This window comes from Sinohyriopsis cumingii, chromosome 3 (genome assembly GCF_028554795.1).
Source record: "Sinohyriopsis cumingii isolate HCF-2022 chromosome 3, ASM2855479v2, whole genome shotgun sequence".
Taxonomy (NCBI): Eukaryota; Metazoa; Mollusca; class Bivalvia; order Unionida; family Unionidae; genus Sinohyriopsis; species Sinohyriopsis cumingii.
In genome coordinates, this window is record NC_142963.1 from 69,402,627 (window position 1) to 69,522,600 (window position 119,974).

Here is a 119,974-nt window from a genome sequence, read left to right on the forward strand (position 1 = left end):
GGCAAGATGTTATCCTTACCTTAGCAAAACGGAAAAAGGAGCTTTCGTCAGCGGAAGAATACTTGTCACTGGATATTCTAAATTTTGTTGATATTAATAACTTTCAATTTTATACAAGATGACAACCAACCAGAATAATATGAACAAAAATCTCAACGATAATCAGTGATCATTATTAAACTTTAAAGCATTATGTCATATGGCTTGGAGTAATAATTTCATTGAATATTTCTCAATTATTTAAAAAATAACATGTCAATGGAAAATATAAATAAAAACTATATTGATATGGGAAGCACTCATATAAATTCAGAAAAAGTTTACTCTTAATTAATAAGATCAACTCTGTATATAAAGCTATAAAGCTTTGGTTGTTGTTGTAGGGTTTAACGCCATTTTCAGCACACTATAGGCTATACGTGGCGGCCAGTATTAATGGTGGAGGAAGAACCGGGGAAAAACCCACCAACCCACGAGAAGCTACTGGCAAGCTTTCTCACATACCCACATTCGCTGAATCCGAGACTCGAACGCACGCAGTGATCCGTAACGAAGAGCGCTTTAGACCAGTCGGCCACTCGGGGCCCCATATAAAACTTTGGTAAAGAGCACCTTATGGAAAACACGAGGCATAGTCAAGACAATTATGGTGCCAGATAAGTGATTAAACAAATTATAATTTTAGCAAAGAAATGCATCAAAGATACAAACTTAATTTCCTTTCAGTTTAAATTCATGCAGAATTATTGCAACAAGTCACTTTTGTAAATATTTTTATTTCATTGATTATGATATATATATATATATATATATATATATATATATATATATATATATATATATACACACACATTTTTGTGAACGAGAAGTTAAAAATACTAATGACTATTTTATGACTGTCCAGCAATTGTAGAGTTTTGGAAATCCTCGTTTGCATAAATTAAAAATTATATACCAAATATTGTGATGTCCGAAAGAGAAATTTTCTTTGGAAATGACAAGATGGTGATCTAATTGATTCTTTTTCATCGTGATTGCTAACAATCTAATTTATAGGTCTCAATGTCCTTAAAAAAAAAACAACGATGAAATATTACAAAAGTCAAATTTTTTTCTATTAAAAAAAAAGAAAAATATTTAGCAAAGCTGTATAACAAACCATACACGTTTGAGAAAAAGTGGACCTTTTCTTTTACTTCACCAACTTGTAAAATACTGCAGCGGAACAGTGTAACTACTACTGAGTTCTGTATTTTTACATAATATTTTCAAGTCTGAGTAACACCCTATTTTTGTTGATGAGTGTTATTAGGTCACATGTATATTTTACTTCTGTCTGGTAGTGTTTATGTGTGTGTGTGTGTGTGTGTGAGAGAGAGAGAGAGAGAGAGAGAGAGAGAGAGAGATTGTATTTGTGTATATTATTAAAGAATGTGTCAACTAGGAATCATGACTTTTCAACTATGACCGTATTACTCGCTTATAAGTATAGGCAAACAACAAACATTACGATCGGCTGTAGCATAATGCATCTGCAGATCAGGGTCTATGTTATGTGTTCTATTAATTATTCCTCACAAACTGCATAGATCCAGATATGCCAGAACGTTATGCAACGGCAGATCTGGGTCTGAGCAGTTTCCTGTTGGATTCGTCTTATAAGCAAGTATAAATGGTTTTTATATCACCAAAAATTCTGTCCAGTGGTGTTAATCTGTGAGATCATGACATTTCAAATACTAATTATAAAAACAGCGTGCAGCTTTCGATTTAATAATTAGGTTGCACTACAGGGTATTGAGCATGCATCAATGTCAGATTGGTTGTACTGCAGTGTCGGGTATGGAGCTGGGAGTTTGATAGATTTCCTGAATTTTGGGAATGCAGCTGTTTCTGTCAGTGCTTGGCTATTATGCAGTGCTTCAAGAATGTTAACTTGCAGTCTGCAGTGTGCTGAGTATATAACTGTGTCACAGTTTGGGTTTATTGCAGTGTTGAGTATGCAACTATTTGTGACAGTGTTGAGTATGCAACTATCTGAGTGTTGAGTATGCATGTGACTGATGAATATGCAACTATCTGTGACTGTTGTGTATGCATCTTTCTGTGACAGTGTTGAGTATGCATCTATCTGTGACAGGTGTTGAATATGCAACTATCTGTGACAGTGTTGAGCATGTTGAGTATGCAACTATGTGACAGTGGTGAGTATATATCTGTAATAGTGAACATATTCTTAAGTACACTGAATATACAAATGTGCTGCACTGCATCAAGTATGCAGCTATCTAAAAAATTTCCTACCTTGCACTGTCACATATGCAGTTCTGTAACAGCTCGACAGATGTAGTTTAATATACAGCCGTGTTTGGCTGTGCTCCTCCATGGTGAGTATGCAGAAATCAGGGTTACAATTAAGATGATTATCAGTCATACATGTCAGTTCATGTAAATTAGTGCATGTTTATGATACCTATGCAAACTAGTATTGGGATCTTGAACAAAAAAGAAGTCATGCCACTGTTGGCATTTATTCTGGAGAAAAAAATGAGTTTCATATTCAGTTAATCCATTATCTCTCTATTTTACTGTATCACTCAAGTTATGTACATAAATAACATCAGCAAAACCTGTCTGTGGTACAAGATGTGAAAAGCTTACTTCGAATGGTTGCATATTGTAAACCAATTTAAAACTGGTGTGAAAACTACAATAAATTCAGACATTCTCATTCAATAAGAAAATGTTTTCTAGCTAAATACCTCTATTCACTCCTTCACAACCATTACAAATACTACAATAATACTGTGATCTGAATAGGACCTAAATGATGGCATCATTCTATGCAAAAATTAAATACAGATGCTAATTGACAATTAATTACCACATATAACTATCTAAAAATAATAACACAGCTCATCACTCTCAATATAGAGTTATTTCAGTAACATGGTCAGTATACAAAAGTCACAAGAGAGTGAATGCAATACTTTAAACTTGCCACTTCTCTTTACTGGGTGTACACACATCACTACCGGCATCCTGTTAGTTCACCTTCTGGCTACAAAACAATACATATTAACATTTTAATTACATTTATGTTCTTTTAGTCTTTAGTCACTTTCAATGCCAGTTCAAAGAGCAACAGTCTATACTGACTTGAAAATACGTTCATTCAAAAACTGAGACCAGAATCTACAAGAATCCACTTAATTCACATAAGAAGTCACTTTACTTGCATTGCCTTACAGAAGTCAGCAAGTGCAGAGTTTGCATACATGCGACAGGGGGACAAATAAGGGAAAATAATCACAGACCTTTATTTTATTATATGCACATCTCATTCGCAGCTAAATCGACATGTGTATTTAAGAATTAAATAATGCACGTCAACTACATTTGGATAATGCCGACTTAACATTTAATTGTGATCTGCCTGTTTGGCACAATATGGACAGCTACTCATGCAAACTGTGATCTCATTTCTACATCAACTTGAACTGATTACCACTACCAGGATAGTAGGAACAAAAATTAAAATAGAAATGTACTCATTGCGAAAACAAAAATCACTCAAATACATTACAGTGATGTACAGTGGATGAAGAAAACTGGCTTAGTAAAGTGGAGACCAGTTCCAATCGGGCCAATCTAAAAAATATTCGAATGAGCACATTATTCACAACAGAATGAGTTAAGAGGACTTTTACTTGAGACGAAGTAAACTAGTGTAATGTTTAGTTTTGAAAATGTACTGAAAACACATTGAAGATTGATCAAACACTTGCTGTTGACATTTTGGGTTTTAATGTCATTTCTTGGCACAAGACAGACTATCTGGTGGCCAGTGGTGGAGGATGAACCCAGGAAAACCTCCGTAAGAATCACTGACCCACAAGAAGCTACTGGCAGCTTTCTCACATATCCACAATGGCCGAGCCCGAGACTCGAATCCACATGAAAAGAGGTGAGATGGCATTGTTTGGTAAAGGTGAGCTCTATGGATCTCTTGGCCACCTGGAGTTCCAATAAAACATTTGTACTTTTGATGAGAGCTAGTGGATGCCAGTAATGTGTCTTCCCTAAAAATGAAAAGATCCTATAAGTATTAACTCTCCTCACAAGTCTGATATTTGTCAGACAGCCTGTACTACAGCACTACACCCCAGGATAATGCATCAAAAATCTGATTACTAAACATTTGCGGTAATCAAACAAAGCATATTGTCATCAAAAATATAGAAAAAACATTTTTTAAAATTCTTAAAGTAACATTCTAATTATGATACAGGATAAAGAAATGCCAACTTCATTGAGAAATCTGTAAATTATGGATGTATTCAAACATATCCCATAAGGATCTTTATTCCCACAAAAACCAAGATATAGAAGCCTGTTTGTAAGGTATATACAACTTTGATACAGTATAACCAAAAAATGATCCAGACCAATTGGGAAACAATTTGTCTAGCAAATATGTTTTATGGATGAATGACTTTAATCAACTGGTGCTTTAAATTTTCTGGAGACATTTGGGAAAACATTTCAGCAAACAAGATTGATGATCAGTGTCCATCATTATCAGTGTTTTACTTTACAATCTCAGCCACGAAAGAATACCATATATACTTACTTATAATGTCGAGTCAAAAAGCAAACAACAAAGATCCTGATCTGCCATAGCATAATACACCTGTAGATCAGGGTCAATGCTGTTTGTTCTACTGATTACTCCTAAAAAACTGCACAGACAAAGATATGGGTTTGTGCATTTTGCAGTAGGATTCGTAACCAAATATATATGGTATCCGAACCCCATCTATTGAGAATCAAAACTAATAAAGGATTATAATACACTCCAAATATATGCCACTAGAGTATATCCCTAAAAATTATATTTTAAAGGCACTCATGAGCAGTTTTTAAACCTGATTTTTTCTTCTTATCACCTTTCATTAGGCTGTTAGTGATTGGGTTCATTACAAAGGGCATCACTCACTACAATTTGCTCTGCATAACCTTGAACAAAAGACATTTCTGTTGGAAAACCAAAATGTCTGAAAATGGGCATTTAGGAGCCATAACTCTTCTGTATGAAATCCAATTCATACGTGGTCTCATCAATATAAATTGCATAATACATTTGGCTGATGTTTGACATCCACTGTAAAGTGATGGAGCACAAAGCAGTTGGGATGATGGGTATTCAGTGACCAGAATAATTCTTAATGATAATATGGAACAAATTTATCTAATTCTAGGTCTCATCAGTCTATAATTCTACAAGACAAGTATGGCAAAACTCCGAAGTTATGCTGTACAAGCTAATGGAGTGTAAGCAGTCAGGGGCTACAACTCCTGTAAATGTTATGTAATGCCGGTCATCCAGCTCATTCAAGAGTTGCATTGTTATGAAGCTGCATGCTCAACATCGGTGAAATCAGTGGTGAATGATGATCTGAAATGTTGAAATCCAACTTCATGTCTCATTGCTACAAATCTGCCCACCAAAACTCGAAATTAATGAAAAAATTAAATGCTATGATGTGGGTCCAAAGCGATGAGGACTGCCACTCTGAGGCCATAACTCTATGAATGTTTCTCCGTAAATGATGTTCCAATAAATGTTGTTCTGGAAATCCGATCCATTTAAGGATTCAACAATATAAAGCTGCATGCTTAATCTGGCCAATTTCCATTCTTGAAATTCTTGAATTCAATCAGGTCTGATCAATCCGAAGCCACGTGCCAAATCTGGATGAAATTCAACAAATGTTTGTGAAATAATCTTGCAGAAACCAAATTTAAGAGGAAAGCATTCAGGGGGCCGTAATGTTCTAAATAAAACTAATAAAAGGCAAACACAGGTCTATGAAGCCATGTTCCTACAAAATTACATTAAAATTGATTGAATGGTTCTTGCACTTTTCTGATTACAAGCAATATCTTGTGTGAAGTTAATCATCAATGGTTATAGCTCTATTAGAAAAAAGCTGATGAGATGAATCCATTACAAGTCACATCCAGCTCCAGGAGACACACCAAAACTGCATAATAATACGTTGAATGATCCCTGAACTATGCTGGTTACAAGACTCTACTATAGTTTATTTTTAAAACTGATCCAAAAAGGCTAACAAGTCCATGAAAATAATGGACTGGAAAAGATCAAACCTTTAATATGCACATCCCCATGTTACAGACAACTTACCTAACATATGTTCTCATTGTTTTGGGTTTAACACCATTTTTCACTGCACAATAGGCTATACATGGGAGCCAGAATATCTGGTGAAAGAAAACAATGGAAAAATCCTGCAAAGAACCACCGACCCACAGGAAGCTATTGGCAACCTTTTTCACATACACATGGTGGCTGAGCCTAAGACTCAAACCCATGCAGACGGGCAAGATGTTGGTACATACCATTTGACATTCCATGAATTTTGTTCAAGGGTTGCAGAGGTATGGTGATTGGAAGAAGTGTGAAAAGACAAAAGTGAATAATATAGGACTCCTGCACCTCAGTGCTAGATGCTGAAAAAAGTACAATATTGAAGAAAATAAAATAACAGATCCCTCTATAATAGCAACAAGTTTTGAATTCATATCATACTAATATTATTTATACTAAGTTATTAACTTCATTTAGAGCTCAGCATAATTAATTTAAATTTAATGACTGAAAAAAATCTTTATTACATCAAAAAGATGCTGAAAATCTGCTCAGTACATTTAGATTACACATTACAGTCTTTCTGCAAATGTTCCCCAAGATAAATATTATGTGACAATGTTTGAAACTGCAGCCCACAAGTCTAATGCCTGCAAATTTCAGTGATCTAATACCAAAAAAGAGTAGCCACTACGTTGGCCACTTTTGGACATTTTAGGTTAATTTAATTTACACATTTTTTGTTTTGTTGTAATAAAAGAAATAATAGAAACCATATAAAAAATAAATTTAAAATATTTGTTATGACGATCACTTGCAAATCCATAACATAGCAATCAGATCTGCTGGCTGAGATGAGAAGAAAATAACTGCATATACTCTGTGTGTAACAGATGCTTGCAAATGCAGTGAAAAACTCTTCTGTGTCTATGCAATGTTTAATGACACATGCTATTTATGATTCCCAATTTCAACATGTCACAGTATCTGAATTCAGGCTTCATTTCATAGACAGCTGTACTATGAATACCAGTGTCTCATCTTTGGAGGATAGGCCTAGTTTTGATACTTTTGATGTAGCTGGATTCACACCTTTTACCATGAGCAGCTGTACTTGGGATACCTGTGCCTCATTTTTGGAGGCTGGGCCTAGTTCTGGTGCTTTTATAGAAGCCGAGTCCATAGATAAAAATTCCTCAATGGCAGCACCAGATTCTGATGCCCAGCCAACAGATGAGGTATGTATGAATCTGGCACAGCTACAAATCAGCATTGTCCTGGTCAATAAACAGTGGCCATTTTACAATGAATTGAACAAAACTGAATAAATCTGATACATGATATAAATATCTTGTTTTTGTGTTTTCTTTATTTTTCCATTTTTTACTGCACAAATGACTATACAAAGGGGATTCACGTCTACCTACATTTACCAATATGCCAATGACTACATTTTTCTTGCATGATGAAATGTAAGACAAGTTGGTTTATAAACAGAACAAACAGAATTTTCTTGTCACTGGTGCTGTTGACCTTTTGCCGAGTTTCACATACTGTGATAGTAATTCTGGACTGACAATATCATACATGGGGAAATGTGTCACATTTGTAAAACATTTTTTAATTATTCCTCAAAAACAGGGTGAAAATCATAACATTTAACTTCAGAGAAATTTAAGATGTATTATATTTCTTATGTTCATTACACTTAATTAAGAAAGAAAACAAAACTAACTCAAGTCACAACTTTTCTGAAAACTGGACAATGGTAATTTGACAACTGAGATTCCCCACATGTGGTAAACAATCTGTGATATACTTTTCCAACTATGCAAATTCAAGCTATGCCAAGTTTGATAACATTAAACAAAAATGAAATGTTTCTTAAAACACATTATCTCAAGGAATTATCTCCCTTATAAAGTACAGATTCTCTGGAGTTTGATACCATTAAGCAAAACTGAAATGTTTATTAAAGCACAGTATCTCAAGGAATTATCTCCCTTATAAAGTACAGATTCTCTGGAGTTTGATAACATTAAGCAAAAATGAAATGTTTATTAAAACACATTATCTCAAGGAATTATCTCCCTTATAAAGTACAGCTTCTCTGGAGTATTCAAATCTGAAGACACAAATTTTACTTATTACCAACACTGGTTTATACAAGTAAAAATCTTTCAAGTGATTTTATCTTACTAAATTCTAAAACATTCATACAAATCACACATAATTATAAACACTTCAATAGACAAATAAGTTAGGTTTATAATCTTGTACATATTTATTGTCAATACTCTCCCATTACAAACTAAAGTTTTACCACTTCTATCAATGATTGTCTACGTTAAGTCTGACTGATGATAATGCCAATAGGAAATTAAGATGCATCAAGGTTCAATCTAGACTGCATTGTTTGCACATCTCTACACCTCTCTGTTTTTGACTGTAAATTTTGGCCCTTTATCCATTATGACTTTTGTACATTAGGCCTATCTTTTATGGTGGTGACTTCTGTACATTAGACCCATCTTTAATGGACAATCCATCATAAACATCTAATTTTTATTTGAATGTGGGAAGAGTGCAGATATCATGTAAATATTTTACTCGAATGAAAAAAGAATTCAATATTGCAATATCTTAAAAGCAAAGTGTAAAATTACCAAAAACTTAAAAAGTATCTGAAACAATTTATTTAAAAAAAGGGCAAAATAATGACAAATTTTAACGATGATCCTTTAAAAAATATTGAGGCCGTTGGCCACATATCCCTGAAGCTTAGACTGAACCCTGATGTATGCATATTTCCTGCAGGCCTTGCAAAATAAAAAATTGTGATCATCTATAACAAAAGACTGTACTGTTAAGATAAGTTTGTGACGTTATTTAGGAAAAATCCATTCATTCTTAACCATCAACCACCTGTCAATGCAAACAGACAAGTGAATCTTTCAAGCCCTTCACCATCCTGCATATATTTAAGAGTCCAAATGCAAACAACAAAGACCCTAATCTGCTGTTGCTTAATGTGCTTGCAGGTTAAAGTTTTGTTTTCTACTGGTTCCTCCTAATAAATTGCATAGACCCAGATCTGCTGGTGCATTATTTGATGGCAGATCTAGGTCTGTGCAGTCTGCAGTTGGACCTGACTTTTGAGTGAATATATACAGTAATTAAAGTCTAGTTTTTCAACGCATTTATATAAATATCTATTAAGTGATAGCTAGAATGCATGGTGCGTGGTCAAGAAGAGATGGATGTTGATCTTGAATAATATTCGCATATAATCACATTTAAAAGGAACCAAATGTACTTGCTTATAAGTCAAGTCTCAATACAAACAATACAGATCAAGTTTCTATGCTGTTTGTTATATTGATTACTCCTAACAAACTGCACAAATTCGTATTTACCTCTACATTTTGCAACAGTAGATCTGGGTCTATACAGTATGACTCGACTTATGAATATAGCAGGTGACTAGATTTTCAGTAATTTTTAATAATTATGTTTATAGCCGAATTAAAAAAAAAAAAACATTCTGGTCAGTAATTGCTCGGTAAATAGTGTTTTGGTGGTTGGGGTGGGTTGCACGCTTTAAAGTTCATAGTTTCAAAAGTTCTCTTTCCATCAAAACATTAACAGGGAGATTACTCGATTACTTCTCTTCTAAAAGATGCAAGTAGAGGATGATATTGAACCTAAAATTTGTGGTTGATAAGACACCCCAAATCAAAGCCTTTGATTAAAACAAAATAATAACCCTAACTGCTTCCAAACTTTCCTGGAGTAGAAGCAACAACTTGACAAATAAATATAGTTTCACTCTAATTTACCTTGCTAAGAGTAATAGACACGTGTCATAACATTCACTGACAAACATCATTTATACAATAAAAAAAAGTAAACTGACACAAGATGAATTTTTTTAATATTAAAACATTAGTTGCCTCAATACCATCTTGTGTAAATTCATTGCAGTAAAATATAACATTTCTTTTGCTTTGGAAACAGATGTAAATTAGAATTGTGTAACTTTCAAAACCTCATATTAATGAGAGAATTAAATTATTAATTTTTCAATTGATCAAGTGGACGAGACAATATTTTGGTCTCCATGACAACCGAGTCAACTATACTGTGCCAAAATGTCTGCCAAGACGGTAGGATTTATTCAGTTTACACATGGGGGGTTTGTATTAAAAATTATAGAGCCATGTAAAGTATCCAACGTCTCATAAATGAGAGTGAGAATAGTGGATGGATGGATGGATGGATGAAGTGACAAAAACATTTTAAAAAACTGAAATTGAAGAATTGTGAATAGCAATAAGCACATCCACTCATTAGTTTAATCAGTGAACCAAATATCACACAGGTTTCATTAACAGTCTTGTGGATAATGGATAGATACATAGACAAAAATATTCAAAATACTGAACTGAAGAATTGTCAATAGCAAAAGACCCATCTGGAGTACAGTGTACCAAGTTTCAATGAGACATACTGAACAGTTCTGGAAAGAAAGGTGTAAATGATAGATGGATGGATCAACAAACAGATGTAAAAATGAAAAAATGTTTCAACTGCAGAATTGTGTACAACCAGGAGAACGTCTACACCACAAACCTTTAATGTAAAACCAAATTTTACCAAGATATCTTAATTTTTTTTTGAGTTTTGCCAAAGAAACAAATGTGAATGGATAAAGAAATGGACATGAACATTATAGCGGAGAATAGTGAATATAAAAACATATGAAGATTATTTGTCAAATTTTTTTATACTAAGACATGAAAAAGTTTTGAGTTATAATGCAGATCACTGAAAAGAAAAAGTAACAAGTTTCATATAGATATGTTAAATAGTTTTGGAGTTTTGCCATGGAAATGAAAATGAGACAACTCATTGAACTGATTCATGGACAGAACATGTTTTTGTATCCCCTGCCAACTTTGTTGGGTAGGAGATATAAAAAAATCCAAATTGAAAATTATTTACAAGACACTTACTGCATATGGGAAGGTTTACATGTGGTTATATTTTTATTTACTCCTGAGGTCAAAGTGAAAATTATGAAAATTAACCTATCAGAAATCTGAAAAGAAAAACAATTTGTGTCATCAAGTGGTGAAATCATGAATAATTAAACATGAGAAATTTTCCAACACTGTAAATTCAAAACTATTTTACATTGCAGTATCATATTAAATAAGCAACTCCAGCTAACAATCTGCTGGTAAATCCCCACCATGTACACTTGCTTACAAGTCAAACCCAACCAAATAAACCCAGATCTGCTGTCACATAGAGTAATCAGTAGAACATCAACATAAACCCTGATCAGCTGGTACAGCATATTAGGGTCTATGTCATTTACAGTTGGACTCAACTTGTAAGCAAGAACATACTGTAATAGATGCTGCATTTACAAAATCATATGATGTAATAATTAATTTCCAATGGCAAAATAATTAATGTGGCAACCAGCTTCTGAATTTGTAACACTTGAATCTGTGATAGGAAGTTGCATTTGACCAGTATTGTATGGGGAACAATCTATACAACCAAAATGACATTGAATTTATACATTACTAGAATACATACACAATTAAATAAATGGCAAAAATAAAAATTGAATATACTGATGATAGAACTAATGACATAGCATGAAAGGGATTTCATAATGGCACTAACAGATATACTATAAACGTTTTTCATAATATTGTCTTCTGTACAGCACTTATGAAATCTTACCAAAATGCTAAAAAGTGAATCTAGTCTAATTATAACGGTAAACTACAGATAATCTGCATTTCATGTTAATCCAGATTTGGCAATACAAATTGAGACAGGGATAAACACTGTAAAGAAAGTGCACCTTATCACATTATTCTGTTTTGATCTGGCCCTCAGCAACGAAATTACAAATCAAAGTAAATAAATAAATAAACAGATAATCATCCATAGTCAGTAATAATAACTCTGACAGGGATAAACACTTTAATGAGAGAGCACATTATCAAATTATTATAGTTGATCTGGCCCTTCGCAATGAAATTACAGATCAAAATACAGAGAATATTGGTGACTTGGTGGGTTCAAGTGATCCTAATTACACAAGCTTAGGTGGAAGAAATAAACTCCAGAAATATGTGTGTTCCTTTATACTAATGTTAATGTACAAAGTATTCTTAACATATTTTCCAAAATTTTCTTTTCAGGTCACCAGAAAGAATTTACATTAACATTTGAAACACTGGAGAAATTATTGTGGAGAGTTCGTTTTCAAAGTATTTGCTACTCTTGTTTCAAGTAGTGCCATCAAAAGTGCAATATACAAGGGAGATAGTTACTATCAAGTCTAACTGTTTACCTCAATCTGAGTTGCCTCCCTCAACATATAAACTTTACCTGAAATGCCAGTTAATACTTTGTTACTGATTTGATCAAGACCATTAAGTTTGCTACTATTATTAGTAATACAAACTACAGTTGGTAAAAGAGAATGGACACTGCCATAAGAATGGAGGGACTGAAATCCCTATAAACCACAAATGCTTTGAACTTTGGATCACATTTACACAAAGTGATCATAATATCAATGTAATGGATCTCTCTTCTTACATGTGAATTGTTATCCAAAACAAATCAGTACAGATGGGATCTAAATTATCCAAAATGAATAATAATAATAACAATAACAATAATGACTCAAACCAAATACTGTAAAACAAATATAAGCATGTGAAAGTCATTGGTGCATGTGGCACACTACCCTATGTGTACTATGATAAAACAAGACCAACGTTTATTTAATTTCCTATTTTTCTGAATTGGAAATAAACTATCAAAAATCTGTGCTAAAATGTCCCTTGGAAGATTAGATTACAAGAGTTTTCAGGTGCTCAAAGTAGTTTTACAGTATCCAAACTGGACGTTTCATGACCATGGGTCCAACTTTACAATTCATAAATGTGTAATTCTTTCTGTAATGACTGTATCTGTGAACAAGGTAATGCACTTAAAATAACTGAAATATTGTGTCAGAAGTAGATGCTTTTGAGAGAGAAGCTCCTTCAAATGTCCAATACACTTTGGTACAGTGAAGAAAAGTATACTGATAAAGCTTAATGGAATAAAAGACTAAAAAATTTCAACAAATGCCTTCCAGTTCCCATAAAGAAGTTCAAATTACATGGAAGCTTATTGAGACACAGACCTTTCAATTCCCATAAGAAGCTGAGTTACCATATATACTCGCTTATAGATCAAGTCAAACTGCAAAGAGTCATGATCCTTATCTGCCGTAGAATGATACGCTTGCAGATTAGGTTTATGTTGTTTGTTCTATTGATTACTTCTAACAAAATGCACAGACCCATATCTGCCAGCACATTATGCAATGACATATCTAGGTCTGTGCAGTCTGCAACAGAACCTGAATCATAAGCGAGTATGTAAGGTTGCACCTTACGTACTCGCTTATGATTCAAGTTCTGTTGCAGAATTGAGATGCAGCTTGAGATTTTTATCATCTCCATGAAACATTAACTGGCAAAATGCTTTTAAAAAATTGAGGTTTTAAAAAATAAAAAAGATTAAATCATTATTTCCTTTTCAATAGAAACTAACCTTTTGATAGGAGCTTTTTATAATATAAAACAAAAGTGAAAGTGAGTATATCTAGTTCTAACAATTTTCTCATAAACTTGGGAAAACAAAAGAATAAGAATGACACCTATTATGAAATTATTCTTTCCATGGTTAAATTAAATAAGCTACACTGCTCTCATGTATACAGTTCTTTACTGAATAATATTTATGCACCAAAGCCATAAAATCCGACCAGCGGTTGATGAAATGATGAAGAAAAAAGGTTAATGAGTGAATATCCCCAAACCAATGCATGATTGGCTAATAACAAAAACAAAAATACATATAGCTTTGGGTTTCAAAACAATCAATTAAGTCATTCCAAATCAGTACAAAATGACCTGCAAAATTAATACCATCACCTGTACTGCAGGAGATTACCAACATAAACATGCCTTGATTGCTGATTGTTATTAATTTCTTGCTAAATGCCTATATTCCACCACCATTACAACTGATAGTTGCTCACTGTCACTGCATTTCTTTGACTGATTTTGATTCCACAGAGAGGACATTCTGACACTTTTCCTGCGCATTCAGCACACATTACATTATGATTGCATGGTCCTGTGGTAACATTTCTCTTCTTATCCACACATTTAATACACTTTACACTTTGCTGCTTGTATAATACCTAAAAATAGAAAACAAAATTTTAAAAATAACATCTCTGAATTGACTCATGCATGCCAAACCCTGGCGAGGGAAAAGTGTAATCCAAGTGGACAAAAAGAGTAATCTGAGCAGAAAAAGAGTAATCCACATATAACATGATAAAATTCAATGAGCATAAGTACAAAATCTTTATTTATCCCTCTGGACTTTTAACATCAATTACTGTTTCAAGTTTTCATATGTAGCACTTTTAGCTGTAAAAAGCAAAAGACTCTCAAAACACTTTGTACCAGCTGAGACTACAAATGTTTTGCACACTAGTAGAGCACTAAGTGCTGGGTTACTAAGCCTGGATCTGAATTCAGTTTTATTTTTGTTAATAATACTGAACAATCTCTCAGTCAGGATTAGAATGGTAAAGAACCAATATTCCTTTCATAGCCTGACAAAGATGAGGAAATTTATTGGATATTTTAGCTGGGAAATAAGGTGCCATTGCTCATCAACTCTGTCTGCATGAAGTACATTGTTAGGCAGAATGCCAACTTCATACTTCAGGAGCTCTCCTTCTAATTTAAAGGCAGCCTTTCCTGCAGCAAGGTGCATTAAATTACAGGGACAAACTGATATGCAGTGATGGAGACATTTTTCAAAATATAGAATGCAACTCCTTTATGAATTCCAGTCATCACTGATGCATTATCAGTTGAAAACCTCATACAGTTCTGCCAACTTATGTTTATTCAAAGCTTTATCAAGTAAATCAAAAATGTTTTCTCCAGTGGAATCTACTGTTAATTCTTGTAATGAAAGAAGAACACTCTGACTTTGCCCTTTTTGTTGTCCAAGTCTCTTACACAGACCGAGTACAACTTTTTTGTCATCATCATCACTACTCCTGTCTGTGGCAATACTAAACAACCCAACTTTCATGGCTTCTGCAATTTTAAGTGAAGTATCTGCTGCTAAACACCAAACAATATTAGATGATTTTGTTCCTACACATGCATATTTTCTGCAAGATTGGAATCAAGAAACATTCATTTGAACAAAGGACCACCATAGTCTTCTACCGCTATGGTGCTAGGGGTAGTCCGTATTCTTTTAAGAACTTGGTAAATAACACCTCTGCATTTATAAAATTTGTGTCCACAATCGAGTTCTGCTGTAAAAAAGAAGCTATCTTAATACTGGAGTTAGTAAAAAGAGCTAATTCAAGGTTTCTTTGTTTTACCACCATGACCAATATTAAAATCCTTTCCACACAGCCTGCAATGAGTGTGAAGCTGCCCTAGAATGTAACGCTGTATTATGTAATTCATGTATTCATCTCTGAATTGGTTTTTCATCTTTTTCTAATCCATCTGTGAAATTATCTGAAAAACATTTTTCTCTAACACATGCATTGACTATAATAAATCTAACGACTTTTAATGCCAAATACCTGCAGACTGGTTCTGTACCAGATCTGAATTAGAACAAAGAATCGGAGAGCAAAGATTGAAAATTAGAAAATGAATCTGTTCTCTCCTAACTAATCCATACAGCTGCTATAAATAGAAACCGTGGTCAAAAGTTTGAAAGCAGAAACTAGCATGTTTCTTGGAAATAGGGCAGCTGCTATAAACAGAACTTAATACTGTTAGGTAAGTGCATGCAAGTCTACGGACAAGCATACTCTTATGCTGTAGTTACAGAGAAGCCATCATTTCTAGAATTTGGTCTGTGTGATTAATGGGATGTTAATAAAAATGAGAAAACAAAATAAGAATTCTTTCGGGAGGGGGATATACTGAAACATGTAATTTTGTGGAAAAAAGCATAATGATTATGCCAAAAGTGTAATGGTTGGCATGTATGCTGACTGACAATAAATCATACACTAAGAAAATACTATAGCTCTGCAAAAAGTCTAACCTGTGACATGTGCAATGGTGTATTTCCAGTTTATCAGACACTCTTATGTTTAACACAGAACTCTGATTAAGAATCCTGAAATTGATACCAGTGAAAAATGATACCTATATATCACTATGCTTACGTAGGTGAGAGAAAAAAACCCACACCAAGTTTATTAACTCTACAATTTATAAGTGAACTGTTCATAACAAAAGGCAAGCAAAAGTAAGCATGAGATCACTCACAGTAAGCATGAGATCACTTACAGTAAGCATATCACTCACAGTAAGCATGAGATCACCCAGTGAGCATAAGATCACTCACAGTGAGCATGAGATCACTCACCTTGTGTCTGCTTAAAAGTCAGATGCAAGAGTAGTTCACCGAGAAATTTATGTAAAATGTTTTCTACTTACAACCAACTCTCACTCCATCCCCATCCCCACTTGAGAATACAGAAATGGTCCAATGTGCTCTCATACTGTAAGATGCAACTATCGGTGGTGGGAGCCACAGTGGCCCAGTGGTTAGGGTGGCATGGTTTCGTATTTTGAGAGGGTTCAATTTTTGAAGAAAAGAAATTCCAAGGGTTTCTTTACTGGTTATCCTAGCTATTTAAAAAATATCTTATATATCTTAGGTATTGTTAAAAAAAACAACTTTTAATTCCCTTTATTTTCGTGTGCACCTATCTAAAGATTGCTAGTTATGCTTCGTCAATTTCACTTCTTGGACTTCAGACAATAACATTTTTGTTGTTGTTGTTGTAGTGTTTAACGCCATTTTTCAGCACACGATAGGCTATACATGGCAGCCAGTATTAATGGTGGAGGAAGAACCCTGAAAAACCCAGGGAAGAACCACCGACCCACGAGAAGCTACTGGCAGGCTTTCACACGTACCCACGCTAGCCGAGCCTTGGACTTGAACCCACGCAGACAGAGGTGAGATGGCAGTGATCCGTAACGGAGAGCGCTTTAGACCACTCGGGGCCCCAAACATTTTTGTAATTCATTCATTGTGTTTCTGAAGAGGTACTGCCCACTCTGGCAGAAGTTGTTTTCCCCATTTTAATAACTGCTGAAGATAGTGTGCTAATTCAGGTTGATTTTTTTTTTGAGCATATGGTAGCAGCCATTTTGGCTAAGTTGTATAAATTCCAAAAGTACATATGTAAAGAAATTTCAGCCATAGTACATGAAAGTAGCACAGATGTATGTCAATATTCTATCCATTGTGCATGTTGCAAATAGAAACAACTTCATCTTACACCAAATACATTTTCTGATGTTTAAAATATTTGCAGCGTAATCCCTACTATTAAGGGCTAGTGACCTAAAAAAAGCTGTCAAAATATTAGAAAATTTCTACCAGTACCTGTCAATTCTAATGACTGGTCACCCAGTTAACTGATCAATGTATTAAATTTGTACAAACCTGAAGTCAACATTTTTTAAAATTCAATATCCTAAAAATATCACTACCTAATAACCACTGGTATAAAGTCCAAGAATGTCTGCAGTGTGGCAGTTTATAGTGAAGTCTAGCACTGGAACATCATGCTGCAGACATGTAGCATGATGTCCCCCACAGTCACATTATCCTGACACCAGGCCGACCATTCCTAACAATAACCTCTTAATTGCTGAGTGCCAAGTGAGGCAGCTATTAGTACCATTTTAAAAAGTCTTTGGCATGACTCGGCCTGTGACTGAACCCATAACCTCCCACATCCGAGGTAGAAGCTCTAGCCACTAGGCCACCGGAGCGGTCACTGATAAAGTTCTGAAATCCTCCATCACTGTACAGTTTATCATCATATATCATCTAACTCCCTTTCCTTGGCCTCACTGTCATTTGTGGATACTTAGAGACTGAGCTTGAGCTTTGTAACACTCTGATCATACAATTTGTGAAATCTATTCAAGGTTGCAACCGAACACATCAGTTGTGCAGCAAGATCAAATAACCAACCTTTGCTACTTGCCAGTGTACCACACTCGCGGCATATAATTTGTGAAATATATTCAAAGTCACAACACGTCAAATGTGCGACAAGAATAACCACCCTCTGTTACTTGCCACTGTACCACACTTGTGGCTCAATCAAAGAGATGTCATGTTGGAAAATAAGCTATGGGATTAAGGTCAATTATTTACTGGAAGAGGTAGATCTCTGCTTGGCACTGAAAAAGTACATAAATTTGCAGCTCAATCAAAAGGTTTTTCAACTTAAAAACAAAGTTAAGTGCTGCCTTTACTCTTATGTTATGTGTTTAGGCTCGAATAAACAGTAACACAAAAAAGAGTGAAAACAACAAGCTTTGAAAAATATAATAATTTATTTCTTTGGAAAAATTCTGCAAAAATGAAAAAATATGAACTTATGGGTTTTAAGAATCAAATCCAAAAATAATCCAAGTATAATCCACAAATTAAATTTTTGAAGTCCTAATAACAAAATGTTAAAATGATTTCAAGTTTGAATCCTGATGAAGAATCCAAGATGGAAGACGATAACGTATGCTGTAGCCTGTAGCGTTTAAGTCTACAGTTTCTTACAGAAACAATAATTATCACTCCGGTTTTGGAAATCCAAATAAATTTTCATAAGAGCTGTCATTGCTCAGGAATTTCATACAAGCACATGTATTTTCCAGAAAAAAAGAAAAAAAATTTAATCCTTTTGAATCAAAGTAATTTGAAACAACTCCAAACAGCACACCATACACCTTCCAGTGTAAAGAAAAAGCCCGACTACTGAGAATATCTCCGCAAAACAAAGGTTATACTGTATTCTAAAATGCAAAAAGTGGGTCACATGATCATGTTCCAGAACCTCATAAAAACTTATTTACTTGCTAATGATCACGTACACTCAGTGTGGCCCTGATGAAAACCAATCATTTTACTCAAAGAAATAAAAAAAAATAAAAAAAATTGTTTACTTCTTAAATCAGTAGTCCATTCATGACCTCGACAACAACCAATCATATTAAAATAAAAACAGAACTTATTTACGTGGTTGCTAATAATTTTTAATCAAGGTCAGGAGCCAGGTCAATACCTGGTGTTTACTAAAATGAACAGTCAAGGTCAAACTAATTTCTGGAATAAGTATCATCTCTAGTGAATAAATTTACATTACAATAGCATGTAATGAAAAATATAACAAATTTAAAACTGACAATCAAACAATTAAATTGAAATAAATATATACTGGATCAGATATAATTAAATCAAATATACATAACATTTACAAGCACTGGCAGAAAACACATTTATGGTATGGCATTTTTAATGACCAAAAGAGTGAGGGTTTGAATCTTACAATCTTAGCTACCTTGGTGTGTCTTGGGGCAAGGCTCTTTCCTCTAACTGCCTTGGCACTAAATATACTTGTGTTGCTACGCAATAAAAACCAAACCAAATTAAACCTATCTGATAGCAGATCAGTATCACATGTCCATTATTAACATGCATGTATACTGAGATGTCTTCTATCAACTTGGTTGTTGTTGTTGTTGCTGTTGTAGGGTTTAACGCCATTTTTCAGCGCACGATAGGCTATACATGGCGGCCAGTATTAATGGTGGAGGAAGAACCCGGGAAATCCCCGGAAAGAACCACCGACCCTCGAGAAGCTACTGGCAAGCTTTCTCACATACCCACATTGGCCGAATCCGAGACTCGAACCCACGCAGACAGAGGTGAGATGGCAGTGATCCGTAACGGAGAGCGCTTTAGACCACTCGGGGCCCCTCTATCAACTTGGGTTAAATCAGTTCAGCAGTTTTTGAGACAAAGTAATTTAAAGGATTTTCCTGTTTTTAGTAAAGGGGACCTAAGTTAATGGCAGTTTGGCATTATTACTACAAATCTGCAAGACTTAATACAATTTGTTTGTTTAATTTGGCAAAGTTCTGTTCCGCTTTTTTTAATACTACAAATCAATAGCAAATCCATTTTTATTAGCTGCAATATTTGACAGCAGAAGATTGTCATCATTTGTAAAATCTTGAAAGGCCTTCATTGTCAAATTTTGTTAAATAGTATTTAAGAATTTTAATTTTTTTCTTCTTTCTGTTCTTAGAAAATGTTGGCCATATTTGTTGGATAGGGTATGGCCTATATGCCAGAGTTTGTTCTGTCAAATATTTTTCAGCCATTTATGAGAAGTTTTTTCAAGGTTTTTATATTTTTTATTATGACGACTTAAACTGATGCCTTCCATCATATTTGATCAAATTCTGTTGAGTGATTTTTATTGTTTGAAGGTGTTTTTTCTTCTAATTTTTAGTAGCAATGGCTCTATTTAAGCGTGGATAGGCATAATTTGTACAAACTTGAAAGGATTATAGGGTAGGATCCTTTCTGTAAAATTCTGTAAAATTCTTTCCAGCAGTTTTGAGAAGCCATTTTATGGGGTTTTGTTTCTGTTTTCAAAGACAGTCATATGTGATGATGAACCAACATCATTTGTAAAAAATAAATTAAAAGGCCTTAATGACAGGTTGCTTCCGTCAAACTTGTTGTTTTCTTTTGAGAATTTGTTCTAAGATTTTTCTTCTTCTCTTGTTAGTAACAGTGGCAATATCTGATGGCCAATAGGCATCAATCATATACTTTCCATCCAATCTGATCAAGTTCTGTGTAAACTTGGAAAAGTTATTTACCATATTTTTATATTTTTAGTAATGGCATCCCATCTGACAGTGGACAGGCATTATTTCTGTACAAAACAGATAAACCTTCATGACAGGATGCTCTGTACCTAGTTTGGTTGATTTTGGTCCCATGATTTTTATATAGAGGTGGGGATAGACAGTGTCAATAGATGACCTACATTCCAACTAAAATATTTCAAAATAATGCAGAATTTCAAACTTACTCTTGACAATTATGTTTAAAATCTGTCAAACTATTTCCAAAACTTGTTGGGTTAGACCTCATTCCCAATCACCCATTAAAAATCCCTAAATTACTTTGCTTCCACAAGAGTTATTGTCCTTATCTTGGCACTTCAGTGTAGTGTTACGACAATCTTGTCTGCACAACTGGACTCTCTTTTTTAAGGATTGCCATGAAACTTGGTAAATATTATGTTCTTTCCCTGAGGATGAACATGCTGTCAACTCACTGTTCAAGCAATTTAAAAGAGTTATTGTCCTTTTGACTTGCAGGTGAATGCACTTTAAGGAACATCATTCAAAACTAATCTTAGTGTTTAAGGGATTGATACAAGCCTTGGTAAATATTATGGTTATCATCTCAGCATACTATATCTAGAAATTGCTTTTGAAGTTCCATGGATTGTGAAACAGTACACATTACTGTTGCCAGCTGTGCATGAGGATGAATCATTGTACTTTCAAATTCATAACAGTTATGCACATTATTTGACTACAGGGGTATTGGTTGGATAATTACTTCAGCCAATCGCATTTAGCAGAGAAATGAAAACAGTGATTGTTTGAGACACCTATGACTGAATGTACAAAGGAAGCAGGGTCATATCCTTACACATATGGACAGAGGAGATGAAAAATGCAAATGGCATCAAAACAATTCCTTTTAATGAAAGTGAAAATTTATTTGTGAGCTATTTAGATTATTTTTTTTGGACTTCTGTCATAACATTATGGTTATTTCTAAAGGTGTGAAAATAACAAACACTGTAATCTTAACCAATTGCAGTCAACAAGCATAATTATTATCAAGAGTAACTGCACGGACCATCCTTTAAAAAGAATGGTCCTCAAAAACCTAAGCAATCCCCGACTAAAAAGAACAATTTAAATGCTGAAAAGAACTGTTTTGAAAATGTAGGTTTTAACTGAGTCTATTATTTAAGAATATGTTTTGACAGTGATGAACTTGCTAATCCCATGTAATTTTCTGAATCTAGACAGCCCATCTGGATTTATAACACGGTTGCTAAAGCAAAAATGAAATCTGCAATCACAGTGCATCTTCCTATCAGTCCAGAACATTACTTGTGCACAGAAAGTAATAATAAAGGTACAATAAACATAACCAGTATATCTATTCCTCTACAAGAAGAAACTTGAATTGCATTTTTGGCCAAAATACTAACTATAAAGTTTCCTTCATTGCATTTTTCTGTCCATTTCATCTCTGCTGCTATTTCATCATCTATTATCATCCTAACAGATTGGTTTACTGTCAAGTCCATTCTGTTGTTTGCTTTTAAAAACTATTCTATGTACCAGTCTAACATACTGGCACTAAAGTATTTTTCTCCCATTGTCCCCACCCCCATCTTCTCTAGCCAAGGTTCTGATGCGATAACCCTATCTACAACATGGCATATCAAACATATTTCTCTGCTTCTAGTTTGTGAATTTCATTGGATGCGGCACTGAAATTAAGCTGTTCAAATTTGATCACTGTTCCTACATGATTGAAACAAGGGAAGCACACAACTTTAATGGACTGATAAAATATATGTTATTTCCCAGTGCTGGTCTGTGTTTGCACAAATACACTTCATTCAAATATACTGTAATGGCTTCCCTCTGGTACACAGTCATACTTTCAATGTTAAACTTCAGAAGTATCCACTTTAGACCGATGTACAATGCACCATGCTATTGGTTAGTTGGCATTACATGCTAAGGGAGTCAACTCATGAAATCCAAAAAATGTCGCTATGACAAAGCAGCAATCTATAAGTTCGATCATGTCAGAACCTTGGCTAGCGAAGATGCCCCATCCCAATCAAAACTGTATCCAATACAATTATAAGGAATGTAGGATTGTAACTAAAACTCATTAACAATTCTGATAAAACTGAAATGATCGGCGTCTCTGGGGTGGGTGGGTGGGCTGAGGACAGCACTTCCTATATAGCTGATAATAGCCAGGTTTGATGTAGCAAGAGACCACTTTACCAGTGTGGGACAGAAAATATAAAGGGCTGCTACTTTAAATTGCCTAATTTCTAACTCTGTTGCATGTGCAATATTATCTGCTACAACTTAATCCCATCATTAAAGAGACAAAATCCAACTATGCATTTCATAGTAAATATGACTGTAGCTGCTGTTCTGTCATATGTAACATATTCCAGACTTAATGTCAACATCTAGAGGTTCAACTTACCTGTTCAATTTTTTCTAGATCTGAACGTAACTGTTGTTGTAACTGTCGCAGTTGAGGTATGGATATATTTTCTAAATCAGCAGATCTCTGTAAACTGCGTATGTATGGACTCTCTTTAGATTGCATTTCTAACTTCATTTTCTTTAGATGATTTAGAGCCTGAAATAATAAAATTAATTTAAAAAGGTGCATCACTTTGAAAAATCAGGTTTCCCAGAAATAAATATTTAAAAAAATAATCTAAAAGAAATCAAAATTACCATATAAACCAGAGTTCCGTTGGAATATATCTCTTAAGTGATATTCATTTTTAAAAAAAATCACCATTTAATTTGCAAAAGCAATTTAATATGTAGGTAAACCAGACAATTAAAAGAATTAGTGAGAAGAAATGAGCAGTCTATGACTGAGACCACTCCCAATAAACTTAATACAGACAAATATTTATCAGTGTTATTAAGATGATGATACTTCAAAAGCCCAGGTCATATTTCTTAAACTAGATTTCTGAAATCCTTGCAGGCTTGGGGTATGCAGAATAGGCCAGACACATCTCAAATGAAGTAACTAATGGAGGAATCTTATTTGCCATGTGATTCATCCCAAGGTGACAGTCTAACTGAAAACTTTTCAAAACTGTGTGGTTTATAAATTTAGAACTTGTACTTAAAAATTCCTATTTGGAATGCATTTTTGTGAGCTTTTCTGATATCTGACCTTTATCTTTTGTCTGATGATATACAATTATTTTTGCTCTGAAAGACTCTTCCTCATGACTTAGCATCATTTTTGAATATACATTTGCTACTACCAAGTTATTTTTCAGCACTATATAGCCATGACTTTGCTGATGGACCTTTAAGCCCTATATATGCCTAAATACTGTGGGTTTGACACCATTTTTCAGCCGATGATATCTATACAAGGCAGACATTATATCTGGAGGAAGAGATTGGGAAAGCCCTGGCAAGAACCACTGACCCACAGGAAGCTACTAACAAGCTTTCTCACATACCCATGGCAGTCGAGCATGAGACAGGCAGTGGTGAGATGTCAGTAGTCTGTAAAAGCAAGTGCTTTATACCACTTGGCCACTGGTAAACACCTTTGATATATCAAATAAAGATGTTCAAAAAATGACGTCGCTGTTGTTGTAGGGTTTAACGCCATTTTTCAGCACAAGATAGGCTTTACATGGTGGCCATTATACATGGTAGAGGAAGAACCCGGAAAGAACCACTGACCCACTTGAAGCAACTGGCAAACTTTCTCACATACCCATATTGTCCGAACCTGAGACTCAAACCCATGCAGACAGAGGTGAGATGGCAATGATCTGTAACGGTGAGCTCTTTAGACCATTCGGCCACTCAGGGCCCCCAAAAATTGTCATTACATCCTATCAAGCAAAAAAACAACGCATATGGCCACCAAATGTATTTCAAAATCATATAAATCAACCAATTCCTGTTGTATCAAATCAAGTAGTAAGCAAGACCATAGAAATAAACTCCTTCAATAATTTTCATGTTTGGCTCAGCATGGCCTCCAAAAGATAAAATAAGAATAACAAAGGAATATGTTTGTGTGTGTGATTTGGAAATTTTAACATAGCTTTAACAATTTTTCAGTCATATTGCTATGATGACTGCAGTGTGGCAGTTTATAGTGATGTCTAGCACTGGGGCATCATGCCACAGACATGCAGCATGATGTCCCATCTAGTCACATTATCTTGACATCAGGCCGACCAGTCCTAACACTAACCTCTTAATGCTGAGCGCCAAGCAAGGCGGCTGTTAGTACCATTTTTACAAGTCTTTGGTATGACTCGGGCAGGGATCGAAACCACGACCTCCCACATCCGAGGCAGATGCTCTAACCACTAGGCCACCCGAGCAGAAACAAAGTAATGAAGACTTTATGAAAGATTTATCATATTATCTGCAACTAAACAATGGATAAAAAATATAAACTTCAATATGATAGGGTACAGTATTAGGTGTGAAGACTATCAGCAGTGCATTTTTAAATAGGACCCCATCTAAACAGCAAATTAAAATAAGGACTTGGCCATTCTCTAAAAGTTTAATGAAATATTAAGGTTTTACTTTTCTGATAGTTTAGCAACTGGAGAAGTATTCTATTTTTATCCAAGAATTATCATCTAAGTATTCAAAGCAAGCAAAAATATGAGTTCCTCAGAATGCTGGCCTGAGATGGCATTATGACAACACAGAATTCTGATTATGTTGGAAATACAGAAGTCATAGCATAACAAGGTACAACAGTCATGTACACAGTGATAATGTACCATAGATTTGGTGAATAAGGTACACAGTGACACTGTACTAAGATTAAGTGAAGTTGAAGCACAACAAGGTACAGTGCTATCCATTTATATCTACATCCCTTATGTTGACAAGCCGCCTATGTTGAAGAAATTCCCAACCCATGGTCTCTTATTACTACCAAATTTGTCAAGCTTGTATCGACAATGAGATTAAAAAATGTATATGTCTACAGAACTTATTTAACTCAACCTGAACAAATCCTTTGTTTTCAAATTGTTTATGTTGACAAGCTGCCAGTTACCATGCTGTTAAATGTTGCCTGCATGTTAGTTAGCAAAAGGGCATTTGTTTGGTTCTCCAAAGTTAGACTTTCACAGTGACTTCAATAATGCATGCACCTTTCATGAAAGCAAACCAGATACAACCTTCAATTAAAACAATGTACACTTAGAATAAAAGCAATGGAATCTGATTGTTGCATTTTCCAAAGTGATCAGTGATTGGAACATGTTTAGTGTGCAGGGAAAGTTTCCTTTCATGCAGGAAAAAAAGAGTCTTTATTTATGCTATCATATCTACCAATGACAGCATACAACCCAAGTTAAATTTACAATATCCATGAATTAAATAACTGGCGGTTAAGGAATTTGAAGGTGGGGCATCTTCCAAAGACGTCTGTGAATTTTTCATGTTCTGAGAGGTTTTCATTTCCCTATGAATAGCCTTATCCTCTTGGTAACCTCAGCAAGATGATTACCTCAACACTTACCCTGACATCTGCTAATGTCAACAATACTACCTCAAGCACAAGGATGTTGAGATAAATGGGTAGTACTGTAGAACAGTCAAATTTACATGGAATCAAAGTTTCAGTGCAGTTGGCGGATAACAAGGTATAACAGTCAAGAATACAGTGATGATGTAGCAAAGTTTCAGTGAAGTGATGGAGTAACAAGGTACAACAGTAAAGTATATAGTGATTATGTAGCAAAGTTTAAGTGCAGTCAGAGAATAACAACGTACAGCAGTCAAGTGTACAGTGATAATGTACCAAAGTTTCAGTGAAGTCAGAGAATAACAAGGTACAACAGTCAAAAATAGTGATAATGTACCAAGGTTTCAGTGAAGTCAGAGAATAACAAGGTACAGCAGTCAAGTATACAGTGATAATGTACCAAAGTTTTAGTGAAGTCAGAGAATAACAAGGTACAACAGTCAAATATACAGTGATAATGTAACCAAGGTTTCAGTGAAGTCTGAGAATAACAAGGTACAGCAGTCAAGTGTACAGTGATAATGTACCAAAGTTTTAGTGAAGTAAGAGAATAACAAGGTACAGCAGTCAAGTGTACAGTGATAATGTACCAAGTTTCATCTGAATACAGCCACTGATGCATGAGATATAGACATCTACAGCCTTTCAAAAAGAAGTTAAATACTGCTTAAGGCTACAATGAAAATGTTGCCAGAAAAGTTTCACCAATGTCTTTTTATTATTCATAAGTGAAACAAAACCCTGTTCTATTTTTTATATATAAAGGTAAACAATGTTACAAACATGCTTCAGATATACAAGAGGTCATAATGGGCTTGATATTGCTCACCTGGCTTACATGACCTAACAGTGAACCATTTCAAGAATCAGGCTAGTACTGTAAGAACACAACTTACATAAACTACTTCCAAAACTATATACAATGTTGATTTTACCTGTTTTTAGTACAACGTCAAGACAACCAAATTTCTTTCAAAAATAAAGACACAAAATTAATATGCATAGCCTCTTGCTTATAACTGAAGCATTCCAAGATCAGTGTGGATCTTGCTCGTTATCAAACTTGTCTGAGATTGTGATGATACAAGTATTATAACAGGTCTGATAAAACTTGTAAAAGAAATACAGCTTACTGAATGGTAACAACCTCAGTCAGATGCAAGAAAATCTCTATAATATGGGTGTATCTTGTCATTATATAACTTGTCCAAGACCTTTATGATATAAGTACTTATTCCATATTTGATCAAAATCAGATCTGAAATATGACCTCCATAGTGGTAAAAAAACAAAAATAAACCAGATATGTGAGCATATAAACCATGTGCATCCAACCTTTCTTGGCTGGAGGTTGAAACAGATAAAATAAGTAAGATTGCAGGCCACATGAGTTTGTTTTTGTTGACCAATGTTACTAATACAGTTTAATTTGTAACATGTAATAATTAAAACGAAAATCCAACACAATTATTACATGACACTAATAACATTCATATGGTTGGAATGACAATGTTAAATAAGATAGTCACATAGTGTGCTAGACAATAAATAAAACAGCATCAGAAATCAATACAGAAGAATGGAATAAGTACTAATTAAAATGTAATATAGTGTGCTAGACAATAAATAAAACAGCATCAGAAATCAATACAGAAGAATGAAATAAGTACTAATTAAAATGTATATTTTCAAAAGGACTGCCTACATGACTGTGGGTTGCACAATGTTAAGGACTGGGCAGCATGCAGCCCCTGGGTTAGACATGCCTGATTTAAACAATATGCATGGATCTTGCTCATTTGCGAACTCAAAAAAGATTTTTATGATATAAGCTTACAGTCCATATCTGATTGAAATCAGATCAGAAATAAGATGTCCAGAGTAGTAACAAGTTTAGCTAATCAGATGTAAGATTACCTCATTATTATGCATGGATATCACACATTAATGAACTCATCTGAGATTCTAATAAGTATAAACTCCAAATCTGATAAAAACTGAATAAAAAATATTTCATCCAGACTGTTAAAATGGACAACTAATCAAATACAAGATCACCTCATTAATAAGCACGACTCTTTCTCACTATCAATCTCATCCAAGATTGTAATGACACAAGCCCATATTCCAAGCTTACTTGAAACTGGGTCAGAAATATGGATTCCATATGGCAAGAAGTAACTACTGATGGATGGCACACATGATGGACACAGTGCCATACCATAAGCTCACTTTGCCATATGGTCAGGTAAACGACAAAAATTTAAACCTCTTCTCTATGTTTTACTGATTGATTCCGTTCTTCTTCCGCAAATTTAGCTTTCCTAACTGACTCCTCAGCTTCTTTCTTCCAAGCTTCACAGGCCTGAAATAGGAATCAATTGTTCTCTCTGTACTTAGCAAATTTCTACCATGCCATTGACTAATAAAAGGCAAAATGAAAGAATTGATTGTACACAAAGAATGCATTTTAAATGATTTTCAAATGATGAGTCCCTCAAAGGGACTGATGCTCTACTATGTGAAAAGAATTTCCAGGAATTCAAGATAAGACCATTTCTTCCTGTTATTATTCAGCAATAACAAGACTTTCAAATTAGCTGCTATGGTACACATATTCGATTTCATCATGGAACCATTGTCATTTAGGACAAAATGGATATCATAAGAAGTCTTTTGGTGAAAAATCCATCATAATGATGATCCAATCAGGTGGAGTAATGAACATTTTCATTTATAACAGACTAAGTATCATAAGATGTCTACTGCTGAAACCCGCATGTTGCTATAGTGTGCCATTTGGAGAGGGGTAGAGATTACAAAATTTCCAATATATTACTTTCCGTTCTGGAATAGCATTATAGCAAGATTTTCAAGATGGCAGACCTGCCAACCCTGACGAGTCCATCTCAGTAGCAGTTGATTTTTTCCATAAAATTGATCAGTTTTTAGTAAGGTGTAACAAAATATCAATAACTACTATTGTAAACCTGGAAAATGTAATTATAAGTTTGATGCAGCAACGATAAACATTATGTTCAACTGAAAAGTTTGTAAAGTATGCGCAGACTTTATTTACCACTAGTACAGTTGCACAAACTTTAGTTCCGAACCCTATGCAACTCAATGACTTGTTGCTATCTCTCAACTTGACAAGAGATTCTAGGAAATTCTTTTTCCATTTCACATGACGATGGCAACCATATCTACCGCCACGAGACATACGCAAATTGGCACATTATGTCCAATAAATGTAATTGTGTCCTTTCCAGCCTTTATTCACAAGAATCTGAATACTCCATTTTATTCTTCTGTGTTAATTTTTAACACTTTGTTAGAAGCTTTTATCCCTTTTGTCTTAAACATGCATTGCTTTCTGGGCGCCATTTTAAATTTTTTTTATAATCAACAGTTTGATCATGCAGACGCTTTGCATGAACAAATATGTGCAGTTTAAAGTGTCTGGGGTGCTGCTGTAAAAGTAGTCTGGTTCACTGACTTATTTCACTAATCCTAATATGAAACCCAGCTCCATATCAAACATGGATGAACCGATTATCCAGAATTTTTGGCAACTATCATTTTTCTGCAATTTTTGCTTGTATGCCGTAAGTCCATATTTTAAGGGTAATTTTCGTAAGACTTAAGGCAAGGTCTGAGATGGTTGCTGTGATGGCCACACTGGATGTCAGATTGGCACCATTTTCATTTAAGACCAACTGGATATCAAAAGAAGTCTTCTGATGAAAACCTATGTTAATATGACTTTATGTTCAAGTAGAGTTGTCATAAGATCTTTAAGATGACTGTCATGGTGGCCATACTGGATGTCAGATTAACATCAATTTTATTTAGGACCAACTAAAAATCATAAGAAGTCTTTTAGTGAAACCCTGATGTGACCGTCTGTTCAGGAGGAGAGCAATAACAAGCTTTCAAGATGGCTGCTATGGTAGCCATATTGGACATTACACTGGCACCATTTTCATTTTGGAACAAATCGACATAAGAAATCAATTAGTGAAATCCTCATGCCAATATGACCATTGAGGAGGAGTAGCAATAAAAAGTTTTTCATGATGACAACTGTGGGGGCCATATTTCATGTCTGAGCATCATCAATTTCATTGAGGACAATGAAATAGATGGATTAACCATGTATAACAGACTATGGACACTGTCCCATAAATGCTTCGGGTCTATGACCAGTAAAGCTAAAATCCAGCACACAGAATCCAGATATCATTCATGTGCCAAATGTAACAGCTGACAATTTGACACAGCAGGTTTATATAATGTTGTACACACACACCCATATGTGGATTTCACCCTATTTTGCTTGTCAGAAAAATAAAAATTCTCAAATATACAGACTTATTCAATGTGCAAAGTTCGTGATGATACAGTAAAACCTCTGCTATGAGCGACCTATTATTTACAACAACAGCTGTCATGCATGGATCGATTTTGTTAAATAAATGCCATGTTGTCAGTGACCACCTCTAAAATGTGATGAGTGACCATGATTTTCTGGCAAAAGATGCATTTCAACACTGCTATGAACAACCTTTTTTAAAAAAGAACAAACACTGCTGATGTTTATTGAATCCAATCTAACCAATGACTGCATCACAAAAATAGACACATACTAATGACCTTCATGTAATCCTTAAATGCACCACTTTTTATGAGTGTTTGTAATGTAAAAAAAAACCCAAAAAAACAATATTCAAGTCTGGCTACTGGTTCTTGATGCAGACTGAAAATGAGACTGTGTAAGTGTCACTAACCACTATTGTAGTCTGAAAGTCTTGTAAATCCCCAGTATGATTAACCATTGCATTCTTTAAAAGAAGCTGCCACAGATGTACATAATCAATTCAAAGGTTCGTATGTTTATTTATCTTTTGTGAAAAACCGCAAAACCCTGATAATGCCCCGATTAAAACTCTTTTGAAAGGGCTTCATTGTAGCAACTGAGTAAGTCATTTGTCTTTGGAGTCTATTAGTAATGCATGGGGTGAAAGAGCTCTTTGCTTTTGAATATAATAAGTGATCATTGTTTTCCAGGCTCCATTGTTATTGTAGATGTGTGGTTTGCTAACTTTTTCATGTTACTTTTATTAATTCACACCAAGTCATCATCTGTTGTGGCGTAGGCCTGTTACACCATTTTTGAAAATCAAGTTAATCTCTTTATGTCATTGTGATTTTGGCTTTTAAAAAATTTGCTTCAGGATGGTGGTAATTCTATTGTTTGATTTTATTCAACTGTACATTTATATTCCATATTTACCTAAACCCTGATCAATCTCACTAGTTCATATACAGGATGAGTGTTACCACAGCATAGTGTGCAGTTCTTATGCTATATTTGAATAAGTCTGAAATTTAGGGACATGTCAAGTTATATGACAGGATAAATAATTATTACCTTATATGCTGACCTATATATACACATGATCTTCAAAGTTAATTGTAAATTGTTTAATGATAGATGTACATCTTTATTGCTGTACAATATTACTCTGAGATGAAATTACTGCAATATTTTGACAAGAACAATGAATAAAGACAAAAATGCACGTACAGCAATTGTGGGTAATTTCCCTTCTTACACTTGCAACATATTGATTTTAAAAAATGGCAATCTAACACAAACCTGTTATGAGACCACCTGTCTTGAGAGACCAATTTTTTGTTGGAAGAAGGAGTGGTCTCATAAGACAGATTTTACTGTATTATCCTCTTTACCAACATGTATCAAAACTAGATTTGCAATACTGCAGGCAGAGTCTTCGATGATATTAGCCCTTATCCCATGTCTGATAAAACTGGATCAGAACAATGGCATCACTGAGTGGTAATAAATAACTGTTGACAGATGGATGAATGAAACATATGCAGGATCAGAACATCAGCTAGCAATAGTATTATAAGCCCATCATGAGTTTAACTGTTCTCTATTTAGGTACTAGTACATCTGGTTGATTCTGGTGATCACTGATCAACATTTCTCGATGATCTCAACCTCTGGTCCACATACACAGTAATGAGCTAAACCTAATGTGCAGAGACCAAATTTTTCCTTTTGTCTTACCATGACTGTGACCTTTTCTGACCTTCAGATCATAGAATCTTTAGGGTTCCTTCTTGCACAATGAACAAGCCATCAACAAAGTTTGGTACAAGAACTTGCTCTAGAAAGAGAAGCTCTGCATCTTTCAGACCCCCAAATCAACAGGCCTTTTCCTGATCTTAAATGCAAGCCATAGAGAAACCTTGGTCTAGGACTAAAGTTAGAATGCAAATTTGTTCCCTCCTTTCTATCATAGAGACCACTCCGGTGGCCTAGTGGTTAGAGCATCCACCTAGGAAGCAGGAGGTCGTGGGTTCAAACCCTGGCCGAGTCATGCCAAAGACTTATAAAATAGGTACTAACATCTGCCTCGCTGGGCACTCAGCATTAAGAGGTTATTGTTAGGACTGGTCGGCCTGGCATCAGGATAATGTGACTGGGTGGAACATCATGTCACATGTGACAGTTTATAGTGATATCTAGCACTGGGGCATCAAGCCGCAGACATGTAGCATGATGTCCTACCCAGTCACATTATCCTGACACCAGGGCCAAGCGAGGCAGCTGTTAGTACAAATTTTGTAAGTCTTTGGTATGACTCGGCTGGTGATCGAACCCATGACTTTCTGCTTCCGAGGCTAACGCTCTAACCACTAGGCCACTGGAGCAGTATAAAAAAGAACAGATGGCCATGGAAGTCACAATAGTATGCTAGGATTTCCTTGCATGCAGTAACAACTTACACATTTGGCCTGTGAGTAGGCCTGTTCCCAGTGCTCCAGCCTGGCCTTGGTAGTCATCACTTCCTCACGCAGTCGCTGGACTTCACTTCCACTGCTGCTGTTAGAATGCTGCTGGAGGCTGAGAGGTGAGTGCTGACCCCCTGTACTGCTTCTAGGAGACATGGAATTTGTTTCTCCAAAAGGACTACCAGCAAACTTGTGGTGGTTGTGATGGCAAAGATATGATACTGGTGGCTGTTGGGAAGAAAAGAAGAGATTTCGGTTCTGACTTTTACAGAAAACTGCACACATGTTTAGTGATTATCTCAAGTGACTGAGTTATTTGGGGTGAGTCAACAAGCTTGGGAGTTGCCTTTTCCAGCGCAACTTGTCCAATTGAGACCTGAGACAGAAGCATTCAATTTCTTGTCTTGGAAAGACTCTAATCTATAAATCTGTTAGTACAGGCAAAAGTGATTAAAAATTAAGGTAACAAGCAAATAGCAAATATTTCTATTTTTTTAAAAATCTCAACACAGCATGCTGAAATTCAATGAATCCATAAACATAATATGTATTAACAGATGGATCGAATGTTCAACTGCTTTACAGAGGACAGCATATCTGATATTAACAAACAAAATGAAATAGTCGGTCCACCTCACACATATGGTATAAAAGCTGATCATAAAACACTGGTTTCAATCAACATGGTAGTTAAATAAAGCAAGTTGATTTTTATGCAAATAACCAGTCTATATCTGGATCCCATATTCAGCAATGTAGTCGTTACCCAAATTACTTAGTAGCAAACACTTAGGTATAACTTAGTGGTTAGTGTGCTGGACTTGCAACCAAAAGGTTGTGGGTTTGACTCCAACCACTAGATCAGCCCAGGTAAACTATTGTGGTGTATCCATTGGCAAGGCACTTCACTCCAAATGCCATTGCACTGACTTTTTGATTCCAAAATCAATTCATTGTTTGTAGAATCTCAAATGCGAGCAATTTACAAAATTTTGTCAAGTCTACAAGTCAAGTTATTGTGGAAACAGAGTTCCTTCTTTCAATCCATGTGACCATGACCTTTGAACCTTGTTTCATTCAATTTTAGGAATTGTTTTCTAAAATTATCTGGTTGGTTGTTTTAAATTTAACATGGCTCAGAACTCTGCCTAACCGCAAACATGTGATTTTAAATAGTCTTCATAGGCTACAGTTAATTTAGTAGGCACCATGTGAACTATACCTTTTTTAAAAACTCTTTTAATAAAGAGGGATCTATCTGATTGTAGATCATTATTATATAAACAAACCTATGTATGCCAGGAATCTTTCTGTGAAATATAAAATTCTGTTAAGTGGTTCTTGTTGAGAAGTCTATGAAAGGATATTATGTTCTTGTTTTTGTTGTTAGCAACAACATCCATATTGGAAGTTTTAAATGGTTTTCTTGCCAAGATGCTTTGTCAAGTTTTATTCAATTCTATTAGGGTGTTTTTGACAGGTTTTCATGCCAGGAATCTTTCTATCAAGTTTGATCAAATTCTGATCTAACATTTTGGCGAAGTTCTTCTCTTGTTGTTTTGCTACAGGGTTTTCTTTTATACTTTAGCAATGGTGGCCATATCTGAAGGCAGATTGGTATAATTTGTATAAACTCTAATGGCCTTCCTACCAGAATGCTTTCTTTTAAATTTAATAAATTTCTGTTTAGTGGTTTTTGAATAGTTGTTTTAATGGTTTTTACAATTTTAGTAATAGTGGCCATATCTCATTTGAATAAATGTATTGGTAAAACTGCTTGCAGATTTCCGTCATTTACAAAAATCTCTTCACGTCATGATGCTTTGTACCAAATTTGTTCAAAACTAGTGCAGTGGTTTGTGAAAAGATGAAAACAGAAATTGTTGACATGCAAATCGAACGTAGGGAAATGCCTAGACTTAACATTGTCTGTACACACATACTATGACTACTTAGAAACTTAGTAATCAATTATGATTACTGATTACCATTACACCAGTGCATCCCCCGGGGTGTAAAATTGAGGGTGAAGAAAACACCTTGGTGTCAGAACTGGGGGGTAAAAAATGTAGACATATTTTCATCTGACCTGTACTTTTTCAGACTGAAACAGGAAATTGCAACTTGCACAACAAACTCACTCTCTCTCACTCTAAAAATACAAATAAACCAACACACAAAATTAACAAACAAATGCACTGTCCATTCATAGAATAATTTTATTAGTTCATTTTCCTTTTAGTTTGAAGTTGTACTTTCAAGTCCCTTTGTAATCTTTTTGTAACAGTATTATAGATCAACATATTACAAATAACATATATAAGCCAATACAAAAACCCAAATAAATCTCTTTAACCAAACAGCAGCTAATTTACTGCCAGTCATAAAATGTGTACTATCATTGGTTTTATTGTAGTTTATCCTAGAACAAATTTACCCAAAAATTAAAGAATCTAATGATTCATCTTCTTTTAATAAATTATACTTAAACTTTGCAGCAATGTCACAAACCAACAAAATCTGCAATGACACCCTGACTTTATAATCCAAATAACGTATTTGTTTTTGCAAGTCACTGATTTCTTTGTTGTGAAAGAATCCCTTCTTTGATGTGTTCCCCAGATATCTTGTAACGAACAAGAGCAGATTTTAGAAAATTCTTAAATTCATGAAAAGGATTATTCACTTTTGCTGTCTTCACAATAATGTAATCAGAAGTCACACCAGTAATCCCAACAGATACACAGGGGCCTGTACTGTTGTTTACAATTCAACTGTCATACATGTACTATATAATCACTAATAAATATCATTTTATATTATATGTATTTGTGATAGTTAAATTGTAAGCAATGATATAAGCACCTGCGAATAGATGTGCCATATGCCAATCAAGGGAATTATTTTCTCTATTTTTCATTAAAGTTGGATCCACAGTTACTAATTTGTGTTCTGCTTCTTTCACTTTCTTGGCAAGTGACTCTGAATGCATGCTGTTTTCATCTGGAGATCACTTTCTAGTCCAACAAGCACTAAGGTTAAATGTCTGGACGACATCTTGCTGAGCTCAATGGAATTGTGACAGCTCTCAACATTTGGGGAAGCTACTACATCATAACAATGCCTGTGCTTGAAGTATCCACAATGCCATCCCTAAATTAAGCACTGGATATTAAATAAATCCTGATTGCATTATGTGAATCCTTTGCATAAAACAAAACACACAGCAACAAAACATGTGCATCAATTATCTCCAGTGTGCTTCTCTGACACACAAATGTATGTAAAGGGAAACACTGATTACACAATATGTTAGCAGCAACAGGACTGGGATCACTGTAACATGAACCCTGGATATATATATAGACTAGCACAATGATTACAAAAAAGTTACCTGATCTAGTTGTATTTCTTTTTGCAATCCTAAGATTGTATGAGACAGGCTCCCAAAGGGTGATGGTGGAGACTGAGAAAGACTACCTATACTGCCCCTGGGTATTCCATTCAAAGGGATACCTATGGGAAGAGACGATGCACCAAAACCTGAAATTAGAAAATACTGATCACCAACTGCACACTGCTCTACCAAATCTTAAGAAGTTTTTCTCTTCAGTGAAATCAAAATTTCTCTATTCAAAAAAATATAAAAAAAACCAAAGCAGAATTTGTAACAAATCACACAATAAACCTGAATGTAATCACTGTTTATGATGCTTGCCTCCATGAAGCTTTTAGCAGTCTCAAACAGTCATTGTTTAATTTACTGACAATGAAATGTTGGCTACTGTGGTAAGGCATATAAGACACAAATAAAAAGTAGGACAAATTGTACATGATACATGGGTAACAAAACCTTGACCCACTTTTGACCTTGACCTATAAGCTTGGATCTCGACCATTTAATGATAAGGAGCATCTTTGGGAAGGGTCATCAAAATATCTCTAGGAGATAAAATGTTTCTCCGTATTAAGGAAACTGGCCAATGACTTCCCTTGCTATGTCCAAGCAAGCACAAAATTCCTAAATTTGATTAAAAAATGGGTTATGACAAATGAATGTTTACTGAAAATTACCTTGTTCTGACCATCACCAATAGTTGCTCTTACAATCTTTGTGTACTAGTGAAATTCTAGTATTATTCAGACAACATGCTCTAAACTTTTGAAGACTCGGTAACTGATTGACCCCAAACAAGTCATTTTCACAGCAGACCACCAATTCATTAATGACTATTTGTTTAACAGCTGCTGGCCTTAAGACCAGCACATTCTGAGAGTTAACTTCATTGACTACTATTTCTTTAAAGGATAATTATAAAAACAGTACCTGTAAAGGATAATTATAAAAACACTATATGTACCTGTAAAGGATATTTATAAAAGTACTATATGTACCTGTCAAGGATAACTACAAAAACACTACATGGATCTGTCAAGGATAATTATAAAAACACTATATCTACCTGTAATGGATAATTACAAAAAAAACATTACATGTACCTGTAAAGAATAAGTATAAAAACACTATATATGTACTGTAAAGGATATTTATTAAAAAAACCTTACATCTACATGTCAATTTTCTTTAACAAAAACACTATAGGTACCTGTCAAGAAAAATTATAAAATACAATATGTACCTGTAGATGATAATCCAGCACTTAAAGAACTACTAAGAGAATTTGTATCATTATCCCTATCCAATTCCTTGTCAAGACTCGATATATCTATATCATCCAATGTAAGGTCATCAAGAGCATGACCTGCAAAAAAAGGTAAAAACATCATCTTACTAAGGTGTGGAATGAGTTCTTAAATATACAAAGATATGAAATAACATGAGAAACTTGTCGTCAAATAGAGGGAAAATCCTGATTTTATTGTCTTTCCTGCAATGATGTCATTTATTTAATGATTTATTAATTTGAAGAAAAAAGTAAGAAAATGGGTATATGATAATAAATGCAGGTAGTGAACCAAACAAATGAGTGCAATGACTGCAACAGAAACTTTCATGGCACAACTCGTTTCAGGATAACCATTTATGCAAGCATCTTCATGAGTTACTAGAGCACATATAAAATGCATTACAGTAAATATCTAAGTGTCCAAAGAAAGTATGATAATACATTGCCGACCAAAAGGTGGAGGTGGTAAAACTGTAAGCAAATAAAATTTATCTCTTTAAATTTTCCATTGTCCTGTAAAAATGTTGCATGTCTCCTAAATCCGGATAGTGTGAGGACACAGTGTCCCCTGCCCTTGGGATGCACTGGTGCACCTAGACAAAGTTTTGAATATTTTTACTGCTCATATTGCAATTGATAAGCAGGTTCAAAAGAGAATTACCCTGCAAAAACAAATACTCGTAAACTTTGTCTTTTCTGTCACACATTTTCCCTCCAATTCTTCTTAAAAGATATTAGGTATTTATAAACAGTCAATCTGGAAACAGCTGGATACCAGAATTTGTACACAAAAGCAATTAGTGGTTTCCGGAAAATATAGCTAGATCATCATATGAGAATTCACATTACACTTACCAACAACTGAACCTACTGTATCTCCAGGTGGATAGAAAGCAGGAGCAAATGGAGACATTGAAGATGATGGCAGAGTTACTGAGGGCATAGGCTGAGGTGCAGCCACTGATGCTGTGCTGCTGCTGCTGCCTCCAACATTTAGGTTGTGCAACATTATTAGATTCTGCTTCCGCTTGTTTTTTTCTACAGAATCTAATGTTTGATCATTTTCTATAGCTGCTAATTGTTGGCGTAGTTTGGTCTGTAAAGAAAAAACAAAAACTCCATTTTAACACATAGTTAAGGTGATGAGAAATGAATATACTGATGTGCTGTCCAACTTTTTTGACACCATGGGCCACTGAAAAATGTTTTTCTTGAAGCCGAGGGCCAAAGCAGAAAACTGAAATGCAACGACTATATAGCTGCTTGAGCTCTGGCGGGCCATTTAAAATCAGCCCGCAGGCCACGGGCTGGACAGCACTGCCCTAACTGAATCTAGTTTTTGCTTCTAAAAGCTGTCAATAAAAGAATGACTACTTTATCTCTCATGATTAAAAATCAATTGTTTTAAACTATCATGCTCTGATTCAAGGTCAATTAACTGATCATATTGATTCCAGGACAATTAACTGATCATGTTGATTGCAGGACATTCAAGTCTCTTCAGTCCTGTAATTTGCTTTGCATCTTTTAATATTTTCATATACTATTAATCCATATAAATCACTTTCTGTTCAATGAATTTTGGTACACAGAATTGGCTAAAAATTTGTGAAAGTTTCAAGTACCTTTTAGTATCTTCAAAACCCATATTTGTAAAACATGTAATTATCTTAGAAGTTGGTATTTGTTTTAACCAACAAGCATCTTACATAATCTGTATTTCTTTAAACCAATAAATCAGTATCTTAAAAAGAAAAGGACTTTTTCTTACCAAAAACTGAAACTGAAAACTGAGCTTTACCTACAATTATGTATATTAGAAAATGCTCTTATTTTTAGCCTACAAATAGGTAACTTCAAAATGAAATTTGTATTATCTACCTATAATTAAGAATATTATAAAATTATATTTTTCTTTTACCTATAACTAAGAATCTTATAAAACATTTTTTATACATAAAAAAACATCTAATGATCATAGAAAATAGTTGTCTACCTATAATTAGTAATTCAGAAAATCATACTTTGTTTACCTACCATTATGTCATACAGAAAATAAAACCTATAAAAAAGTTATAATTGGAAATAGTTTTTACCAATAATTATTTTACAAAATCATCTTTTTTAGCCTAAAAATATGAAAAGGATATTTATTTTAACCTACAATTATGTGTGTGTGATGTGAATTTTTTATGTAGCTTTAACAATTTTCAGTCATATCACTACGATGATTGCAGTGTGGCAGTTTATAGTGATGCCAGCACTTGGACATCATGTCGCAGACATGTAGCATGATGTCCCACCCAGTCACATTCTCCTGACATCAGGCTGACCAGTCTTAACACTTACCTCTTAATGCTGAGCACCAAGCAAGGTAGCTGTTAGCACCATTTTTATAAGTCTTTGGTATGACTAGGCCGGGGATTGAACCCACGACCTTCCACATCCGAGGTGGACACTCTAACCAATAGGCCACCGGAGCAGTGAAACCTACAATTAAGTATCTATGAAAATGATCATCCTTATAATTAAGTGCCATAGAAAATGACAATGTTTCACAAATAATTTTCTCAGAAAAAACCTTAAGTATCATTAAAGACAATTTTACTTTTTTTGGTACTTATAATTAAGTATTTTAGAAACGATATTTTTTAAAACTGACAATTAGGTATCATAGAAAATGTAGCTTTTGGTGCATAAAACTAACCGATTATGTACAATAAATCCTGTCTTGACAGACCACTGCTGTGAGAGACCACCTACCTTGAGAGACCAGTTTCTCAATGCACAGATTTACTGATTATATAGTGTTGTGACCTGTAATGAGTGTTCACATGTCTTAAGTGACTTATTTTTGGGCCAAAAGGGTGGACTTTCAAGACAGGTTCTACTATAATACTTACCCACTAATATTGCATTGATATAAAAAAAATTATGGTGCTAGTCCATAGCCCATGAAGATTATTCCCACCATGAATCAGTCCATGAAGGACAAGAATATAAAAACACGATCCCAGTCTGATACCTTAGTTCACTTCTGATGATCAGAATATCATCTTTCATTGACATGTGCCAATACAGAAAGGACACCAGAACATGATGAAGGATGTAATTTAGCAATAATAGCAGTTAAGTATTCCATAATTAAAATTAGTTTTACCACCAGGGTCCCTTGAAGGGACTGAGACTGTACTGTCCAAAATAAACTGACAAGAATTCAAGACCATTTTGTTCTGTTTAACTGCTGAGTGTTGAAATCATTTATGGTATTACTGAGCAAAGAGTACTTCAAATTAGTGACTGTAGCAGCCATATTGGATAATAGATCAGCACTAATTAGCTTAAGGATAAAGTAAACACCACAAGAAGATTTCGGGTGAAAATCCTATGTTGATATGACAATCCAATCAGAAGAATTAGTGACAAGGTTTTCTGTATGTTCAATGTGGCAGCCATATTTGCGTCAGATCAGCACCAACTGCATTATCATAATCTGTTTCTGGTGAAACCCTATTTTAGTATGATTTTCCATTTAGGAGGTGTAGCTAAAAAGGAAGATTCTCAAGATGGCTAACATGGTGGCCATACTGGGTGTCAGGGCAGCAACATTTCATTCAGTATGAATGAGACATCATAAAAAGTCTCCTGGTGAGAACCCAATGATCATTTTCCTTTCCACAGAGGAACAGGAGCAACAAGCAGCTGTATTAGATATCGTATCAGCACCATTTTCATTAAGGTTCAACAAGACATCATAAAAAAGCCTTTTCTTTGCAAAACCCATTGATAGGACCAGTCAAAATAACAAAATTTTCAAGATGGTAACTGTGGTGGCCAAATGGGATGTCCATGTGAAATCATTTACTTTAAGGATCATATCATAAAATGACAACTAATGAAAATCACGTCAATGTAACCTTCCCTTCAGGTGAAAAGCTGTAAGGGTAGCATGAGAACCCTGTGGGCAGCCATCCAAGTGCCGTGAGTGTCCCACAGGGTCTTTCTGTGCTCACACTTGCTCACATATTGCAACATTATCAATTCTGAAAGATAAAAATTCACACAAAACAAAACAATCTGTAACCCATAAATGGCAGACAATAGTTACCCATGCACCAGAACAATAAAGGGGGATACAATTTAAAGAATCACTGCTTGCCAAGCAAGTGCAAAAAAACCCCACAATTTTACAAAAAGAACAGATATAACACTCAGATAAAGCAAGGACAATAGAGACAAGCACTTAATACAGAAAGGTCGGTGAAATGCCAAAAATAATTTAAATCCAAGACTGATGGCAATTTTTCAACGAGTGATACAGCATGTGTAACAAGTACATCATCCAAGCAAAAACGATGACAGTATTCCGTATATTTGCTGTGACTAAGAAGTCAGACTGGTATTATGTTCTTTTCAATTCTAGCCCTCCAATAGTAATTGGAAGAGGAAATAATCATCCTGGACATAGGACTAGAAAAGAAAGTAGTGCAACAGTAGCATGTGATGTAATACACCATTAAAATACCAGAATTCTTTTTATATATAGGTGTACTGATAAACTCTGCAAGAAAAAGCTTTCTGTTGCCATGTCCTAACTTCTGTTTGTGCTGTCTGCCAAACGTTTTCTCTCACACACAGATATACATACACATGCATACACAATCATGATTACAACCCAAGTTGTTGGGGCCCCGAGTGGCTAAGTGGTCTAAAGCACTCTCCATTACGGATCACTGCCATCTCACCTCTGTCTGCGTGGGTTCAAGTCTCAGATTTGGCCAATGTGGGTATGTGAGAAAGCCTGCCAGTAGCTTCTCGTGGGTTGGTGGTTCTTTCTGGGGGTTTTCCCGGGTTCTTCCTCCACCATTAATACTGGCCGCCATGTATAGCCTATCATGTGCTGAAAAATGGCATTAAACCCCACAACAACAACAACAACCCAAGTTGTAACAATGATGCTAGGAATAAAAATTAAACAGTTATAAAAAAAATGAAAATGAGTACCATTATGTTAGCATGGATCCAAAGAAAAGGAAGCATGGATGAAAAGAAAAGAAAAAACCCAGTGTTCCCATAATTCACTCCAAAAAGTATTTGGTGGTAAGATACACATATATGCATAAGCATGGATCATGCATTGTTTATTTTATGGTACAGCAATGCAAGCAAGTTATTTAGTATCGTGGCAAATGGAGTCGAACTCCTTACTCAAGGATATAACAGTGATGCTATCCTAATCATTCAGCGGCAGCAGCTCCTAATTCAATTAGCTGCCTCTTACAACATACAGGAGGGATCATGGAACCTATCCTACATCCCTGGGTCATACAAAAGTACCTGTACATCTTCTCTTTCTGAGCCTGGGGCTCGAGGATAGGACACACTATTTCCTATATCTGAATTACTAGTACTAGCGATGCTGTTTGACCTCCCTTTTCCTATTGGATCTGGTAGAGTATTGCTGCTTGGATTGGTGTGACTAATGCTGGAACTATTACTGGAAACTATTGCTGGAGGTGGTATCTGAAATTGAAATGAGAAAATCTTACAAGTACTTAAACCTGAGTATAGAACAGGAAACAGAAAACAACATCAAAATAGAGCACAATACATTGATATAAATGCAAAACGTTTCAGGTATTTTAACATGGCAATGATAGCAACCACACCTCTACATATGCAAACATATCAAATGTGTTCTGAAATATTCTTCTGCCAATAAATGAATAAACTTAGACACATATTTTTTTAAAAGATACTATTACTGGAATATCAGAAAAAAATGCAGTCAATTGCAATTATCTGAAATTATGTTGAGAAATTCTGATCATTATTACAACACTGCATAGTTTATAATTGTCAGCAATTATATGTTGTCTGAAGCATCACATATTTCCTTACTTTGTTCAATCATCATAACAGTGAGTCAAGACTGAAATGCAATGATTCAATTATTTTACAAAACTCAAGAGTTTTTTTTTCACTGGTTATATTACTGATTTTATACCTTTTCTGTTTGATATAAGGCTATGTACTGAGGTTGATAAAAATCTTAACATGAAAGTGTTGACTGGCTCAAAGAAGCAGACGGATGCTCATCTTGTCTAATTTACCAAATTTACTAAAAGTCTGACCAATTTCCACAGTAATGAGCCCAGCAAGTCACATTCAAGAAAACCACATCAATGATTGAATCTCACTCTCTTAACAAAATCATTTACAATCATGATAATATAAGCCCATATTCCATATCTGATCAAAACTGGATCAGAAATATGGAGTCCAGATTGGTAACGAACTCAGCCAATTAGATCCCAGATCAATTACTTAATATGCATGTATCTTGCTCATTGTTTAATCTGGCCAAGGTCTTGATGATATAATCACCTATTACAAGTTTGATCAAAATCAGATTAGAAATAAGGATTTGTGAGTATTAACAAGCTCAGCCAATTAGATGAAAACTCTCCTTATTAATATGCATCATTCTTTCTCATTATTACAGTTTACCAAGATCTTAATGACATAAGCACACATGCCATGTTTGATCAAAATCAGACCAGAAATATGATCTACGTAGTGGATCAAGATCAGCCACCTCATTACTATGCTAACATCTGAACTTCTCTGAGATATTGACGATGTATACTTATATTCCAAGTTTTATAAAAATCCAGATCAAAAACATGACCACTAGAATGGTAACAAGCAAATGTTAATGGATAGACAACTGATGATGGATGCAGGGTCACACCTATGATCACTTTGCTTACTGCAAGGTAACCTAAAAAGATCCAGTGCACACATTCCTCTCATGCCACTAATGTACATCAGGTTTCTTGGCAGTTCATAGAAGTCATGGGACTAGTTGTATTGATGACAAAAAGGCATATGTATATTGACCATGTGTCAATATTGTCAAACAAGTTTCATTGCATTATATTTAAAGATCTGGATCTAGTTGCTCAAAATTTGAAATATCATATGCAACGTGTGTGTGTGTGTGTGTGTGTGTGTGTGTGTGTGTGTGTGTATATAGAAAGAGAGAGAGAGAGAGAGAGAGACAGATATAGATACACACACTCACACACACAATCACAAGGGACATAACTCAAGATAAAACACAAAAAAGTGTAATGACAAAAACCAGAAGTGTATGTTAGCCTACTGACAATAATATCTGCCAAGTTTCAACCCAAAATCATCAAAATCTGTGGGATTACTCATGCACACAAGAATTACCATACCAAATATATGCATAGAAAAACCTAAGGGGCATAACTCTGGAAAATGTATTAATACATCGCAGCAGGAATAATATGTGCATGTTAACTTGTTAACTCTGTGCTAAAAATGTAAACAATTTTAAGGCAATCCATCCAAAAATGTATGTCCAAATGCACAGACTGGAATTATTATATGTAGTATACACATTTAACACCAAAAAGGGGAGCTAACACTGGAAAGAACACTATATGCATGTTGACAGAATGTCAATAATATCTGCCTATTTTTTCAATAATAGCTGCAAAGTTTATTTAAATACAGTACATGAAAATATATAGATAGCTGCAAACAGAGGTTTGGGATGTACCAAGCATAGGTGTATGGGCAAGTCCATGAAAATATATGTGACATGATTTAATTACTGAAATTTAAGCTGTACGTACAGACAGACATACAAGCCTATGGCTATATATGCCCTGGCATATTCATAGAGTGCTCAAGTGCTTCAGATCAAGAGGCCTATGTGCGGATGAGATAACCAACTTGGGCCAATTAATTAATAAAACAATGATCTAAAAACCACACATCTTGTAATGGTAAGTAAATCTGGGTCGGATCTGAAAACCACACATCTTGTAATGGTAAGTAAATATGGGTCGGAAAAATTTTACTGCATTAATGAGTCCATACAAACCTGTTCAAACTTCATAAAATATTTTTTAAAAAATTCTTTGTGATGGCATCCATACCTGATCACAGATAAATATTCTTTCTGCACAAAGAAAAAGTCTTCATGCTTGGATGGTCTCCGTCAAGTTTGTCCTATCTAGCCATGTTGTTTTTTAGACAGTCTTCACGATTTCTTTTTAAGGGTAATAATGACAGCAATATTTGATGTCTGATAAAAACAATTGCCCCGTAGAAAACTGAGGTAAGCTTAGCACAATATTAAGAGCACAACTCCTCGGAAGTTAAAACAGCAGACACAATAAACTGGAATGAATTACTGATGACACTGTTTGGGAAAGTAATTTCATTTAGTTGTGGATGGGGGCAGGCTTGGCAGGCTGAAATTTTGTTAAGATTGAGGTAAAGAACTCATGTTTTTACCCTTTGGACCCAGTTATCTGTACCTCCAAAGAGGAAGTAGGACTCTGACTCAATTGGACCATAACAGTTATCTGTACCTCCAAAGAGGAATTAGGACTCTGACTCAATTGGACCATAACAGTTATCTGTACCTCCAAAGAGGAAGTAGGACTCTGACTCAATTGGACCATAACTGTTATCTGTACCTCCAAAGAGGAAGTAGGACTCTGACTCAATTGGACCATAACAGTTATCTGTACCTCCAAAGAGGAAGTAGGACTCTGACTCAATTGGACCATAACAGTTATCTGTACCTCCAAAGAGGAAGTAGGACTCTGACTCAATTGGACCATAACAGTTATGCTCAGCTATGCAGATGAGATAGGCAGAAATTAGAAATGAATCAGAGGGATTTAACATTTATCCTTGTAACCTGGTATTGCTCAAAATAATATATACTGTATTAAATGCATAGTTTCACTTCAAAGAAATACTGCAGTGTTGCACACTGAGCATGGGCTTGTAGGTCTCCCACAATTTTTTGTCCCCTGTCCCCCAAATCTTGACTCTGTGTACCCCAGTGGGTGGCTTTTTCATCATAAAAGTTTTAAAAATATGCTATCAATTTTTAATCTGTGGATGTTCAATGGTGCTTCTATGCTGGTGCTTGCAATGGCCAAAATCGCAAAGGTGATAAAACTAAGATGACAATCAACAAAACACCATATCTGACAAAGTTTATGGCAGCTGGCCAAGTTGCAATGTAAAGTGTTTGATGGCAGTGAGTGTAAAGTATTTTCCTAATTAAATTAAGATTTAATAAGCTATATATATTCATGCAATACAAAGATGACAGTAATGTATAAATAATATACTTACATTGGGATTAAAGGCACTAATATTAACATTACAAGATCTTTCATTTCCTATGGGATTTGGTAACTTCAATAATGCACTAGTGCCATTTTTCATTTCCTGCAAAATACAAATAAATAAATACTATCAAATTTGACAAAATTACCATTACAATGAATTTTAAATTAATTTTTGTAAACAAATAATTACTGAAATCTAATACATTTGGAAAAAATCCAATACCTTGCAAATCCAAAGATCTATTTGAAGCTTGAGAATGTCAAAAAACCAAAGGAGGAAGATTACAGAGGTATTCAAAGGAGACGCTTTTCTCTACTTGCAGCATTGGCTGATTCTCCAATTCTCCTCTCAGGCTTTCAGAGTAGTTGACCTTTATGTTCAAGCAATTCTACCTTATGGACAGAAATGTTTCCTCATGAAGGCTTGTTTGATATCAGCTGAATGTGAAGGTTGGTATTTTGGGGTTATGATGGAAAACCTGATGTGTGTTTTGGCAGGCCTGCAGAAGACATCATTTTTCTGGGAATCTCTGTCACTAGGATCAGGGGATCACTCTCCCACTTTATGAGAGCAATCAGAACTAGTCTTTACTTTCTAAATGACCTTGGAATCAGAGGGGTTGGGGAAAGGCTTATGCATTAAGACTGTTCCAGTCCAAATAAAAGCACCGACAGCCCCGTTTTTGGATGTGGCAAGATGAAGGTTTGGGGCTGGTGGTCTATCTTGTGACGTCAAGGTCCACAGGGGTGCATGCTGAACAGGTGCATGTGCAAACTGGTTGATTCCATCTGGATGGCCTGAGATGTAGCTGACTTGAATGTAAATCTGTCAATGACACCACTTGAGAAAATCATAAAGGAGAGATCTAGTAACTTTAAAGCCATGGGAATAGTTTCCATTGCCTTCAGATTTGTCCAAGTTGTCAGAAAGAATCAAGATAACCTGTTCAGATTGCATCTCATGCCATGGTTGAAAGACGTTTGTTACGGCTTTCACCTCCAGAAGGGTGATGTATAAAAAGCACTCTTGATGGGACAAAACTATGCCTGCTTCTTTGAAAGAAAAAAAAATGGGCACCTAGCCAGTCACCCATGCGAAATCCTGATTTTTGGCATTAGATAATTAAATGATATGCATGCCATAATCCAAGATAGATCTCTTCATCTGCTGCAATGAGACCTCATGTGGCCTAGTTAGCTAAGTTTTGGTCACGTTGAGATATAAAGATCATATGAGACGTCTCAAGAAGAAGTGACACAAAAGACAAAGCAAATCCTGGACTACCTACTCTTTGATTAGATGGAAGATATCACAGAGATGATCCTCAAAGCACATTCATTTCCAAGACATACTTGATTCTAGGAAATTTCAACTCGTCTCTAAGATGAATCAAATACTGATATGGAATGAGAACATCCTTATTGACTACAAATCCGTGCAAGAGAGAAAAATGGATTTTATTTGTTTTTACAAACGACTGTTAAATTTGTGCTTTTGGAAAATATTGTCAAAGTAATTTAATGTTAGGAATGTAGATATGGTTCTAAACTGTGACATGACCTGGTGCATGACTATGGTGAACACTAAAGAAGAGAGAGCAAGCCCTGAACTGGTACACAAGAAAACCTCAGGAATTTCTTAAAAAATCTGTATATGGACATCAAGGTATGCATCATGAGGATCTATGCTGACCATAAAATCTCCCTCCTGAACAGCATTGAGAAATGACCTTTGGGTTTCAATCCTCATCTCTGATGCCTCTATTTGTTGGTCAAGAAAGCTAAGGCCAATGACTGGTCTTGGGGAACATGTCTAGAGTGAATCTGCAGCCGGTTCATTCTGTGAATCGTCTTTACCACACTTCTGAGTGGTTATTACTGCTGCTGGGTCTCTGCCATGTGTCTTATCAGTCATGTGTAGCAAAGAAGACCTTGTGGCCGAATTTCTTCCAGTCTATGGTAAAATGTGACTGGAAAAGTGTGGCATGACCATGGTATCATTTTCTGTGTGTGTGTGTGGGGGAAGAGAACAGATTACTTGTTAAGCAATGTTGTCACTCTGGAGAACTGGACCCTAGCCTCCTGGAAAAGAAAGATGAACTCTGACTGCTAGACTTGCATGAAGTTTGCCCTTTTTGAAGGATGTTTCCCGATCTCCTCTATGTGGCCCTAAAACTGGAGACTAAGAAAAGTCGAGATCTAACCAGAGATGCCAACATGTTTGATGGGAAAAGTGGAGTTTAGGTGAGCTGGGAGTCCAGGGGACAGCCCCTTTGTTTGGGTTTTAGGGACTTCACCTTCAGAAGCAGAAACAATTTTGAATTTTCATCTTGTTGCCCTTACTTAAAAGTGATGTGATGTTCTGTAAAAAAGGAATTGTGTTGAAATTCACAAAACTAATTTTTCAAGAATATAACAAAACAAATCATTTTATTTTAAATGTAGAAGTCCAGTGGGAGAAATGAAAGATGAAGTAATACTGGTTTCATTTCAATGACACAGAAGAGCAAAGAAAATGAAATAAATGCCAGAGTTAATCATATAAATTATCTGAATACTGAAAATAATGAAAATTAACCTGAAATAAGATGCAAAATTTTAAAAATTAAGATAACCTGGAGATGTATTTCAAGTACTATCGACAGTTAGAATATCAAATTTGGATAGTACTAGCTGGCTTATCATACGATGGAGCAGATAACTGAGGTGCCAGATATTTGCATACAATCAGGACTGATAAAAAAAGCTGTGTGAAAACTCCTAAAATAGCTCAAACTTGAAAAAAGGCAAGAAAAGGAGAGACTTTATGAGACAGCAATCAGACTCTGAATGCGTAGCATATGAGATTGTGTACCAATCCAAGATAAGATCACTCATCTTACTTCCATCATAGTAGACAGATGTTTTGCTAAAACAAGCCGAAGGAAACGGTTGACATATTTTATTTATGGGATTGCTGGATTTGTGAAGTAGTGGATGTTTTCCTAAGTATTAAAATTGAGTAATGTCTCAAAAGAAAAATATGGATTGATGATAATGCTATTCTGTCCTCAAATAACAGAACTAGGACAAAACCTGGAAAAACTTTATGATTACAAGTTTGCAAACTAAAAACTGATATTGTCATACCAAGAATGCTATGAATTGATACCCATTTTGATAAATGCACATCAATCTTATTTATGCTAATACATTTGATATTTCACAAAAATATTTTATTAAGTTATCATTCTTTACATCATAAACCTGCAAACAAGAGAAAAGGCCAAAATAATAATCTATTATTCTACCCTTATTTTACCTCCACAAAGCATGCTTATGTTCCAAAACAAACATGACTTCGGCATGGCTCATGCTAGCCTTTAAAACTGTGTGGTCCATTTTGCCACCAAACCTTAACAAGATTACCAGGAATGGCACATGCCTACACATATATGAATCCTCTCTGAGGGCCCTAGTAGGGCATGGTTGACTCAGTGATAATGACATTTCTGTGAGGTATGCAGTCTTGAACCAAACATACTGTGCAGAAACTATTATTTTCTTATCTGACCATGACCTCTGACCTTTAGACCCTCGAATCAATAGAATTCTATACTACCCTAAGTGCAAGCCATACACAAACTTATATTACCCTAAGTGCAAGCTATACACAAACTTTGGTCAAGAAACTTGCTCTATTAGAAAATCTGTTCTCACATTTTTCTTTAAGTCACAACACCCTTGACCTTTGGTCATTTGATCAGAAAATCAATATGCTCTTTCCATACCTGAAGTGCAATCCTTTCATAAACGTTCACCATGATACATGGCATAAAAAAAACTAAATATATTATGCAAATCAAACCCTCCAATCACAGTGACCTTGACATCTGACCACAAAATCAACAGGCGTCTTTCTTACCCAATGTGCATGCTATCCACAAACTTTTGTGATGATACATGGTTGACAATTGAAATTTTTGTGTAGAAAACATGTTCTTTGCTGTGACCTTGAGCTTCTGACCCTCAGCACTGATAGGATTCTTCCTTTAACCACATGCAAACCACAAAGTCTTTTTTCAAGTATGTAATGTACAAATGTTCTTGTGTGGAGACCCTGTCTTTCTATAACATTGACCTTTGACTCCAAAATGCAAATAGGCTTTTACCTTACCCAACCTGCAAGACATCCATAAAGTTTGGTCCAGGTAAACATGTAAAACCAATTTTGTAGTGAAGAAGCCATTTTCCTTCTTACAGTCACTGTGACCTAAATGTTTGACCTTTTGATCCCAAAACTGGTAGATTTCTTCCTTAACCAACCTACATGCTAACCACAAAGTTAAGTCCAGGTCTGATATGCAGAATGACTGTTATTGTGCAGAAACCATTTTTCTTCTTTCAGTCACTGTGACCATGACCTTTGACCTTTTGACCCTCAAAATGAATAGGGTTTGTCCTTACCCCAAGTGCAAGCCATCCACAAAGTTCGGTCCAGGTAGAATGGATCTAGAGACAAAGTTAAAAAAATGTCATGGTATAAGATTATAGGGAAATATGTATGACAAAAATGGTGAATATATACTTATTTAAAGACCTGAATAAACTTACTTTATTAAGAATGTTTTTAGCACTTTCAATCAATATGGAAAAATATCTTGGTAACTTCCTCCACTTATGTCAATATTTTTGTGCTAAGAGCAGGTTTTCACAATTATAATGTAAAAATTCAAAACATTTTGGATAGATTTTTTTTGCAACATTTGCTTAACTATCAGGTAAATCTGAAGCATGCATCAAGAATGTTCAAGACAAACATGGAACAAACAAAACATTAAAAAAATAGAAACAAGTATATTTATCAACATCGGTCTGAGAAGAGAATATTGTACTTAAATAGTTTTGTAAAGATTATGATTCTTGGGTTTCATATGTAAAATTCCAAAGAGATTTAATGTTTAAACATGTAGTTGTTTTTTTAAACAGTGTACTGAATTCTATTAACTCCTTAGGGATAAAACCAGGGTTTCAAAAAGGGAAATAGTAGTTGAAAAATTTGCAAAAGTACGAGCTCTGAGGGTTTTTGCTTTTGTCAGCTGTATTTTGGTCAGACAGTATGAAGAATATTTGATATGTCGTTACATGCATCATTTGCATATTATAGGTATTCACTTGCCTATATTATGTCTCCATTCCATACCAAATAATGTATAGAACTCTCTGATGATCTGTTACATACATTTTGCATTTTTTTAAAGCCAAAAGCAATGAATGTCTTCCTCGTTTCATTATTAATACATAATTATCATTCCTGACTGCGACTGATTGAGTGTGAAAGAAAAAGTATTGAACACTGTTTTCTTCAATGTGTTTTGGTAGACGCCTAATCGGAAAAAGCATGTGTTTTCCAGCCTAGAACCAAAGGGAAGATGGAAATCCTATTTGGATTAATCTTCTCCAATGGAACACGGCAATGAAATATACAACTTTCTCTATTGGTAGAAATTATTTTATCTGAAAATCCTTGATTGAAATTTAACCATCGCCAAGATATATTAATCTTGGAATCTTGACAATTTTTTGTCTTCCTCATCATATACTGACAGTAGTGAAATCTCAATATTTCTCCAGGGATCATTCTGGACTCAAAACTGGAGGCAAAGCAACTTCTTTATACAGAGTCAAGTGATGGAACAAAAAGAAGAATTGACTTAATGACCCAACTGTTTTTGGTGAAGAAAATCAACAACTGGTGTTTTCTGGCTTTGCAAATAAATCTTGAATCTGAATAACTGCTGTATAACTTTGTCAACAGCATTAGATGGTTACCTCAGAAAAAGGTAACCAATATTCACTGAAGGGTAATCCACTATTTTTTCAGGTGAAGCAATGCATACATTCATTAGTTTAGTTTTTAGTTTTAAAACTTCTTTAAAAATAATGTATTTGGTTTTGGAGTTGAAATTTTTTTAACCAGATTTCACTTGCTCAAGTTTGAGATTTGTGTGGTTGGCAATAAAATGTTAATGAAAAACTGTTAACTAAAATCCAAATTATGTCAGCAACTGAAAAATAATTGCTATGACTCAATTTGCCATCGATAAGGGCTCAACAAATACTTCCAATGGCAGTGCTGGTGACCGGAGGTATTAACCCTGCTTTGGTGTACTAAACCCTGCTTTACTGAAATGTCATGCAAATGTAGGAAAATGGGAGCCATTAGTTTCATATCTTACTTAATGTACGATCTCTGATTAGTACCTATTGAAATGAACATGTTATTTTACAAATCTGAGGAAATCAATGCTGATGACATTTCAAAGCAAATCCAAGATGATCATATCTGTTAACATGCAGAGACTGTGTTAAACATATATGGTCAAAGCCATGGTTTGCTTCCAAGTGTTCTTCGCCCATCAACATTCATTTCTTTCAGTTTCCATCAAATCTGTTTCTTACTTAAAGACCATATTACTTACATGTGATTCTGCTGCTTGTGGTTCTGATGTAGATACTACAGTAGAAGATGCAGGAAGGACTGTAGACAAAATCGCTGCTAAAGAATTGTCACTTGCTGTGGTCATCAACTCTCTTTGTGTGCACATTTCCTCTGTAATATAAGCAAAAAGTTTATCTTTGGTCCGTGACTTTTCTCAATGCTTTTAGAAATGTGCTGCCTTTTCACTGGGATAAAACGTAAACCTAAAACCATTTTTATAGTTACACCCTCTTAATTAAAAGGACCGAAATTGTCAAAAAGGACAGTGAAGCGCACTTGCACATAGGCAAAAGTCTGCAAGACAATGTACTTAATATGCTATCTGTTATTTATTATATCCTCTAATATTTTTTGTATCATAAATTGATAAAATTATTCATAATTGTTATCCTTTAATTTCTGTTACAGAAAACTACGTTCTTATTAAATTTTAGGTACCAAAGAAAGCAAACTGACAATCAGCACCCTTATTTACATCATGTATAGATGAATGCATAGCCATTTTCACTTTTGGCAATCAATGTACCTTTTCAAGTGCTGGGTCTTGGCATGTACAGAAAATACAGATCCATCAAATACGAAAGGATATGTCATTAACTGTTTTATTAAATACATGTACATCAGACACAATTCCACTTGTTTTACATAAGTCCGTAATTGATGGAAACTTTGACTATGCAAACATATCGTTTTCTCCATTTTTATGTCTATGCATGCAATGTTGTGTATGATCTTTGTTTTGTTTTCCTATATTCTAACTAAAACAGAATATTTCTAACTGTAAAACTGTGAATGTCATACAGATTTGACAAAAGTTCTGCAGCACATTTCATGTCTAATAAATTATTTACTCTAGCTTGTCTTATTGCAATATTGATTGAAAACAAGTGCTTGCTTATTTTAAAATGTAAAGCTTATGGATTTTAATATTTCCACTCTGACTCCCATCAAATAATACTATGCAAACGATGCTGTCTAATATGGTGCTTATTACATGTATGGTTTGATGAGGGAAGAAAGGGGCTTTAGAGTTAAACACAATTAGATGTATACATGAAAACTTCGAGTCTGGGTTTTCATAACTTAAATTTCAATGTAAAATTAGAAGTTACATATTTAGACATGACTAAGCAAAGGTCTATTACACAAATATTTATATCTCTATGTTTGTCATTTTTTTCCCTGTATGATAAAATCATAGTGTAGCATTATCCAAAAATAATAAATACAAACAGTATAAAAAAAGATTTGCATTGGATGCTGTTCTCAAGTATCTCTGGATAACAAAAGAATGAGCTGTGTATTGTTGCATGTACAAAATTTCAGTTACCAGGTACATACACATGCCTAAAGCATGCTTCAAGTTAACTGTCAAATGCATTGCCAATTGCAAGGGCCAATTCTTTATTTGCAGAGTATGATGTATTTCTTAATACTACTACATGCTGTTTAAATTTAGATTGTCCATACTTAAATTTCAAGCTCATCTGTCCTCTTTATAACACTAGTGCATGAAAGTGATAATATGATTGGCATGAATTGTATGGCAGTGCATAAAAGGTAAGAATCTGATGTAACAATCTGTGTTAGTTGCTTTATAAGGCACGTACACAGTTCAGTGTGATCCAAGGCTTCCCATACTAGACTACTTATACATATATGAGCAATATCGTCTTATTTGAATTTATTTGCCTAGTTTTATCCTATGGCATATCATGTTTTTGTTCTGATTACTGTGAAAAGTTGATTTTATATATATATATATATATATATATATATATATATATATATATATATATATATATATATATTCATTCATCTGCCAATATTAACTGAAAATCATGTGCCTAGTTGATTCAGTATTGGTCTGAGATTACTCGCCTGGCCAATGCCTGCCTAATGGCCAAATGCAATTTGGTAGAAGGACATTACCAAAGTCATGGCTCATTTATCTGTACATACTTGCTTATAAGCCAAAGCAAACTGCAAACAACACAGACCCTGATCACTTCTAACAAACTGCAAAGACCCTGATCTGCTGGTGTGTTATGTAACAGCAGATCTGGGTCTGCGCAGCTTGCAGTTGGAAGCAACTTTAGTATTTGCTGCAATTCATTCTTTCATTATTCCATAATGCTCTTTTTCTATACACATCTTAAAATATGAAGAAAAAAAAGAATTTCAGTTAAATGCTCATTTGCCTGCCTAATGGACCCTAATTGTTTAATCAGTTTGATATGTAGATCAAATAATTACTTTATTTTTGGAAACTAGACATTAAATATTCAGTTTATTGTAACTGGTGTGCCAGTTTGCCTCATTTTGTCAACTGTCTATATTCAAGATTTGAACTTCCTACAATTGGCAAGCCAACCTCATGTGTAATGTGTACAAAGAAGGCACATATGTCTTTAGCATTGATAAACGGGTTTTTGATATATAAATGTGCAAGTGTGCAGGAACTATTATTTAATTAACTTACGTTCTACATGTGCAAATGCACAAAATGCACCTCTTGGGCAGTAATTGGTCTGCACCATATCATTGCATTTTGTTGATTTGTAGATCTGAAATAATATTTAAAAAAGAAATAAATACACACATATTAAAATTTTCAAAATACATGATAATATAAAGATTTTGGCAAAAATATTTGAATTTTGTCCTTTGATAGTATATTTGCATACGTCTGACACATATCAGTTGTGTCCCAGAAGGGAACACCAAATAAATTCCAAGGGATTTACTTATAGAGAGATATATTCACAATTACAGCTGAGTATTTTTATATTTTTCTTGTTTTAACTGCACTTGTAACACAATACTGGCTATATCAAGCCAAGAACATTGGAACTAAATGCTTTTTCCAAGGTCACACTGAGGCAGCTGACCTTGGTTTGTTGGGCAGGTGTCAAACTCACCCAGCTAGCCGGGCACACAATATGCATTTACAAAGTATTCTTTTGGTGCTCTTTTTTCACATTATAATCCATTTGTAAAGTACAGCAACTTAAGACGAAATTGCAATGTGTCCTTACTTATGTAAAGACTCTGACCAAAAGTAATCTATGGACCTGTACTTTGTTTAATACTGCTAGAGGCCACTACCCACTGGATCATTAATTTCAGTATATAGTACTAATGGCTGGTAACAATTTTTAAACAAAAGCCATTTTGAGATGATCCCACTTATTTAACAACACATATTGAAAGTAAACTATGATTCTGCAATTTCATGTCATACACTATCTATACTTTATTTCCATGATAACATACAAACGCAGAATACAGGAATTAAAATTATCAAAATAAACTGAAAGTGTTGAGAACTATATCACTGAACTGAAAAGTTTTGTTGACAAACAGATGCACATGAGGTGGGTGGATAACAGATCGTAAATTGGAAAACATACAGTCCGTGCAGATATGATGGTAGTGCAAAGACTAAGTCAATAGCTGAATGATGGGTGGAAGGTTGTTCAAGTTTCTGAACAGATCCTGTACATGTCTGTTTGATTTACCACCCTAAGCTTAAGCCACAACCAGATTATAAGGTCTGAAATCCATGGAAAGGTAAATCTGGCCAGCATCACTTTGGCATAATCCAGAAACCATACAAACTGACTGGAGCATTAAATGTTGATTACTGTAATCTACTTTTGACAGCGATTAGTAGTACCCTCCAAGATGAAGGTCCAAGACTGTATATGTATGTATAAAAAGAAAAGTGAGGTAAATATAAGAGGAGTATTTTCACCTGTCAGGTCGAGTTAATTTGGGAAAACCTTTTTTCTTAGGTTTCAGTGACACTGACCTTTGACCCCAAAACTGACAGGCACCTTTGTCTCAAATCCAATACAGTCATAAATGTGGTCATGGTTCGTGGTAATTTTGGTTTGATTTAGTGTTTTAGCACAGCAATGCAAAGATTATTTAGTGCCAAGGCAAATGGTGTCAAGTGGGCCCAGGAACACACCACTGTGGCTACCCCAATGGTAGGATCTGAACCCAATCTCTTTTGGTCACGAGTCTTGCACTTGAATCTGCATCATAATGCAGCTCCTGCATCCATTAACTGCATCTTATGACATTCAGGAAAGCACACTGGGCCCTTTTTATGTCCCCAAACACATAAGGGGTGATTTGCAGCACAGGACAGGAGTTCATCTGTAGAAACATTTTTCCTTCTTGGAGTCAATCTGACCAAGATCTTTGACCTTTCAAAAAATCAACAGATTCTTCCTTGTTCCATATGCAAGCCATCTACAAGTGCAATAAGTGTCTTCCTTGTAAGAAAGCTACAATGTCTGGTCAAAGCTAATGATAATGAACTCAAGATATTGTGACCGCTTGAGCTAAACATTATTGATGTCCTTCCCATTTTAAATACAAGCTATTTACAAATACAGGTAAAAGTACCTTGCATACAAGTAAAGTTAATATAAGGAAGGTTTTCCTTCCTTCAGGTCATGTGACCATGACCTTTCTTTTGCTGAAAATAAAATAGGCTTCCTTCTTGCTCCATAGGAAAGCTACTTGCAAATGATGGTAATAATAATGGAAAAGTGATCCCTATGTCTCACCATGGTTTTGCTGGTAATACAATAAAACCATGGAAACACACACATTTAGGAAGTACACAAATTATTTTATGTCCACTCAGATGGATGCCCCTTACCTCCATCATGTTGCCTCTACCTGGTATCATATATACCTGCTTACAAGAAAAGTCCAACAGCAAACTTGAGAGATACAGATTTGATGTATCATAATGTGCCAACAAATCTGGATCTATGCAGTTTGGATCTCACGCATGACTGAACTTTTCTGAGATTTTAATGATATAAACCCATATCCAAAGTCTGACAGAAACCTGATCAGAAATATGGGCCCCAAAATGCTAGTAAGCAATTATTAATTAATGTACGATGCATGATGGATGTAGGGCAGTACTATGTCAATAAGCTCACTTGCCCTTATGGTTAGGTGAACTATATATTTCAGAAAACTTTAGGAGGATAAAACCCTCTGAATAAATGTAAACACTGAGTCAAATAAGGTAAATGATGAAAGGTTAATACGTCAAGATTATTTAAAAGGTATATGAAATAAAAGATTAAAGGTAAACAAGTGGTCACAGTGGGTCAGACATCACTCACCTGGCTGACATTGCTCAATACCCAAAAATACAAGATAAATTGGCCAAAAAACCAGATCAGTAGGATGCTTTCTTTTCTGCAGAAAGCTCTTCCAATGTTATTAGCCATATGTTATGAAAACAACTGTTTTAAGTTTTCTGTAGATTTCTGTTTTAACCTCCATCCATATTTGATGGCAGTTCAACAGTTGTCAAATACTGTTAAGCCATTTATTTGAGATAAAGACATATAATACCCATAATGTTGGATGGAAGATCAACCTAATTTCTATAAATATTAATGACCTTCAAGTTAGGATGCTTTCTGTTGTCTCTGATCAAATCTATTTTATGTTTTTTCTATTGAATGTAGCAGCAGCACTATCTGATAGTGAATTGACATCATCAAAATCAAAAGACCTTCATGTTAAAAATGCTGTTGGTCACATTTGATCAAATTCTGTCCAGTGGTTTTGGAAAAGACATTCAAAAGATTTTCTAACGGTAGTAATGGTGGTCATGTTTAAAAAACAAATCAGCATCATTTGCATATATTGAAAGCCCTTCATACCAAAATGTTTTTTTTGGGTGAAATATTGTCAAATTCTGATTAGCAGTTTTTCAGAAGTCAATTAATGTGTTGCTTTAGTTGTGATTAACTGGCCATATTTGATAGTGGATCATCAGTATCTGTAAAATCTTGAAAGACCTTTCTGTCTGTACACTTTTTTTTCGAAATTTAGTCAAATTCTCTTCAGTTGTTTAAAGTTGTTTATAATTTTAGTAACCCAGGCCATATTTGATGGCTGGGTTCAAGTCTAGGATTCGGCCAATGTGGGTATGTGAGAAAGCTTGCCAGTAGCTTCTCGCGGGTCGGTGGTTCTTCCAGGGGTTTTCCCAGGTTCTTCCTCCACCATTAATACTGGCCGCCATGCATAGCCTATCGTGTGCTGAAAAATGGCATTATACCCCACAACAACAACAACATATTTGATGGCAGTTTGGTATTATTTTAACAAAATTTTAAACACCTTCAAGTCCTGTCAAATTCTCTTAAGCACTGTTCAACATAGAGACACCAGAGTTGTTTTTTTCCCTCTTATTTCATCTGATGGTACAACAAACTTTAGCTTTGTACATAGAGAATTCATTGAGATATTCAATTCATAGTTTGGTATTAAGATCTCTTCCACTACTTTAAGGTTTTTGTTGTTGTTTTAGGGTTTAATGCCATTTTTCAGCACAAGATAGGCTATACATGGTGGCCAGTATAACTGGTGAAGGAAGAGCCCTGGAAAACCCACCAACCCATGAGAAGCTACTGGCATTCTTTCCCACGTACCCATGCTAGCCGAGCCTTGGACTCGAACCCACGCAGACAGGTGAGATGGCAGTGATCCGGAACAGTAAGCGCTTTAGACCACTCGGGGCCCCCTACTTTAAGGTATCCTTACAAGAATTGTGAAACCAATCATTTGATTACATGTTTAGGAACTGTTGGAGAATTTGGTGTTGCATTACCTGAAATTTGCTGGATTTTGTTAATAACTAAAAGTATTGGATTCATGGTGTTTTCAAACAGTAACTGTGACCATTTAATTTGTAAGTGTTGATATATGAGGTTAACAAAATCAATTTCACTTTAGTTAAAAAGTTTTTGTAATTTTTGCTAATTAGCCATTTTGAATTAAGTACTTTTAATAAATACAACTGATTTGAATAAAATCAGATATTTAAACTCGGTGCCATTTCAATGTCAGATATCTTATCTGGGAACATGTCTGAGCAAACTTTCAGCAGAGCTTTAACCAACCAATGCAATACTGAGCTGGAAGAATGTAAAAATAAAATTAACACTTGAGCCAAAATTGTAACTTTGAATGGAGAATGGCCCCACATAGTTAGAAATGTGCCGTCAATGTTCAATGCAGGTGAAATAATAAATAACCAGAAAAATGGCTTCCCTGATCGACTGTATCTGGTATTAAAAATGCAAATACTAACAAGTTTAAATAAACAAAATTGTTAAATTTCACATTCAACGACCTTGACCTATGATCTAGTGATCAGTAACTCAATGGGGGAAATGCTCTTTCTCAAACATAATGCAACAATGAAGTTGATAAACACTGGGTACAGGAAACTTAAGGAAAGCAGACTTGTAATGTGGAACCCAAAATAATAATTTTAGTTCCAGTGACCTTGACCTTTGATCTCTGGGTTTAAGAATCAATAAGATGGTGACTAAAAATGAAGCTGATTAAACCATATCCAGAAATCGTGACCATTCCAGCAGAAACCAATAAAATCATTACATTTTCAGTTGCTATCACCTAAACCTTTTACCATTTGGCCTCAAAATGAACTTGAAGCTGCACTTGCTTTTTATATATAAAAAAAGCATTTTGAACCCCAATGACACTTGCTTTTTATATATAAAAAAAGCATTTTGAACCCCAATGACACTGACATTGTATACAGCAACCCACAAATCAACAAACTTCTGATTTTACCATTGCCAAGGTTTAAGAAAAAAAAACCACTGCAAACTTAACGTTGCAGAAAACCACCTTGCCAATGGACAGTCATTGCTTTTGATGTATCTACCCACTCCACCAAGCATTACTTGTTTGTGAGGTTGAAAAGGGTGCTAGAAGGAATTTTAAGTTGTTTGATTGATAAGGGAGACTGTATTGCCATGCTCACAAATGAAAACCTACATAAAATTCATATTTTAGGTATAACCACAAAAGCGTAATAATAATTTTCATGGATGGAGTTAACTCTGACAAAATGAAAAATTAGATTATTTGTCATTAAAAGTTTACATGAAACAAATAACTCTTTTTATTAAAAACGAATTCTATAAGCTGCAGCTGGGTATGGAATGTATGAGATCTTGGTCTGGCATGGTACGGCAGATTTGGAATATCTGAGTGATGATCAGACTGCATACTATTCACGACTTTGTTGACATTCAAATCTATACAGTGTAAACAACTATAGCTATGATGCTGAAGTACCTCTGGATGAAACTGCTGTTCTGTCCGAGTGTGACAGTAGGTACAGTTATCTCCATTTTCACACTGTGTCGGATCTCCCCAGTCATCACCATGCTTCACATTTGGACAAGGTGTAGATCTGAAATTGACAAAGAGAAATATAACACTGAAAATTTCTGCTTTATTTCCAATTTGGCTTCACTTTTAGTCCTCTTCTTCGTCAGAATACACATTTTCCAGTTCCCAACCCCCAAAGACCATTTATCCACAGAAGTAGGTCATCTTTCATTGATATTTATAACAGAAATGCATTCTATGAAAAATCTGATATCTTATAAAAGTTTTTATGTCCAAAAAATGACATCATTATTATTGAATGCCTATGCCAAATATGTTTTTGTATCTTTAGCAAAATGTAAAATATACAGAAGAATTATTTTAACTGAAGCTTGACCCAAATGATTACCAACAACTCTGTCTGGGAAGGAAACAACTTAATCATATGGGAAACAAAAAGCTGAGCTGCACTGAAAAAAATTGATAGATATATAATAATAACTTGCAATATTTCTGAATATACATCAACTCATACAACTCTAAAAAAATAGATGGCAAGTAATGGTTAACAGCTTACTGAAGGTTATCTAAACAAGTTACAAAAATATAATGAGAATTACCAAATGTTATTATAAAACACCACTTAAAGAACTTTTCTTTCAAAGCACCCCAGCCATCATCACCTCCTATTTAATGAGGTTTTACTTTGTTAAACTTTCGTGTAAGTCAGTTCTTACCTATACTTGTTCAATTTTGGGCTTCTTCTTCTATCTCGGGAGTTGTGAAACTGAGGGCAGGCATAACCTTGCCTACACAATCGAGGCGGTCTCTTACATTGCTCTGTTTTGTAGTTTGCAAGCACATAGTTGGTATCTGTGCAAGAAATGAAATAAAAAAATTAAAAAAAAGTTAGTTATAATGCAGATTCACTCTTTCGACTTGTGAGTTTAAAACTGAGCACAGGCGTAAATCTGCCTACATAATGCTGATGGTCTTTAACAAAACCCTGTCTTGCAGTCTCCTTGCATGTAATTTGACTCAGTACAAGAAATGAAATGCAAAGAACTTCATTTAATACATTATTTGCCATTGTAAGGGAGGCAACTGCTAATAAGAGCCCACTTTGGCCACACACAATGTCAAATCTGTACTTTTGGTGAAGTGACATGATCATTGTATTATATCATCAATATAACATGACATTTATAATAGGAGTGTGAAGTGTAATAAACTCTTGGAGAGAGACCAGGTGTAAAATGAAGTTGTCATAACTTGTTTTTCTTCATTAAAAAAAATGATAAAAAACGATTTGTATGCAATTTTATTAAGACAATAATGGTTCTTCTAAAGTATACAAGAGAAGTCAACAAAAAGTATAAAAGATTGTTTGGGATTTTTAATTTACAGCCTGCTGTAACAAGCTTTATGTTGTGGAAAACCGGTGTTAACTTAAAAACTATGTCACAGTGAAAAAGCCAACTCACCAAAAATGCCTTTTTGTATATTTGAAAAGAGTTTAAAATCTTCATACAGTAACTGCACAAATCTGAATTTTAAATACTGATTCAGCTTTTTTTAAAATGGAAAATTAGGCACATTTTTTTGCAAAAATGTCAGTCTAATTACCCTTATCTACTAGGAGTAATGGAAGAAAACGCACACCAACCCATCTATTTTGCAGTGCCTCACCATTTCAAGAGTAATTATCCTTAAATGTGGCCACTATGTTATAAACTAATATGAATTACACTTACTATGTCATTTGGGTATGAACAAGTTGTTACCTTATTATGATATGAACAATGTATTTACTGCCTGATATGACCAAGGTATTCAGAATTAATATGTAAATATGTAAACGGATAATAATAGTGCTTTGCCAAAAACTGTCAATCATTCATGCAAAACTATTACTACTATTTACACAAGATATTTTGTGACTTAAAGTGGTTATCTTAAGCAATGAGACAGTTAATGTCTGATACGCTGCTTTGTAAGTGTCTCTTACAAAGTAAATTAAACAATAACAATGCTTCTGTTTACATGTTCTAACATTATCTGTCCAACATCTCTAGGAATTTCAGAATTCTACTACTGAATAGTTATGGGGATTCCCTTTCTTTGACCTATATGCCAAATATAGATCAGGGGATTCCCTTTCTTTGACCTATATGCCCAAATAACAGATTATGTTGTCTCAACCTTTCTGAAACACTAGTCAGTTCATTTAATTGATTTAAAATATCCAACAACAACAGTACCATTATAGACTTGCTCAGTGTTTGGAACTAATTATGCAAGGATGGCTGGAAATTAACCAGTAAGTCTCAATGACCTTCAGCTCTGGTTAAAGTGGCCTTGACTTAAACTTACTGTGGAGAAACCATTATTTCCTTATGAAACTTACTATGACCACTGACCATTAGATTCCAAGATCTAACATGTTCTAGAACAAAAGTTATTGTGCAAAACAATTTCTCCTTTGTGCCTCAATGACTTTTGACCTTTCCAACCCAAAATCAATAGACTTCTTTAATTCCGTAAGTGAAATCCCTCTGACCATGATACTAAAGCTATTGTGAATTTTTTTCTTTCAGGCAAAGAGATCTTGTCTTTTGACCCCTAAAAGTCAAAAAGCTTCTTTCTTACCAAATGTGCAAGTCATCCAAAAGTTTCCATGATGGTTCTATGTAACAAGTTTACAAATGAAAGTTTTCAGCAGAAACCAATTCTTTCCTTCCTTTCTTTCAGTGACCTTGACCTCCCAAATTAACAGGCTTCTTCCTTATCGTAAGTGCAAGCCACCCACAAAATCTGGTCCAAGTCCATGATTTAGAACTATATTATTCTGTGGAAACCATGTTTTCTTTTATATTTTATACTGGCCATATCGCAAGAGTATGTCATCCACAAACTGTGGAAACTGTAGATGATGAAGAACCAATGTTATTGTGCAAAATCTATTTTTCTTCTTTCAGTCACAATGGCTTTGACTGTTGGACTCCAAATCTACAAGATTCTTCCTTATGCCATGAGCAAGCCATCCACAAAGTTTGGTACTGTAACTGTTGATGGTGTACAACTTATTGTGAGGAAATGAAATTAGTTATAGGCACATGGTAGGAGAGATATGTGAAGTAAAAGAATCTAGAGTGTTTTAATCTCTTACCATCATCTACTGTCCATTAAAATCTGCATAAATGTAACTAAAATTAGTCACAAATTAAAAAAAAAAGATACAACAGACTGAATTAATTGTAATTTTCCTGATAGGAAAGTAGTAGTGTATTTCAGCATCAGGTAGAAGAGTATGAAGCCAGTCTGAAATATTACTAACAGAATCAACAAACTGATTTCAATTTGTGCAGTCCTCTATCAAAACTTATATGAAACTACTATGAAACTAAATTTCATTCCTATACTTAAAAATTCATAACCATATATAAAACACAAGAAATAAGCATGTTATTTTTTAAATTAAAAATATTATTATCCACTGAAACCAATTCCCAGATATGCGACAGGGTGTAGGTATAAGAACATACACTATCTATAATGGTCGTATTAAACAAAACTTTTGAAATGAGCCCCCCTCCAAAAAAAAAAAAGTGCAATTCTGGTCGGATGTCTATCCCTATTTTTGCAGACCCTAGCACTTTTTCACTCCAGGGCAAAAAATTGTTTTTAAATAAAAAATATAGAAGATTCCTGAAATAAATTTATTCACCTTGTTTAGCCCAATATTTGATGTATCTAGTACATTATATATATATATATATGTACATTATATATATGTCCCCCTCCAAAAAAATCCTACCAACCTAACCTAAATTTAAACAAGTGTAATAGCAAACACACATGGGGGGGGGGGGCCTGAAAACTCGGACTTGAACAGTTTTCTTTTAAAAAAGGGTGACATCATCTGTATAGTTTTTAAAAAAATTAAAACATCAGACATACAGAAAATTTACCAAGCACATATTCCATATATGATACAAATCAATTCAAAATGTGTTATCCAAATTGGTAACAAGCCCAGTCAATTTTTCAAACTCATCTGAAATATTCATTTTTTCAAACTCATCTGAAATTGTATACAAAGACATGCTTTCAATGATCAAAGTTGACTGATGCCACTTTACAGTTACTTAAACTTATTCTCAGGCCACAAATTAGATCAGAATTTCCTGATCCAATCATTGCAGAAAATATGGTACAAGGTCAAGCTCACCAACCTGATGAATTGCTAACTTTTTTCATATTCTTTACAACGGCTCATCCATAATAAAATTGTTAAAAAAGGTCAGTATATAAAGATACATCTTTGCCACTGCTGAGCTTAGGACATTGTGTTTTCTATGACAATATGGTTAGTCTTGCACCACGTTGTGAAGGGACAATTGCAACAAACATACCCAAGATGCATATCTGAGTGTGATACATTACATCACACTGTGAGAATAGGCAATCAAAATATTCCTTTACTGGAATCCCAGACCCATCAAATGAAAAGAACATGAACCTCATGAAATATTACAGTGACACAGAGAAACCATTAACACAACATCCATTCAACAGCTTGAACCAAATAGGAAGAAGCCAATAATTTACAAACATGAAAATAAGATAAGGGAAAATGAGACACCCAAAAAGGTTGCACAAATAAATATGCATGAAATGACCTTGTTCATCATAGTGAAACTTACTATGGCCACTGACCTTTAGATCCCAAGATCTTAATGGCCTTTTTATAAATACCTTAAATGTCAGTCATGCACAAAGTTTGGTCTAACTTGTTCTAGAACAAATGTTATTGTGCAAAACAATTTCTCCTTTGTGGCTCAATGACTTCTGATCTTTCCAACCCAAAATCAATAGACTTCTTTAATTCCATAAGTGAAATCCCTCTCACCACAATACTAAAGCTACATGTATTGTGATTTTTTTTCTTTCAGGCAAACAGATCTTGTCTTTTGACTCTTAAAAGTCAAAAAGCTTCTTTCTTTCTTCTTTGACTGCAAAAGATTGCACAAACACAGTATCGCTGACTTTAATACAATGGCAGTTGTTTTTTATGCTTGCACTGACAAGTATATTGCCATGACTTGAATCAAAAGTGTGAAAAGAAGTCGATTCTCAATGATCATCTGACAGGCTAAAATGGCTTGGCCCACAGACTGGATCCCACCTATGATCTGGTTTTAGATGTTAATTTACATCTCAAGGTGTGCTTTTAAAAACTACATGTCCAGCCCATGCCCTGGAGGAAGCTGCCCATACTAGGTCTAGAATATGTTGCAAAGAAAACAAATTCATTTTTTGAACACAGGTACGCTTGATACTGAGTATTATGAACTACACAGGGTTGCTGTCTGGTCCTTAATTTCTTAATAGTGTTTGCATTTACAGTGACACTTTTCAGTAATTTAGGCCTCAGTTTGATGTGGAAGGAGATTCCCTGTCTAGAAGCTATCACACATCTTTTTGAGTCAGACCTCTAATTATTTACGAGCTAGAGAATGTCAAAATTCTGTTTTTTAAAATACGGCCAAGTAATGTTACAGCTGCTGCAGGTCATCGGTATTTTCAAGACAGAAGCATTTTTTTTTTATAACATACTGTCACATAAAAGGAAAGATGCTGGCAGACATTTCTATTAGCATGTAATTACTTTTCACAAGAACAAAATTACATCTAAAATGATTATTATGGATGTTTCAGCTGATTCTCACCAAGTTTCACACAATGCTTATAATTTATTTATAAAGCAGATAATGTAGAGACAACAGCTAAATGGTCAAAATCTAGTTGGGGTAATGACCCAGAAATGTTCCAAATCTTTAGCTCTCTAGAATGGAGGTTTGACCAAAAGGGATCATTTAGAAAGTACTTTGCTGGAAATTGGAATTGTTGGAATTCTTTCAAATGCAAGTTATCGACATCTGTTTGGTGAAAAGTAAGATTACATTCTTACATAAATGTATGCTGGCATATTTACTTTGGCATGCCAATGTAATAATCAAGATATACAATCCTAAAAATACTAGTGATTTAGTCACAGGGACGACTGCTTGCAAAAAAAAATTTGAGCCCTGCAGTGGGAAAGCTATCTGACAGTGTCTATAATCAAGCTATACAGAAATTTTGCATACAAAAAGGAAGAATGTATGCATGCATCAGGGTTTAATGGCACATTAGCATATCACTGGCTATAAGATGGAAGTTAAAATTAAGTCATACAAATATAAAGAACTGTAAAAAAAAACAAAAAAACAAAAAAAAATAAATAAAAAAAATAAAGCTTTCCAAACATAAAATTACAACAAGATAAAAGGCAGTGTTGCACCTAGGATTCTGTGGGCAGGGGACAATGTGTTCACCTATGGACAAAATATTGCTGGGCACCCAAGATCCCATATTAAGGTGCAACACTTAAAGCTGAAAGACAAAGTAACAAGTTAACATTATAAAGAGAGGTATGTAAGATTAAAGAGGTACAGAACATTACATTTGTAAAGTAATGGGTCAGAATGTTATATAAACTTTATTCCCTCAAAAAGTCTTTTCTTTCATCATCAAATTTTATTAACTCAGTTCACATTGAAATACTTCTGACTCACAGGGTCGATGCAGATAAACTTGTTAAGAAGGCATTCCGTTGTCAGAGCATGCACTCACGTTGAGATTCCCTATGTCCCTTTGCCACAGAGTCACGTGTAGTTCAGGTAAATACAGAGGTATTCCAATTCAGATATTAGCAATACTGAACAGTTTGATCTAAGTGATAAAGAAGACGCTCATGAATCAATCTTACAAACTGGTTCAGGTATTAATGTCAGTCTAATTTCTACATCAGATACATGTATAAACAATTCGAATCAGTCAATGAGGAGGCCATGATATAACATTTCCAAGTTCGATGTTTATCATGTTGATTCTCATGATGACACAACTGTTGAGCTTGGACCACAAAGCAAACAAAAAGATTTCTCCTGTTTTCAAGGGAAATGTTAAAATATGTTTGAGCAAAGGATTTTTTTTTACTTGGCTGAAAACAGTGCCAAGTACATTTATGTGTGGATAATGTTTTGAGAAGTAGCACTCTCAACATTGTAATTGGAGAATGTGCATTTCATTCATAGTTTATATATAAATATGCAAATAGGGCATTTCTTAGGTGGCATTCAAGACAACTTACATAACTGGAAAATATCCTGTATGATGGGACAAAGGAGTATGTGAAGTGGAAATATACCAATAAAATCAACTTAATAAAGGTAAGCAGTTTTTTCCCCATTGAAACCAAGCAATAAATAATGAAATAACAAAATGTAACCATATTTTTAAGGTCAGCTTATGTGGTCAGCCTAATAATGCTCTAGTATTCAGTTGAGCAACCAGTCTCAGCAGCTGTACAATAGTTGTAGTAGTTAAAGGGTTAAATAATAGCTTACAAGACACTTTACTCTGCATTTTGATACAAGTTTGTAACATGAAAGGTTAAACTTTGATACAACTTATATATGGAGCCATGATAATGCCATAAAACCAGTCTCAACAGCTGATATGATAACACCTTACAGCAGGGAAGCTGTACAACAGCTGTAGTAGATAACAGGTTAAATACTATTTTAAATCAGCACAGAGAACCTTCCATTCTGAAACAAGTGAATGCAGGGAAGCTTTGGCTGCTTGATCTTCCTTTCAACACCATTTCATTCTCTCATAAAGTATCAGGTGCATTTAAAAAGGTCAAATAATTTTTTTAAATATTCAAGTCGATTAAATTTCTTTTTTCTGGCAGGTGGGAGAAGACCCTTTTTCTCCTTGTTATGCATTCCCAGCAACTACAGGTAGAGTGAAAATGGCTTTATGAAATCAGTCATGGGAACTGTCTGAAGATATATCGTCCTTTAATTCAAGTTTTAAACTATGAATGTGAATTTGTAACTAAATACAATTTTGTAGTCTTTTAAGACAAGTTTTCTCTCAAACAGTGTGGTCTTTAGCACAGATCTGATGTCTTCTCCTTTGTGAATATTTTCAGAGCAAGTGATTATTTGCAATACCCTATTTCACTGTCTGAATTGTAGACTTGACCTAGTGTTCTGGTAGATCCATGGAGTTCTGGGCACAAGACTTGAATCCTGAGAATAGCAATTGAATATGCCCACTTTTGCTCAATAGATAATATTAAATATGTATAAAAACAGACAAACAAGCAAAAAAATTAACTTGGCATACTTAAATTCACAATGTACCTCCTGAAATTCAGTTTTCTTGACAAATTATGACAACCTCTAAATTCTCTTCTGATGTTTAATGAATTTAGAATAAACTTGTCTTAGTGGATACAAGCTTACAAAGGACAATGTTTATGAATTAATATTTCTCTATTTAACCAACATATTCAACATTTATTTAAAGGACACATGTACACAAGGAAAAAATAGTTTTTTTTTCTTTAGTGTCCTTTATATACAAGTTTTGCTATACATGTACTAAACTTACCATTCCACCGCGGATCCTCAGTTAGCATTCTTTCTCTCTCTATGCTACTGCCATTTGGTGTTCCTGGGCTACTTGAGGACTTGTCTGATGTCTCAACCGCCTGCAACTCGCGTATATCATACACGGGGGGCCGCAAGTCCAGTGCACCATGAGCAAATGCACAATGAGGGCCATTTTTCACACAATGTCCTTTAGTATCCGTTTCATATACACAGGTTCCAGTCTTGTAGTATCGTAAATGATAGCGTCGCTCAGTATCCCCTGCTGTTCTGTGGAGAAAAGGACATCTGAAAGGAGAAAACAGAAACAAGTAAATGAGATGCCTAAAAATGATTAAAATCAAGATCTACCTGTCAATATGTAGATATGATAGGCATCAATATAATTTAACCCTTTACCTCATAGAGCATAGTGACAAAGTGCAGCTCACTATAAACAGAACACCTGTTACCTAGTCAACCACATACGCATAGCCTGCTTGTGAACTGTTAAGCAGTGTAGTGTATCTTACGTTTAACAGCAATTTTAACCATTTTACATTTTTGGTACACATCTACTATATGTGGAACAATTTAAGAGTAAAGTCAGATTGTTATAGCTGTGTAATTATTTATCACGGAAGAATTTGTTATGTGCTTTAAAATCTGGAGAGAACTCGTTCACCGTCATGTCAGTGAGGCCGTGTGACCAACCGTAGCTGCCATTTCTCATACTCGAAATTTACAAGTTTTTCGTCTGTGTCTACATCACTAAGTCATCTAAATTTGATAATTTATAAAAACTAATTGCAGCCTATATCAATATCAGAGCCTTTACCTTGGTTATTGAATCTTTCATAGTTGTGATTCTAATCACGAAAACTTCTTAAGTACTGAATGAAATCCACGACTGCCATTTTGGAGAGTGGAGATTACGACCCAGTTACTTTAAATAGCAGATATCGACCAGTACATAAACAGTGACCACGTGATCTGACGAAATTGTCATTCGCAGAAATGAATGTAGTATCTAATAAGGGGTTTTCCCTGATGGTGGCGCTATGAAAACTGGCTTAAAATGGTTGATGTTTACAGCCGACGTCAAAAGGCGTTTCCATGGGACTTTTGTAGAAGCGTCAAAAGGCGCATGCGACTTTTGTAGAGGCGTCCAAAGACGGATGTATGAGGTAAAGGGTTGAAATTCTGCAATTCCCTGTCCACTTAGTTTTGAAAGCCTATCGTACAAATTTATAGGCAATCCCAATATACATCATGATAATTGGAAGCCTATCGTACAAATTTATAGGCAATCCCAATATACATCATGATAATTGGAAGCCTATCGTACAAATTTATAGGCAATTCCAATATACATCATGATAATTGGAAGCCTATCGTACAAATTTATAGGCAATCCCAATATACATCATGATAATTGGAAGCCTATCGTACAAATTTATAGGCAATCCCAATATACATCATGATAATTGGAAGCCTATCGTACAAATTTATAGGCAATCCCAATATACATCATGATAATTGGAAGCCTATCGTACAAATTTATAGGCAATCCCAATATACATCATGATAATTGGAAGCCTATCGTACAAATTTATAGGCAATCCCAATATACATCATGATAATTGGAAGCCTATCGTACAAATTTATAGGCAATCCCAATATACATCATGATAATTGGAAAGCAGGTCACAGAAATCTTTAGGAACTTAACATATTCACTCTGTCCAAAGAAATGTGAACAAACTTATGTACTGACTTGACGAGAGGCACACTTTTTGCCTTTCCTTGAGTATCATAAAGTTATGCTTTTGTTTTCAAGGAAAAATAATCCTCATTATATGGACAGTTAAATTCCAAATAACAACCAAACAAAAAAAGCAACAGAAAATAGTCAAATGCAAACCTCATGCTCAGTCCTTAACCAGTAATAGGAGTACACACTTTCAATAGCTCTATATGATCGTCAAGTTAAATAACACAACTTAGAGATGACTAGATTCCGATTCAATTGGGACCAATACATTTTTGCAGGAAATTAAAGACCATTCAATTTCTGGTGTGTGTGTGTTTGTGTGTGTGCAGAGACCAAGATTTTCTTTCCAAACAGAAGATTTCTCTTTCTTTCATTAAAAGATAAACATTTTAGTAAAATGAAATACAGAGTAAGGTCTTTTTCCCACAAATCAGAGGCAGGCAATTGCTTAAAAGCTTTTATAATGAATCCTAACACCTCTCCCCTCACTCCACTAAGAAATTTAAAAGATCTGGCCATAAGAGAGATCAGAGTTCTGCAGATACTGATATGTACAGAAATCAAAGCAGTATCTATTGTCTACACTTAGAAAATATTTACAAGAACTGGCATTAAATGAACATGGCTGGGAATGGTCTGATTTATATTACAGTAAGCCATCTGACCGGCATATCCTATTTAACAGCACCAATAATAACCAAGCAATTAACAGCAGAAATTTTGTTAATTGTCTGCAATTTAACTTTTTTAAATTTACATGTGAAATGAACAATGACACAGGAAATTGGTTTATGACTCCAAAATTAATCTCTCCCCTACTCTTCGGTCAAGTGAAATCAGCATATGGCTGTGTTTTCAGTCTACTGTCAGATGCTAGTGTTTGCTGACAAGAGGCTGTGAAAATAAAGATGGTGTTGACATAAAACATGCATTTTTTAATTATTAATTTCCTCTTTCATTTCCAAAAACATTACATTTCAGACAGATGAAAATAGGACATTACTCTTCTAAATAAAAACAGATCACAATAGCTTTTTTTAATCACTGCAAGTATATAAAACTCTGTCTGTTTGGTAAAACTTGTGTATTCTGATTTATAACATTAAAAACTGTTTACTGGTTGGAAAAATGCTAATTTTTAAAAAAAATTTTATCACCCCAGTGTTATGTCATACATCTGTCGCGGGGCCCCGAGTGGCCAAGTGGTCTAAAGCGCTCTTCGTTACGGATCACTGCCATCTCACCTCTGTCTGCGGCGGTTCGAGTCTAAGATTCAGCCAATGTGGGCATGTGAGAAAGCTTGCCAGTAGCTTCTCGTGGGTCGGTGGTTCTTTCCGGGTTCTTCCTCCACCATTAATACTGGCCGCCATGTATAGCCCATCGTGCTGAAAAATGGCGTTAAACCCCACAACAACAACAACAACATACATCTGTCCAACCAGTTATGTGAAGATCAACAACGTGCTGTGACATAATATTTTTGATTAAATTAAATAGTAAGATGTTCATTGTTAGGTCATTTTAAATAAAGAAAACTTAAACTACTTTTTATATATTCAACATTTGACAAATTTACAAATTTATTGAAAAACCATCTATGTACACATTCACTGTTATGCGAGTAAAATTCTGAGTTATAGTTTTACTGAAACCCCGTAAAGTTGCACACAATGTTCAGTTTGCACACAGTAAACTTGCTATCCTGTTGTGAAAAACCATAATGGAACCGATCAGAGGTTGTTTACAGCTGATAAGGATGCTTGCCAAGGATGTCCGTAAAGATGTTACATGACCTTTATGTGAACTGTTAAGTCATGTGATATGTGACAAAATAAGAGAATTCTTGAAATGGGTAGCAAAAATATACTTAACTTAAACTGCAGAGAGCGACTACCGGTAAGTTACCAGAAAAATGCAAAATGTTGCCTTCTTCTGTTAGAAAAGCGAAAACGACTTCGCCATGCTATTTTTTAGACATGCAGTGACAGTAGTTTATAACTTTTGAGATGCTCCCTAGATGTGGCCAGAAATTTCTGAGTGTTGTGAAATGTATGTGGCGTTGATACCATTACATCGACAAACAAACTCTTGCAGGTTCACATGGCTGTTTTAATACCTAAATGACCATTAACCCTTTCCCAAGCAGAACATCACTGATCGATTCCTAAATTTACGACTAGTTTCCTATTTGATGATGAAAATATACCAACTTTTTTCTCTCAAAATTTCAGTATGTAATAGTAACTATTTTTAAGAACATAACTGGTGAAGAGAACTTTCTTATTTAATTTTTGTTAAAATTTAGATTTTAACTGTGATGTTTGCATCAATTTCTTTATAAAATCAGAACTTAACCCTAATGGTGGACATTGATGTGTCAATGAAATACCACTTCATTAGATGTCTCTTTTCATAAATGATTGGGCCAAAAAATTAAGGAAGATATATAATTCATCCAGAATAAATCCAGGCCTGAGAATGAGGATACATACCAACAAAATCTTTCACACTGTACTTCCTGCAGACGGAAAAGACTGCTGTGACCACAGGTACTTGTATTTGTTAGTGAAGAAGGAAAACTACTGACAACACCCAGTCCTATCCTATTTTTTGTTGTTGTTAACTTAGACAAGGTAATAAACTTGAGTGGTTTGAAATTTGCCCAAATGCTGACTGTGCCAATTTTAAGTATTCCATCAGCACCTTCATTCACTGGCTAAATATCTCAACACAAAAAGAGAAATTCCAAATGTGTTCCCCATTTACACTTTAAGGAGAGAGACTGTCAGGATTTTATCTCAAAGGAGACTCCCCGTTTGTCAAAGAAATAAGGGGAATTGGAAAAAAGAGAGGGAGGAAGAAACGTCCATAGTTCAATATTTACCAAACACTTAATATCTGTCTCTTTTCCTCCTTCTTCACTTTCTTAGAACACACCCACACACCCTGACAGCATCTCAATTTAAGTACATTACGTATCAATTAATGACTTTCGTGTTAAATTTTCTGTTGCTTTGCCAATACTTCCTGTTTGTCACGCAGAGAATAAGCTGCAATAATTTCTGATTTGTGGTTATTGTTTAAACTGGACTGGAACAAGCAATAACCACTAATAAGAATTCAATGTATCATATTTCACCATGCAACACACCAGAAATTTAGCTTTCAAATCAACCAAAGTAAACATGATACAATTCATCACAGAAACTTCGTGTAAAAGTGATAATTAAATGGAAAGTAAAATACTTCATTATACAAGTGGAACATGTTTGAAATGTTATAGTATATACTGAACATGCTGCTGAGTTAAGATGATTAGCATGAAATGGGGGGAGGGGAGCAAATTACAAACCATGCCACTTTGTGTTCATCTGTAGACAGCGAGCAAATATTCTCAATAGTTGTCTTAGTTTTTACTAATAAAAATGAGTGCCTGTGACTGTAGATTCTGTTTCAGACGAATTCTAATTTTAAAGAACAACAAGGCAAACTAATAAAATAATTATTCATGACTGCTGAAGACTAACATAACAAACATACGGTAAGTATCATTTTGTATCTCTTGTATCAATATGTATATCATTTCACTCCTACTCAGATGGTGCAATAAGTGCCCTTGGTTGTGTCGATTCGGTTGGAAAGAAGGGTCTCTAATTCAGTCACATAAAATCTTAAATGCTTTACAGTGTTGTTTATGAGTAGTTAAAGCTTTATTGGCAACAAAGAAATTATTATGAACAGCATGGTATAGTCACTTGCGCATTTGCTCCTGTGTACATGTTTCAGGGGTTTGTTTCAAAGTAGTTTTAAATCTTTTTGACTGTTATTCTATACAAAATTGTCAGAAAATAAAACAAAAAAATCAGGATTCTTTGTAGGAACAGCAGCATCAGATAAACAATAAGGACCCAAAAAATTCCTTTGACATTAAATGCTTAATTCAGAAGTCACCATAAGCAAGTTGGCACAGAGCATTCATAAAAGCCAAGAGGTACATAAACAATACTAATTATCATCCAAATAATAAAAAGAAATCATCAGTTAAATATCTAATTTGTCCGTCCTGATACATAAGTTACAAGTTAACGACAGAAATGCTCTTACAAGCAATACTTGGAATGGAAAACTGACAGTTATCTTCCAAATGTTATTTTTTAGAAGATGCGATACTAGACCATTAATCCATAATAAATTCGATTTCAAAATGAAGCATTAAAATTTAGGGTATTTGTTGAACAGGATGGAAACCACAAACATGACTATATAGGATTTGGTAAACAACTATTCTTTCCTGTTTCATATCAGTCTTTGGGAAACCATAATCAGAGTTTGCAGTTGTGTTCAGATATAATTTGAGATGATTTATTTATTTCAATTATACACTGGAATTACAAAGTGCAGATAAACTTTTTTGGGACCAAAACACAACTTTGGGATTATTGAGAACTCATTTAAAGACACTCTGAAATTATACCACTGTAGTGCATCATGAAATTACACCACTGTAATGCATTTAACATTGGTTTTAAGCAATTTTCAAGTAGAACATTTTCTGAACTGCATCTATATTATAAATACATTTGGTGCATGTTTAAACACTATCATATTCATATGCAGTGTAATTTGGCAATATGACTTAAAAAGAGAACAGAAGCTATACACTATAATGAATTTCAAGTAAATTTTTCTTGTTACTTTCTAAAAGTTTACTATAAAATAGCATTTGAAAAGATTTCTAAACTTGTTTGAAACAACCCCTGTATATTTACATGACAGCAAATGCAAACGTATCAGTCGTAATTTCTTTATTGCCAATAAAACCTTACAGTAACTAATCACAGACAATACACTGAAGCAATAATGTCTGAATGAACTAATTCCTTTTATGAACCAAATCGACACAGCCAACTTGCAAGTGCATCTATTGTTAGAAAGAGGGGTTTCTTAATGTAACCACTCACTCTATATCTTTGTTACAACAGTCCAATGATAGGATTGCAAATATGTTTTATTATTTGTATACATACTTGGTGCAACATTAGGCATTGGTTAAATAGTATTTACTTCACTGGCTATTCTTCTTTGTACTTTCACAAGAATGAGGGAACTCAGAATACAACCTTGACTGTAAAGCGTCTCTCAAATCCACAACAGAGTATTGTCCTTTATATTTTTGACCTACATAATCAAATTTTAAAATTAATCTTCAATAATGTAATATTTAGACTATGTTTTCTATGAATTGCATATTTTCCTGAATATACACCTCTCCCTTGATAACTTGCACACAACGGGGTCCTCAAACATAGGCTGTACTATAAGCGAGGGTGCGAGTTACCTATAAAAAATCTGCAAGATATCAAGAAAACCATGGGGTGGGTTAGGAGCTGGGCTGTTTAATGACTGAATTCACTTTTTACAATCACACCATTAAGTCTATAATAATTTGGTAATAATGTGCTCTTTCTAATGAAGTCGTTTGTGATTCTGTACAAATTAAATTTATTTTCAAAATGTCTGATACGTGAAAGATTGTTAACATTGATCCAACTGGTTTCGACAACCATCACATGTACGTGAAAACATCTGTGTATTACATCACTGCTTTTTGTTTTCTTGATTAGTCTGCTTCCTGGAGTGGTATTTAATAGTACAATGCCATGTAGGGAGTCAATGTAGCAAGGAACTAGTAACTGTTGATACACCACCAAACAAGATTCCATTTCTTTCAAAAACTAGCACCATTTATTTCACGAGACAATTGTCTAAGGCAAAGCTCTATTTCTGTATTGTTCAATTAGTACAATAGTGAAGTCATGATTTCAGTGAAATTGCTTGTCATCCTTGAGGATATCTCTAATGCTGGGTTCAGAAATTCTTTGAAACTCGCTTGCCCACAAGTACGAAGTATTTGTTTCCCTTGGTTGCCTTGCTAATAGGGGTGAAACGATACACCTGTGCTGCATATCGATATGATTCATGATATACACCCTGTATACATATCTATACATATATGAACTTCATGTTCTTTCCATCTTTGTAAGGAATGTGGTGCACTTTCATGTATGCTGACATTCTTGGTTGTATTTCCAGTATGCAGACTACATACAGACATATAGTTATCATAAATTTATATGCAATTCTCACTGATGAGAAGATAATAACTATACTTTCAAACAGACTATATGTCTCTCTTTCATCCAGGTCCACTTTATTAGACCTCTACTGAAATCAACATCTTTGACAGATGTCACTTCTAGCTGTATAAGCATTAATCTGTTAATTATTTCTGAGCATACACTGCTTCTTTTCTTTGTATCAATATTGTATTGTGCTTCTTTCTGAAGGGAAATATACATAGCTAGCTTTGTCAGCTTCAATATGTTGGGAATCTGATGTTTGTGACTGTTATGTACAATTTTCCAGAGCTCACAGATATCATCCTCTGGATACATCTGCTCCAAAACATGATTTTCACTAAGATAAACTTTCTTTGTTAAATCTGTAGTTTACTGACTACTATGCCAAATTTCTTATCTGTTCCATAATGCCGTATAAGAGTATTTAGTCCATCAATGCTTGTGCAGACAGAAGTATTAAAATAACTATCTTTACTTAATTTCATTTTTTAAATACTTATTTTATCTTAAACCTGATATGGATAAATGTATATGGATTTGTAGTGCAGTAAAAGCTGTCTTAAGAGACCACTGCTATGAGAGACCAAATTTTTTGGGAGACCAGAATCTCTGTGCACAGATTTATTGATTATATACTGTTGTGACCTGTTATGAGAGACAACCTGTCTTGAGAGACCATTATTTTTTGGCAGAAGGGGTGGTCTTTAAATACAGGTTCTACTGTATATGATCAGCAGTGCAAATTTGATTAATAAAAACAAATTAAAATTTTAATACTTTTAAACTGTCTGTATTTTAATTAGGCTCAGTATTTTGCCCTTTGTACATTTGATTTTGAAATACCACTGAAAGGTTCAGCCAACGTGGGTACGTGAGAAAGCTTGCCAGCAGCTTCTCGTGGGTTGGTGGTTCTTTCCAAGGTTTTCCCGGGTTCTTCCTCCACCATTAATACTGGCCGCCATGTATAGCCTATTGTGTGCTGAAAAATGGCGTTAAACCCCATAACAACAACAACCACTGAAAGGATCATGATGTCTATTTTTTGTCCATCCATCATGTACATCTGACTCGTATTTAACACCATTTCAGGCTCAAAATCACTCCCTAGTATCTCCATTAACACTTTCCCACCTCCAATAATCTGATATACTTCATAACTTTAAAAATTATTGACATCACTATCATCATCATGTATTTCCTGAAAGAAATCGTAACAAGCATTTGTAAAACTTTTCTACGAATGGTTTCAAACTAAGCCATAATGTGTATTCCTGGGCACATCGTGCTAATCAAATTTAGCCTCATAGCCATTCTTGTCGTGCTTGAAGAACCCAAATGTGGGACAGTTGCTATCCGAAAAAATAGATGTTGCAACAAGAATGGTTAAATAAAAATTATATAATTCGCTGAGCAAATTTTCATATATGTTGGGCTTTCAAAGAATATGAGGGAGTTCTCGCATTTCACTGCTCTCCATGCATGCAAATTCGTATAATTTTTGCATGATTCAAGAAATGGCACACTCTGACTGCATCTTTGCGTAAGTACTTAACATATCTAATGACTTTCCCGCGAAGAAAATAAGCTACATTGCTTTCTGATTGGTGGTTATTGTTTAACCTGGACTGGAACAAGCAATAACCACAAATGAGAATTCAGTGTAACATATTTCACAGTGCAACAAATCGGAAGTATAGCTTTCAAATTGGCCAAAGGAGTCAAGATACAATTCAAGGTAGAAGCTATGCACATGTGTGTGTGTGTGTTAGCTTTAACAATTTTTCAGTCATATCACTACAAAATCTACAGTGTTACAATTTACAGTGAAGTCTAGCCCTGGGACATCATGTCGCAGACATGTAGCATGATGTCCCACCCAGTCACATTATCCTGACACCAGGCCAACCAGTCCTAACACTAACCTCTTAATGCCGAGCGCCAAGAGAGGCAGCTGTTAGAGGCATTTTTCTATGTCTTAAATGACTCTATAAATTTTGCATGGAAGTGGTTATTAACACATTAACCCCTGGAGCTTTTTGTCATTTTTGCCTGAAAATCGAGTAGGAAACACATTCTGAAACACCAAATCCCCGGTCATCGTTCAATAAACATATTGCCTAGTTGTGTTAGAAACATCGTTTTTCGTTGGCTATTTGACTCACGCATGAGCAGAAGGGTAAAAGTTGGACTTCTTTTTTTTTTTTTGCTAAACGGAGCCATTATTTTTGTATGGAGACCACTCTTTATTCCAAATGCCCATTTATTCTACTTTTTGCAAAGGCTCATCTGTCTGTTTGCAGTTCATACCGGTTTGCCTTAGATCTGAGACCAAAAAGTCTAAAATCCGGACACAAAATCGGATTCCGACCACAGGCGAATTTTGGGTAAAAAAAGTCGGGTCCAAAAAATGAAGTTTTTTCTATCTGTATTTTGTAGTGCAACTAGATATTCCAGATTATTTGGTATCATTGTACAGCTATATGTCTACCTTTCTATAATTCCACCCACTTTAGTGTATCATGCATGGCCATGCCGCTACAGCGCTCGACAGTAGGCTACTACCTCCTGCCCCATAAAGTCGTCACTAGGGGTTAATGTCTTAAACGATGAGCAAAATATTTCATTATACATGTGGAACATGTTTGGAATTTATGCTGAACCTACTTTTTGGTTAAGATAATTAGCATGGAATGGGGGAGGGAGCAGATTATGAACCATATCACTTTGTGTTAAGTTGCAGACAGCGAATGGGTATTCTCAAAGTTTTAATCGTTTTTACTAATAAACATAAGTGCCTATGACTGCAAATGCTATTTCCGCTGGATTATAATTTTATTGAATAACAAGGAAATAATTGTTCATGATTGCTGAAGACTAATAAAACATACATACGGTAAGTATCATTTTGTATCAATTCTCTGTCTCCTGTATTGATATGTGTATTGTCTGAACAAAAGTATCAATGTACTGATATACTGATGAATCGTTTCACGCCTACTTGCTAACTTAAAGATTCATGTTACTTTGATGTTGTATTGTGTTGGCCAATATGTGCCATCGTTTTGATCACAGTTATGAACGAGTTGGTTATTTTAAAGTAGCTTAATTATGTTACATACACAATAACGTTTATTGCAGTGTTCGATTGATCAACTTTAGTAGAGTTTGATTCAAAAGACGCAATTAACGTGATATTACAAAGGAGGCCAGCTTTTAATTCAGCGCAACAATACAAACAAAAGGTCAGTTATCAAAACATGGTCTGCACTTAATTAGGTTCTCAGAGAAATGCTTGCAGATATGGCTGTAACGGTAGATTGACACCTTTTAAGTTTAAATATACATGGCATTTATGATGATTACACTTAAGAGGAACTAAAAGATAGAACTAAAACACAAATTTCACTTAATAAAAATTATTCAATTGGCATTTAAATATTAATGTACTTCCTACACTAGGCATAAGTGACATTTTCATTGATCGAAAACTCCTTGAATATCTTTAATTATGGTTTACTAAGAATGTCTTTTGGAAAGAAAATATAACATATTAAACGATATCTTATTGAAAGTTCAGAATTTCATAATGCTGATTAAAAATTTACAGGTCCTATCTACCGTTTTTGACTATAAAATGAGCAATACATCAGCGTTTCAGTTACCAACTTTGACCACTATTTTCTACAAGTTCAACAAACATGGATCACTTTTTTTTGGTATTTTCTGGCTTTAAAAAATGGGATCCACACCTGACCCCCATGAATCACTTACGGTTCCAAATTGAAAAACATTATGTACAAGCAGCAGTTAAAATATTAATGTTACCGATTATATTCTTAAAATACAAATTACCATTTACGTAAGGGATTAATGGTTGTTGTTGTTGTGGGGTTTAACGCCATTTTTCAGCACACAATAGGCTATACATGGCAGTCAGTATTAATGGTGGAGGAAGAACCTGGGAAAACACATGAAAGAACCACCGACCCACAAGAAGCTACAGACAAGCTTTCTCACATACCCACATTGGTTGAATCCGAGACTCGAACCAGCGCAGACAGAGGTGAGATGGCAGTGATCCATAACAGAGAGCACTTTAGACTACTCGGCCACTCAGGGCCCTGATGGAGTTAATGGTGAATCAGCTATCAACACCAACTATTTGATGACCTGAAGCCTACATCTTGCACTGAGATTTAACATAACACTGGAACTAACTAAAGGTGTCAATGGGTATCTGCGTACTTGCCTGTTCATAATTACCCAGGTAATAAAATTAGCTATACGGGACACATTTCAGTTAATGTTAAAAAATAAAATAAAAAAATACATGTTTCTGAGTTCAGATGAAAGATTATATCTGCGATGTCAGGAGCAAGCAAGACACAAAAGAACGAGCACAGCTCGAGGCTCGTGTCATGTGACATTATTGATCCATCACAGACCTCCAGCTATTGTTGTCCTTGGATAGTTTCCTTATTTTCTATTTACAGCAATTGTACATTACATGTTTGAAGAAAACATAGGCTTCTTCAATTTGAAACCTTTTGTCACAGATACACACTTATGTAGCAGACCGGTGTATATTGAAAAAACAAGGTGCCAAATTTTATCAAGAAAAACGGGCTTTATTGATGTGATTTTATTGATGTTTATGACTGAAAAATATTAGAGGAGAAGAATGTTGTTAAACTGAAGAGCATGTTGCATCAGGAAAACAACAAATTAATAGCGTTTTACAAATTGTGAGAGCAGAATTCTACAGTGATACAGCATTCAGAATTTGTAGACTTGACTTAATGAACTTTGAGCAAAGTTAAACATGTGATGTAGAGTAATAATTTATCATTTTGTTTTGTCTCTGTATTCTCATACTAATCCACATGGATTTAGCCATTTGTGACAAGAATTGTATTAACTGCAGATACAGGTTAGCAGCAAAAATAAATGTATGTTTTTCATTTGGTTTGCTGTAATTATGGCATGTAATAAATAGATCACACATTTTATGCTCAGATTGTGTTTTTTGGTCTCTTATATTAGTAATAATTACACTTATACCTCTCAGGGTCATTGGCATGTATGAATTACAACAAAGCCGTTCAGGTTCACATTTAATATAATTTTCATTTGATCGGGCACCAGGTTAACCAATCATTAGGATTGTCATGTACCTGGTTGACTTTTTCTAAAATTCTGACATATCTAAAACTAACCTGGTTAAAGCACTAAGTTGAAACACACAAAATTTCATAGTTGCTATCACTGGACCAGAATGTATTATATCATAGTATTTAATTCGACCAAAAGTGGTATTATCAGATTGCCACCAATCTGTCAAATTATGTAAAGAAACAGGTTTTATTGAATGTTGCATGATATGCTCGTTATCAAATAAGACAGAAAAATTAACAGGGTAAACAAGAAAAACTACAAAGTGTCCATGGCTTGAACATTATTTCATTCAATGCAGTGCTAATTATTAATAATGAATCATTTGAAACTGGAGTTTGGAACATTTCTGTAATAATTCAGACACTGTTTGACCATAGCCACCTGTACATTCAAATTTTGTTTCAGTAAAAATCAGTGTGAAGCAAATTTCATTTGATTACCTCTTTATATCCTAATTTTTGTCTTACACTTGCTGGCCCAAAAACTAAAAAAATATGCTAAACAACTGCTATATTACAAAAAAATCTATTTTTTCCTCCAAATGTTAATACATAAACAGCTAAATTATCTTTATTAATGTGCCAATCTTTGACGCTAAAATCTATAATTGCAACAACCGTATTATGTCGATAAAAAAAAATCATGAATAAAATTTCTGACATTTAAAAAAAAAATCTGCATTTTTATGATTCTATGTCAGATGATAACAGATTTTGCTTCACTTACCTTTTACATTTAAAAAAACTCACTGGTTTGTGCTATCATTTTAATTGTTTATTTGTCTCATTAACATTAACTGCATTTTGTTTTACATTTTACAGATGTTACAGAAAAGTAGTAAAAAAAATGTGCATGCCTGCTATATACATATTCATATTATGCCCTATTTCGCTGCAAAAAGCCTATCAACATACACTGTAAGCCGCCAGTAATAACTACTTAATACATGCCTAATGTTTTCAGTGGAATGTGGGTCAAGGCCAGGCCATGAAACAAAAACAACATATTAACAATCATTAAAAGATCTATTGACAATTTTTGTGTACTTTCAAAGCAAATTTTTTGTACAGAAAGTTGTATCGGTTGTTTTCAATCACACCTTTACGAATGTATACAATATAACAAATGACCACCGAACAATGGATTTCAATCACTTTGAGTCTATTTATAGAACTGTCAAACTTTCTAATGTTAAGAAAAAGCGAAATATTGTGTATTATCCACTTGTTGCTTGTGACAACTGAAATACATTTTCATTTAGGTCACATGTCACCATTATCTATATTCTATATCGTCACGAAACCAAACGTTAGTTAACAAATTATTGGGGAAGTCTAAGAATAAGTACATGTAAGCTGCCAAAATGGCTGCCATATTTTGTTTACAAGATGTCAAACATGGATAACGGTAGAGTTGTGCAACTTGACATTTCAACGTAATAATTGAGTTCCACCAATCACTATAATTACTGAAATAAGCAGAACAATATTTTCAATGGGATTTAAAGTTTTTCAATGGTAATACATCTGTACGGTATAATTAAATGGTCGTATGGTATGTTTTCCCACCAAAATTCGAATCACAGTAAATTCACCGAAACTTACTCATCTCCGTCAGGGCATAATCCTGTTGTTTCGTCAAACTTCGTGCAGTAGAAATCCGGACTATAATTAAATGTCCCATCCCTCTTTCGAACTGGTCTTCGCCTTCTCTGGTTCATAAAATGCCAGTGAAAACAAGTGAATGGTCTGTGTTGTGTACATTTGTGTTGCAGAAACAGCGAACATTGCTGAGTACGAAACTCCTTCAGATACCTGCAAAATAAAGAACGGAACGTCAATCAATTGTGGCAACCACCTATAGGTAAAGAGGAATACTCACTAAGTATTTTCTAATAAAATTAAACCATCAACTTACGTATAATGTTGAGGTTTTTCCGTCTGAGCTGGTAAGACCGGAGTCTCGGACGGCATTTTTGTTGTTGTCATTATTTTCTGCTGCGCATCTTATGCCGCGCATACGAAGAGGTCAGGTATATGATTGGATAAAATTGATCACGTGACCATTTTTTCTCAGAATGACCAAGTGCACGCACCTGCTATCAGCTGATGGGGGAGATAATCCAAAACTAAACATTTCTTTAAATGCCGTTTGTATTTGAGATTTTCAAATAATTCTTATATAAACTCAGTCTCTATTTTAATGCTCATTGATGACAAGCGTCTAACTGCAAAATTTATCAAGTTATTCGTCCAAAATGTATTCAACTGTCAAAATTCATCCGATTAATGTACGTCTATTGTCAATAGCAATACTACCTGTTGACGTCTCGATTCTAGACGAGGAAAAAAGACTGAGGAAAAACGTATTTCTTTCAAAAAAGGAGAATATTTTTCACATAAAAGTTTCGAAGAATCTGTCTTTTCTTCACGAAGATATTATTCTCTTCGTGAAAAAGCATGTTTTTCATGACGACTCCATTGTTGTCACGAAATTAGTAACTCTGTTCGCATACAGGCACTGTCTTCACGAAGAAAGTAACATTTCTCATGATCTTTACGAAACAAAAACACCTATTTTTTTAGGTAAAAAGTGTAAGTCAGTAATGTAACACAAAATTTGCATTTGCATGTAGTAAGATGTAAGAGTTGTGTTTAAGATTAGCAGGTAGAGGTTGGCGCTCCATGTAGAAAGTAACATTTCTCATGATCTTTACGAAACAAAAACACCTATTTTTTTAGGTAAAAAGTGTAAGTCAGTAATGTAACACAAAATTTGCATTTGCATGTAGTAAGATGTAAGAGTTGTGTTTAAGATTAGCAGGTAGAGGTTGGCGCTCCATGTAGATCTTTGTAGTTCCTAGTTATATAGTCCTCGCCAGACGGTCTCCACGCGTCTCTTGCCTTGGGGTGATGCTTCCTTCCACGCATGCGTCAGCAATTTAAAAAAGGCCAACCGCCGATGGATTCAAGGGTGTTCAATTCTGATAGAAATTACTACTATGTAAGTAGGCATTCTGAAGGATTTATATAATGCCATGGGTCAAACAAGATGAATTTTACTTACCATCAGCATACTAAGGTCTGTCAAGATACATTTATTAATTACCTGAGAGCAGCTGATAGTCTAAAAGTATTTCTACGGAAAGATCCATTATGAATTAAAACCCATACCGTTCTACAGATCTGCCAGAGTTGGCGGTAATCACATATCGCATAAATTAAAACAAGAGAGAAGAAAGCACAAAGTCAGTTTAGCGTGTTCTTGAATAGCTATGGACCACATAAAATTCCGTTTTGAGACTTGTGTGAGTAGATATAAACCTTGGTTATTGTGGTAATTACATGGAGCTGAAATAAAAACGAATAGAGAAGAAGGCTCACAAATAGTTTAGAGCGGTCGTTTGACAGATACAGACACCGCAAAGATTCCATATTAGTGATCTGTGTTAATGGATATAAACTTTGAAAGCAAGGACAGAACTGTGGTTTCTATAATACAGTTGAACGAGTTGCTTGGTAGAAGAAACGTAACGAAAAAATCAGTATGATGATGAGCTGGATGGACTTATGGTAAGTGGGACGAGTCGGACAAATGCAAGAGAGAGTCATGTTTCACTTGAGAACTTTCACGATTTGATAGACGAACTGCTTAATAACCAGAAAATGAACGCAAATCCGGTTGGACAGCACAACGACAATGCCTTCAAGTAAAGCGAGGATGGTGATTTGCTAGCTTTCAAGAGTAGCAAGGAAGGCGAGATACTGCTAGCACAAAGATTGTGAAGATATTCGCGCCAATGTGCTAGAAAATGATAGTCTTGAAGCTGACGCTACGATAGTAGTATAGTGGGGCGATATAGCGATAATGGGAAAATGCATTACAGACCCCCCCCCCCCTTTCCGGGTACTATAAGCGACAAGATTTCTAGCGGAAATGGGAAATTACATGACAGGTAAGGTGACGTCACGGTACTGACGATTAGCAACAATGTAGCAAGGGGGTGACCTCAATCGGAGCAAACAGCGGGGAAAAACCAAGAACGATTGGCGGGAACGGGACTGGCGGGTCAGAGACAGAGATAACACCGACAACAGACAATAGACATTATACAAACAACTATACAACACACTTAAAAAAAATTAGGCAAGAAAGCAAATCTTTTCGAGGCATATGAGTGGCCCAGAAAAGGGCCTTTGTGTTCTTCTATTTTCTCCAGGTCTTCCACCATTTCCTCACTTTGTCAGTGATTCCTTTCTTCTTCTTCATTTCCGTCTCTGGCATCCAGTCAAGATGGCCCATCAATCTAAATTTCTCCTGTATCTTGATCCAGTTGTTATTCAGTCTATCTTTTTTTCTTTCTGTTGTCTTATTCCTTTCTCATCTTTGTCCAGGTATCTTTAATTTTGTTCACATTCTCTTTCATTACCTTTTTCATCAACTGATTTCCTTAGCTGGCCTAGTCCCCACTTTACAAAGGACCACTCTGTCCAATACAGTGTGTCTTCTAGAAAGCACCTCAGTTTGATTACATCATCAAGTGCTTCATTCAAGCTTCCTACTCTCACATACGGAGGTTGAATGAATCTTTTTATTTTTGTCCCCACTTCTTCCTCAGTCATACCTTGTACCAGGTCTCTGGCTACTTTTAGACTGGTCACATAATCTAGACTACCTGGATACTTAATTCCTTCTCAAGCCTTTCCACCACACAGGCGGCATCCATCATCCAGTACCAACTGTGTTTCAAATTGTTGAATAAATCGATTGCCATCTTCTACCTTTGTTATTCCGTAGAATGGCGCGAATGAATGAATATAACAAATTATAGTCGCCTACGCTTTTGCGACTTGTTAATTCCTGATGACCAGGATATTTAATTAATCGGGGTTGTAGGAATGGAGCCGCTACAATCCCGCTTTTATGTGTGATTGTCACACTTCTTAATTAATATGTTTGGAAGTGGCAAAGGCGGAAAGGTATCCAGGAACGGCGCACAAACCCAAACAAACAATTCCAATCCGCCAACTAATAAGAGCCTTTTATAAACATTAAATCAAATACATATCGTACCTTGCAAAACGAGCCAAAGAATTAAACCTGCTATCAGATGCAGCCTTACATAGTATGTTTGAGTTAGCCCAAGTAGAGAAACTAGCCAAAGGTTTCAACTTTCAGTCTAATTCTAGTTTACACTCGTGGTATCACCCAGCTGGAAAATCAGCCAAATCATTTAACTGCCAATCAAATTCGGGTTTACAAAGCTGGTTCTATCAAGTTGGAGTACGCACAGAGGTTTTCAAGTTTCAATCCGTTTTACGTGGTAAAGTTAGAAATCAGCTAGTAGATTCAACTGCAGAGAATTCAACTGCCAATCAGATTCGGGTTTACAAACCTGATTCTATCAAGTAAGGGTACATACCGAGTTTTTCAATTTTCAATCTGATTTACCTAGTGAAGTTGGACAATCTGCCAAAGGATTCAGTTGCAGAGGATTCAACTGCCAATCAGGATCGGGTTTACAAAGTACAAACATAGTTTTCAATTTGGGTCCGATTTTAGTTGTACAACCGAGCACAGCACTCTAATAGCCCTGAAACGCCTTATTTTATTTCAAATCAAGTCCAGTTGTACTAGTGGACAATAAATAGATCCAATAATGTGTAAGCCACCCCAGTACGTATGTCAAAGTGTTTGAGTTTCGGAATTTTCCTACATCTTAACTGCTCCAAAGAAATCGAGTAAGTAGTGTACGTCGTAATGCCCTAAAAAAAAAAATTGTACTAATTACTATGTCTAAGCGACTTTAAAGAATATATTTTTATGTAGTCATTGTTAGGTATAGTAAGTTGTTAATTTTGAAGCGGTGGTAAAAATGATCAAATTAGTTTTGTGATTTTATCGAATCGTGATTACAAGCCAAAGTGGAATCACATTGTTAATAGGCGACTTACAGCCCTGAGAAGGGCTATTTTGGCAGGCTAGTTGAAAGTTCCCCTGCGGTCTTCTGCTTCTTTAATTTTCGCCGCACTTCTCTTGTCGTGTTTGATGGTATCTGGGAAGTGGTCGCCATGTATCAGACTCACTGTTTTTTTAAATCAAGTACAGCGTACGTCCTTTGAGGCATGTATCCCATTGTGCTTGCCACTTAGAGTCAAATTTTTTTTTTTGTGGTTATCATGCTGTACAATTCTGGGATGCCGTAATCAACGTGGGCTGGTTTAAGTTCGCTCACTGCGTTCTTTGCTGCTTGATCGGCCTTCTCGTTGCCTGGGATGTTTAAATGTGATAGAACCCACATGCATTCTATGATTTGGCCTTGTTTTTCCATGTTGTTGATTAGCAAGTAGGTTTCCTTAAGGTTTTCACGCCCCTTTTAGTTGCCTGTTTCCAGTGTTTTAAGTACACTAAGTAAGTAACTTACATTTAGTATTTTCGGAATTTTCTGTTGATTTGCTATCTTTTCTGTTTCGAATATAACCCAGAATTCTGCTGTGTATATTGAGCATTTATCCGGGAGTCGGCTTCTTATTTCTTTGTTTAGTTCCGGTATAGTGAGTGCTGCTGCAGTTCTGTCTGGGTTATTTGATTTGGACCCGCCTGTGTATATTTTGACAAAGTCTTTGTACGAGTTGTCTAATATAGTGAGGATCTTTGATCTTATTTCTAAAGGATGTTCTTCTCTGGATCCAAAGGTTGTTGCTAGGGTGTTGATAGTTGGTTCTTTCCTTGACGACGGGGTAGGGTCTGGATATAGTACTATTTCTGCACGAAGGCAGTTGATTTGTAGTTCTTTACATAATGTGTGGATCATTTTTCCAGATGGTGGTAAGGGGACGAGTCTCTGGCTAAATGGGATGTTGCATTTGTTAATGATGTTCCTTGTTGGGTGGTTCGGATCTTGTATGGAAATTCTGGCTGCATATCTTAATGTCAATTCTTCATTTCTTAGTGTTAAAGATGTTTCGCCTGTTAGGATATGTAGTTCTTCTTTGGAAGTATTTCGGAGTGTGCCTGTGCATATACGCAGTGCCTTTTCCTGGATTCTGTCAAGGCGTTTGAGTATTGATGGTTTGGCCGATGCGTAGATCTGGCATCCATAATCCATTTTTGATCTAATTAAGGCCCTGTAAAGTGTTACCAATCTGTCTTGGTCTGCACCCCGTTGTGAGCCTTTGATGTTTTTCAGAAGGTTAAGGTCTCCACCACATTTCCGTATTAATTCTGTGATATTATGGTTCCATGTGAGATGTTAGTCGTAATACATGCCTAAATTTTTTGCTACTCTTTCAAATTTGATTGGTTCGCCTTGAATACATAGGATAGGTGGCTCTATTTTGTATTTTGTATCCTTTATGGGATGAGAATAGTAATCCCGTTGTTTTTCCTTTTGATAGTTTGAACCCCCATTTGTCGGCCCATTTGCCGATGTTAGTTAGGCTGTCTTGTAGTTATGTTAATAGTTGGTGACTGCGTGGGTTGCCCGCTTTCCATAGGCCACTGTCGTCAGCAAATTGCGATAGGTCTATTTTGCTGAGATCGATAGAGCGTTCTAGATCGTTTATCATGATGTTAAATAGGATCGGACTCAGGACACTTCCTTGAGGGGTGACATTCCCTTGTACATATTCTTCTGAGTAATGCGCGCCTATTCTGGTTCTGATGTGTCTGTCTTTTAAAAAGGTTTTAATCCATGTATGCATGTTGCCATTGATCCCATAATGGTTCAATTTGGCAATGAGACCATCAGTCCAAACTAAGTCGAAGGCTTTCTCAAGGTCTAAGAAAATAGCTATGAGGTGTCTATCGCGTTTTCTTTTAGTATTAAAAGCTAGTTTGATACGAGACTCGAGCCTTATTAATTGATCTAGGGTGGATCTTTTATTGCGGAAGCCACTTTGGTTTTGTGAGAGAAGATTGTTACTTTCAAGGTGATGTCTGAGTCCGTTGTTAATCATCCTCTCCATCACCTTGCATATGGTATCGGTAAGGGAGATCGGTCTGTATGAGGATATTTATGTGGCATCCTTGCCAGCTTTAGGGATCGGGATGACTATAGCTTGTTTCCATTTGTGGGGAATTTGTCCTGTCTGCCATGATTGATTTATCAAATGTAGTATGATTTCTTTCATATTTGGTGGTATTTTCTTATATATGTCGTATCCTAGGTTATCTTTCTCTGTGAAGGTGGTTATATATATATATATATATATATATATATATATATATATATATATATATATATATCTAAGTGCTGATTTCCATTCGTCCAGGCTAATAGGTTCGTTTAATAGAGTAATCCTTTGATCTAGATCAGTGAGTAGGTATGGATATTTATACTCTATTGTTTTTCTATGAGCTTGGAATTAGGCTGTATGATTGCTGTTTTTGCTTATTCCAGCGAAGTGAATTGCTGGTTGTTCTGCTTTATCTTTATCAGCTTTTGCACCTTTGATGTTTGGAATACTGTTACTTTTTGCGCCTCACATTGCTTTTAGTTTACTCCAAACTTGTTTTGAGTTGCATTGGTTACTTTCAAGGGTGGAGCAAAATTTTTGCAGAGATTTTTCCTTTGCTCTTTTCATGATGTTCTTTGCTTGTTTAACTTTTATTTTATAGTTGTATAGTCGGTTGAGAGACCTGTATGGCAAAATTTATTGAGGGCTTTCTTTTTTTCCTTGATTATATCATTGCAGTCGTCGTTCCACCATGGGATTGGTTGTTTAGTATTAGCAGTGTTTTTGGTTCCAGTAGTGGGGATACTTTGAGTGGCGGCTGCATTGATCGTTTCAAGGATATTTATGGTGTATTTGTCAATGTCATCGTCCCGTAGGCTGGCTATAGCCACTCCGGTGAGCAAAGAATTGAATGTGTGCAAATTGTTAAATCAATTGCAGACAGTGATCCATCCTCTGGTGAAATTCTGCTTTTAGAACCATCAATTAGTATGACCAGATTATTGTTGGTATTCCATTCTTCGATTAGTTTGCCTCTCTTGTTTAGATGCTTTCCTCCCCATCTTTTGCTATGTGCATTGAAGTCACCGCATATCATGTATTCCTTTCTTGTGGAGGCCCCGAGTGGCCGAGTGGTCTAAAGCGCTCTCCGTTACGGATCACTGCCATCTCACCTCTGTCTACGTGGGTTCGAGTCTAGGATTCGGCTAACGTGGGTATGTGAGAAAGCTCGCCAGTAGCTTCTCGTGGGTCGGTGGTTCTTCCCGGGGATTTTCCGGGTTCTTCCTCCACCATTAATACTGGCCGCCATGCATAGCCTATCGTGTGCTGAAATATGGCGTTAAACCCCACAACAACAACAACCTTTGTTGTGCTGATGAGTTGGGCATAGTTGGGGGGGGGGGGGGAAGAGACGGCATGTGGTTTGCCAGGGTCTTAAATACAAAAAAATTTCAAATAAAAACTGCCCAGTATGGATGAGTATCGATTGATACTCGAGGGGAGTGGGGTTATTGGGGTTGTTTGTGGTTACAGGGTGTTGTTGAAAGTATGTATTTGGGAGTAAATCGCTGACAAAGATGGCTAAATCACCCCTCTTTGCTCATTATCTCTCATTGTGAAATTACTGGCTGAATAACCCGGGATTTTTGGTATATTTTTAGTTTTTTGATGGATAAGTGTTTCTTGAATAACTATCAAATTAGGTTTAAATTTGGATTGTTGTAGTTTAATCATTTATTCCGGATTGTTAATATGCAATCCCCGGCTATTCCATTGCCAGATTACTATACTTTGTTCCCCAAGTTGTATCCATTTATGTTGTTATAATTGGTTATAGTAGTGAATCATAGGTTCAGATCAGTGCTTGGTTTGGAGGTGTTTTTCTAATAAACAGATAGTAACATGAAGAATGGGATACCAGGTATGTGGTCATTTTGTTAGTGATTTCCACCATGAGGTCCTTTAAGTAGTGGATAATTATGTCATGTGAGAATTCCTCATGCGGGGGTGCACTTTCGTTACCTGCATTGCTTTTATCCTTGCTACATGCATTGCTTGGTAGTTGTGTGTTTGTAATTTCAGTTTTTGCTTGGTTTCGAACCTCCTGAACGAAGGTCGATATGTCTGATTTGGTTGGTTAAATGTTAGTATTATTATCTGTAATTACTTGTTTTGGTTTAAAATCAACCTGTTTTTTTTTTTGTTGGTGCTAGAGGGAAAGAGAATGGGAATGGGTATGGGCAGGTTTGTCGTTTTATTTAGGGTTTGGCTCAGTTATAGCAGGTATTTGCGGTTTTGGTTCCTTTTTCTTTTCCTGCTTGGGGCGTTTCAGTAGGAGCGTTGATTTGGCAATTGCATATGGCAATTTGTTTTTCTTTCATCATTTTTATGATTTCCTCTTCTCTTCTGGTGTGATGACAGTCTTTGGAGATAGGACGGTGTGGGACGTTGCAGTTGACACATGTTTGTCCTAAGTATGTGAATTTGCTGCCGTGGTTTCCGCCGCAGGTGTCACATGTTTTGTTTTATTTTTGCAGCTGCTGGTTTGGTGTCCCCATGACTTACAATGACTGCAGAAGCGAGGTTTGATATTGTATTCTATTAGTGGGTATGAGTGGCCATCAAAGGAGACTAGAAGTGGTGGGGTTGAATATAAATCTAGTAGGATTATGTTGGTCAGTTGCCCTTGGCTTGACTTAAACCTGGAAGCTCTTGATATATCGACTCAGTGGTTTATCATTTCTAAGGCTATGTCGTTGTTACTTAGGTGATTAAATGTTTGATTTAATTTAATGACATTTTTGTATGTTTTAATTGACCTATGACCAATCATTAATGTTTGTGGAGTATTGTTTTTTTTGGACACTATCAGGATTTTCCTCCTTGTTCTCATTCCTTGTTTGGTCCTGCAGTATAATGCTTGGGGTGTTTTTGGAGAGTGCTTTATGCCTTGTTACTTTGGTTGGACCTATTTGCCGAATCTCCATTTATTTAGCCACTTTTCTTGAGGTGCTTCATCCGATTATGATATTGTTGGTTTTTGTTAGAATGGATGCTAAACTAGCGGTGCTTATATTCAGTTGTTTGGAGCTGTTGCTGGTTATGAATAAGGTAAGATCTATACTATGGTATTGATTTTTTGCCTGATTATCTCCCGTTGTTTGATTATTCATTTTTGTGTGTGTGTGTGTGTGTTGCTCCTTCCTTTGTGTTACCTCCTGTCGACTGTGTGGTTGCCGTTGTTTTGTTTGTTGCTTTGGTAGGGGTCTTGATTGTTGTCGTTGTTGCTGTCTTAATGATTTCATTAGTTGTGTTTTTGGTCTTAGGTATTCCATTTATCCGAGTTTTACCCTTTTTTGAATTCAGTATCTCCTCTGGTGATCTTGCTCTTCTCTTTTCTGACGATAAAATGCGAATATATTCTTCTTCTGTCGGTACTTAGTCGTAGATGTTTAGGTCTGCTAGGTCTGCTGTATTATTTTCCTTGGAAGGACCTGCAGTTTGGCAGGAATGCACGACCTCTTTTGCCTTTTGGTGGTTCGGGTTCTTGGATTTGATTGATTCGGTCAGTCCCTTTTTATTTTTGACTTGTGGTAATAGTGGGGTCTGAGCCAAGTTATCATGTTTGGTGTTCTTACTTTTGTTGTTGGTGGTAGTGAGGTTTGGAGCATCTGTCATTAGGTTATCCTGTTGACATTTGTGGTTAGGGGAACGGCTTTGGGTTGGTGAAGGTGGTAATGGTGACAAACACTTAGGTGGATAATTTATTAGAGTTTGGGTGGTGCGTGATGGTAATTGTGGCAATTATGGCAGTTGTGGGTTAGTTGTGGGGTAAGGGGTAAGTATGGAAGGTCCAACTGCGTGAGATGGGCTTTCTGGGGTCAGATTTGTGGCAGGAAAGTCCAACAACAAGTCCGATAAGTCCGGCAACCTCGACAAGTCCGAGAGCGCCATGTCCTCTTCTGTTTTGTTTGGCGATCCTGTCAATGTTGCCATGATAATGTATTCAAATCCAATCATAATTGATTTTTTCTTTGTTGGTGTCATGCTTAACACTTCCAAGCCGGTCGGTGCAGGCAGAGTTGTCGGCGATGTTGCATTTGTCAGTGCCGCCCGATATGTCAGTATTGGGCCAGATGTAATGGGTGATGGCATTTGGGACAGTTCGGTCTTTCCGCCCAATTCCGTTTGCTTGCTTTCCCCAGATGCGGTTCCTATTTTGGGTACTAGGGGTTGTCGCCTGGTATGTGTGAGATAACATCCAACGGGCGCTGGATAACTAAACATGAAGTAGGGCTAGATGTGCAATGTCCAGGAATGGTATTGAAATTAAGGGGACTATCCGGTCTAACATTTAAAATGGACCTGTTACCTTTACCATTGCTTTCCATATTTTCTCCAATCTTGCCAGAGATGTCTGGACTTGCTGAGTTGTTTCCAATTGACTTGGATCGGACACGATTCCGTCGTCTTCGCTAGGAATGCCTTCCACAAACACGATGGAATCGCCTTGACTTTCTCACAAGAGGCTGTACGCCGATTGCCACTCTTTGTAACACCACACGATTCGTTGAGGTGGACGATGGATGAAATGATGTTTATGTTCGATCAAACGTGTGACAAATTCGGTTTTGCCTGAACCACTAGGTCCGGCAATTAACATGTTAAAAGGATGGCGAAGATACAAGACCTCCCATCTCGCATGATCTAAGTGTTCGTCGATGACTTTGAAAGGGGAGGAAGAGGGAGCAGAGACAGCCTAGGTAGCCATAGTGCAAGGAATGTCACTTTTCACAGGAAGACAGATAAGACAAGAGTTTTTATACTGTTTCAGGACACGTTTATTGAAAATTAAAATGGAACAAAACGAAAGATTAAAGTACATAAAAGCCAAATGGTTAAGTACAGCAATACAAAACAACACGAAAGACAAAAATACATAAAGGTCAAATGGTTAAGTACAGCAATAAAAACACATCAAAACAATCAAAGCGGAATATAAACATTTCACTGTACAACATGTTTTTAGTAACCAAGGTGCCCTAGGGACAATTTGTAATGTTCTTTCAGTCTCTACATGTGGTAGAGTCACACAGGTGTCCTTCCGGAATGGTGTTTCAGGAATGTAATACCCATGACAGTCCTGTCCTGAAGGAAGTGGTTGTCCTCAGTGACGGGGTCTTCTAACACTGTCACTAACACCGGTTTAAAAGTTACTTGTTTCCTTGGAAGTTTGAATGGAGGATCACAACTCATAATGGGCCACTTGTTTTGTCCAAGCTTCAAAACCCCAATTTTTCTAGTCACGTACATCTGTCCACTGAGGGTGTAAGTCACAAGCTACACACACATCGTCATACACATCTGCGGTACCTAAAAGTTGACGATTTTGTTTCCCCGTAGAGTTCGAGAAGTATCCAGATGAAAACGCAAGGCTTTTAACAAAATGAGTCTCTCTTGGACATTTAAAGAGACCACTTTCATGTTTTATTTGGTGGTAAGTACTGTTCGTAAAGAGTCCACAAGGAATCGGCTGGTAAACGAAATCACAGAAAACAAGTAACTAAGACATACACTAAACGTCGACCCCAATTCAATGTAGACAGTTCTCGTAATAAGTATTGGTAATCTTCCGCTGTTGTAATACTCTCATTCCTTCCACGGAATCTGTTGTATCACTTCTGATAAAGTTAGTGGTATGGTAGCCCCTTTTATACCCTCTTTTGTCGGAGGTAACAAGTGTACTTTCTGCACAGAGATAATAGTATGCTCAGAGATGATCCAGTGACGAATATAAATTGTTTAGTCACTAGTTCACACACTACACATCGCATTTTCGTCTAAAGACAAAATTCGATAACGTAAACGATTTTGGTAATCCTCTGACTCTTTCTCTGGAACTTGTTGTAGTATGACCAACATGTAACAAGTAGGATGAGTAGACACCAAAGTCTTCTGGTCCTCGTCCAGTTTAACAAAGTCTGACCACTGGAACAGTTTCATCTGAATCAGATCTCTTATAGCATTCAGGTACCAGTGGTTTAAACATCGGTGACGTAAATATTGCAATTGTTCTTTGCATTTCACTTGTATTTTGATCAGCTCTCGGTATATGCGTTCTTTCAACTCCACAGGCAAACCACGAATGTTCTTTTGTAAAGTATCCATGGTCATGTCAGTCAGTATTATTTTATTTAAAATCTTCTCCTAGAGTGAAAGTAATGAACATAGTGAGTAATTTCTGACCACCGCCATTCAGGGTAACGGCCAAGAATGTCAGTAAAATCTTCTCATGTAAACGGTCTAAAGCGGAATAATAGGATGAACGCACACTTGATCCAGAGAAATCTGACCCGTTTGTTGACTTTTTCACTTTCCTCTTGTGAATTTCTCGATACAAAAGTTCTACAGTCATCCATTGAGACTTTGCTCTGGCAAGTCTCTGCCAAACTTCCTTGTTGATCTTCGCTTGCAGTTCGTTTGGTAATCATTTAATATTATTTTATAAATCGGGTTTAGATACTGGTCTTGGTGGTGTCCAACGTCTGACTCCTAACGAATCTGGTTTCTTAAACGACATGGTATGTCACTTCAGTAACTCTGCCCCACTTAAAGGTAGGTAGTCACAATTCGGATAACATCGAGTGTCTTCCAGGTATGCCGAATCTTGCTGTTCCCACCGGTGAAATGACACGCCGCAATGAAACACTTGACTTTATCCCCTTCGCCCAAGTAGAAAAATCCGGCTCTGGCTAATTCTTTGGAGGTAGGTCCTCCCAGATATTTAGGCCATTTTCCTTGGAAGGTTTGAAAACGTATCGAGGAAGGTCAAGTATCGTCGTAGCAACGTCTACGTTTTCCGGGCATGATTCAATGTTTGTTCCGTCAATGCTATACGTGGCACTATTGAACAACGCCATGGTGCCATTATTAACAAAATCAACTCTAGCATCAGCTTCATATTCAGCATAATCTGTTTTTAGAATTTCACATTCTACTTCAGTAAATGCTTCAGCGGGTAAGACATATCTGCTTGTATAATAAACTTGCAGCTAAATTCGCCCACGCTGATTTGGCTCTCGTACATCATACGAATAATATTGATAATCACGTAACGATTCATCCTTCAAAACTGGCGCATCCATGCCAAATGCTGGATCTGATATACGTTTGAACATTTTATTATAATTGTTATCGTCTAACACGAAGACCACTTCCTGCTATCGGACTAGCAGTTATATTATTATCTTTTTCTGACAGGGGTAAACCAGCCAACTCTGCTACTTTTTTTTAATTTGCAGCTTGATTTATTATTATATTGACATTTGAATGCATAACTTCAGTGTTGGATAGTTTTACTGGCTGTGATTTTCGTCGTGTTAATCGTGCTAGTCTATCCTTGATTGCTTGGAATGTTTTACTAGCAACATCATCAACAGCACAAATTCCTTTATCACGAACAACGTCAACAGCTTTCGATGATTTATTGTTTTGTAATCGGTATTCCACTACTGAACCCATCACCGTAGATCGCTTTGTACGTTGGTAATCACGAATTTATCGCCCTGATCATTACGGGTCCAGGTTGATCATTATGTATGATCATCTTACTTTAGTCATTGTCTCTAATTGCATACCTCAGTTACTGTGGTAATCATCAACGATTTCATCGATTATAGATCGACAAACATTAATGTCCATGATACGGCATGTGAATTATCTTTGACAAATATCAGCTGTTTCATTAGGATTTCTGGGGAATTATTACCGGCTCGTTTTCAGCCAATCCGAATCTTTAGTCGTTCAGCATCGGCAAGGACGTTGCTATGACATGGAGCAATAAGACCACTTCCTCGATGGACCGAATCGCTCAGACCACTTCCAGTTGTTTCTTATGCTTTTTTCTTACTTGTTGAACGTAATTCTCTCTTTTGTCTGATTTCTTGAAATTGTAAATCCTCCTTTTCCTCATTGCGAGGTCATCTGAATGTCGAGTTTTGGGGGAATGATATATCTCCGGGTAATGGAGCTTTTTAGCTTCCTCAGATTGCTTCTTAAAATCTTTGAATTCATCCTTATATTTACCAGAGATTTTAGATATACCGTAGTATTTTCTAAATACAAAAGAGATCTATATTCCCCCTGAAATATCGGTGTTTACTGGATCTAATAACACTGGACAACAAATTTTTACAAAAGTCATGTTACTGAAATAAAATTAGTCAATTCTTATCAATTTTTATGTGCTGAACACGAATATGACAGTCAAATTGCAAAATTGGCTCTAGTTTTTTTTGTAATCTGCAAGAAATTAATGTTTACATAACGAAATGCATTCCAATAGTAAAAGGTCAACTGTAATAGCCTACCTATAAAAAATCAAGTCATTGACTACATCTTAGATTTCTTCGCCTGTCTCTTGTACAGCTGTTCGGGAGCATCTCTGAGGAGTGTCCAGCAGTAGTCAGCCAGCATTGTAGTGGACCATTTTCCCTGGTATCTTTGTTCCATTGTTGCGATATCTTGATGAAAACGTTCGCCGTGTTCATCACTAACAATACCACAGTTGCTAGGAAAGAAATCCAGATGGGAATGAAGGAAGTGAATCTTTAGAGACATATTGCAGCCAAGTTTCTTATACTTCATCAACATGTCTTCTACTAGTTCCTTATAGTTTTCTGCCCTAACATTTCCGAGGAAGTTTGTAGAAACTAGGCGAAAAGCATTCCATGCTTGTTTCGCGTCACCTTCCAGCAAGTTGTTGAACCGGTCATCTTTGAAAAGCTCTCGAATCTGAGGACCCACAAAAACTCCCTCTTTAATCTTTGCTTCGCTGAGTCGAGGGAATTTTTCATGCAGGTATCGGAATGCTGGCAAAGTCCGGTCAATGGCTTTCACGAAGTTCTTCATCAAACCTAGTTTGATGTGAAGGGGTGGTAGCAAGATTTTCTGAGCCTCAACCAGAGCTGGGTGTTGGATATTCTTCTCTCCAATGGCTACATTCTGCCTGTGAGTCCATTCCTTCCTCATGTAGTGCATTTCCCTTGCTCGGCTATCCCACTCGCATAAGAAACACATGTATTTTGTATATCCTTGCTGCAGTCCCATTAAAAGGGCAACTACCTTCAAATCACCACAGAGGTGCCAGCTGTACTTGTTATACTCAATGGAATTCAGTAGCTGCCTTAAGTTATCGTATGTCTCTTTCATGTGGACAGCATACGCTACTGGAATAGATGGAAGAATGTTTCCATTGTGCAAAAGCACAGCCTTGAGACTCAGTTTCGAAGAGTCCACAAATAGTCTCCATTCTTGTGGGTCATGAGTGATTTTTAAAGCATTCATGAGGCCCTCAATATCGGAACAGAATATCAGATTACTTTCCTTTCTGAAGAAAGGCTCCAATTGCTGGTGGCGCTTTCGATATGCAGTAATTGTGACATCTTCTTCTAGAAGATTCCATTGTTGGAGTCTTGATCCTAGCAATTCTGCCTTGTTCTTTGATAAGTCCAAATCACGAATCAGGTCATTTAGTTCTTCCTGTGTTATTCTGTGTGGGGTTGATGATGCACCACAGTGAAAATCTGGATCACTGCATGCTGATGGACCAGGAGAAGAACAGGTCGATTCACCTTTGTCTTCGTCAGATGAATCAAGAGAATATTCTGCTGGAGGTTCTGGAATAGGAAGTCCCTCACCATGTGGAACTGGTCTCAATGCAGACGGAATGTTTGGGTAGACTATTCTCGACTTCTTTCGCTTCGTTATTCCGCCGGAAAGAGGAGGAACCAAGCAGAAGTAACAGTCATTTAGGTGGTTGCTTGGCTCTCTCCACACCATTGGGACTGCAAACGGCATTGATGACCTTTTGCAATTCAACCACTGTGAAAGCTGTGTTGTACATGTAGCACAGCATATATGCGGAGCCCAAGGCTTGTCTTGGTCACCAACCTTGCATCCGAAGTAAAGATGATATGCCTTCTTCACTTGAGAATTGATACTTTTCTTCTGGTTGGCAAATGTCACTTCCCCACAAATATAGCAAAAATTGTCCGCGGTATTAACACACTTTCGAGGCATTACTGTTCTTTATTGTACGTAAATGGATAAAATGATAAGTTTTATGTAACAGTAGCTTGAACTGTCTCGCACAACGTCTAAAATATTTTAAATGCTGAACCTATCTGATTGGGCTTTATATAGTACACTGCTTACGTCAGCTTCAGCAGCCGCCTGGCATTAGTATAATAGGCCTACACATGTATAGTACACTGCTGACGTCAACTTACTTCAGCAGCCGCATGGCATTAGTATTGCATTGCATCAGAAAATGATGCAATCAACTGTGGATGATGTGAGCATGATGGTATTATGCAATGTTACATCATTATTCCGGATGTTGCTGCAGTCCTACTGGAGAAATTTACACAGTGAAACATAGAAAATGAGGTATATGAATATCTTCAAAACGAGAGCCAATACAAATTTTTCACGGTTATATTCGTGTTCGGCACACCAAAATACTACAGATTAGGGCCTTTTCAAGTCAGTAATGATTTCACTGTTGACCAGTGTAATTTATCCTTTGGTAGCCTTTATAACCCCTTTTGTAGCCTTCGTAACCGGTTTAAATAATTATTCTGCACCTTCTGCAAATTCCACCTGAGACTCCTGACGCTCTTGCAATTTTTGCTTGACAGTATCGCTGGCTAGAATATATTTTTTTTTTATTGCCTTTAGTTTCTCTCGATCTAATCAAGCTGTGTGAGATTGCATTATTGATATAATAACGATTTAATTACTCACACACTACAGCTGCAGACAGGCCAGTACTATATCACAACCCCGCCTCTATCAATAAAGATTGGAAAGTCCATGAATTTTTAAAATTAACTTTATTTTTTTATTTGGAAATGTCATTGTTATCTCTTTTGTCTCTTTTCATACATTTGCAAGCCTGGTTTCATATGAGTTATTTTGAATTTTGCTGCTTTATTACAGTTGCATAATCTTTCATGCCATTTCATCTTCTGGGGCACATAATCTCGAACGATCTGAAAAGACGTCTCTACATACATCTCTTAACGTTGATGTAATGGTTCCATTTCAGTTTCTACATAAGATATAACTAGGTTCTCTTCGCTGACCGATTGGTGGGACTGGATTAGGATAATCTTATATAATCTTACATTTTCATCTTGCTCATTTTCTTTCGATAGTTTACATTTCATTTAGTTGTCACACAAATCATATTACAGGGGTCGACAACCTACTGCATGATTGCCACAAGGTGGCACGTCAAGAGGTTTTGTGCGGCACGCAAAGGATAGCCAAAAATCTCGATTTTAACAGTTTTAATTTCTTACTGGACACGCACTCGTTCATTTTTTAATTAATCCGGAAAAAAGTTGCACGCTAGGTAAATTAGTTGCTGACCAGTGTCTTATTATCTTAAAGAACTGCATTCGCCATTTGAAGCAACATATTTTCGGAGATATCCCAGTATTTTGTTTACACTTGTATGAAACTGATATTTCTTTACAACTTAAATACTTGAAAAATATTTGATATAAGATCAAGTTTAGCTGAGGCCTAATTAATCTATGCTGTTCATCATATATGCATAAACCATGCTTAATATTCTCTTTGTATGAATACATGTATGTAAAGATGGTGGTGTAATATTCAGGAATCCTTCATCAGTTATATTATCAGTACATGCTCGCTAACTTCTGCATCTTAATCATTTGCATTAAAATATTTTGATTATCGTAAGTAGAATTTCCAGTTCTTTAAGAATCTGCATCATTTACAACTGAAATAGACAACACACCCACCCACCCACCAACTTGAAAAAGAAACATTGTTCTTAATCTATGGTCTTAAAATAAGTAACAGAAAGAAGCTAACCCGCTAAGTTCTGTAAAACGTAACAACAATTTAATTCTTAAAGTTACAAAATGAATACCTAAGAGGAACTTACAGCACTTACTTATAGTACTTATACTCAATAGGCATATGAGCACCTTGCAATTCTAATAAATGCTTTAAATAAATGGTTCCTCTAAAACTAAATCTAAACACAGCATTAAATACATCTGCATAGAGAAAATAAAACAGTGAAAATAAAATAGGAAGAGGAGAAGAATACCCGATGAATTAAATACTGATATTTTAAGTGGCCTATAAAAATAGATGATTCGTAAACATTTAACAAAAAAGAATTTTTAGAAAATGGACTGAAAACAGAGAAATAAAACAAAAGAATATCTGTAACTGTAAGGCCAAATACTAACCAATTAATTGTCAGCTGTAATACTACTGGCGTAACTTTACCCATAAGTAAATTTCATCCAGTTGATAATTCTAAAATACATAAAATACTAAATCCAATAAGATATAAGCATGGAGCGCAAGTTTTAAAACATTTAAATATGTGATTTTTTAGAAAAGGAACAAGAGAGCAGAGATGGCGAACAAAGAGAACAAGTTCTCAGGTTCAAGGGAGCAAGTTATCGAAATTAATCCTGAATAAATACCACATGTAATGGATGGTTTCTAAGCAATGCACTTTTTCTTCTGATTAAGGTATAACTGCTTTAGTGGCTTGTTTCTACCATCTTGCTACATGTTTTGTATTTAAATATATAAAACAAATTAAAACAAGTTTACAATTTTGCAAACCAGTAGTTCGAGAATAAAGTTCTAATGATCAAAATATCCTCAAAAATAAAGTGAGCAGCTTTAACAGCTTCTACTTTTCCTTTATGTTCTTCGAGTTCTTTTGTGAGGGACTTTAAAAAAAATCATTTTAAACCTGTTATCATTATCTTTGTGTATTGTATGTTTGCTAGTACTGTTCACGTCAGAGGATGAACAAGGAATACAATGGTTTAAATTTATGTCTATTTGATTCACGTCTTCAATGTTTGCAAGTTTTAATCATCTCCTGTATAATTAAATTGATGGAACACCAAACATTTCAGCAGTTGTATTAGCTGAATTTATGTTTTGCTTTAATGCTTTTGTATGGTTGTTTATCTCATAGTTTCCATAATTAGAATAGTCCAGTTTCATGAATTTATTTACATCGTTTATGTTCCTACAATTTTTGTTATAGTAATCGTTTACATGTTTTCTGATTTCATACATGTATTTCACAATGTTACAACATGAACACAGCATGGTATCCATTTACTTTAAACAATTGTTTAATTTTAATTTAGAAATATGGTAAAATGTTTGAGCATTACTAATCAGTAAGCAAGCTATTTTTTAGTTGAAAGAAGACTGAATAAAATTAAACTAATCTTTAAGACATACTTACGTTAACAGATGTTGTTAGTTTAATGAATGATATGAAAGTTAAATTGAAGAAATTTCAAAAGCTGTAAAGGGAAGCGAAGACATTTTAAAAGGTCACCAGAAAGGTAACTTTACAAAAGAGGAATCATCCATGGAAAGTTAAACTTGTAAGATAATATGGTAAAATAATTTAAAAAGCTTAATGCGGAAAACTTAAAATAAGAGCAAGGAGATAAAAATGCCATAATTTTCAAAACATGAACAGTGAAATAAACTTTGTTATTGCATAGATGGGATATATATTTCTTTTGTTCATATATTCAAATATTTTAAGACGTCTGTGAACAGTGATCATGTGAGAGAACAAGTTCGAATAAGTTCTAGCAAGCAAGAGGATAAGCAGAGACTTAAGAGATCAAGGTAACTGCATGCCCAGGGATGCTGTGAATTTATATTTCATTTTGTTCCCATTTTATTAAAATTATTCAGATTATACAATGCAATATAATATGCTTAACGTTCTCAATAAAAGCAGTTCTAGCTACGAGTCTATACGTTATTTCTTTCGTAACTAAGCAAAATGATTGGACATAAAGTAATAGTTTTAGATTATATTATCGTTGTTATCTTCTTTATTTTCGCAAAGAAATAAATAACGGAAAACAGATAATAGAGTAACAGAGCAAATTAATATGCAAAGCTTAATGCACAATCAAACATACACAAGTAACAAAGCACATATCAGGTTATTTAGTAGCAAGTATAAAAATATATGTAGCCCAGCTGCAATATCTATCCAACAAATGTAACAATTGTATATATTCTTCCATAGATATAAGACAATATTCATTATAAAAAAGCAATACAGATAATGACACTAATTATATGTTAACATTTTTTCTATAACTTATTTAATTTGCATGTATATGAACAATCGGTATTTGTCAAAAGTGACTTTACCCTTTGCACTCAAACTGTACCAACAAAATCTATAAAAAGTGAATCAAATTCTTGCAAGAATTTTTGAGGAAGGTTTGGTAGTGCAAACATGAGTGTCCGTGGTCCTAAAACGAATAAGGTAGCATTAATAAAAATGAAGAGAAGGAATAGTGAGCAAGATCTTGAGAGCGAGACAACCAAGTTCATAATTTCTACCGAAAGCAGACAAGTTAGCAGTGATTAAAATTACACTTTTATAAAGCAAGGTAAACAACTTCTTAAACGAGAGAGTGAGTTATCAAACGACTATTAAAAAAGATAAAATAAAAATTGTGAACAAAACTATAAGAACGTCTTGATCTTGATCTCGATCACGATTAGTTCAGTAATATATCATAAAAATATTTGTGCAACAAATAGCGTCAACTTACATGTTTTCACTTCGACAATATTTCTGCTCAGACTATAAACTAATATGGAAAGACAGGATCTTGTATACATCCCTCCATACTGCAAAGAAATCCAAATGAAATGCTCTGTGTAGTTCCTGAAAATAGATTTTATTATATGTATCTTAATCCTTTTTAACATAGGATTCCCAAAATAAAATAAAAATCTTTATAACCTTATTCTGAATATTTGTTGATACTGTATCAAAGGGTTTTGCAAAATCAATAAAAAAATTAATGACCTGGAATATTATATTTTTTGAACATTGCATTAATTCGTATATTATTTTAATGTTATTGCATGTGTATTTGAATTTGATGAATCATGTTCGTGATTCTGATAGTATGGTGTCTGACACCATTTGTATAACTTTAGCTGTAAATCATAATGCTAATTTATAGATTACACTTAAATCTGTCTTTGGAAAACAAAGAATATCACCTTGTCTCTGACTGACTGAAAGTTGTATATCATACCATTCGTTAATTGATCTAATGATAAAATAGCATGTCATTTAAATAAAGATATTTTAAAACTCCATCCTAAACTGACCAGATCCTGGAGATTTATCATTTTTCATCTATTTAAGCATGCTAGGTATTTCATCCAAAGAACCAGACTGTTTTAATAGTTTGAGGACATTTCTCATAAGTATTTGGTAATTGGGCCAAAAGACTTATAAAATATATTTTTATTCTGAGTAGAGATTATTGTAACGATTTATAATTTCATTAAGAATTTGCTTTTTATGAAATCAAATATTTTCTTTTCAGGATCTGATTCTATTCCTTTTGGCTATAAAGTGTATATTCTCTAAGGCATAAAAAATACTTGGATATTTTTTTTTTATATCTTATTGAGTCCACTGGTAGCTACTTCCAATCGCATACGTTTGAAGTTTACCCTTCGTAATGGTTGGAGCTGCTTCGTTTTCCTTAAATTCCTCTACTGTATGTATCTTTTCTTTAAATTTCTCTACTTTTTCTATTTGTAAGTCCATTTCTAGCTTATCAATTTCATTATTTATATATTTTCATTTTCTCCCTTTCTTTTTAATTATGCGTAGCAAATAATATAGTTGTGCCCCTTAATATCATTAATAAAACTTCTAAAAATAAACTATTATTAATTGTATCATGGATATATTGTATCATGGATATATGTTACAATTATGTCATTTAATTCATCACAATATAAACAGATAGTGCGAATTGTTATTTTCCTCTGTTAATTTACAAGGCTTTTATTAAATTCCCAGAATCCTTTACCACGTCGAAAGTTAAGAAGTTTCGGTTTAAGTGTGGTATTCACTTTTCCGACTTTTAACAGACGTAATTTTGGTGTAATTTACTTAGTTTGTTACACATTAGGAAATAAGAAAGAAAAAAATACAATGTAGTTTGTTTTGTTGGATTTTTCCAGGGACAAGTGTATCACTGTATATGTGGATTGAGTACTCTGTAATAGTCAGCCATGTTATAATCCACTGAGTATGTAAAAAAAAATGTTTTTTTTTAAAAACATTTACATACCCTTCCAATATGAAACTGAAACTGAAGTCACCGTATAAAATATTGCCTGAGTTATTCAACTCCCTTATTATTTCTTCCACTCTGTAAAAATGTAAGTATCATCTGAATTACGACCATACAAATTAATAAGTGTTAGTCTATTGTTTCCTATATTCAAGTCAATTCCAAATAAATCACACTTTACATATCTTTTCGTTCCTTTGTAATTTAAATTCAAAGTTGTTATTGAACATTATACTTACTCCTCTTAAATTTGGCTCATGTGAGTTAAAAATATAACTATATCCCCATTGTGTCTTAATATGTTTATCTTTCTTTGATGTAAAGTGATATCGAGTTTCCCTGATCTATTACAAGTTTCTTTTTGTCCTTGTTATGTGCAACGTAAACCTGTTTAGCTAGATGCATTCCCAGCATTGTATGTTGTCGTACAATGTATGCACAATATTTATAACATGGTCTGCATGTGCCCGAAATCAAATTCTCATTAACCTTTCTCCCATGTTGTAACAACAGAATTGCAAATTTTGCGGATTATGTAACAAAGATAAATATGAAAAAGAGGAATAAGAGAACCCCAATGATATTTCATCACTCGAATTAAATAAAACCTAGAAACAATACATAACTTTCTGTTTATTTACCAATCGTTTTACATCTAAGGTAATCTGTTTCAAAATTCTTTCACTTTCTCGTCAATAGAATCACACAGTGCGAATCTGACACATGCCTTACATTCTTTACTCGGGTACATTTTCTCTGATGAACACCATAAGCACTTAGAAATAAGTAATATTAATATCAATAATTTTATAGCGATCACCATTATTTAACGATGAATATAAGAAACATGCATTATAATGAAATACATGGAGCAGGGCATGCCTTATCAAATGTTCAGCAAGGAAGGCATATGCAAGTAAAATGAAAAGAAAACGTAGACACAGAAATATTTTTTTCTGCAAGCACAAGCAGACATTTAGAACAACTAATTATTAGTTCTAGTTTACATGGGTTTGCTAACAAGAATCTTTTTAGTCATAATTTTCACTTATTAATATTTGGATAAAGTATAAGTACTGATGGATCTCAGGTACGATATTTATGAAATATGTTATAAAAACGGATTAATTAAAGATAAATGTATATATGGACAGAAAAAAAAGAGAAAAAAAGTAAAAGAAGGTAGTCAAGCAGGTAAATTAACATTTTAAATTTAATTAAAAGAAAGTGTTAAAGCAAAAGTCAAACTTGATGAAAGATCACGTAACTAAATTTTAGATCTATTTAAATATTCGCTTCATTATAAAGATGATATAAATGTAAATCATTACACTATCCTTTTATTTTTTTAAACAAAATATTCTCACTCAATGATGTAAAAAAAGTTCAAGTTAAAGTCAATGATGTAAAATAAGTTCAAGTTAAAATAGAAACAAAGTCATTGCCAATTTATCTTAGAAGAATTTCTTTAGTTTCTAAATGATAGCTTCTTCAGATGTGTTTTAAGAAAAGATAGAACTTTCAAATGGTTTATGAGAACTTGTTTGGTTAGGCTCTTTAATAAAATAAACGATGATCCACACAATGTTATAGTATACACCTTTAGAATAATTTAATTTGCATCATATTCAAAAGACAAATAGTCAATGGAACTATTCTTGAAAAAAATAATAATGTTCCTGATGCAACGAAATGGTTGACAGTAGTAAAAAGAATAAACTTAATTGATGTTAGGACGTCCTCTTCAACACTCTTTAGAGATCTAACCAAATGGTGGTGTTTATTTAATCCACTAGAAATTTTCTTGTTGTAGGTGACATTATTCATCATTATACAGCTCATGATGATAATTTTTCTTTCTGTTTTCATTAAGGCAGTCTTTATACATTCAATTTTTCACCATAACATTGCACTTTATTTTACAAATATAATATTAGTAAAGTCATAATGTATTTTTTAAAACATGTGAATATAACTTCTTTAGTATTTTATGTCATAATTCTTGACATCAATTCAATATTTTCATAAATATTACATCAATTCAATATTTTCATAAATATTTGCTATACAAACTTCTCATAGATAAACAACTGACTTGTACACAATCCTGTTCGATCATGCTGAGCCTTTTCAGCTGTCCTCAATGTATTAGGATTTTGTTTGTAATTATCTATTGGAACAGTCATACTCTCAACACTATAATAAATCTAATGATGATACCCTAAATTTGTACCATACCATCATAAACATTAATATAAAAAAGAACTAACAGAAGATGTTATTGAAAGGCTGTTTGAATATTAAAATAGTTTAGTGAAAAATATCCAAAGTAGTAATTCCAATTGGTTTTAAATAGAAACTTTTTTTCATGTATGTTGATAATATAAATTTTTGAGTTTATGCATATATCCTGTATTAATGTTTAAAAATAATGATAATTATGTTTTAGTTTCACATTTCCAGCAAATCACATATACAAACCTAAAATGCAACTTAGCAGAATAATTGATTTTCATAAATACCCTATTAAAAATAAGAGATATTAATTATTAATATCTCTTATTTTTAATAGGGTATTTATGAAAATCAATTATTCTGCTAAGTTGCATTTTAGGTTTGTATATGTGATTTGCTGGAAATGTGAAACTAAAAACATTAATTATCATTATTTTAAACATTAATACAGGATATATGCATAAACTCAAAAAATTTATACTTATCAACATACATTGAAAAAAAGGTGTTTCTATTTAAAAACCAATTGGAATTACTACTTATTTTTTCACTAAACTATTTTAATATATCAAACAGCCTTTCAATAACATCTTCTGTTAGTTCTTTTTTATATTAATGTTTATGATGGTATGGTACAAATTTAGGGTATCATCATTAGATTTATTATACACTGCTAATAAAATATTCAAGTCTAATTGAACAGCTACAGAACTAATTTATTAAACTTTCTACTTATATTTTCCTTTCAAAAAGTTCAACATTATCAAAAATATACATAGATCTTTGTTCCTTTATATATAAACTTTATATTCGTGTAATTTTCAGAAAACATCTGTGAGTGTTTTTGCTTTGGTTTGTACGAATGAGTCTACATCTTGAAGGATGCTCAATAACAGGTGGTAAAAAGTGGTTTTTCAGATTTTCAAATTTTACTGTCATTTTTATACAACTATTTTTCTTCAATAAAAAAGTTTTAAATTTTCTAAGATTTGTACAAACAAGTTAAAGTGCTACATCTTTCCCAACTATGTTTTGTATTCATGGGTTGTTGGGGTGTCTAAAATTAATATTTTCAGCTGGCTCAAAACTGTTACAACAATAATCAAATCCTTTCCATGTAACCAAATAATATTTTCCTGCCACTGGTGATTTTACTCTGTAACATTTTTACGGTCCTAGATATACCCTTCTGTTTAGTTGTTCACACAATCTTCCCTTAAGTTCTTTACCATCTAAATCCTCTAATTTATGCTGAGTACAATCTCTTAATAGTTATTTTATTAATAGTAAAAAGTTTTTCTGTAAAACTTGGATGAGAGCCTTTACTCTTAAAAATTGACTTCCCAAATCTATAAATTGATAACTATTTTAAAAAATGATTTCATTCTTTTGACTTGATTTCCTCTTGTATTGATTCAACTAGTATAATATCTATAGATAAGTAACAACTATTGTTGAATACATCAATTAAGATTGTAAACATGGATCCATTATCTTGATATTTTGTAAAATATTTACACTGCATCAAAAATATAATTTATCTGGTTTTCTTTCTCTAAGAATTTGTTTCAATGCATATTGTACTTTTCCATTGTTTTTAATTTTACACCTGTCATTTTTTTAATTTTTTTTATTTCATTTAAAATAAATTTATAAATCATTTTCTCTTTTATATACCTTCACATCATCAATATCTGCTTGTCATTAATAATCAACGTTTGTTTAACATCAACATTTCTAAATGGATTTTGTAAAAATTATTTGCCTGTTTCATCTGGTAGCCACTCATTCAATTTTGAGTATTAAATTCTCAGGTTTTTAAAAAAAAAATGAATGTAATTGTTTGATAATAGTGTTTGCAACTAAACGTTTGGATCATGATACCAAAATCTTAATATAACACTCTTCATCCACTTTACAATTTTGAATTATTATTGTAAAAGTATCATGAACAGTGAGAACAATTCTCAAGGTCTTCATTTAAAATATTTGATGAATGTGTTATTATATTCTTTAACTTCTAATATTTGCTAATACAATCTTTAATTGTGTAAATGGTAGTTATTCCAAGCCTGAAATGAGAAAAAGAAAGTTTGGATATTTAAAAAAATAAATTAAAAATAAAGAGAAACATAATTCCTTGATTGAACACATCTGAATAATTAAAATTAAATTTTGAGAAATCCTTATATAAAGTCTATAGTAAGGTTCCAGATGTCAAATAACAAACTGCTGCAGAATGAAGAAACCTGTACAGCCACTTGAAAGAAATTAATTACAAAGTAACAGAAACTTACTGTCAAGTCTGTTTAAAGTTAATAATAGACAATTAACTACATTGCATGAGAAACAGATTCCCTCCCAATCCCTTTTAAATATTATTTCGAGTCAGCCTGTTTCTGTGCACAGACTTTAAGATACATTTACACAAATATTTGTTAACTTCACAAAACTCTGCAAAGTGACTGAACACAAAAACCTAAAATGTAACAACTGATAAAGAACATGAGAATTTACTTGATAAAACTCTAAATGCAAAACTTTATTTAACTGAAAAAGATTTTTTAAAACAAAACTGTTTGTTCACTTTAAAAAAATATTGCACATGCTATGTTTAACATACCAGAAGCTATTCTGAGTTGGAGTGCAAACTCAGGCTGAGGAGTTTATATCACAGATTTGAAGTACTCCATTTCTTTGGAGCTGGCTGGTAGCAGCCTTATTTGGCAAGCTAATAGTAAAGACCAATGTGTCTTTTGATTGGGTAATAAACAGTGACATTGTTCCCATTAACAAACAAATGTTGAAACTTCCCCTGGATCCATCAAAACTGGTTGGTAGCTTCTCACTGATAGGGTGCATCATGGGAAATAAGTACAGTAATTATGTACTCATAATGGAGGATGATGATAATGTGCAGTCTCACAAACACTGGAAGATCAAGTCCTGCAGCTGTCAGTGAACCCTTGTAAACCACAAATTGGTACTCTCAAAGCTTGCTTTTCTCCTACTCGGACATAATGTAAACAATTTTATTAAAGTGACAGGTCTATATGTGCAAAAATAAATAACTGGCACACATCTGATGACATCATTCTTGTCACTCATAGTTTAGCATTAGTTTATTTTGCAAATGTTGCTCTTTGTGTTGCTGCAGATATTATGCTCATCATCATTAAGAAAAATGAATGATCAGTCGCTGGGATACTCTTCGGACTGTTCAGCACTGTATCAAATATGCACTTAATATCTGTTCAGTCGCAAATTAAGTTCAAAGTATTGTAGCATACTGCAAAACAGAAATCATGCATGCAGCTGTAAGAGGCAGGAGTAAAAATCTGTTCAGCTGATATAAAAATGGAACTAATTAATGAATTGCCTGGATAAGCTGATGATCACTAAGCATGACCATGGACAGCTCAAGATACCTTATTCATAACATTAATACAGAAAAACACTAGTGGGTACACATCAATGTTGGTGCCAGACTGATGTTTTAGTGCAATTTAGGGCAAACTGGCATGATCCTAGTCTGATTCTTTGCATAATTTTTGAGTGGAGATTATTCTTTAAAAGTCTAGAGATTGTATTAGTGATGATGCATAAAATGCAATTTAACATCTTATTCACAGGAAACATTTTAAAATAAAATATGTAGCAGGAAATAGTGGTTTTTGAAAGAGCTCTCATATGCCAATCACTTGGGTGCATGTCTTTCACACTGGAAACAATAATAATTTATTTGGAACCCTTGATAGCTGACAGGGCCAACAAAAAGACCCAACCCACAATGTTATAATTGGGGTAAAATTTCTACATTGATTACAACAGAGAATATCAAATGTAGGTACTTTGGAGTTAATGCAGTTGTATGCAAAGAATGCATGTTTTTATATTCAAAAACTGAATCTGAGCCACGAGGATAAGAAATCATCTCCATGATACCTTAGAACTTAAAATGACCAATTTCAATTGCCTAGCTCACAAATGGCACAATATGAAAGTTTTTGTGGACGTGGAAGCTTTTCTGAAACCTACAGTGTACAACTTCAATAGCACTGTATGATCTACATATGGCACTCCTTCAATGACTGTATTAGTGAGTAACCCTTTCCACTTACAATTTTGGAACAAAAATATTGCTGTTGTTGTTGTAGGGTTTAACACCATTTTTCAGCACACGATAGGCTATACATGGTGGCCAGCATTAATGGTGGAGGAAGAACCTGGGAAAACCCCAGAAAGAACCACCGACCCACCTACCCACAAGAAGCTACTGACAAGCTTTCTCACATACCCACATTGACCGAATCCGAGACTCGAACCCACGCAGAGGTGAGATGGCAATGATCCATAACGGAGAGTGCTTTAGGCCACTCTGCCACTCGGGACCCCTCAAAGATATTGTAAAATGATATAGATTTAAATGTGTAGGCATTTAAACTGTGATTATAGTAACAAGTAAGTATATTCCAGTTTGATATTTTCAAATGCCTTTAAATGAACTTATATTTCCCTAATTACTTTGAAGGGTTGCATGCTAATCCTGTATCAATCTGGTCATTTAATATTAGGGATCATCAATAAGATGTTTGAACAAAAAAACCAAGTCACTTTTCATCTCCAAATGACTGTCTACAATTTAAACACTATATACTCATTTGCCAAGACTTTGTGAAGTATGCTTCCCTGGATACGATATATGACCATACCAGACTTTGTGAAGCATGCTTCCCTGGATACGATATATGACCATACCAGACTTTGTGAAGCATGCTTCCCTGGATACTATATATGACCATACCAGACTTTGTGAAGATGCTTCCCTGGACACGATATATGATCATACCAGCTGTTCATTACATGATATTATTAGGATCTACAGAAAGACAAATGCCTTCTTAATAGTGCTGTTGATGCAAGTGCATCTTGCTTAAATCTGAACAAGGTCAACTAAAGGAAGTGATGCTTAATTTGTTCTTTTCAACTGCTGACTGTTGAAACCATCTTTGATAATCTTGATTTATAAGATTTTTAAAATCAGTTGCTGTGGCAGCCATACTCTGGATGTAAGATTGGCACCATCTCATTTTGGACTAACTACACTAATTCAATGTTCCTGGTAAAAATTCCATACCAAAATGACAAATGCATTCTGGAGAATTAGTTACAGGATTTTCAATTTGCTCATTGTGGCATCCATACTGAATGTCTGAGGAGCATCATTTGCATTTAAGACCAGCTAGATATCATAAGCAGCTCTTTGGTGAAAACCCTATGTTGATATGACCATACATTTTTTAGGAGTAGCAATAACATGATTTTCAAGATGGCCACCATGCTGGCCATAATGGATGTCAGAATGGCATCATTTTCATTCCAAATCATCTAAATACCACAAGAAATCTTCTGCTGAAACCCAGTGTTAATATAATTTTCCATTTAGGAGGCATAGCAACAAGATTTTTAAGATGGTGGCCATTTGAAATATAAAACTGGAACCATTTTCTTTCAGGACCAACTAGATCTCATAATTAATCTTTTGGAGAAAACATCATGTTACCATCCATTCAGGAGTTGTGATAATAAGGTTTTCAAGATAACTACTGTAGTGACCATTCTGGATGTCTGAGCATTTTCATTTAGGACCTGAACTAGTCTAGAATGTATGTGTGTGTGTAAAGTTTAATGGCTTCATTTAGGACCAACTAGTCTAGAATGTATGTGTGTGTAAAGTTTAATGTCTTCATTTAGGACCAACTAGTCTAGAATGTAAGTCTGTGTGTTAAGTTTAATGGCTTCATTTAGGACCAACTAGTCTAGAATGTAAGTCTGTGTGTTAAGTTTAATGGCTTCATTTAGGACCAACTAGTCTAGAATGTATGTGTGTGTGTTAAGTTTAATGGCTTCATTTAGGACCAACTAGTCTAGAATGTATGTGTGTGTGTAAAGTTTAATGGCTTCATTTGGAACCAACTAGTCTAGAATGTATGTGTATGCAAAGTTTAATGGCTTCATTTAGGACCAACTAGTCTAGAATGTAAGTCTGTGTGTAAAGTTTAATGGCTTCATTAAGGACCAACTAGTCTAGAATGTATGTGTATGCAAAGTTTAATGGCTTCATTTAAGACTAACTACTCTAGAATATGTCTGTGTAAAGTTTAATGGCTTCATTAAGGACCAACTAGTCTAGAATGTATGTGTGTGTAAAATTTAATGGCTTCATTTAGATCCAACTAGTCTAGAATGTTTGTGTGTGTAAAGTTTAATGGCTTCATTTAGGACCAACTACAGTCTAGAATGTATGTGTGTGTGTGTAAAGTTAAAACGGCTTCATTTAGATCCAACTAGTCTAGAATGTATGTTTGTAAAGTTTAATGGCTTCATTTAGATCCAACTAGTCTAGAATGTATGTATGTGTGTAAAGTTTAATGGCTTCATTTAGGACCAACTACAGTCTAGAATGTATGTGTATGCAAAGTTTAATAGCTTTATTTAGATCCAACTAGTCTAGAATGCATGTATGTGTGTAAAGTTTAATGGCTTCTTTAGGACCAACTAGTCTAGAATGTATGTGTGTGTAAAGTTTAATGGCTTCATTTAGGACCAACTACAGTCTAGAATGTATGTGTGTGTGCAAAGTTTAATGGCTTCATTTAGGACCAACTAGTCTAGAATGTAAGTCTGTGTGTTAAGTTTAATGGCTTCATTTAGGACCAACTAGTCTAGAATGTAAGTCTGTGTGTTAAGTTTAATGGCTTCATTTAGGACCAACTAGTCTAGAATGTATGTGTGTGTGTTAAGTTTAATGGCTTCATTTAGGACCAACTAGTCTAGAATGTATGTGTGTGTGTAAAGTTTAATGGCTTCATTTGGAACCAACTAGTCTAGAATGTATGTGTATGCAAAGTTTAATGGCTTCATTTAGGACCAACTAGTCTAGAATGTAAGTCTGTGTGTAAAGTTTAATGGCTTCATTAAGGACCAACTAGTCTAGAATGTATGTGTATGCAAAGTTTAATGGCTTCATTTAAGACTAACTACTCTAGAATATGTCTGTGTAAAGTTTAATGGCTTCATTAAGGACCAACTAGTCTAGAATGTATGTGTGTGTAAAATTTAATGGCTTCATTTAGATCCAACTAGTCTAGAATGTTTGTGTGTGTAAAGTTTAATGGCTTCATTTAGGACCAACTACAGTCTAGAATGTATGTGTGTGTGTGTAAAGTTAAAACGGCTTCATTTAGATCCAACTAGTCTAGAATGTATGTTTGTAAAGTTTAATGGCTTCATTTAGATCCAACTAGTCTAGAATGTATGTATGTGTGTAAAGTTTAATGGCTTCATTTAGGACCAACTACAGTCTAGAATGTATGTGTATGCAAAGTTTAATAGCTTCATTTAGATCCAACTAGTCTAGAATGCATGTATGTGTGTAAAGTTTAATGGCTTCTTTAGGACCAACTAGTCTAGAATGTATGTGTGTGTAAAGTTTAATGGCTTCATTTAGGACCAACTACAGTCTAGAATGTATGTGTGTGTGCAAAGTTTAATGGCTTCATTTAGGACCAACTAGTCTAGAATGTATGTATGTTTGTAAAGTTTAATGGCTTCATTTAGATCCAACTAGTCTAGAATGTATGTGTGTAAAGTTTAATGGCTTCATTTAGGACCAACTAGTCTAGAATGTATGTGTGTATGCAAAGTTTAATAGCTTCATTTAGACCCAACTAGTCTAGAATGTATGTATGTGTGTAAAGTTTAATGGCTTCTTTAGGACCAACTAGTCTAGAATGTATGTGTGTGTAAAGTTTAATGGCTTCATTTAGGACCAACTACAGTCTAGAATGTATGTGTGTGTGTAAAGTTTAATGGAATCCTACTTATGCAGATTAAGAGAAGAAGCAATGACAAATTTGTGATAAGACTGAAGGCTGTCAGATGATCAGCAGTCCATCCCATAACCTCTTCTGGTTAATAGCTAATAATGTCGAATATCATTTGACATTTTCCTTTCTGATCTCCTTATTTTGTCCATGAAAGGTGTTGCTAAAAAAGGACAGGTGTTACTGATAAAAAAGGACAGGTGTTGCTGATAAATAAAATCAATAACCAATAATGTTACCAATATGAGGAGGAAGAAAATGATATAATTAATCAAGTGACTGTAACCTTGTTGCCATATATACTTGCTTATAAGTGAAGTCCAACTGAAAACTGCAAAGATCCAAATCTGCTGACACATAATGCAAATCTGGACCAATGCAGTTTGCTAGGAGTAATTAGTAGAACAAACAAGACAAAAAATCAATCTGCCAGTATGTAATTCACAAGCTGATCAGGTTCTGTGTTGTTTGCAGTTGGACTTTACTTTCAAGCAAGTATATATCATATTTATGTAACATGACAATGTCTGTTGGAATTTAGATGCCACAATTTTTTCCAATCAAAAAAAGGATAGCAAAACTTGACATATCTGTTGACTTAAGAAATTGCTGATGTCTTATAAAGACGATTAGATTAATTTACAAATGTGTTATGTACTAGTGATACATCAAAACTAACTGGCAGATAAATGTTCACTAATGATATAAAAAATATTACTGAATAACGTTGTAACAGATGGAAGTATTTAACATTTCGGATTAGAAAAGACTATGAAGAATTTGCAAGAACTTTTCAAAAATGTTGAATGACTGGACAATTTCTTTCTCAACATCCAAAGCTTTAATGAAGTATGTACCCCTTTCCAGGTATCATGTGATACAAAACCTTGAACAATGATCAGCACTAACCAAACATTTACATTATCAGAAAAATAATATACAGTATTTAATATGCCAGGTTGTATTTTGCTGTGTTGATTATTTACACATTCAAGTGTCTTTAATAATGTAAAAATTTGTCAAAAAATAATGCTTTTCTGTTACAATGACAACACTGACTGGAGTGATTGATATAAGGAGATAAAATGAATGCAATAGCTGATAAAACACAACATATATTTACAGCACCAGAAGTGTTGTTTATGGGTCTTCTTCTTTTAGATGTAGGCCTTTAATTCTAAAATCATTCCCACGGTTTCTTCGAAATAATGACTTAACAATGAAACGTTGTTGGGAATGCAGAAGAAATTTACCAACAAAAGAATAAGACATATCATAATACAGTATGATGAATAATAAGATGTTGGTAAACAGATGGATAAATGGGGCATTGCCATTGTAAATTGGCATGAGATGAAATCAATTGGGGGCGGTCTTTTGTTTTTTTTTATTAAAAGACACAAAAAAACTAATTTTTTCTAGCAAAATGTTTCTTGATGAATACTTACCCAATCAAAATACCTTACGAGAACTAATACTACCTTGCAAATCCAGCCCTCCCAGACAAAACTTTAAGCTCAAGGGAACTAAAAGTTATCAGCCCACACAGGTGCGGTCAAGCAGAGTTATCTCCCCTGTCTCATTTGATATTATGATTGGTGGCAAAACCCAAGAATATCTCAGTTACTACTGGAGCAAGCTTTTTATATGGGTGTAACTGCAGGGAGGCTGAGAGGGTGTATGTGTATTATGATTGGGTAAGTATTCACAAAAAAACATATCTTACTAGAAAACACAATGTATGGAAACAGATGGATAAAAGGGGTGTTGCCACTGAAAACTGGCATGAGTTGAAAATCATCTGGGGTTGGACTCGTGTTAGTTATTTATTAAAGGATGCAAAAAATATATTTATTTCCTAACACCACAGAAGTATATAGTTAAAAAATATCTCTAGTTGCTTCATCAGCACTGTGAAAAAAAGAGCCCTATAGTAAACAAGGTAATCAACTTTTCTCCTGAAAACATCTTAGTTTAGTGATAGCATATTAGTTTTTGTTTCTTTCTCTACATCTGAGTTTACAGGATACATTCAAGAGTAACTTGTTTGATATTTGGAACCACATTGTAAATTCATAGGGGATTTAAGATTTTGCTAAATTAAATACATAAAAGTTTTGGTATCAATTAAAGAAATAATTTGCTCTGTGGAAACACTTGTT

The 119,974-nt window shown here is 34.9% G+C and overlaps 1 protein-coding gene across 3 annotated transcripts; it reads right to left on the reverse strand.

Moving 5' to 3' along the window:
• Positions 1-2,515: 2,515 nt before the first annotated feature.
• On the reverse strand, positions 2,516-85,521 carry LOC149803049 (RING finger protein unkempt-like). 3 transcript variants are annotated; one of them, XM_089952606.1, is made up of 17 exons: positions 85,422-85,521; positions 85,109-85,318; positions 70,438-70,724; positions 62,664-62,799; positions 61,891-62,008; positions 56,213-56,297; positions 53,711-53,841; positions 51,696-51,740; positions 47,254-47,349; positions 43,396-43,581; positions 38,914-39,154; positions 38,011-38,133; positions 36,765-36,913; positions 33,365-33,598; positions 28,830-28,907; positions 23,474-23,632; positions 2,516-14,468 (listed from the first exon to the last, which is right to left on the reverse strand). In XM_089952606.1, the coding sequence occupies exons 1-17, from the start codon at positions 85,490-85,492 to the stop codon at positions 14,283-14,285; spliced, it is 2,535 nt and encodes an 844-aa protein (XP_089808732.1). In that variant the 5' UTR covers positions 85,493-85,521; the 3' UTR covers positions 2,516-14,282. The 3 variants fall into 3 exon arrangements, with proteins under 3 accessions (XP_089808732.1, XP_089808731.1, XP_089808733.1); XM_089952605.1 differs by having other exon boundaries at positions 28,812-28,907; XM_089952607.1 differs by lacking the exon at positions 51,696-51,740 and having other exon boundaries at positions 28,812-28,907.
• Positions 85,522-119,974: the final 34,453 nt, after the last annotated feature.

What these genes read in the sequence shown, in the direction of transcription:
- LOC149803049 (XM_089952605.1), bottom strand. Translation starts at nt 85,492, where the DNA reads ATGACAACAACAAAAATGCCGTCCGAGACTCCGGTCTTACCAGCTCAG. An exon ending in TTATGCCCTGACGGAGATGA is followed by an intron (nt 70,725 to 85,108) that starts GTAAGTTTCGGT and finishes TTCTCCTTTCAG; the next exon opens with ATGTCCTTTTCTCCACAGAA. An exon ending in CCAAAATTGAACAAGTATAG is followed by an intron (nt 62,009 to 62,663) that starts GTAAGAACTGAC and finishes TGTCAATTTCAG; the next exon opens with ATCTACACCTTGTCCAAATG.